Source organism: Aulonocara sp. 'chitande type north' Nkhata Bay, linkage group LG4, assembly GCF_057382095.1.
Source record: "Aulonocara sp. 'chitande type north' Nkhata Bay isolate Kocher_YH1m ecotype deep benthic linkage group LG4, A_spYH_male_GT1.1, whole genome shotgun sequence".
NCBI lineage: Eukaryota > Metazoa > Chordata > Actinopteri > Cichliformes > Cichlidae > Aulonocara > Aulonocara sp. 'chitande type north' Nkhata Bay.
The window spans coordinates 5,723,326-5,850,860 of record NC_141347.1 but is presented as its reverse complement, the minus strand read 5'-3'; the positions used below and the strand labels follow the sequence as shown (position 1 = coordinate 5,850,860).

General features: G+C 43.0%; 7 protein-coding genes and 2 pseudogenes across 9 annotated transcripts; 3 read left to right on the top strand and 6 right to left on the bottom strand.

The window, feature by feature from the left end:
* Positions 1–12,387: 12,387 nt before the first annotated feature.
* LOC147331843 (uncharacterized) lies at positions 12,388–15,783 on the top strand. Its single transcript, XM_086290528.1, has 5 exons — positions 12,388–12,624; positions 13,075–13,240; positions 14,208–14,510; positions 15,502–15,599; positions 15,736–15,783. Exons 1-5 carry the CDS (start codon positions 12,421–12,423, stop codon positions 15,781–15,783), a joined length of 819 nt encoding a protein of 272 aa, XP_086146654.1. The 5' UTR covers positions 12,388–12,420.
* A 9,548-nt stretch (positions 15,784–25,331) lies between these two features.
* On the bottom strand, positions 25,332–38,677 carry LOC147331840 (uncharacterized). Its single transcript, XM_086288131.1, has 4 exons — positions 38,540–38,677; positions 31,676–31,781; positions 26,808–28,076; positions 25,332–26,482 (listed from the first exon to the last, which is right to left on the bottom strand). Exons 2-4 carry the CDS (start codon positions 31,691–31,693, stop codon positions 25,790–25,792), a joined length of 1,980 nt encoding a protein of 659 aa, XP_086144257.1. The 5' UTR covers positions 31,694–31,781; positions 38,540–38,677; the 3' UTR covers positions 25,332–25,789.
* On the top strand, positions 33,818–35,400 carry LOC147331842 (uncharacterized). The gene is made up of 5 exons (XM_086288133.1): positions 33,818–34,010; positions 34,143–34,255; positions 34,463–34,620; positions 34,711–34,843; positions 34,917–35,400. Exons 1-5 carry the CDS (start codon positions 33,872–33,874, stop codon positions 35,373–35,375), a joined length of 1,002 nt encoding a protein of 333 aa, XP_086144259.1. The 5' UTR covers positions 33,818–33,871; the 3' UTR covers positions 35,376–35,400.
* Positions 36,173–38,150, bottom strand: LOC147331841 (uncharacterized). Its single transcript, XM_086288132.1, has 2 exons — positions 37,771–38,150; positions 36,173–37,130 (listed from the first exon to the last, which is right to left on the bottom strand). The coding sequence occupies exons 1-2, from the start codon at positions 37,947–37,949 to the stop codon at positions 36,308–36,310; spliced, it is 1,002 nt and encodes a 333-aa protein (XP_086144258.1). The 5' UTR covers positions 37,950–38,150; the 3' UTR covers positions 36,173–36,307.
* A 26,294-nt stretch (positions 38,678–64,971) lies between the features above and the next one.
* Positions 64,972–68,159, top strand: LOC147331839 (uncharacterized). Its single transcript, XM_086290527.1, has 5 exons — positions 64,972–65,208; positions 65,659–65,824; positions 66,794–67,096; positions 67,878–67,975; positions 68,112–68,159. The coding sequence occupies exons 1-5, from the start codon at positions 65,005–65,007 to the stop codon at positions 68,157–68,159; spliced, it is 819 nt and encodes a 272-aa protein (XP_086146653.1). The 5' UTR covers positions 64,972–65,004.
* Positions 68,160–71,771: 3,612 nt separating this feature from the next.
* LOC147331838 (uncharacterized) lies at positions 71,772–75,372 on the bottom strand (annotated as a pseudogene).
* Positions 75,373–78,567: 3,195 nt separating this feature from the next.
* Positions 78,568–82,605, bottom strand: LOC147331837 (phospholipase D1-like). 2 transcript variants are annotated; one of them, XM_086288130.1, is made up of 4 exons: positions 82,033–82,605; positions 80,976–81,224; positions 80,459–80,552; positions 78,568–80,118 (listed from the first exon to the last, which is right to left on the bottom strand). In XM_086288130.1, the coding sequence occupies exons 1-3, from the start codon at positions 82,252–82,254 to the stop codon at positions 80,499–80,501; spliced, it is 525 nt and encodes a 174-aa protein (XP_086144256.1). In that variant the 5' UTR covers positions 82,255–82,605; the 3' UTR covers positions 78,568–80,118; positions 80,459–80,498. The 2 variants fall into 2 exon arrangements, with proteins under 2 accessions (XP_086144256.1, XP_086144255.1); XM_086288129.1 differs by having other exon boundaries at positions 78,568–80,122; positions 82,033–82,604.
* A 2,266-nt stretch (positions 82,606–84,871) lies between these two features.
* On the bottom strand, positions 84,872–93,380 carry LOC147331836 (uncharacterized). Of its 2 annotated transcripts, XM_086288127.1 has the most exons (4): positions 93,256–93,380; positions 90,869–90,974; positions 86,160–87,260; positions 84,872–85,834 (listed from the first exon to the last, which is right to left on the bottom strand). In XM_086288127.1, the coding sequence occupies exons 2-4, from the start codon at positions 90,884–90,886 to the stop codon at positions 85,148–85,150; spliced, it is 1,806 nt and encodes a 601-aa protein (XP_086144253.1). In that variant the 5' UTR covers positions 90,887–90,974; positions 93,256–93,380; the 3' UTR covers positions 84,872–85,147. The 2 variants fall into 2 exon arrangements, with proteins under 2 accessions (XP_086144253.1, XP_086144254.1); XM_086288128.1 differs by lacking the exon at positions 93,256–93,380 and having other exon boundaries at positions 90,869–91,040.
* Positions 93,381–108,418: 15,038 nt separating this feature from the next.
* LOC147331835 (uncharacterized) lies at positions 108,419–114,226 on the bottom strand (annotated as a pseudogene).
* Positions 114,227–127,535: the final 13,309 nt, after the last annotated feature.

Below are 127,535 nucleotides of genomic sequence, written 5' to 3'. Positions count from 1 at the left end.
TTATAGTCTTTTATAGTTATAGGAAAGCTTGGCTGAGGTTGGAATCTGCCACACATGGAGTTGAAATGACAAAAGATGAGACTGAGAAAAAAATATGAGAAAACCGAAGCAAAAATCCTCCTTATATATGACTTTAATTATCCATAAAATCATCAACTACAACTATTGAACAGCGTATAAGTTAAAGTAAAAGCTTTAAAACCAAGTTAGTACAAACATCACTAATGTCACATAACTTTGTCTTGGGCAGTTAAAGGTGAGTCTGTCACGGTTCTTTGTGACCCAGCATTTTAACTTGTATTTTATATTGTGCTTCTAAGTCCTTGGTTGTGCTGTTTTGTGGGGAAACAGGAGGTGTATCACTCCTCCTGTTTCCCCACAGCGTTTACACTTCAACCTGCTGTTGGTGGCTTTTTTGCTGTGACATGTAAAAGTCACAGTGGTATAGTGTCTCTTTAAGACAACCCAAGTTGAGGGTTAATGTTGTCATCGGTATGCGCCACTGCCCTCTCTGTGAATGTGTGGACATGTGCTTGCACGCTAGTGCATGAGGAGGGACGGATTTTATGTTTTACCTCTCCAGACACCTTTCTTTTGCAACGTTATGGGTTGTACGAACACTGTGCTATGTTTGTAAACACTATGTTTGTTAAGCTGCAGCCGTTCAACCGGGCTTATATGGTTGCCGAAGAGAAGGTCGATCGTGGCTCAAGAGTTGGCAGTTCGTCTTGTAATCGGAAGGTTGCCGGTTCGAGCCCCGGCTCGGACAGTCTCGGCCGTTGTGTCCTTGGGCAAGACACTTCACCTGCTGGTGTTGGCCAGAGGGGCCGATGGCGCGATATGGCAGCCTCGCTTCTGTCAGTCTGCCCCAGGGCAGCTGTGGCTACAACTGTAGCTGCCTCCACCAGTGTGTGAATGTGAGAGTGAATGAATAGTGGTATTGTAAAAGCGCTTTGAGCGTCTCGAAAAGCGCTATATAAATGCAATCCATTATCAGGTGCATTAAAGGACACACTGTGGAATTCCCAGTGTGAGTGTGTATTCTCTCTGTACCAAAGACGCCTCGTCCCAGTGGCCCCCAGGATTACAGGCCCGTGGCACTGACCTCCCACATCATGAAGACCCTGGAAAGGCTCATCCTGGACCAGCTGCGACCCATAGTAAGACCACATCTGGATCCCCTTCAGTTCGCTTATCAGCCTCGTCTCGGAACAGAGGACGCCATCATCTACCTGCTCAATCGTGTCTACACCCATCTGGACCAGCCGGCGAGCACTGTGAGGGTCATGTTTTTTGACTTTTCCAGTGCTTTCAACACCATCAGGCCGACCCTCCTGGGTGATAAGTTGTCAGCGATGCAGGTGGATGCTTCTCTGGTGTCCTGGATTGTTGATTACCTGACAGGAAGACCACAATATGTACGTCTCCCACAGTGTGTGTCTGACAAGGTGATCAGCAACACAGGGGCACCACAGGGGACTGTCCTCTCCCCCTTCCTCTTCACCCTCTACACCACAGACTTCAGCCACTGCACAGAGACCTCCATCTTCAGAAGTTTTCTGATGACTCTGCGGTGGTTGGATGCATCAGCAGGGATGATGAGACAGAGTACCGGGCTGTGGTCGACTCCTTTGTCACGTGGTGTGAGCAGAATCATCTGCAGCTCAACGTGGCAAAGACCAAGGAACTGATCGTGGACTTCAGGAAGACCAGGAAACACTTGACCCCTGTTTCAATCCAGGGGGTCAGTGTTGACATTGTGGAGGACTATAAATACCTTGGAGTACACATTGACAATAAACTGGACTGGGCTAAAAACACCACAGCACTTTACAGGAAGGGCCAGAGTAGTCTCTATTTTTTGAGGCGACTGAGGTCCTTCAACAGCTGCCAGAAAATGCTGAGGATTTTCTACGAGTCTGTTGTGGCCAGTGCGATCCTCTATGCTGTTGCATGCTGGGGGAGCAGGCTGAGGGTCGCAGATGCCAACAGACATAAACTGATCCGTAAGGCCAGCAATGTTGTGGGGATGGAGCTGGACTCCCTCAAGGTGGTGTCGGAGAGGCGGATGCTGTCCAAGATAAAGACAATGTTGGATAACACCTCCCACCCACTCCATGACATGCTGGTCAGTCACAGGAGCTCGTTCAGTGAGAGACTGAGATTACCCATGATGCACCACTGAACGACACAGGAAATCTTTCCTGCCTGTGGCCATCTCCTTGTACAACGCATCCACTTAACACACTGTTTGCTGCTACAACTACACATGTTTCTTTTCCAACTATTTATTTATAAGTGACTTATGTATGTATGTGTCACGGCTGCACAGCAGTCGTGTGGTGAATTGAGAAAAGGATCCAAGATGCAGGCACTGACTGGGGTGCGAGTGAAAATTTATTTGCAGAGGTGATAAAGTGACAAAACAGGAAGAGCAGAGCGGGGAGTAAACAAACCTAAACTGGGAAAACTAAAGAACAAAACTTAAACCAGACACTCACGGGAGGAGGAGCGAAATGCACAAAGAGATGGCAGAGAGACGCAGAATGAATACCAGGTAACAGAATAATGCAGACTGACATGGAGTTAAACAGACGACGCGACAGAGAGCACAGGAAAACAGGGCTTAAATACATGGGGAGTAATCAGGGAATGGGCCACAGGAGGGAGACACAGCTGGGAGCAATAAGGCTAACGAGACAGGGGAGAGGTAAAACTGAACACACTGACATGAGACATGAACTTTCAGAATAAAACAGGAAACTAACAGACACAGAGAACCAGACCGGACACTGAACTTGACAGGCAGACTCATGAGCAGACACAATAACACCATGGACAGACAGAGGGAACACAGAGAAGTGGAAGCAGGCAGGCAAAGAACAGAAACCTAACAAATGGCAAAATCACAACAGAATACACACTCTGAATGAACAAAAGCACAAGGAACACAAAACACTGAGTCCTCAGACTCAGGACCATGACAGTATGTATGTATATATATGTATATATTGTACTATTCTTAGTTAGTGTATTGTCTGTCTTGTCTTAATGTTGGTTTTAAATGGAGCACTGTAACAAAAAATAATTTCCCCCAGGGATCAATAAAGTATTCTGATTCTGATTCTGATTCTGATTTTGACTATCCTGCTAAGTGTTTTTGCCGCCTCCTCTCAACCACTAAACACAACCCGACATTACAGACACTTAGTAGTAGAACTGACACACAAAACAAAACAACAACTACACTAACTATATACTCTGCAACACACCCAGTGAGCTTGATTTGAAGTGGGTTTAATAAACACATTGCAATGTGGAGAGAGCATCCCAGTGAAACACCAGGACCATCTCTGTGGCCACCGCCCTTACATCTTATATACAGACACACAGACAAAGAACATCCACAAACTTTCACATGCTCACACACATGTAAAGTGGAAACAAATAAATCTCCTTTCTGACAGTTTCAGCACATTTCTTCTTCTCTTAGCTGCTCCTATCTGTATGTTTCAGCCTGTATTTTTGTAAGAACTATAACAGTGTGGACAGCAGGACCCTATGATTGTCTGTTATTAACAGTATTGAGTCTGAACTCTGTGGGGAAAAACGTAAGTTGGAAGAACATTGTTATTCAATATTTAACCCCAGTGCGTGCATTATGATAGAAATGGACAATGAACAGGACGCTGGACGCTCCTTAGAGGCACAGGCTGACACTCGATGATGTCTCAGACAAATCTGTGCTATGGAAACAAAGATCGGCATCATTCACTTTCAAATCAGCACATTTTTGGAACATTTCCTCCGATTTCAATGTCTGAAAAAGGACTAAAAGTGGGTGGAGGGACCATTTTAAAAACATATATAAAAGTATTTAAAGCAGAAAATTCACATTGTTATGAATATAAACATTTTCTACCGTATAATTTTCCTACCATGTTGGAGCAGGAGGGTGGGTGACCCACCATCCTGCATTTGGACCTACTACATCAGAGCATCTGCGTTAAAATAGTGATGTCGCTCTATAATGAGTGACTTTGAGTTTAGTGAAAGAAATGTTCATTCTAATTGTAATTATGAACTATGTGCAGATATTCTTGATGCCATTACAACTGCTGAGCAGTACAGGCAATGTTTAAATCGCCACGCCTCACTGGAAGTGTTTTATTTGTGTTTTCTTTTAAGTGCTTCACATGTTAACTGTGTTGTGTTTCATACATGACTTCTGCTCTTTTGTTTCTTAGAGTTCTCGTTTCTACACTGTGAAGCCTGCATCAGCATTAAAGGATTTCTTCAGCCTGCTCGAGCTGCAGGTTCTTGCTTGGCAATAATAATCTTATGGTCGCCCGCTCGCTGTGTGTGCAGTTTCTTTCTCACAGCTCATCACTGGAGTGAATACTCACTCACTACTTAAGTGCATGGACGGCTGTTTATGTGTATCATAGCTTTCAGTTATAAACCACAGACTCGTTTATAATGAAGCAGCTTCTCTGGTTGAATCCTGTCATCCTCCTGAGATATCAGATTTCTCCAGAGAGCCGCTGTCTTACAGCCTCCGACTACCTACGTGGTCTCCGTTAGGGGGGGCAGAAGAGGCCCCAGCCCTCCATGCACCAACAATCTGCAACAGCTGATCCCGGGAAAAACAGACGTTCCCAGCATAGAGACAGAATCTGTCCACTGTGATCTTAGTGTGTGCAGTACTGCAGATTGTGGTATAGATGTGATACCAAGTAAATGTATGGCCAGTATTGCTGATACCAATGCTGATACTATAAAAACAGCTTATGCAGGGGAGAGCAGTGTATCATAACTTATGACATGAATCATAAGTTTGCAACTTCTGCAGACGTTTTTAATGAATCACTGTGATTCTGCAACACTGAGTTAATAAACACACCTGTGAGCTTTTCATTTGAAACTTTTTGTAGACCTGAAAGGTCCGTGTGCCTGTCTGCAGAGCACAGTGTATGAAATGTGCCTGAGACCTGAAAATATTGCCTTAACTGTTCACCAAAGCCTGCTGTATGTGACAGTGAAAGAATGATATCGATGCTCCAAATAGATTTAGACTTACAAACCGTTGTTTGAGGGCAAGTCAAGGCAGTTCAACTCTACTCAGTTATGGTGCATTATAAGCCATATATCTTTAATAATTTATATTTTAATTATGAACTATCAACACTTGAAGATTCCCCCATCTCCTCTGAACAGAACGGTCTAAGAATGACCGCTCTAGCCCCTACGGTTAGGAAATTATGGCCAGTCGTTTGACAGGAATCCATAAAACCAGGAAGATTCAAATTGAATATTCAGAGTGGTTGACTGACATCCTGTGTGTCTCTGTGCATTTGTGTTTCCATATGTGCTCATATTTCTAATTGTGTGTATCTGCTGGCTGTTCTTTCGTGTGTTTTTAACATTTCTGCCAGTTTTTCACAGTTGAACAACAAGTAGTTTTGAGTGAACGTCACCTTATTCAGCTTTTTTCAGCTGCTCATTTTCCAATATTTCTGCTTAAGTTGTTACTTTTCTGCTGAATTGTCGTGTTTCTGCTCTGTTTTAGTTATTATGTTTCTCTTAAGTCACAATATTTTTCAATATTCAAAATGAGCAGATCCAGTTTCACTGGCATAGATACACACAGGCCACACGCTTAATAAGATAAGATAAGATAAGATAGAACTTTATTAATCCCTCGGGTGGGTTCCTCTGGGAAATTCGACTTCCAAAAAAAAGCACAGCAACGACCAAAGTTACAGTTACAGAACTGTTATATATATATATACACACACACACACACACACACACACACACACACACATATATAAATACAGAGACAAATATAAATAAAATATACGAAGGGGATAAATAGAATAAATAGGAATAAAAAATAAAAATACAAGTGAATTGCACATTTCAAGTATTGAGTCTATTGCACTGTTGACTATTTACAAAAGTATTGCACAAGGTATTGTACAGTGAGGTGAAGAGGCACTGCAGCTTAGTTGTTTCCCCCTCCTTTGTCCTCCTGTTTCCCCTCCCTCTCCCCTCCAGAGAGGAGTTAAACAGTTTGATGGCGTGTGGGACAAAGGAGTTTTTAAGTCTGTTAGTTCTTGTCTTGGGGAGAAGCAACCTGTCACTGAACAGACTCTTCTGGTTGTTAATGGCCGTGTGCAGAGGATGCCCAGCATTGTCCATAATGTCCATCAGTTTCTTTAATGTCCTTTTCTCTGCCACTGTCACCAGAGTGTCCAGCTTCATGCCGACCACAGAGCTAGCCCTCCTGATCAGTTTCTCCAGCCTGGATGAGTCCCTCTTTGCTGTGCTGCTCCCCCAGCACACCACAGCATAGAAAAGTACTCCAGCAACCACCGACTGGTAAAACATCCTCAGGAGCTTCCTGCAGATGTTAAAAGACCTCAGCCTCCTGAGGAAGTACAGTCGGCTTTGGGCTTTTTTATACAGGTGCTCTGTGTTGCATGACCAGTCCAGTTTATTGTCCACCCACAGCCCGAGGTACTTGTACTTGTTGACCACCTCCACCTCCTCCCCCTCTATCTGAACCGGCAGTGGACCTTCTCTGGACCTCCCGAAGTCCACAACCAGTTCCTTAGTCTTTGAGGTGTTGAGTTGCAGGTGGTTTGTGTGACTCCATGCGACAAAGTTCCTCACCAGACTTCTGTACTCCTCTTCCTGATCATCCCAGATACACCCCATGATGGCCGTGTCATCTGCAAACTTCTGAATATGGCATAATTCAGAGTTGTAGCAGAAGTCAGAGGTGTACAGGGTGAAGAGAAGAGGGGACAGCACAGTTCCCTGTGGTGCTCCTGTGCTGCTGACCACAGTGTCAGACGTGATGTCCTTCAGCCTGACGTACTGTGGTCTGTCGGTGAGGTAGTCGGAGATCCAAGCCACCAGGCAGGGGTCCACCTCCATCCTGTTCAGTTTTTCCTGAAGCATACAGGGCCGGATGGTATTAAAGGCACTGGAAAAGTCAAGAAACAGGATCCTGACCGTGCCTTTTCCCCCATCCAGGTGTGAGTGGGCTCTGTGTAGGAGGTACAGGATGGCATCCTCCACTCCGACACCCGCCTTGTATGCAAACTGTAGTGGGTCCTGGGCATGTTGTACCTGTGGTCGGAGGAAGTTGAGGAAGAGCCGCTCTAGAGTCTTCATAAGATGTGACGTCAGTGCCACCGGTCGGAAGTCATTCAGCTCATTGGGCCGGTTCTTTTTGGGGACCAGGACGATGCAGGATGTCTTCCATAGGGCGGGCACTCTCCCCAGTCGCAGACTGAGGTTGAAGACTCGTTGTAGCGGCTCCCCAAGTTCAGCAGCACACGCCTTAAGCATCCTAGGACACACCTTGTCTGGGCCTGCTGCCTTTCTGGGGCGAAGCTTCCTCAGTTGCCTCCTGACCTGATCCACTGTGACACTGGGAGATGTTTGGGAGGAGGGGAGGGGGGGAGATGTCTTGCTGCTGATTGGAGGAGGGGGGTGTCATGGTGTCAGGAAGGGGGGGAAGCGAGGGAGGCAGGAGAGTGGGGAGAGGACTCTGTAGTGAAGGTGAGGGTGAGGGTGGGGGGGTTGTGGGCTGGTCAAACCTGTTGAAGAAGTTGTTGAGTTCGTTTGCCTTCTCCACAGTCCCCCCCACTGTGCTTTTCTTGGTGTTGTGGCCTGTGATGGTTTTCACACCATTCCAGACCTCCCTCATATTGTTCCTCTCCAACTTCTGCTCCACCTTCCTCCTGTAGGTGTCCTTTGCTTCCCTCAGGCAGCGTTTCACCTCCCGCTGTGCTGCTTTCATCTCCTCCTTCACTTTGCTCCTGAAAGCCTTCTTCTTCATGTTGAGGACAGCTTTGACTTCCTGTGTTACCCACGGTTTGTTATTAGGATAACACCGTACCGTCTTAGCAGGGGCGACCGTGTCCACACAAAAGTTGAGGTAGTCTGTAAGACAGTGTGTCGCCCCCTCTATGTCCTCACCATGTGGGCTCAGGAGCACATCCCAGTCTGTGGTGTCATAGCAGTCTCTCAGAGCATCCTCCTTTTCTGGGGTCCATCTCCGGATGGAGCACGTTGTGACAGGCTGCCTTTGGACGAGGGGTGTGTATTGTGGCTGTAGGTAAACCAGGTTGTGGTCTGACTTCCCTAGTGGGGGGAGGGGGGTGGCTCTGTATGCACCTCTCACATTAGCATACAGTAGGTCAGTTGTCCTGTTGCTCCTTGTGGGACAATAATAGTCCCTGTTCACTCTATGCTGTGTGTGCGTGTCCTAAATTAAAGGTAAGAACACACACTCTGACACACGGATGCAAATATAAGTCATCTTTATTTATATAGCACATTTAAAAGACATCAAGTGTCGGCCAAAGTGCTGAACAGAGGGATGATATGGTGAAAAGAATTAAAATAGATAAGATGAAAACATCATAGAAACAGTGAGACATCCGTATATGTTTGTAAAAAAATATGTGTACATGCAAATATGCACATCCATATACAAAAATGTACACATTCACACACAAACACACATATGTGAACTTAAACTACACGTACACGTGTCTACACATGCAAACATCATCCAATGAGGTAAAAGAGCAGAATAGCTGAAACACAATAACAGAGGTGTCAGAGAGATCCTTGGAAAATAGGAGGGGCTTCAGATTGGATTTGAAGACTTCCAAGGATGGAGAGGATTTCATGAAAGGGGGACGACAGCAATGGAGAAAGCTGTCACCTCTAGATTTGAACTGGGAGCGTGGAACTAATGACAGCATCTGACTGGAGGAGCGCAGAGTTCGAGTGGGGCGGTGCGGGCTGAGAAGACCTGAAATGTAACCTGGAGCCATAATAATAAACGCACACGCAGCTGCAGAAACCCAGCATTACTGGGTTTCTGCAGCTCCTGGTTTCCTGTTTAATACATTCACACAAGCAATCAAACGCTATGAATCGTTCCACAATGTTTGCAGTCACTTTGTAAAAGTTGTACAAAGGCAGTCACGGATCAGCTCATGATCTGGATTCATTGTGGCTGCTACACAGATACTTCTGGGTCACTTCTCTCAGTTAGGAACCTTCCTCACCAAACTGACTGTTGGACCACACCCCTGGTTTCATGAGAAATTGTTTCAGCCATGATTTCTCTTCCTGTATTTCAGAGTAAAGACTGAAGTGACAAATGGAAGCATGTTTAAAAAACACAATGTGAGAGAGACGTTGAGGTCCTTAGAAGTTACCCTGGGTTTTTCTGTCACCCTGCTAGATGTTACACACCTTGTTATTGGACTGATTTCTACTGCTGGACTACTCCTGCGGAGAGTAACAATACTCTTACTAATTAGCTCCCTTTCACACCTTTGGGGATATTTATTTTTGTGTTTGCAGCGCTGTGAGCCAGAACAGCGAGAGAAAAATCTGCAGCAGCGACGAGCCGAATGCTTACGTGAATCGCAGCAGCTGCACATGTGCTACGCTGAATTAGAGGATATCTTTGCTCTGGATTTCTATTTCTACTTTTTCATTTCTATATGATTCTTCTTGCATCTAAACAAAGATGATTCAATTTGCTAAATGTTGATGGCTCTTCGTGCTCAGGTGTAAATGAGACGTAATATTTGCTCTTGGTTTGGTTCTCCTGTACAGAACCTTGCAGTACAACAGAAACCTAAAAACATTATTTGTAGTTGTTATTCTTAGTTGTTCTGCTGCCTAAATACCACAGGGTCTGATTATGAAGTTATTGAGCTGCACATACGTTACGACCTGCTTAAGTTCGAGGTCACAGCGTCTGTAGAGCAGCTGGAACATAATGAAGTCTACAAGGTTAAAGTTTTCTCTTCAGTTATTGTTCTTTCTGCTGCTTGGTTTGATGGATCTGAGAGCTTTTGTTTTTATTATTGTTATTATAATTATCATGAATATTTTACTCTCTAGAAGCTTTAAAATAGTGTTTGTGTTTGAAAAAATTGATTTAAGAATTGAACAGAAACATCTGTCCTTCTGAAAATGGCCCAAAGGCACGGAGACAAAGTCAAAGGATGCAACCTGTAACTTTCTCTTCCTTCATGTCAGGACCATCATCCATGATTTATATAAAATGCATATAGCAACAGTAGCACTTTAGTTTGGACTTTATGATTTCTGTAACTGGAAAATATTATTTTGTTTAAAGACAGAAGTGACCGCATAGTTGCAACATCAAAGGGAAATATTAATTAATTAGCATCAAGTATATTTATTGCTTAAGCGTTTGCACTATAACTTAAGTAGGATTATAACTTTTAAGGAAGGAAAGATTTCAGATATTTAGTTCACTGTTTCAGTTATTTTATATGAAATTAAAACATTTACGTTGGTCAAATATGATGCTCTAAATCCAATAAAAGTTTGAAAATAAATGATGTATTTTTAAATGCTGCAACAAATGTTCACAAAAAGTAACTATAATTAAAACCAGTTAAACAAAATCAAATGTTTGAATCATGCTTAACCAAATGCCAGGCTGGAGAGCTGAACCTAAAGTATACGTAGAAAGATTTCAACATCTGAGCAGTTTTTAATGTTTTTATCACATATAAATGTCACAGCAGTGGGTCCTGGCCCAATGCTTTGTGTTTTTGCTTTTCTTTGACTCTTGTTTTTCTTGGTTTTTGTTCTTCTTATTTATCAGGCTCTCAGTAATCTTAGTTCTCCCTCCCTCAGTGTTCATTTCAGCCTGTGTTTAGTTTCTGTTCCCGTGTCCCACGTTTCATCGTTTCATGTCGAGTCAGCCCTGTCTCTCTGTTTCCTGTGTCTCCCCAGTCAGCCCCGCCTCCCTCGGGCACTCATGTGTGATACAGAGTAATAAACCTGACTACATTTGCTACACTCTCTTTATTACCTGTTACTTTAAAATTCATACACTAATTATGTCTGCCCATCTCTCTAATGTGAAGGTCAAAGGTCAACATCCCAGTGACATAAGAATAATCCCAAAGGGGCAAAGGCAGCGGTTAATTTAGCATAATTAGCATTAAGGGTACAGCAAGGATATACTTTTACCAACCCGTTCTCACTCCCGACGCGTAAAATAATGACGATTTGTCACGTCCCTTAACTTCTCATGCTGACGCCTAAGGTACCCTTCCACGTTTTTATGTGACGCTGTGGGTTGTCAATTCATTCCAATATGAACGCGCTCGCGGCGATCAGAGACGCTTCGAGCAGAGGCTCCAGCCATCCATTTACTCCAATAATAACCCCGTCACGGCGAAACATGACGCCGTGAAGCACAATCTAACTGGAGAACCGGGGACCCTCTCCGCGAACGGGTTTTTCTCCCTAATTTAATGCTTTCTTTTAATGACATCGTTAACGTTTCTCAACAAAAACACGTGAAAGTATCACTGATAATTCAACAATAAAATGGCTTCATGTTGTGGCCATCACACAGTGTTTTCCAAACTGATTCACGATCTGAAAGTGCTCAGATTTAACGTACATAATCCTTTGTTAGGTTTATTATTTTCATTTCACACGTAAAACACATTTATAGATTCATTCACCACTCCTGTTAGTTTTGGATGCGCTCGGCTCCAGCCAATCAGACCAATTTACGCAGACGCACTAATCCCGTAACTGCACACTACCCATAATCCTCGACCGCCGTCGCTATGGGAATGAAGATAACAACAGCTTGGTGCTACCCGTTATTCCTTTATTTACTCTAAAATAATAACCAGCGATAATACGAAATTAAACTGGCCCAGTGTTTAATTATGTAATTAAAAATTGCAAATTTTAGTATTTTATTTTTTACAAATTGCAATATTTATCTACAGCGCGCCTTTAGCGACACGTCAACAGATCTTAAGCAAGGCGATTGGATGGTTTTTACTGCAATGCATCTTGGGAGTCGCAGTAAATGTATCTTTCAACTCACGGTCCTGCAGCGAAGTTTTCGACTGGACACGAGGCAGATCCTAGCTAAGTAAGTTGTGATAAACTGTGGGTAATTTGCATGTTCACTGAAATATAAATTTCAGTGATATTAAACTGATATTAAACTTGAAATGTTTTCACAGAGCAGTCTGTGTACCAAGAGAACTACTTCTGCAAAAGTTTATTTAATTTTTTTTGTGATGTATTCTCATGTGTAAGACACTTGCTTGGCCACCCAGCTAATGTTAGTACTGCTCTATTTTAGCAATGTATCTTTTCTGTAATCAATTCAGGTTTTTTTTTAACCCTATTCACATAATTAACTCAATATTAACGACTTTAATCTCGTAATTGATTTTTTTTCTAAATATGGTGTAATACTGCCTCGTAACATAAGTTATTTCTTTGGTCATAAATTATTTTTGTAATCGTTTCACCAAAACAGACCTGAAATAATCCCTACATGTTCCATTTTCATTTGCAGAAATGACAAAGCCAAAAACCAAACCATGCCCTTCCTGTCAGGCCCCAAACACCTGCAACAGGAAGACATGCAGTGGATGCCTGGGCAGCCTGAACCTAAAGGAGGGATTGAAAAAGAAACAAGAACAGTTTAAAAACAGTAACTGGGCTGCCTCTGTTAAAAAAAACAGAAATGCGAGCAGGGTGGTTAATTCAGCCCAGTTGTCAGTAAGTTTAAAAGTTCTGATCTAATAAGTGGTTGGTCTGCTAGACAATTCTTTATTAATCACAGTTGTCAATGTTTTCTTGTATATCATGAAGTAAGAAACTAACAAGACATGTATATACACATAAAATATTAATTTATAAAAGAGCATAAATAAAAAAGTTATTCACATCAGAATAACATCATCACACTAAAGACATCCAACTAGAAAAAACTTGTTAAAAACTATTTTTATTTAAGCTACTTCTGATTTTTAATTTAATCGGCTATTAACTGAGAGACAAAACATTTCAAGATGGATTTTATCATACATTTACAGGTTTGGTCACCATAAATACTTTTTAACTATCGACAACAATAAAACAACAAAGATGTGAAACTTAAAGGTTTGTTATACATCCGTTTGCTTACATGAAAGACTGGCTGCATGTTTTTCTTTGTTGTTCTTGCAGGTTTCAAAGCTACACGCCCTGGGCTACCAACCAATTCTGTTTCTTGGACAGTTTGACCGTAAGGGCCGTATAGTAGGGGACGTGATCACTCAGATCGAACCAGCGGAAGGTGCTGCACGTGACATCCTCATGAAGATGAGGAAGCTTTATGAACACCTTCTGAGAAGTAAGATATGCTTTGTCCATTATCTGTAACCAGGTGTCCTTATCAGGTAGCCTATCCTAGCTGTCTTTGGGTGATACTCATGGTACACCCTAGATAAGTAGGCAGATCATCACGGGGTACATAGAGACAAACAAGATGGTGAGGATGAGGATAGTTAACAGTCACCAGCTATTCTATTCTACTTACTCTATTCTGTTCTGTTCTATTCTATTATTCAGCCAAGTTTCAGACCAGTAACCTTCTTGCTGTGAGGTGACAGCTGTCCTACATGTCCTGTTGCTAACATGAAAATAGTGTTATATCTGCCTTATTACCTCCCCATGTGTCGGTCACATCACCAAAGCTAGCCATACTGAACCTCTGGTGTTACCCACCTGAACAATTTTGTATATGTGTGTGTATAGTATGGTCTTTCACACTCATGTATATACAAATGTAATTTTAAAAATCTTCACAAAAACCAGACCTGATAATTCTCTTCGAGACTTTCTAGTATAACAAATGTTATAATGTTACCAATATGAACACCAAGATTCTTAAATAACTTATATACTTCTTAAGAGGTCACCTGATTACCTCCCTGAGGTAGTTAGCATCACCATTGTACAAAACTCCTAAGTCACAGTACTAGCTTGAAGTGTCAAATGTTATTCACTACAAAGTCAGGAAAGTAGTGTCATCAGAGGAAAAAGTCATTATCTATCTGGATTTATAGTCACACTCATTAATTTTTTAATGTACAATGTAGAAAAGCACTACAGATGTCACACTACCCCCGAGGGCACTTGTACTGAATGATTTGGGTCAGTGAGTGTGTGAGATGACTTATTTGATGCCAATATTTACCAGTTGTATCTTTAGTAAAACTTAACTGAAAACATGCAAATCACTACTTATTATGTGTTTATGTGTACTGTACATTTTTTCAACCCATTTTAATGAATGTTTAATATTTAAAATTTTTCAGAATTACAAGCTTCACCTCCTGCTAAACGTTCTACACCAGCAGCTGGACCATCCTCTGCTGACAGTGTCGATGCTGGACCAGTCCCAGACCCAGAGGCTCTAAACCAGGAATTTATTCTTCATTTAGAGCCTGAACCAACATCTTCCCTCTGTCAGCCTCCTGCATCCTCCTCTTCATCTCTGCTTCCTCCTGCATCCTCCTCTCCAGCTCTGCTTCCTCCTGTATCCTCCTCTCCATCTCTGCTTCCTCCTGCATCCTCCTCTCCATCTCTGCTTCCTCCTGCATCCTCCTCTCCATCTCTGCTTCCTCCTGCATCCTCCTCTCCATCTCTGCTTCTTCCTGCATATTCCTCTCTGTCTCTGCTTCCTCCTGCATCCTCCTCTCCATCTCTGCTTCCTCCTGCATCCTCCTCTCCATCTCTGCTTCTTCCTGCATATTCCTCTCTGTCTCTGCTTCCTCCTGCATCCTCCTCTCTGTCTCTGCTTCCTCCTGCATCCTCCTCTCCATCTCTGCTTCCTCCTGCATCCTCCTCTCCATCTCTGCTTCCTCCTGCATCCTCCTCTCCATCTCTGCTTCCTCCTGCATCCTCCTCTCTGTCTCTGCTTCCTCCTGCATCCTCCTCTCTGTCTCTGCTTCCTCCTGCATCCTCCTCTCCATCTCTGCTTCCTCCGGCATCCTCCTCTCTGTCTCTGCTTCCTCCTGCATCCTCCTCTCCATCTCTGCTTCCTCCTGCATCCTCCTCTCCATCTCTGCTTCCTCCTGCATCCTCCTCTCTGTCTCTGCTTCCTCCTGCATCCTCCTCTCCATCTCTGCTTCCTCCTGCATCCTCCTCTCCATCTCTGCTTCCTCCTGCATCCTCCTCTCCATCTCTGCTTCCTCCGGCATCCTCCTCTCTGTCTCTGCTTCCTCCTGCATCCTCCTCTCCATCTCTGCTTCCTCCTGCATCCTCCTCTCCATCTCTGCTTCCTCCTGCATCCTCCTCTTCATCTCTGCTTCCTCCTGCATATTCCTCTCCATCTCTGCTTCCTCCTGCATCCTCCTCTTCATCTCTGCTTCCTCCTGCATCCTCCTCTCCATCTCTGCTTCCTCCTGCATCCTCCTCTCCATCTCTGCTTCCTCCTGCATCCTCCTCTTCATCTCTGCTTCCTCCTGCATATTCCTCTCTGTCTCTGCTTCCTCCTGCATCCTCCTCTCCATCTCTGCTTCCTCCTGCATCCTCCTCTTCATCTCTGCTTCCTCCTGCATCCTCCTCTCCATCTCTGCTTCCTCCTGCATCCTCCTCTTCATCTCTGCTTCCTCCTGCATCCTCCTCTCCATCTCCACATCCTGCATCTCCCTCAATTTCTACGGTGTACACCTCAGATGTCCCAAACAAAAAAAGGACAAGGAAAGGTTAGACGTTATGGTATTGTAAATGTACGAAACACATGACAGGTTCGTTAAGTTTGTTAAGATTTCTTTTTCTTAATTTTTGCATTTTTTCCAGTTTTACAGAACTCATGTAAATATTTCATTTGTTATTTTTCAGAATGCCGAAAACACCGTACACAGAAGATTTTCAAATATGAAGAGATAGTAGACAGGAGAGTTGTAAATGTAAGTAATTTAGCCTGCTGTTGTGCAGATTTGTTTGCGTCTTTGGACTTCCCAGATTTGAACTGTGCCTGACTGACTATCCATAAGCTTTTGTATTTGATGAATCTTCACTAATTCAGCCACTGAGTCAGGATTTCGCTCCAAATAGGAAATTAAATAAGAACAGACCACCTGATACGACCTGGTCATGCTGCCTTCCTGATGTTTACGTTCTTTAAAGTCCTCCTGACATCATGCTCATTATGAGTTTTGGAGGTGGACATGGTCAACACTTTTAAGAGTAGGCATAAGACTTTACTTCTTTATAGAGCTTATAGTTAGGGCTGGTTCAGCTCAGCCCTTAGTTATGCTGTAATAGGACCAGACTGCTGGGGGTTAGTGTCCCCCCCCTCTCTCTCTGTCTCTTTCAGGGTTATGCAGGCTCAGTATTGGTTGAAGATGCAGTCACGTCTCCTTTTACTGAAAACTCTCCCCCTCTCCCTCACCACCATCTGTAAACATACATGTCTCAGTAATGCAGTTCATGCATGTTACTAACTAAACTTCTTCCCTGGAGTTTCTGTGCTCTCTCATCCAGCAGGTTCCGATGGATCGTGGCTGCTGCTGTGGTCCTGCTTGACGTCTGCTTCATATATTAATACTCTCTGACTTGATTTGATTAATTTATATTACAATGAAGGTGTATAAAGCATGACATGAATATAGAAGATATTTCATCCTAAAAAATTGTCATATGTCACAACCTAAATTGTCCTATTTTGTGTGTGGTTGTTGTTTGTTATGTTTTTCTCCTGACAGTGGCAAAGTGTGGGATGACACATGGGAACCTGCGCAGTTTTACACACAGTAAACCAGGCACCACAGGTGGCAGAGATCGCACAGTTCACAGCTTGTAGTTCAGCATAAAAGTTCAAAATAAAATATTTACTATACATTTCAACCAGTGTCTCTGTTTCACTCTCTAATTGTGGCTTAAGTACCTAACATATTCATGAATCTGATCGATCAATAATATCTTCCCTGCACTCGACATCTCATAGTTTTACATATCAGCCAACATTATTGTCTACATGCTCATAAATATAGAAGTGACTTGCTTATTATAACATATTACTGCACGTATAGTAAGTAACACCTACTGTGTATGGGAGCCTAAAGCAAAGTTAACTGCACCAGTACCAGCTTCAGAACATATTGTATATTATATGTTTCTACCTTTTTGTAATATGTCATGTTTAGATGCAGTGACAATTGCACATTTGGAGTTGTGGTCATATGTGGTTTTTATATACAGGGTATTAAAAAAATTGACATTTTTTGCTATTTTTCTTGTTTGTTTGCACAATATTATTGTGTACATATTACATATGTAACATTATGGTTAATATTATTATTAGATATCAAAGATACAATTTGATTGAGGGTTTTCCTGTCATAATTTCAATAAAAATGCAATTACACACGTAAACAATAGGATCAAAATAAACTTTTAAAAAGTCTGTTGATCAAATGCTGATTTTCAAAACATTCTAGAGGAAAACAGAGATAAAATAATCTGAACAGTAACAGTGATCGTGGATGATGATGGAGGCTTGAATGGATTATTCTGTTTCAATCAATAGGTTCGTATCTATGACAATAATTTGATAAGTTTAACAGGTTGGTTTAGGCCTGGCAAAAAAGCAAATATTCACAAACTTTTGTTTTTGAAGAATGTTGATCTTTTTTGGGATGAAGCTATCTGGCAAAATGAGACAGCCCTTTAACCTCATCTGTACGTCTATCATGTGGCTGTGGTACTGGATTTTGGTTAGATGCATATGCAGGTTACAGCTGGGGAATGGCAGTATGTTGTGGATTGATTTGGCATGTTCAACCACTGTTACACCAAACTCTCTCACTTATAACATGATCAAGGCCTCTTACCCAGTGTCATGGATTCTCTGTAGTTTTGGGGACACGGGGCCAAAGTCTGAGGCAATAAGTCAGATCAAAGAAGGCAATGATTCTAAAATGGGAGTTTACTTATGTCATTGTATATATCCAGGAATATGTGCCAGAGGATAGTTGTCATGAAATCAATATTAAATCAAAGTATTCCTTAATTACCACAGCTGACACGAGTTCTCCATAGCTGCCTGCTGTCTCAGGATCTGTCTCCAAAAAGGACCAGGGAGCGCTAACATGTTATGTTCTAAACTGATGAAGAAAATGCACATTAAACATAGTATAAACTTACTGAGTGAAGTAATGTCAAGAGGATTCCTTTAGCTCCTATTGGGTTGGTTCCTTGATCAATGCAATACAGAATCATTAATCTGGTTTTATGTAATGTCCTCAAAACATGTCAAAATGAGGCTCACTAGTCTGTGTGGCCTCCACATGCCTGTATGACCTCCCTACAACACCTGGGCATGCTCCTGATGAAGTGGCAGATGCTCTCCTGATGGATCTCCTCCCAGACTCCAGGACTAAAGCATCTGCCCACTCCTGGACATTTTGTGGTGCAGTTGGTGGATGGAGCGAGACGTGATGTCCCAGATGTCCTCAAATGGATTCAGTTCTGGGGAATGGGCGGGCCAGTCCACAGCATCAATGCCTTCGTCTTGCAGGAACTGCTGACACACTCCAGCCACATGAGGTCTAGGATTGTCTTGCATTAGGAGGAACCCGGGGCCAACCGCACCAGCATATGGTCTCACAAGGGGTCTGAGGATCTCATCTCAGTACCTAATGGCAGTCAGGCTACCTCTGCCGAACACATGGAGGGCTGTGCAGCTCCCCAAAGAAATGCCACCCCACACCAAAACTGACCCACTGCCAAACTCATGCTGGAGGATGTTGCAGGAAGCAGAAGGTTCTCCACGGCGTCTCCAGACTGTCACAAGTGCTCAGTGTGAACCTGCTTTCATCTGTGAGGAGCACAGGGCGCCAGTGGCAAAGTTGCCAATCTTTGTGTTGTCTGGCAAATGCCAAACATCCGGCACGGTGTTGGGCTGTAAGCACAACCCCACCTGTGGACGTCGGGCCCTCATACCACCCTCATGGAGTCCATTTCTGACCGTTTGAGCAGACGTGCACATTTGTGGCCTGCTGGAGGTCATTTTGCACAGCTCTGGCCTTTCTTTCCTACCCCACAGTACCTTCCCTTACCATTTGTTTCCTACTCTTTTACTTCTTCTTTGATCACGGTTGTCTTTCTAGATAAGCAATTTCATTTGCTCTGGGGCGAGTCACTGGCTCGGGTGCATTCTGGGACTGTCAGTTCACCAGTGTGCTGGCATGCTTCTTAACAAACACACCACTACAGCAAACATCTATTGTACTTGTTGATTTCTTCGACAAAACACTGAACAAAAAATTTACTTGTGAGTGTGCTGCCTGGTGCTTTTAAATTTTGTGATAATTTGAGCAGCCCAGAAAGCATCCCATAAATTAAATTATGTTATCGTATCTGAACATGTACACTAGTCATTAAATTAGATGGGAAATAATGATTCAGGGTAAACAACTGCACCAAGGGAATTCCATTTTTCTTCTCAAAATGTAAAATGTCTGTTGAAAAATCACATTGAACAGAGATGTGATTAACTTTTTATTTTACCAAACAAAACATCAATGATGACACAATCAGTCTTCATCAGAAGTGCTCAAATCACTCTCAGTGGCATCGTCTGGAATGTCCTCCTCCTCCTCCGAGTCCATTTCCAGGAGTGGTTGGTGGCTGAGGATTCTCTTGTACACGTCCTTTACTTTGAGCATTTCAGCTTTCAGTTCACTTTGTTTTTTTAAAACCAGGCTACAGAGTCCCTTCTGTGCATCCTCCGACATGCCAACAAAGGAGGCTGTAAAAAGAACAAAACAAATAAATATGAGAAAAGTAAAAAAAACAAACAAAAAAAAACATCACCTCATAAACACAAGGAATTAGGATGCTGTAATTAAACATTTTTTTAAAAGGGAGAAGGCAGTGTTAGCTAGCAATCTAGATATAGGTAAAAGATCCAGTAAGACTTTAGCATCTGCTCTTATTTTCAATCGATTCATCAAAAAATTAATAAATAAATAAAGTGCTTACAGTCTGAGGAGATTGTCCCCAACACCACAGAACGCATTCGCAACACTGTCCAGTGATGCTGCATCTCCCTGCAGAGCATCATCTCCTCCTCTCTCAGGCGCCTCACAGCCATCACCTTCTCAAAGACCTTTCTCTTTGTCCGGAGGTCAGCAGCAGCTACAGTTTAACAACATCAGATGGGAAAACATAGCAGCATATTATGATTCAAGAACAAAACATTCAACTACTGCTCAGATACTGGGAGTTTGTTTAAAAAGGATATTTATAAATCAAGAGCTTACGTTCACTTGTGCTCTGCCAGGGCCAAACGTCGCTCTGCATGAGGGCATCACTGGATACGATTTGCTTTGTTGGTTCAGCGAGCTTGTTGTAGTCGTCAACAGCAGCCGCCAAGCGTTTCTTCTCAACTAAGATGACCTTGCGAATTCTGTGTCGCCTCTTGTTGCTATCTGTAAATAAGCATAAAAAATTCACACCTTCACATAATGTATATAGTTACATTTTAATCTACACTCATCAATTTGTTTGCTGGAACAAATCACATCCAGCTTAAACAAACCTGGATCTGATTTGATTCTGTTTACAAAGTAGCTGCACAAGCTGTACAAACTCAGCATCAAACCGTCCGTTTCAAAGAAACTGGGACGTACCATTTTGTCTGTAAAGACTTTGTGTTCGCACTCTGATGATGACGACAAGCTCCTCTATTCGTGCCTGCAACGCTCCAAGGCTGCCATCAGTTTGATCACTTTCTAAGTGAGAGGAATATTAATCAGAGCACAGGATGAGTAACAGTCACCAAACTACACTGGACTCTGTAATCACTGACTTGATGACATTCATTATAAGACATCTGGAGCCTTCATGTGCTGCTATCTCATGATAATCATGAGATAACAAGTATGTTGGTGTTCAGGTTTATAAAACCAACTAGTACGACATTATTTCAACCCAGGTTCTATCCAATTTGATGAAACGCAACAACTCTGCCATAAATTTGCTTTTCCAAGGCTTATTTTTCATTGTTTGTTGACACTGTCAGAAAGATCTTAACTCTAAGTTCTTTAATGAGGCCATGGTGGGTCCTATTGTTATACATGAGTGCATTATATTGAGACTCACCTTCAGCCCATTGCTGCAGTGTGTCGTCATCCACACCCAGCTCATTTCTGCTCGCATTCAGGCTCTCCACTTGTTCTCTAAGGATCCTTATGATCTAAGAATGCATTCATAAATGTCATTCATATTGACATTAAAAGAGTACTGGTGTTTTCCCCCCATTACCACACACATTAAAATGGGTGTTGAAAAAAATGACCTTTAGATATCGCTGGCTCAAAGTGCGGCCCAGTTGTTCCACTTTCCTTTTGTTCCAGCCCAAAGCCAGGAGGGTCAGCATGTCTGTTCGCCCTGCATTTCAGTTAGTATACAAATAAGAATGAATGAGCAGGAGACTGAGTGGAATCTCAGACACGGACACACACCTGCTTTAGACATGTACTTCGTTGTGATGGCCGCCCTAGACAGGAAACTGTTTACTTGTTCCACCTCTTCTCCAACTGTTGAACCGGCCCCATCCTGAAACGCACCTCCCCATTTGATCTATAGAAAGGAGGTCACAATACATGACTGCTGAATTCATTCAACCTTATAACAAAATGTCTCAAACTAATCCAAAACTACAAGCTGCAGTATACCTCGCATTTCCAAGTGTGAGCTTTGCATGCATGACGGAGAGAAGAGGAAGCATTGACAAGAGGTTCCTCAGCTCAGGGCACTGCTGAGCCACCTTGGTTAAATAGGGGAAATATTTACAGGCCACATCGGAGCAAAGGAACGTAATATGTCCTGGGACGCTAGCTGCCAACTTCCTCTGGAGAAAAAGGGGGTAAGCAAAGATCTCCCCTCGAAACATGTTCAATGCAGCTAAGAGGACTCCGTGGCGACAAACAGCTATTTCCATGCCCTCCTCATCCAACTTCCCAGTGGACTTTTTGGACGACTCCTTTGCTGCAGTCCAAGATGAAGATCCGCACAACCCTTTCCCCGGGACCTATACACTCAAAGATTTTAACATAAAAGACATGACATGATGAAGCCCTATCAGGGACAAACTTTTTAAAACAAATGCATAACAATTAGCTGAATTAGCCTCGAGTCACACAAGACCTCAGATCTCCCCAGGACAGCACTGATAACACAAAATAAAAATCATGTTGTTTTTTTTAAATACACATGGTGACAAAATTAAGTACACATTAAGATAAAGTAAAGTAAATAGTATTACGACAACACCAAGAGAAAAATAAAAAAAAATATCGACCCATCCATATATGTCTACACACACACACACACACGTAAGTGTATATGGTTACGGCATTAACGTCATTTTAACAAGATTAACAGCACTAATATATATATGTGTATCTTACATGATTTGTGTGTCTCTGGATGTATTTCACAAACTCAGCAACTTCCTCATCTTTTTCAATGAAGACACCTTCAAAGTTCCCCTGCTCTGAAGTGCTGAACGAACACAGTGACAGTTGTTTGAAAAGAAACATTAAAATACATTTTTCTACAAATCCATATTTGACTTATGTCCACAATGCATAATGTACCTTGCATTAGACTGAAAGCGATAAAGCTTGCGGTTTCCATCAACTGAGACGGCAAGCATGTGTGGAGTGCAGGCAGGGCAGCTAAAGCATGGCTCCTTGCACATCCTGTCCACCTCAAACTTTACAGCACTCCACTCCAAGAAACTTTTACTGAAGGCATCAGCTGATATTCGGCCATTCTTTTACATAGAGGACATACAACAGAATATTCAAGGACAGTCAGCATAAACATTGATTTGCACAATTTCCTTAAACTTGGCAAATTTAGAAACTCACCCTTCCAAAATGGGCTGTTTGTTCATCCAGCATTTTGACAAATGCCTTAAGTGACATCCCTGGTGCAGCCTTCTTAATGTCATAGAAAGACTGAAAGACATCCATTGAAAACAGGGTGCAGAAATTTAAGGTGCCAGGCCAATATCCACTACCCAGGATGTCCTTAACTGAGGGGGACCACATTAGGCCACAGCTGGTGCAAGGTTATAACGGCCTTTAGAAAGGATCAGGAGAAATTCAGTCATGGCTCAAAGCATTCATTTTTTTCATGTTGTTTTCAAATCGGTCTGGTAAATCCAAATGACCTTTGACAGGTGCCCACATATACTGCGGGCCGAGGGTAATTAAAACCAAGATAGCAATGCACAATTTGCAATAAAACCTCCAAACACATCTATTGTGTATGTAGTGTGTGACAAAAGGGCAACTTACCATTTATGGTTACAAGAGCCACAATTGCGCCGGGTGAAACCTCAACGTTACCTGCTGGGCAGTCACACACAGTCTGGCCTTTGCACAGGCAACAGCCGAACTAACATTAAAACACACAATATATATAAAAAGAATTAGAAATTAACTGATACACAATAAATATACAATAACAGCACCCACTCATACTCATACATAGCAAGAAATGCATAAGACTTAAAAACTGTACCTATTGGCTTGTGAAACTCTGATGAAGGCTGCAAAAACCCTCCTGTTACTGCCTCTCTGCTGTGCAGGACAAAGCGTGTGTGAACTGCAATATCACAGTCAGCACAAAGGAATGGAAGAGGCAGGCAGTCCAGGCACCTCACAACTACTTGTTTGCCACACTGACACACACGGTGTGACTGTGGATCCAGAGTAGCTAACATATTGTCTATAAGACAAGGCCTGGCCTCTTTCCACTTTTGCGAGGACACCATATTTCTGATCGCCCAGTGAGTAGCAGCTGACTCAGACGACGTCTCACAAGTCATGGCTGCGTCCTCTTCTCCATCCTCCAACAACTGAAGGAGCTCCTGACGAAGCACCTCAGTTCCACACACTAACAGAAAAAAAATAAAGAAAGGAAGAAACTCTTCCACAAAGTGAAAAACACTCTGGGCAGTATGTTTCTTAGGACTGCACAAAAGCCCTGCATAACTCAACTATAACAACAAATATAAAAGTAAACAGAAATCACAACATATACAAGAAGGTAAAGTACCTTTTGTTGGGTTGACACTGGCAACATAACCAGGTTCTTCACGTGGACATTGATGCTGCTCTCTGGACACTGGGGGGGGGGGGGATGAAGAATATTTACTTACTGAAATTCTTCGGTGAAAACAAGTTGTGAGATAAAATCAATGGTTGTGTGAACACTGACCACGTGGCATGCAACTAGTACTTCGACTGGTTGATGGTCTTTGAGGAATAAAAGCTCCCTGTCTGTCACGTGTTTTCCAGCGCACTGGTCTTGGCTGAGGTTCACTCTGTGCATCATTCTACGCAATTAACAAGGAAAAAAGGGAACACCTAAAATACAGTCCATGATTAAAGCAAAGATTATCAAACATCTTAAGTTAACCAACTTAATTTGACATAAACTTTAAACAAAAATTCAAATAACATAACGTTTACCTCTGTTTGTTTGAAGCGTTTATGAAAAAACAAACTTTGAAACACACATCAAGGTATTACTTTAAATATATGTATTTTTTACATACCTGCATTAGAATCAATCAGTTCCGCCTCATTTTCTTATTCTTATAAATGGGTCTCTCCGTTCTCCCGTCAGCCTTTGCTTACACAGGTTGCGTCTGATTGGCTGGAGCCGAGCGCATCCAAAACTAACAGGAGTGGTGAATGAATCTATAAATGTGTTTTACGTGTGAAATGAAAATAATAAACCTAACAAAGGATTATGTACGTTAAATCTGCGCACTTTCAGATCGTGAATCAGTTTGGAAAACACTGTGTGATGGCCACAACATGAAGCCATTTTATTGTTGAATTATCAGTGATACTTTCACGTGTTTTTGTTGAGAAATGTTAACGATGTCATTAAAAGAAAGCATTAAATTAGGGAGAAAAACCCGTTCGCGGAGAGGGTCCCCGGGTCTCCAGTTAGATTGTGCTTCACGGCGTCATGTTTCGCCGTGACGGGGTTATTATTGGAGTAAATGGATGGCTGGAGCCTCTGCTCGAAGCATCTCTGATCGCCGCGAGCGCGTTCATATTGGAATGAATTGACAACCCACAGCGTCACATAAAAACGTGGAAGGGTACCTTAGGCGTCAGCATGAGAAGTTAAGGGACGTGACAAATCGTCATTATTTTACGCGTCGGGAGTGAGAACGGGTTGGTAAAAGAGGGAATTTTACTTCAGCCACAGAAATCCTAAACAGGAAGGAGGAGCAGAGTTACAGTGGATCACTATCCAGCAGGGAAACAAGGTTTATTTCAATTTCTTGGCCATGAGTGAGATTTACTGAGTGGGCAAATTAGGGAGACGACACCATCAGATCCCGAGCCCTCCATGTGTTAATCAAGAGACGGCTGCTGTGCTACATCCATAAATAATGAATAAATTAGGAGCTAAAGCTGAAAGGACAGTTTATTTGTACCATCTTCACGTGAACACATTCAAGAACATCACAGATGAAGAAACATTAAAAACTTCCACACTACATAAAGCAAGAAAAATAGTTTTTCTTTCAGGTGGTTTCAGAAAAACAGAAACATCAAACATCTCCAAGACTCTCTTTGAAAGAACTAAAATCCTTTGTTCTCATGGTCCAATCATGAGTGAACTCCCCGATGAAGCCTTGTGTGCTAAAACATGTCAGAGTTTCAAAGGTTAAACATGAGTTTCCAAAACGTTTTGCTGGAGAACAATGAACTATTTGACTGAGTTTCAATCATTTACAGACGAGCAAAACCAGGACAGAGAAAAAAGGACAAAACTGACTCAGTAAAACAACAGAAAAGAAGATCCCATGTAGATCTGTATTATGTAGAAGTTCAGCCCAGCAACCAGTTCAGTTCAACACAAGTTTAAATGATTCTATCTGAACTCTGTGGAGCCTGATCTCAAGCTTTTTGAGTCCGACACAGAAACCAGAGGATCTTTCTGTGTCTTCAGATTCACTGTGATCCAGTGATGGGAGTGATTTCAGCCCTGAGTGATCGCGCTGATGTTTGCACAGAGCAGACAATGAGGTGAATGTTTGGGCACATTGGTAACAGTGAAACAGTTTATTAGTAACGTGGGATCGTTTGTGTGCAGAGTATGAACTGAGATTCCTGAAGCTCTTGTCACACTGGTCACAGCTGTAGTTTCCTTCCATGTGCGTACGTTCATGCCTGTTACGACCATGTGAATGTGAGAAGCTTCTCTCACAGTGTCTGCACTTGTGTGGTTTCTCTCCTGTGTGGACTCGTTTGTGTCTTTTAAGTTCACCTTCAGTGGTGAAGGATGACCCACACTGATCACAGAGGTGCTTTTTAACCCCACTGTGAATCAGTTCATGTGTTTTTAATCCACCTGATGTGGGGAAGCTTCTCCCACATTCTTTGCAGTATTTCAGTTTGTCTCCAGTGTGTCTACGTTGATGTACTTTTAGGGTATTTTGCTGACTGAAGATTTTTCCACAGAGGTCACAAAGAAAGTCTTTCCCACCACCACGGTGATGACAGGGTTGAGAACTGGATCCATCTGTGTCGCTCTGCTTCTAAACAAAGACACAAAGACAGTGTAAGTCAGTCCTTCAACATTTGTATCCTGAACGTCGCCTGAAATAAAGAGCATCTCTGCAGACGTCCAACTACATTTGACTGTTTCAGTTAACACACTCAGTTTACTGGGCTGCAATAACTACAATACTACCACCATAATACTACAGTAATACTAAAATCATAACTGAAAGGAAAATCTGAATAATCACTCAGAGCTGCTTTTCCATGCAGTAGAATTGCTAACATGCTAACACAGTTTAATGAGCAGAGTTGTTCCAAACAGTCAGGCTAAAATGACAAGATAACAATATAAATACATACCTCACAGTAACTGCACTTGTAGAGTCTCTTTCTGGTGTGGATCTGTTGGTGTCGTCTCAGGTGACGTGGAGATTTAAAAGTCTTCTCACACAGGTCACATTGATAAGGTCTCTCCTCAGTGTGGGTAAACATGTGTTGTTGTAACTGTGCGTCTGTTGTAAAGTATTTGCCACACTGTTCACAGCAGTACACATCATGTCTGGTGTGAATGCGTAGATGTTCATTTCGGTGCCCTCTTTGGCTGAAAGTTTTTCCACAGATGTCACAGCTGTATGCCTTAATTCCAGAGTGGGTAACTAGATGCTTCTGTAAGCTGCTACTGCGAGTAAAAGCTCTGCCACACTGATCACAGCTGTACGCTTTAACTCCACTGTGGATGAGTTGGTGTCTTTTTAGGGAACGCTTCAAGGAAAAAGACTTTCCACACATGTTACAGCTGAACGGTCTCTCTCCAGTGTGGATGACCTGATGATGTTTTAGTGAAGCCTTCAGAGTAAACTCCATCCCACACTCGTCACAGCTGTATGCCTTAATTCCAGAGTGGGTAACTAGATGACTCTGTAAGTGGCTACTGCGAGTAAAAGCTCTGCCACACTGATCACAGCTGTATGGCTTAATTCCAGAGTGGGTAACTAGATGACTCTGTAAGCTGCTACTGTGAGTAAAAGCTCTGCCACACTGATCACAGCTGTATGCCTTAATTCCAGAGTGGGTAACTAGATGACTCTGTAAGCTGCTACTGTGAGTAAAAGCTCTGCCACACTGATCACAGCTGTATGCCTTAATTCCAGAGTGGGTAACTAGATGCCTCTGTAAGTGGCTACTGCGAGTAAAAGCTCTGCCACACTGATCACAGCTGTATGCCTTAATTCCAGAGTGGGTAACTAGATGCCTCTGTAAGTGGCTACTGCGAGTAAAAGCTCTGCCACACTGATCACAGCTGTATGCCTTAATTCCAGAGTGGGTAACTAGATGCCTCTGTAAGTTGCTACTGTGAGTAAAAGCTCTGCCACACTGATCACAGCTGTACGCTTTAACTCCACTGTGGATGAGTTGGTGTGTTTTTAGGCAACGCATCCAGGAAAAAGACTTTCCACACTGTTCACAGCTGAACGGTCTCTCTCCAGTGTGGATGACCTGATGCTGTTTTAGTGAAGCCTTCAGAGTAAACTCCATCCCACACTCGTCACAGGTGTGTTTTTTCTCTCCCTTTCTTCTGTGAGGTTTGTCGGCCTCCTGAGAGCGCTGACTTCTGGCTCCATGTTGGTCCTGCAGTGACAGAGATACAAACAGAGGCAGTGAGTGAAATGCAGTCGTGGAACAAACTCAGCCTTCAAACTCCATTAACACTAGTTTTAAACCTGGAGGTGGAGCGTGGCACCAAACACCTTAAAGGTCTCTTATCCCCACCTGCTGGTAGTTCTAACACATTACATCCAACCTGCTGTTAAAGATAATTCATGACTGTTCAAACACTAAAATCATGCACACACACACACACACACACACACACACACACATTATTTTATAATTTAGATTATTTTGTTGGTTCCTATTACATATTTCTATAATTTGTATAGATTTATACAGAATTATTCAGTGATAATAAATCCTGTTTGTTTATTCTAAAGGAACCCCGTTAGCTTCCACAACAGATGTTGCTCGTCTTCCGTCAAATACTCACATAAAATATTACACAATAAAGTGGATTCAAGATATCCACATAATTGCACTCTTACATCCACAGTGAGGTTTCACAATTGTTCAAATATAAGCAATCAATAATAATAATATCAATAACATTGAGGCACATTACACAAATTTCAAAAACAAATCATGTCTTACAATATTTACAACAACTAAAAGCTCTGTAAATCGGCTTTTAAGTGCTCATTGAAGTTTTGAATAATTCTCTAATTTTTTAAGGCAACTTATTCCACTTAAAAGTTGCTCTAAATGTAACAGTTTTACAAAACGTTACTTTTAACTCGAGCATTTACTAAATTGCAGCTTGTTGAAAACTGTGTAATATGATGATGTATTTCATCTGGATACTGCAGCTGAGCAGAATAAATGTGGTGTGTTTAACAGAATTGCTTTCTTTAGAACTACAAGTAAGCCATAGAATATTTTAGCCTGTACAGGAAGCCAAGAAAGGTTATTATGCATTTGATCAATATTAGTATAGTATGAACATCTTCACACTAATCTGGACGCCTTATTCTGGACTAACTGAAGTCTGTTAAGATCTGTCTTATTAGCTGCTGACCAAATGATTGAACAATACTCCAGATGAGACATTACTAGTGCATTAATGACATCTTTCATAATGAAGAAGTGATACACAAAGAGCATTTCATAGCCATAGCTATGCCTTGTCGGCAGAGTTATGTGACATTAGTGATGTTTGTACTTTCAGCGTTAACTTGGTTTTAAAGCCTTTAAAATATACGCCGTTCAATAGTCGACCTTAATCTGACAGAGATTGTGATGATTTTGTGGATAATTAAAGTCAGTCATATATCCACAAACACAACAAGCTGAAAGTCAGTGATGCTGCTCGGTTTGCAGTCCTGAACATCACGGCACAAGCAGGATTCACTGCACTGTTAATGTTAGCTGTGTTATATTGCTGCCTCTGTTCGGTGGTGTCGAGCCAAACGGACTTTAACGTGTGTTTGAACGAGCTGACGGTTCACTCGTTAAGCTGAAAGAAAGATGCTTTAATCACAGCAGTCACACATGTGTCCACTGCACCATCTGGAACTCTTCTTGTTTCGTAATAACACAAACACTAAATCCTGCTTCTCTGGTGCTGTTGTGTAGCAGTGTGTATACCTGAGACTGTCACCTGTCTGTCTGTCCTGCACTCTCTCTCTGTTTCTTTCTCTCTGATTGTGGAATAAAAGTATGAACATGTGTTTATAAGTTACACTTGTGTTTGAATCCTGCAGCTTATCACACATTTGATGTCCATGTGTGACGACTGCAAGTGTCCAGAGTGAGGACAGACTGAGGGACCCACTGCTGCACATCATCTGTGAGGCTTTGCAGCCCTGATGATCCACCAGGACAAACTCAGCAGTGTGTGAGGAAGAGGAGGAGGAAGAGCCAGCAGCAGCTGACAGATGGAGAGAATAGACAGACTGTTCCCTGTTTGTGAAGGACTGCTAGGAAAGTTTAACATAACTGTCTGTGCTGAATCAGTCTTATTAGGTAATGTTCAAATAATGTGATCATCCCAGTGTTTCCAGTGTGGGAGAAAGTACTCAGAGTACTCAGGGCCTTCAAGTTACACACTATGAAAGGCAGCAACAAGTTTAATGTTCAGAAACCTAAAGTCTGTATCAGCAGCAGAATGGAGCTAAAATAAATGTTGGTTTCAGTTCTATGAAGCTTTGAGTATTTTGGATCAGTAGCTGCTGTGTTTGTTGCATCATGTTGCTGTAACTGTTTATATGCTTTATATATTCTGAGCTAAGTTGATCTATAGTGTTACATCATATTCTATAAGGATGTTATGTGTTTGTAGACTTTCTGCCCAGTTTGACCCATTTAGCAGACGTCAGCCTGTTTAAGGCTCTGATATCTATTCTGTGTGACTTACAGCAGTTATGACATGGTCTGATTTTCTCACCCAATAAAGGAATATTTCATATATCAGTCGACTCTTCATTCTATCAGACACAGTTATCACAGCTCCTACATTTGCTTTTACACATATATGTAAGCACTGAGCCAAATTTAGTACCAACATATTAAATGAACAATATTTGTCTCTTATATATGACACATCTGTATACACACTGTCACAGATACTTGTCTGTGAGTGAAGTGATTAATATAATAACTATAATATTGGCCATATTATATTTACATTACCACAGTGAGATGACTTTAGTCTCATGAACAACATCAGCTAATTGTTATTTACAGCTAATCTTAAACGACTGTTCAGCACAGAAATGAAGCCCAACAATCATGTTTCACAGTCCTGTGGTCTCAGCCTCAGATACTCATCAAATCACACAGAGCTCATGTAGAAACAAATGAACTAAATATGTTCTCCTTCATTTCTGTCAAACAAAGCTGTATGAAACGTTTCCAGCTGTTAGTATCATGGTTGCTAGGCAACCTGGGCAGCGCGACGGAGGCTAGACGTCCCATTTCACGAGCCTACGAGCCTCGCACTTCGGCCTTAGCGGCCTTTGAGTACGCGGCCCTTGAGGACTTTAAAGCTGCAGAACCTGAATCGGGATACAGCCATGATGATCTCCAGCCTCGTGCTCGCCAACATTCTCACCTGAGTTAAGAAGACGATCACTGAAATGGTCTCAGCAGGTCCTTTGATGACAGCAATGAAATGCAGTGGTAAGGCTTTTTGGGGATTAAGTTCGTTTTCATGGCAAAGAAGGACGATGCAGTTCATCTGATCACTCCTCATAACATTCTGGAGTGCAGGCAAAATGCTATTATAAAAACTTAAGCAGCAACTTCTCCAGGTTCCAATATTTATGCAATTCTCAAACCTTTTGGCCACGACTGTATAACCTCTTCTGAAGTTTAGTGGATATTATACATGGTTATGCTCAGGATGTGTCGGCCAGTTTCCACTGGAAACGCCTTTTGGTTAAACTGTCAGCGAGGAATTTGCATTTGCACTGTTACATTTTTATATAACTTTAATGCACATAAACAACAGCTGCTTGTTTCAGTGAAAATACATTGATGGGTTTTTAATAAAGTTGTGCAGCTGTAAAGTATTTTGTCTGCTGTCAATTCTATCGTCAGCTACATCGTTATGGCAAATGTTCAGATGTATATGGTGATAAATATCTTTGGTCATATGGTCCTGCTCTGTCTGTCACCTTCTGTGTTGAGCTCATTGTTTCCTCTGTAGTGGCTGAGCTGAGTCCAAGTAGCTGAAAATGTTCCTCTGCTGCTCCGTCAGACTCTCCTCCTCCTGCTGATCAGCTGGGACACAAAACAGATCTTTGTTAGGCTCCACACTGCACTGAAGAGTCAAAGTGTCTCATATGTTCATCTGACAAGTAAAAGAACACATTTTTGTTTCCCGAGGTGGGCAACTTGTTGGAAACAAACACAAAAGGTTTGAGCACTGATACCTGCCATTGCTGGCTTTGAAAGATGCAACGCCAGCAATGTGGATTGTCAAGACTCAAACCAATCATCAAGCAAAGACAACAGGGATCATTTGTTTCTCTTTATTTAGCATTCACAGCATTTGTAGTTGCCTTCTGTGCAGGGGAAGTCCACGCACACTGTGTGGTACCGCCATCCGCAGAAGGTGCATTCAACCTCTGTAAGAGAAACGAGGTTGTCTGAGACTGAAATGATATTCACTAAAGAAGTGGGGATTTGTAAAACTTCAAGTGTATGATAAGGTGAAAACAAATACACAACTGCATGTCATGTAGTTGAAGGTTTTTTTTCTTTTGGAAGACCGGAAAACACTGAAAGTTACAAATTAGTCCTTTATTTATCCAGGTAAAAAAAAATCTCATTGAGATTAAAAATCTCATTTCCAAGAGAGACCTGGCGTCATGGCAACACAAGTCACATACCACACAGGTATATAACATTTAAAACAAACACAATATCCCAACATGTGTAACAAATGTATTGTGCTTGAAACAAATTCAGAATAGGTGATAAAGCAGCTGCACATGTGTGTCACGAGTAAATCTGGCTGTATAACAAACAGAAACAAGTGATCCTGCTGTCTTTGCTCAACGGTTGGTTTGAGTCTTGACAATCCACATTGCTGCCATCTTTCAATATGTTTGAATGCACCAGTGTAAGTGCAGCCACTCAGACTCAATGTGTTCATAGAAACAGGTGCAGATGTGTCACGAGTTCATCCAGCAGTAGCTATGGCACTTGGCCACAGGGGGCAGCAGTGGACTGACCTGCATTTGAGACTGCTCCAGCTGCTGTGACAGTCAGTAGATCTGCTACAAATTGCAGATCATATGCAAGTTTTGAAATGACATTATAAATATTCCTAACTTAGCCACGGCAGCCATGTTGATGTATTACCTATATTGGCTGAAAATGTTCATTTGCAGAGAAAAGACACAGGCAGACTGTGCTTACAGGATGTTACATGTTATTATGTGATGTTACTGAAATCATCATGAATAACAGGAGTGGTGATTCCTGTAACTTTGTGTATATAATTTGGCATTTCTTACTGATGCAGGCCAAAAATAAATACATAAACTGAGCACCTGGTGGCTTTGAACTTTTGTTGTCCATCTTCCATTGGTTTGAATTTTGCGCTCCAGTACAAACACAAATCCCCCAACCCGAGGATCAGCACAATTAACCTAACAGACCTACACCTTAGTTCACAGATTCACTTTGTCTAAGGTTGATTTCTGGGATTTCACACAACCCAGGATTCAGATCGTGAATCCATGATGGGCTTGGATTTACAACATTATAAATGAAATGTGCTCTACTTGGAAGCAGCCGGCCCCGCCCCTTTTGACGGGTTGTGTGAGACTTTAAATCATCAAACTGTAAATTATAATTTAAATTGTTATTGATCCTTTACCCCGAGTCCTAAAGTGTAGATTTATTTTCTTACTCTTCTTATATTTATTGTTTGTTTACTTGCACCGCTGTAACTGCAGCCTCGTCGTCTCGTCTCTATCCGGTTGTTCAGTCAGACGTCACGGATGACGTTGCAGGTATTTCCGGGTCTAAGTGCTCCTCAAGAAGGAGATGAAAACGAAGATGAAAATCTACATAACATGGAGGTTTTGGAGAGTTAGTAATGTTAGCCTAGTACCAGTTATATTAGCCTAGTTAACCTGGTACCAGTACACAGAGCAGCGCTGCAAGTGTTTGTTAGAATGTTTAGAATCAGAATCAGAAAGGGTTTTATTGCCAAATGTTGAGCAGGTTTACAACATCAGGAAGGAAGGAACATCATTAGGGTAAGCATTAACTTTCTTTCAATGTAGGTGCATGTTGAGGGTCAGTCAGTCAGGTTCAGCTCCTGTGAGTGCCCGATTGGCAATGATAAGTGCCATCATATGGCGGCATTGTTGATTTGGGTGGAGAAGAATGTGTCTCGCACTGACGTGGAATGTGTGTGGAAGAGGGTAAAATCATGCAAAGCAGAAGAAATTACTGCCAATAGAGTGTCTGTGATGACACCCTCAACAACACAAGGTCAGTTATTTATTTAAAATTTGCCCTTTGAATTAATTATAATAATTATTTTCTTAACTTTTTAAAAAGCATTGTGTTTTATATGCTAAAATTATTATTTATTCAGATTACTAAAAGCTTTTTTTTTTTCAGCTGGAATCGAAAGACCTGTCTCCCAGGAGGACAAGGAATGGGCAGTGGCATCCCTATCGAAATTGCAACGTTTTACTGGGATGGGTTGGATTTTGAGTCCTGAATGCTCTCAGGTACTTTGATATTTACTTTAACATGTGGTATAAATTGTACATGTATGTAAACTCTTGTAAATTACATACAGCAGACTGTTTGCTTCCACTGTCCCCACTTTATTTTTTACATGTATTTTATATACTCTGTACCTGACTTTGTCTATTCTGTGGTCAAAATTTCTTGGTTCCATTAAAACCTTTAAAATCCTTTTGCTTTAAATCTAGGCTAAACCAGCCAAGACATTTGATGAAGTGCTGAGGAACCTGGGATTTCCCCAAGCAGAAGACAAGGCTCGTTATCTCTTGGCATCACTGGCTGTGTCTGACGAAGAGAAGAAACAGATTGAGGAAGCAACAGTTGGGCAAACGAAGAATGCATTGTGGTAAGAAAGTGCTTTGAAATTAATTCTGTTAAGTGTTAAGTAGGAAATTTTAGTTAACTGTGTCTCTTAATTTGTGTTTCTTTATAAAAGGTCAGCATATCGCAAGAAGAGAATCACAGCCAGCAACTTCGGTTTGGTCCTGAGTGCAGTCCAGCGGCGCTCATACCCCCCTTCCTTATTTAAGACTCTGCTTGGACAGTACAACCTGACAGAAGGATCTAAAGTAAGTTGTTAGTAAAAAGGGTCTGTGCATCTAAGAATTCCTTTATGACTAAGTTGTATTTTCATCCCCAAAGGCATGTGATTGGGGGATCCTTCATGAGCCAAAGGCCAAGCAGTTGTACACTGACTGTACTGGTGCAGCTATCAAGGAGAGGGGACTGTTTTTATCTAACAGTGGCCTGCTTGGTGGTTCTCCAGATGGGACTGTCTCTAATGAGTGCATCATTGAGGTGAAATGCCCATGGTCAGCCAGAGCCAAAACTGTATTGGAAGCTGCAGAAAGTAAGGACTTTTTCCTACAGCTGGATGAGGCAAGTGGTTCCCTGGTATTAAAAAAGAATCACAACTACTGGCATCAGATCCAGGGCAACCTCTATCTCACAGGGGCGAAAAGCTGTCACTTTATTGTTTGGACTCCATGTGACTTTTTCATCTTGCATGTGGATAGAGAACAAACTTGGGCTGTTAACATTGAAGCGTTGGAAACGTTCTACCGGGAAGTTTTTTTACCCCATATTTTATCGCAGCTTTGAATTCATATCAGCATGAGTAATTTATCAGTCCAAATGTTTATAGTTAATTTTAAAACTATTTGGAAATTGTACATTTTTTGTCATTGTAACTTTGTAAATATATTCAGATAAATTCTTAAATTATATTAATTTTTGATTTGAAAAAATAAAATGTTTTGGACAAACTGTTCCTGAAAATAAAGAGTAACACATGTATCTGGTATTCTTCATTTTAATTGAAAATGCATAGCAAGAAAACTAGGCAGTAATCAGGAAGCTGGAATGGAATGAAAAATGTAACAAGCCATTGATAAAAACAGAGTAAAACATTATACGAATCACAAATGAGACCATTCTCAATTTGAAACTATGCAACTAAGTTGTTTTTATGTTGTAACATCCTGAGTATACACACAAAACAATCCACTTAGGAGTTATAAATAATAAAAGTAAACTTATTCAACAGTTGTGTTTTCTGGTCCACAAGTAGTTAGAAAATGACACAATGTACTTTTACCTCTGAACTCTCACAGGTATAATTTATTCAATTTCACGGAGAATGGGTGTTTGTAAATTTGTAAGACACACACATGCTTTCAAGATCTTATTAATATTTTTTTTTAACTGATATGGGATGTGATGCAAAATTGAGAAAACTTTCAGTCTTTGAATGGAACGCTCTACATGTATTCTTGCACAGGAAATCTTCCTGTTGTTGTTCACTTCCTCCTGTGTGAATTGTCCGTTGGTGAGGAAGGACGGAATGTTCAGTGAGACCCCTTCTGGTAGGATGTCCCGAATTGTGAAGCCCTTATCTGCAATGACCATGTCACCTGGTTGTAGATGTTGCAGTACTCCACAGTCAGCTGTTATGGCCTTATCTGAGGCACTTCCACCGTACAAGTTGCTTACAAAGGTTATTACACCATTAGGAGCCACACCAATTAGAGCCTTTAGTGTGGTCCGTCCTTTGTACTGGCTGTACAAATGACTTTGTGTGTCAAGTCTCTCTGTGTTACAAACAGAAACTTCCGTGCAGTCAAGCACAATCCTGCAGTTAGGAAATGGTTGGAAGCAATCTGGCAGCGATGTTTGATTCTTGGCTCTCGAGGGAATGTTGTTTTCCAGCATGCCAACATACAAAATGTCATACAGTGCACTAACAATTGTTGTAAAAACATTACTGTGCCTCTGCTGCAGTTAAACCTTATTGAAAGGTCTTCATGACCAAAATTAAGTTTAAGCTTGATCAGGGTTAGAAATAACTGGTCAATTAGGGGCATCATTTGGACAGTCCAATCAGAATGATATTTAAGATCAAATCTGGAAAGAAGCGCTTCTAAAAACAGGACGGAAGCAGCATCGGGCAATCCAGTATAGTACTGGACCCTTTCAGGATTGTCAGATATTTGACTGAATGAGAAAGTCTGCTTCTGCTTCTCTACTTGTTTTTTAAGTTTTTCATTCTCTATTCTTAGCATGTCATTCTGAATCTCTAGCACCAGAAGACTTTGGGAAGAACTTGTGGAACTTGCAGTATCTGTCTGTGTAGCTGCATTGTTGGAATGATGTGGCTCATCTGATATTTCACTCTGATTTTCACCAATAGCCGGGACCTGCTCTTTTTTCTTCTTTTTTCTAACAGGGTTGTGGTCATCTGGGAACTGAAAAGACTTCCCGTCGTTCCATGCAAATCTTGTTGGCCCCGCAGCTTTTCCTTGAGGGAAGTGCCAACTGCAGACTCTTGAGTTGCAGTTTGGGGTGAAGTTTTCACGTCTGTGGAAGTGTTTAAAAAGACAGAGAGAAATTTCAGATCATACGCTAGCCCTCCATTAGTTATGATTAATACAAAAAAAAAAAAAAAATAGAGATAAATAATAGAGAGAAGCTTCTTTCATCCAGATGAGAGAAGCTTCAAGAAACTTAAAGCTTAAAGAAGTCCAGATGCTTTTCTTACACATCGTTGTACTAATTTGCTTTTAAGCTTACCAGAAAGATAAGTACTGGCAACCTTTGCTAGCTATTTGTTGGTTAGGTCTTTATTTTGGTAATTAACTGGCACATAGGCTGGGGATTGTAATGTATTTTCTTACATAGACATCGCTTTTTGGACGTAATTTTTATTCCTCTGAGCATCGAAAGCTAACTAAGGTTCATATATATAGCGAAGTGACCCTTAGCTCTCAATCTTTGCTTGGAGAAATAAAAATGACTTCAAAAATGCAACAACGTCTTTGTATTAAAAAAAACACAATAAAATCCATTGTCTATATAAGTACAATTACTCGTAAAAGCCAGTTTGTCTTTTAGTAGCGGGTTTTAATTGTTCATCACTAGCTATATTAGCTAACTAAAGTAAGAGCCCACTAGCTCTTATCTTACAAATTTATTCATTCACTTACGAGTTGTAACATACCTTATCAACTTCAGCCACTTCCTCTTCTCTCTCTTTTCACAAGGAAACCGGTAAAATGACAGATTAGACTGTTGTTTTGAGCCAGATTGGTTAAAACAACCAGGAACACAGCATTGTGTCATATTGAACACAGGAGCGTTTAGACCCGGAAGTAGGATTCGTCGGATTCGTCGCGTCATCACTGAACAACCGGATATGCTGGACTGTCTGTAGCGGAGATGACAATAAAGTTTACTTTGACTTCAGCAGCGCGCAGGCGCACCGAGGGCTCTCGCGCTCACTTTATAGAATGTAGAAAAAACATGGGTGCAGATTATAAGTCTGTATCATAATATCTGTTTGTTGTTTTTATTTTGTTTTGCGAGTTGGTTATTAGATGCCGCTCCAGCCAGCCAGAGACTCCCCGCCGCCCCGCCCTCTCCTCCCTGTGCCGCCAGCAGCAGGCGCACCTCGCAAACGGAGGGCGCCCTTACTCCCAGCAAATGGCTGATAGAAAACCGATCGGTGCCTACGAATTTCCCAATATGCGCTGGCATGACGTCGGGGAAGCATGGGTACGACCGATTATTTTATTTTTTTCTTGCCAATGCCCGTGATGCCCCCCCCCCCACCACGATGCATTCTATTGGTTTGCACACTTACACACACCCAGCTGTGGTTTCCTGTTTTGCTGGACTCTGGAGAGCCCCGCCTTTAACGCTCTTCTCTCACAGAGAGCAACAGAAAACTTGGAAAAACTCCAGATTGACTGAACTCAGTTCAAAGTTACCTTGACACCTTTAGATGTGAGACGTAGTGATGGTCCGCTTGAAGCTGACGCTCCGGTGCGTGTGTCAGAAAGATCAACGCGCTGCTTCAGAAGCACCGTGTCGAGGCTTGATTCGTTTGGCCGGAGTCACGTGATCAGTGACGTCTGAAGCTTCCTTTAGAACGTACCTTTTTTTAAATCGAACTTTATTGAAACACAATGAGTATACAACATACAAACAGATGAAGTTTACAAAAGAACAGAACATGAACATACAGAACCAGGAGTAAAAAAATTATGATATGAGGAGGCGAAAAAAATCTACATATAAATATTGTTCTGAGAGGCTTTTTGTTGGTTGAGTCTGAAATTGATTGTATGTACAATTCATATCCTTATAAAAAGGCAGAAATATGGTGTTTTATTAATAAACTTACATTTATGGATATAAAATAGCTAAAAGTATTAACAAATTTTTTATAAAAAAACATTTATCATTCTTCCTGGGGAACTTAAAGAAAAAGAATAAAACATTTTCCATCGTAAAGAAAACTCCCTTAAAATATAGACAATAACAAAACTGCTAAATTCTTCCAGAATCTCTGTGTAGAGGAACCAAAAGACATGTGCCACAGTTTCTGGATGATCCCCACAGAAAGTTCAATTAGTATTTATGTCTCTTTTAAATGTTACCATATAGTGACTGGCTGGGTCACATTTATGAAGAATTTTATATGAGATTTCCTTCACCTTGTTCACAACTAGATATTTATGGGATCATCCAGACTGTCTTCCAGGTGATATCTGGAACATGTCGGTTCCAGTAAGATATTCTATATATGGGAGAGACGATATCTTCTTGGAATAAACTACGTATTCTCTTATTGCTGTTACCAAGTTCCTGTGAAAAGCAGATTTTTCCCACTGCTGACTCAGCTGGATCAGGGAGAGTGACTGAGGCAGATATTGAGCTGTCAGTGTTTTTATATAACATTAAAGTCCCTGAGGGTATGGCACCAAGCACCATTGAGAATTCCCTACCACCACTTCCCCTGCCGGTGGCGGACTCCCTCAGGTGTCGGTGCGTTGGTGGTTCTTTGTGTCCGGGGGTGGGCGTCCGGGTACACACCGGCTCACTCCCTGGTGACCGCTTATCGGGGCCTGGAGCCTGGGGCTCGCTCGGGCCACTTCGGAGGTGGGGTGCCCCCGGCCTCTCGGCCTGGGGCTCGGTCACTCAGGCACAGCTGGCTGCCGGCGGAGCTCACGGGCGCGTCACTGCAACTCCCCCTGGCTTCTGCTCCGCGGCTGCTGAGTGAGCCCTCATCTGGGACTCTCCTCAGCTCTTTCTGGGACAGTGGCGCGGCTGCCCCTCTGTTGGTCTTCCTTGGTCTCTTGTGTTCTGGGGGCCTCTGGATGTCTGGAGTTTTGATCTCCTCCATACCTGCTTGATACCATAAAGGACGGGGCTGTGGCCCCCCCACACCCTCTAGCAGATCGTTACATGGAGAAACCTTTGGAATACAAGCATGCTGATCCACACAGGTATGCACACAGGTGTACACACGGGTATTCACAGACGCGGACTACAGCTTTCTTGGCTGCTGCCTCAAAGCACATTGTGCGCTGTCTATCTTGCGTGCTGCACAATATCGTTTATTATTTAGTATCTACTGATATTTACTGCTAGCTAGTTTATTGTGATGGTGCTGTTTTTTTATTATGTTGCTCTTTGTTGTTTGCTTTCTTTTCTGTTTTTTTTCTCCATACAGGTGACCCAGGTGTTTGTTTTTTCTCTCTTCCCCCCCTTCTCACCGTCTCTTCTCCCCTTTGGTTTTCTTTCGCTCCCTCTCTTTCTTTCATTCTTTCTCCCTGTCCTATCCCCCAGTCATGTCTGTCCCGTTTGTAGCAACTGAAAATAAAATAAATTCATAATTATAATAAAGGTCAATCAAATGGACCAATATGGCAAGGCCATGATGATCCACTTGGTAAAATAAATCCGCTTGGCATCTTTCTTGGCCTTAAGACAACAATTCTGATGCTAAAGATCCAAACGGGACACAAAAAAAAAAAAAAAAATCAAGCACATTGTCCTAACCTTAACACCATAATGTTTAACAGTTAATACCCTCAAGTTGAAGGATAACCACCCAACACTAGAAGTACCCACTGATGTTTTCTAGAGACCTTTGAAAGATACACTCTCAGAAAAGATGTGTCTTACCCACTTTTTGTGTTCATGTATTTTAAAACGCACACACACAAATAATTGAGCACATTATTCTCCAATCACGTTGCAATCTGTGTGCACCATTATTCTATTTTTAACTGTCATAAAATGATCATTGGTTTCTTTTGGTGTGAGAGCTGAGGCGAGGAATGAAACGAAAGAAAAAGACAGGAAAGTCAGTCATTCGGTTAAAGACATTCAGCAAAATAATATTCAGGTCACAATTTCTAAAAATGTATTCAGTAGAAAACAGTAACTAGCGCATCCTAATGTGAGACTTTCCCATCCCCTTATTGAAAGATAAAAATGATTTACTGATGTTTTCCTGCTTTATATAGATGTGTGTTAATCTTAGCAGAGTTGTGTTTTTTCTACTGATGATTTTTTTACAGTTAGAACTGCAGTAAATTATTTTAATTTACTCAGTTTTCATGCAACCTTTGGAAGCTTTCCATGCCACATCACCTTGTTTGAGTCTTTCTGTTGGAGCTATTTTATTTTTTTCAAGAGGTGCAGTAGTGAAGGGAGAGGAGTCGGATGCTGGGGGTCTGGGAGGATTTGTGGCTCCCAGAGTGGAGGAAGAGAGGAGGTAGGTCTGTGGGCAGGCTGGGTTCTGGAGCAGGGTAAAGAGCATGGTGGTTTGGGTCCAGAGCATATTGAGTCTCACAGAGGTGGGGAGCAATGTGGAAGGTGCAGGAAGCAGGGCCAGTTGAGAGTGGGAAAGTGAAAAAAAGAGAAACAGGAGAGTTCTTCTGGTGGTTGAGCAGGTGGATCATAAATTCATGAAGGTAGGTATAACAGTTTGCCAGAAAATCACGGCCACAACCGGTCCTTAAATATGGAGGTCTCTAATGAATTATTACTTCCAGATGCAGGGAACAGAAAGCCCAGGAAGGTAGCTCCACCGGAAGGAACCACCCAAAGCTTCCTGGAGAGAAAATGGTACAAACCCCCCAGCCTGCCCTCAATGCTGACATAATAGGTTATATTGTGGTTCTAAACTGATGTGGTGTGAATGTGAGCATGAATGGTTAAACCTGCAACTGCTAAGATTGTATGGTGCTTCTCACCCTGTGATAGCTGGGATAGACTCCAGCAACCATATGTGGGTTAAGTCCCAGTTGGACATGTCTACTATGGCTGATAAAAAAAGAGAAATTACGATGACTGTTTAAAACGTATACATTGAGAAATAAAAGCATTTCTGATCGTTAAAAAAAAAAAAAAAAAAAAGAGAATTCCCCAACACTGTTTGACAAGTTTGACGAGCATCTTGACTTTTGGTCTTTGGATATTAACAGTCCTGGGTGTGTGACTTCTTGTTTAACAGAAATGTTACAGAGAGCATTTGCAGTGCAGCCTTTAATTGCTAGTAATTCACATGTTTTTAAGATTTAGACATAAAGCAGATGCCTCAGAGAAATCACTAATAACACTAAGGGCTGGACGGATTGTTCTTAGAAAGGTGTCTGTTTCTCATAAAGCCTGATTGTGTCTCATCCATAATTGTGTCCAAGAACTCTTTCATTCTGTTAGCAAGTACTAAAGCCATAATCTCATAGTCATCATTGAGCAGACAGATGGGTCTCCAATTATCAATAAGAAGTAAGTCTTTGTTTGGCTTTGGAATAAGTGTTATGAGACCCTGAGTAAGAGTAGGAGGGAGGCTGTTATTCTCTACACTTCCTATGAAAAGCTGCAGTAAGAACGGAGCCAGGAGATTAGAAAATGATTCATAAAACTCTGCAGTTAAACCATCTGTGCCGGGAGATTTGTTGGCCTTAAGTGCAGAAATAGGATTACAAACGTCCTCCACAGTCAGAGGGCTGTCACAGTGACTTCTATCTTCCACAACAATAGTTTTTAGGTTTTTAATATTATTGAGAAACAGCGTTGAGACATATATATATATATTCTACTTTTCTAAATGATTGACTATTTCAATGGAGAACCTAAATGACACGGACTCGTGTTTGTTATTACATATCTCTATTTTGAATGTGACAAGTCTATCATTGCCTGTTATTCATAGGTATTAACAGAGTTTTTGGCCTTTTTTCCTCTATAAAAGCTAATTGACTCTTTACAGTGGCCTGCTATGGTTAATAATAACATGTTCAGTCATGAGTGAAATCAAAGCTTTTCTTCACTTTAGCATTTAACATTCCCAACAATATAATGTGATACCTTAATTAAAACACAGCTAATAAAACACAATTTTCTTAATGCAAACATCAGTGACTCAACATTAGCAACCAAAGGGTTCAGTCTGCAGCTCACACTCATGTGAAGCTACAGCCTCCCCCTTTAGTCTCTGTCATCCTTCTGCTCCTGCAAACACAAAACAAAGCAAGACAAAACCTCCACCCTTCTTCTACAGGCTGGGTGAATTGTTGTGGACATTCACTAATCCTAAAGTCGGCACCGTTTTTGTCTCAGTATCAAGTCTAGATCCTGGTTACCATAAAAATTGAAGGGGTCTACAACAACTACCATCCTCCTATCTTTATCCTGGTTGCAGCAGGGCCGGGAAATAACCCTGAAGTGATAGGTTACCAGGCAGGGTACACCCCGGACAGCTCACCAGTCTATCAGATAGAAACACACAGCCGTTTACATTCATGGATAATTTAGAATCATCAGTTAACCTAGCTCTAATAACTGCCTGACTTTTCCTCTCACACTGGAAACCAGAATACCCAGAGAGAAACCACTGCAAACTAGCCAGACTGTGGCCTTGAGCCCAGGAGCTTCTTACTGTGGAGCAACAGCACTAACCAGCATGCCAACAATGGAGGAAATACAGGAAAGCTATGATTTCCTGTATTTGATGCAATGAAGTTGAATTTCGTACAGATCTTTAAAGCCTGAGGCAATCGTGTTAAACACACGCGAGATGCTCACGTAAATCCAAGAGCTGCCCTTTTTTGTTCCTTTTTTTTCTCAGTGTGTTCCTCCTTCAGTTTGTCAATATAAAATTGTACTTAGCAGTCAGTATAAGCTTTGAGTGATATAAGTTTGCATGTGACAGAATACTGCATGATGACCTTTTGATGACTTAGATTTGATAAATTCTTCCTCACAGCGATAAAAGCTGAACCAGCTGTGATTATTTCACTCCTGCCAGGAAGAGGAGAGCTGGACACTTTATCTGCACTAACAAGAAGAGAACCACACACACACTCCCTACACACTAACATCCCTCTGCCTATGAATAGATGTATTCACTGTTGTATTACGTTTGTATATAAATAAAGACAAGTGCAAGAACAGAGCGCACATCACAGGCCCCACTCTGGTGGGAGCATCTGTGATCATGCCCTTGCAAGTAAAAGCTGCAGCGTCTGTGTGTTTCTACCTTTAGATTCTCAGCTGAAGAAGTGTCTTTAGAATAAATCTCTTGAGGAGTAAACATGACTTGGGATCTGATGATTTTTTTAGATATCTACAGATCAGAAATTATTTTAATCACAACTTAATTTGTAGAAACATTCTTATTACTAACCAAATCTGAAGTGCAAAGTAAAATTATTTCTAAATTATATAACAGCATCCGGCGGTGTAAAAACGACAGCACTCTGTATATTAAAGCGAAGTGGGAAAAGGAGGGTAATTTGACAATTACAGAGAAGTGTTGGGCTCACGCATGCAAGATACAGTGGGCTACCACTGGGTCTAATGTTTGGCATGAATTTAGCTGGAAAAGCATCATGAGATTTTTCATTACCCCTGCTCAACAAAGATATCGAGGACTTGGTGATAAATGTTGGAGATGTGGGGGAGACGGAGCTAACCATTTCCACATCTTTTGGGACTGTAAAGATATTCGCCAGTATTGCTCTCTAATCCATGATCATTTACAAAATGTTTTTTCATTTGTTTTTCCTTCAACTTTTGAGACCATGTTTTTGTGCAATGCACCAGTGGATAAACTGGATTCCAACGACAGACGACTCCTGTACATCCTTCTGGCCGTAAGTAAAAAGCCTCTTACGAGAAGATGGCTTAAGCCTGAACCACCAACGATAGAAGACTGGATCCATTCTGTACAAGAGATCTATAGGATGGAAAAAGTGTCATTTTCTCTTAAACTTCCAGGGAATATGGTCTAAATGGACAGACTATGTTAAGCATATGAGGTGTGATTTTGTGTACGATGTTACAACCCTGAGTACTACGTAAACCTGGCTGCCCTGCTGCCTCCTAACCCTAGTTTTTTTGTTTGTTTGTTTGTTTGTTTGTTTGTTTGCTGTTGTTTTTTTTGGGGGGGGGGGGGGTTGTTTTTGTTTTTTTCTTCTTTTCTTTTCTCTTCTCTTTCTGTTTCTACCTGTGGCTCCCTATGTGTGTTTTGTTAGAGTCTTCCCAGTTTAGGTTTTGTAGAGTTTTGTGTTCAGCAATAAAAGCTGCCATTTTGAGTTCAGTCTTGTCTCCAGTGAGTTTGCGTTTGGGTCAAATTCCTGCCTGCACACAGCCGATCATGACATTATTGACCAAAGATAAGCTCACATGTCACCTCATGACACAGACACTTATTTCCACAGCATGCACGAGGACTGACAATAAGTGTCTATAAAGCCACTTCTATCTGCCACACCTGTGCTTCTGTCATGGTTGCTCTCCTCTCACTCTGTCATTTATCCACAGTCTGCCTCCCTCTGCTCCGTCAGCTGACGTCCTCTCTACACCACCTGCTGTGTTTTATCCTGCAAAAACACATTTAAGAAGCGTTGCACCGAGTAACGGGAGGAACTGCTATAAAATCCATTTAAAGGAGGTGGTGCTGAGTGCTGTGACTGGGGTCCCACCACTGACATCACGGGTGGAGGACATGTTGGAAAACTGCTACAAAGTGCTGTGCAGCCAGCAGAGCTTACAGTCTGTCCTGTGTGTCATACAGGCTCTCACACTTAGTGTTTCTGTGACACATTGAAGAGAAGTTTGTGTTGTTCACAGTTGTGCTTGTACTGAGTGACAGCTGACATGACCTAACAGGAATAATGTGTCTGTGCTGAATGAGAAGTAACACACAATGAAGTCTTGATGCATCTCAATCATCCAGGAAAGTGAGTCTGTTGCTTCTGTTCATCTGGACGCAGCGTTTTGTGGGAGAAACGTGTCGTCATCATCAGGTGACGTCTTCAGTCTCAGCTGCAGGTTTCAGTCTTACAAACAGGACATTTGCATAAAGACTGAAAGCAGCTGCAGGAACGATGGGCTGGGAGCTCCGTTCCTTCATCTTAATTATGCAGATTCTCAGGACCATTGATCAACAACCACTGATCCATGTCCATGAGTCCCATTCACAGAGATGTGGGAATGGCTGCAGTCACAGCATGTAAGATGGAAATAAATTAGAAGTGTTTAGCTGAAGTGGATTTGATTTATGTTAGTTCTTTTTTAACTTGTAGTTCTACATTGGAAGATTATTGTGATATTGAAATATAAAAATAAATTTATATTCTATTATTTTCTCAAAATAAGCGTCACACTCGTGGAAGCCGGTGTAGCCGCCGAAACGCCTGCATTTATGGAGACTTTCAGCCCCAGGTAGGCCAGTTATGGATCTTCGGATCCACATTATGTCAGCAGCTCCACCGTGAACTATGTTAAAGACAAACACGCTCACGCCTCACAGACGACAGCTTACAGTCCTGTAGAGATAAAGTGACTTCGTACAGCCCCGACCTGCAGACGCTGTGCGCAGAGGTTCAGGAGCAGAAGTCCCGTTGTAAACATATCACGGCAGACCCGACGATGTTTCCATGAACACGCTTTCAGCATCTCTTTATTGACCACTCAGCCTGTGAGTGGGTCCTGTCTTCTCCACGTCCACACCACCTTCATGAATGCGCGGGCACCCCCCTCCAGACCTGATCCCTCCGTCCGTGCACATACCACTCACACCCGTCTCCTCATAATGGGGCGAGTTTTATAAAGTGATATTTCAGTGTGAATTTATACAATGACTTCATCTTTGATCCTGACACTGTGGGGCCCCCTTATACACAGACGCGTTTTAGACACTAGTCTGTAAAGGTGTATGTTAGACAAATTGTGTTGCCTTTGATGTACATTGTCATATTGTCTCAGTAACGGGACATTGGCAGATATTTTAGACAACCCCCCCCCTTCACTAAGGTGTCGGTTATATTCTCCTCACAAATGTAATAATAACTTCTAAGCTCTCCTGACAGGATAATAACACAAACAGACACACATTGTCATGGGTAGTGAGGCAGACTCAGCGCAGACCAGAAACTCCTTCAAACAAGAGTGAATTTATTTACAGTGCTCTCCACAGTGAAACATGTGTACAACGGTGTTTGGGAAAAGGGGCCGGGATTCCAGGGTCCGGGTGTGAAAGGGGCCGGAGTCCAGGAAGAGAAGGTTTTCACACGGATTTCACAAACAGCTCCTCTTCTCTCCACCAGCACTCTGGCTCACGCTCAGTCACAGTGCACAGGGAACGGGTCCAGGGGGAATGCTGACGGCTCAACGATCCAGCGACGAGTTGAGCAGGTCCGCCATCTTAAGTAGTGCTCTAATTCGTGATCGGTGGCAGGGGTGCTGATCATCCCCAGGTGCGTGGGCCAGGGGCGGGAGCCCACACTGAGCTCCGCCCCGGCAGGAGAAAGAGAGAGCAGAGGCGAGAGAGGGAGAATGAACAAAACTAAGTGTCTGACTGGCGTCAGCTGGCGAGGTGCGGGGACCATGACACACATGGAGCTGACTGTGAGTCCACAGGAGGCCTCCGTCCCCTCACTGTCTCTGCTGTGGTGAACATCTGGAGTCCTTTAACTGCTCGTCTCACAGGAGACTCAGTGAGGACGCCTCTGGTCTGCTCACTTTATCTCCACCATCTCCACCCACATCACTGACACTCAGCCCCACCCTGTCTCTATCTGTGACCTTTCACCCACTTTAACTAAGGTGGTGATCTACTGTGATAAGTTTCATCAGAAGCTTCATGGTAGAATCAAACTCTGTTGGTTCGTTTGCACGATAATGTTAATCACACACACACACGCATGTACGCACGCACGCGCACACACACACACAACAATTCTCACACTGGGGTTTTTGCAAATGATATCAGTGACCACAACCAAGACCACAAACAGCTTTTAAAGGAGATTTGAAGCTTTTCTGGCAGCAAGCTTCATGATTTATGGGACTATAACTGGAACAGAATCTACCTGATCACCAATGGTGACACTCCAGATCAAACCCTGATAACTCATAACCTACATGGTAATTTCAAGTGTGGGGGATGCATTAATTGTCAATACACCAAAAATGTCAAATCATTCAAAGACCCTATAGGTGACAAAGCCATTGCCACAAAGGGCTTTATCACATGCAGAACTAAAAATGTAATCTACATGATACAGTGCCCATGCAATAAGATATATATAGGAGAAACATCCCGCCCTCTTAAAGATTGAATTAATGAACACAGAAGTTCGATCAAGAGGAATGATTCAACCAGCCCTGTTGCAAGACACTTCAACGATAAACATCCAAATTCACCATTATTTTTCCGGCATTGAAGCCATTAAACTAAACCAAAGAGGTGGCAACATAAATTTTATCCGGAAAAAAAGAGAAGCATCTTGGATATTCCGTTTTAAGAGTCTGCACCCCAGAGGTATGAATGAGCATTTTTCGATCAATGAGGTTTTATGAACTACATCTTTTTTAAAAAGAATTATTTTAATTTTTTTATCCTAATTTTATCAGTTAAATTACTCTCACATGAGTAATGTTTATTCAAGTAATCTTGTTAGTTCAGCCAAAGAAGGAGTAGCGTGCTAGACATCTCATCTTAAGTCTACATTTTAAGTCTAATCTTTAGAGACTTTACAATTTAGAGACATAAATAAGGTTCTTTTAACAAATGTGTTCCCATGTGATGATGTAATCGTGTTTTCTAATTCTAACGTGCTTTTACCATTAAAGACTGCCCCCCTGTTTTTGTTTTGTTTGTTTAAAATCTGTGTGTATATTTATAGCATCCTTCTTATGCATTTCATGCACGTGTTATTTTCAGACATATGGGGGTTATGTCCCCCCCTCCTCATCATTAATGATCTAGCCCAGTATTTACTTGGGCGGGACTTAACCAATTAACCAATACCTACCTATTATATGTCAGCTGACCTATCTATGAAGTTTTGACTGGTTAATTTGAATTTTTTTCTGTTTCCTGTCTTGTATTTAAGCAATTCTTTACAATGTTTTACTATGACCGTGATGAAGGCCACAAGCCGAAACGCGGTGGTCAATTATTAAAGTTGTTCTTCTTCCCTCAAGTGTTGCTGGAGTTCCTGCTTTTTTTATATACAAGTTATATGCCAGACAAAGGAGGAGGTGATCAGTGCAATATAAGGTGCAATGTGATGGGTGGTGGTGCACAGTGAGTGTCCAGGGTGCGAGGGGTCCTTGAGGATGACATTGCCAGTATATAAATGTCTCTGAGGGAGGTTAGTGTCGGGCCCAGGGCCGCTCTGCTGCCCTCACCACCCGCTGCAGTTTCCTCTTGTCCTCCACAGCAGCTGAACCACAGTGTGCAGCAGAAGGAGCTCCATGGTAGAAGTTCATTAGCAGTTTGTGATTAGCATTCTTGGACATACGTAGATCTTGTGGAGATACAGAAATTATTTTTACTGCAATAATATAACCTGCATTATTAACATTGCCTTAATAATATTACTTACAGGATTGATATTGTATCAAAGATGTTTGCCATCATATTAACCTTTTTCATTACAGGTGTAGCTATGATCATTTTATACACATTGCATATTTGTGCTCATTCAGAGTTGATGTTCAGTCTATTAAAGGTCTCAAGCTTTGTGAAGCGCTATGTCTTCACAATCCATTGTGTGGGTGACCTGGAACATAGAAGGCCGCGTACACGCTTGCAAACACATATAATCTAGAAACTTGCCAGGCCAAAGGTCTGGAATTCATTTAGCTTCTAACTGCATGTTAGTCTACTTGGTAACAGATGACAGGAGAGCAGTTAAGAAAGGGATCAGTCTTCAGGGACCATGTAGGCTTGAAATGTATTACCATGTATGGCAGGTGTTATCAAAAACTGAACTTTTGTATCTCTTTTTACACATTTAAGATGTACCATTGACTGTAATCGATGTATTTTAATCTGTAATTGACGCACGAGGGGGCGTAAAACCCTGATGCTATGAAATCATCATCTTGTGTATTCTTAGGGGGAGGCGTTTTGCTGATGTGATGCTGTATACTTCTTCTCCTGCGTGTGTTTTAATAAACTCATTGTCTGATTGCACTCTCCTGAGCCTCTGCTGGTGTGTTCTGTTGCTCAACATTTTTCGAACTCGAAACAATCTCAAATTAAAAACCAATGATTGATGCAAAACTCATTTGTTACTTTGGGTTTGCTAGTTTCAGTTTATTTAATATGAACTTTTAGTTATGTCATTTCTTCTTCAAGTAATGATTCAAGACAAAGAGAAGGTAATAAGGCAAAGACGTGGTATTGGCCACTAGTGAAGTGTGTGACTGTCAGGCTGCCAAACAAACCTCTTCTCCAGCACGTCACACTTGTGGAGCTTCCTGGAAACTGTGACTGTAACAAGAGCAGAGATCAGATGTGGAAAGGGCTCATTCAAGTTTAATTCAAATGTATCTGCACCTTTAACTTTATCTGCACCAAGTCTGATCTGTGTGATCATTCACATGATCTGAAAGCAACTTAAAATTCAAACATACATCTTGGGAAAGAAACACTGACTCCACATTCACAGGAGACTGAAGACACAAAAATAAAAGAAATGAATCAGCCAGTTGACCAGTGTGCTTATTTTAGGAACTGTTTAATATTAGATTTTTCATAAACTCTGAGACATTGTAAGTACATTTGTAAATACACCCTCTAGTGTAAAATTTGTGTTGATGAAGATGAAACAAGGGTTGACATTTCAGCAAACAATGATCCCAAACACAGCCAGCTGGTTTCAGAGAGAGAAACTAAAGCTGATAGAACGGCCATTGACCTGAATCCTCACAGTTTATAGAAGGGGCCCTGTTGATGTGGAGAAACGTCTGAGCACATGTAATGTGCAAGTTAAGAGCATTTGAGCATCTCATGGTGGTTACCTCAGAGACTATCTGTCACTTTGTGTAGAGCCACGCCCACAGCGCACAGAATACATGTGTTCGACTAATTTGTCCACCAGGAGGCATCTTGATGCTGTCATCATACACAAAGGCTTTTGTACAAAGTGTTAAACAAACTGCAGCAAGTGTGTTCAAGACTTTTTCCCTGTCTTATTTCTCTTTATTACACATAATCTATGGAAACGTGTGGTTTGATTACTTTGCATGTGTGGATTTGATGGGTTGTTGCCACATCTGGTGAGATTTTCATGTCAACAGAACCTTCTGAAATATATTTCTTTAGAAAATTGGTGACATTGGTGACATTCGTCCAATACCCGCTCTAGAAGAAGCCCTACAGTACAGAGATTCTAAAGACTGCGAGGTGGCATCAGCAGGTATTGAGGTAAGGACAGGAAGAAAGTGGAAGGCTGAGAAGGCAGTTGAGGTGGCGGAGTCACACCTAAGGCAGAAAACACTGGTGAGGGTCTTAGCAACAGGGGGAGCAGGCTTGGGGTACTTCCCAAAGGCCCAGGTCAGCAGGGCACAGGGAAAGGAGAGACACCAGCTACTCCAGGAAGAGGTCCGAGCAGGTGTGGAGGAGGGGCGAGTAAGTCGAGCTGTAGGCCTTAAGCGGCAGAGAGCATGGACAAGGTGGGAGAGCACCTTGCAGCGCAAGGTCACCTGGGCAAACATCATGCAGGCAGACTTCCACCGGATCCGATTCCTAGTGCAGGCAGTATACGATACTCTGCCAAGCCCAGCAAACCTCCATCTGTGGGGGAAGAGCGAGACACCTGTCTGTCCCCTGTGCTCTGGAAGAGGGACCCTAGAACACCTCCTTAGCAGCTGCCCAAGGGCCCTGGCCGATGGTCGGTATCGTTGGCGGCACGACCAGGTGCTCAGAGTAGTTGCTGAAAAGATTGCCTCAGCAATCAGCACCAGCAAGCATCATCATGCTCCGAGGAAGGCAATCTCTTTCATTAAGGCTGGAGAGAAACCCCAGGTGCGCCCGAATTTAACAACCGGCCTCTTCAACACAGCCTCTGATTGGCAGCTACAGGCTGACCTGGGTAAACAGCTACAGTTCCCTCAGAACATTGCAAAAACATCCCTCCGTTCAGACATGATAATTATTTCTGAGGCCTCAAAACAGCTGATCATGCTGGAACTCACAGTGTCCTGGGAAGAGCAGATCGAGGAGGCCAATGAAAGGAAACGAGGAAAGTACTAGGAACTAGTGCAGGAGTGCAGGGGAAGGGGCTGGAAGACTTTCTATGAGCCCATAGAAGTGGGTTGTAGGGGCTTTGTAGGACGATCACTATGCAAAGTCCTAGGCTGGCTGGGCGTGGCTGGGGCAGCCAAGAAGAGGGCCATCCAGGCTGTGAGTGAAGCGGCAGAGAAAGCCACAAGGTGGCTGTGGATCAAGAGGGCTGATCCGTGGGTAGCTACTGGTACGCAAGTCGGGGCCTGATCACCCCCAGCTGGGTCGCCTGGGCGAGGGTGTATGATGTTGTGAGACCCGAAACACCTGATGACCCCAGGATACATCACTGAAGATGCGTACCAGTGCATCCCGGAGATGTGTCTTTATAGTCTTTTATAGTTATAGGAAAGCTTGGCTGAGGTTGGAATCTGCCACACATGGAGTTGAAATGACAAAAGATGAGACTGAGAAAAAAATATGAGAAAACCGAAGCAAAAATCCTCCTTATATATGACTTTAATTATCCATAAAATCATCAACTACAACTATTGAACAGCGTATAAGTTAAAGTAAAAGCTTTAAAACCAAGTTAGTACAAACATCACTAATGTCACATAACTTTGTCTTGGGCAGTTAAAGGTGAGTCTGTCACGGTTCTTTGTGACCCAGCATTTTAACTTGTATTTTATATTGTGCTTCTAAGTCCTTGGTTGTGCTGTTTTGTGGGGAAACAGGAGGTGTATCACTCCTCCTGTTTCCCCACAGCGTTTACACTTCAACCTGCTGTTGGTGGCTTTTTTGCTGTGACATGTAAAAGTCACAGTGGTATAGTGTCTCTTTAAGACAACCCAAGTTGAGGGTTAATGTTGTCATCGGTATGCGCCACTGCCCTCTCTGTGAATGTGTGGACATGTGCTTGCACGCTAGTGCATGAGGAGGGACGGATTTTATGTTTTACCTCTCCAGACACCTTTCTTTTGCAACGTTATGGGTTGTACGAACACTGTGCTATGTTTGTAAACACTATGTTTGTTAAGCTGCAGCCGTTCAACCGGGCTTATATGGTTGCCGAAGAGAAGGTCGATCGTGGCTCAAGAGTTGGCAGTTCGTCTTGTAATCGGAAGGTTGCCGGTTCGAGCCCCGGCTCGGACAGTCTCGGTCGTTGTGTCCTTGGGCAAGACACTTCACCTGCTGGTGTTGGCCAGAGGGGCCGATGGCGCGATATGGCAGCCTCGCTTCTGTCAGTCTGCCCCAGGGCAGCTGTGGCTACAACTGTAGCTGCCTCCACCAGTGTGTGAATGTGAGAGTGAATGAATAGTGGCATTGTAAAGCGCTTTGAGCGTCTCGAAAAGCGCTATATAAATGCAATCCATTATCAGGTGCATTAAAGGACACACTGTGGAATTCCCAGTGTGAGTGTGTATTCTCTCTGTACCAAAGACGCCTCGTCCCAGTGGCCCCCAGGATTACAGGCCCGTGGCACTGACCTCCCACATCATGAAGACCCTGGAAAGGCTCATCCTGGACCAGCTGCGACCCATAGTAAGACCACATCTGGATCCCCTTCAGTTCGCTTATCAGCCTCGTCTCGGAACAGAGGACGCCATCATCTACCTGCTCAATCGTGTCTACACCCATCTGGACCAGCCGGCGAGCACTGTGAGGGTCATGTTTTTTGACTTTTCCAGTGCTTTCAACACCATCAGGCCGACCCTCCTGGGTGATAAGTTAGCAGCGATGCAGGTGGATGCTTCTCTGGTGTCCTGGATTGTTGATTACCTGACAGGAAGACCACAATATGTACGTCTCCCACAGTGTGTGTCTGACAAGGTGATTAGCAACACAGGGGCACCACAGGGGACTGTCCTCTCCCCCTTCCTCTTCACCCTCTACACCACAGACTTCAGCCACTGCACAGAGACCTCCATCTTCAGAAGTTTTCTGATGACTCTGCGGTGGTTGGATGCATCAGCAGGGATGATGAGACAGAGTACCGGGCTGTGGTCGACTCCTTTGTCACGTGGTGTGAGCAGAATCATCTGCAGCTCAACGTGGCAAAGACCAAGGAACTGATCGTGGACTTCAGGAAGACCAGGAAACACTTGACCCCTGTTTCAATCCAGGGGGTCAGTGTTGACATTGTGGAGGACTATAAATACCTTGGAGTACACATTGACAATAAACTGGACTGGGCTAAAAACACCACAGCACTTTACAGGAAGGGCCAGAGTCGTCTCTATTTTTTGAGGCGACTGAGGTCCTTCAACATCTGCCAGAAAATGCTGAGGATTTTCTACGAGTCTGTGGTGGCCAGTGCGATCCTCTATGCTGTTGCATGCTGGGGGAGCAGGCTGAGGGTCGCAGATGCCAACAGACTTAATAAACTGATCCGTAAGGCCAGCAATGTTGTGGGGATGGAGCTGGACTCCCTCAAGGTGGTGTCGGAGAGGCGGATGCTGTCCAAGATAAAGACAATGTTGGATAACACCTCCCACCCACTCCATGACATGCTGGTCAGTCACAGGAGCACGTTCAGTGAGAGACTGAGATTACCCATGATGCACCACTGAACGACACAGGAAATCTTTCCTGCCTGTGGCCATCTCCTTGTACAACGCATCCACTTAACACACTGTTTGCTGCTACAACTACACATGTTTCTTTTCCAACTATTTATTTATAAGTGACTTATGTATGTATGTGTCACGGCTGCACAGCAGTCGTGTGGTGAATTGAGAAAAGGATCCAAGATGCAGGCACTGACTGGGGTGCGAGTGAAAATTTATTTGCAGAGGTGATAAAGTGACAAAACAGGAAGAGCAGAGCGGGGAGTAAACAAACCTAAACTGGGAAAACTAAAGAACAAAACTTAAACCAGACACTCACGGGAGGAGGAGCGAAATGCACAAAGAGAGATGGCAGAGAGACGCAGAATGAATACCAGGTAACAGAATAATGCAGACTGACATGGAGTTAAACAGACGACGCGACAGAGAGCACAGGAAAACACAGGGCTTAAATACATGGGGAGTAATCAGGGAATGGGCCACAGGAGGGAGACACAGCTGGGAGCAATAAGGCTAACGAGACAGGGGAGAGGTAAAACTGAACACACTGACATGAGACATGAACTTTCAGAATAAAACAGGAAACTAACAGACACAGAGAACCAGACAGGACACTGAACTTGACAGGCAGACTCATGAGCAGACACAATAACACCATGGACAGACAGAGGGAACACAGAGAAGTGGAAGCAGGCAGGCAAAGAACAGAAACCTAACAAATGGCAAAATCACAACAGAATACACACTCTGAATGAACAAAAGCACAAGGAACACAAAACACTGAGTCCTCAGACTCAGGACCATGACAGTATGTATGTATATATATGTATATATTGTACTATTCTTAGTTAGTGTATTGTCTGTCTTGTCTTAATGTTGGTTTAAAATGGAGCACTGTAACAAAAAATAATTTCCCCCAGGGATCAATAAAGTATTCTGATTCTGATTCTGATTCTGATTTTGACTATCCTGCTAAGTGTTTTTGCCGCCTCCTCTCAACCACTAAACACAACCCGACATTACAGACACTTAGTAGTAGAACTGACACACAAAACAAAACAACAACTACACTAACTATATACTCTGCAACACACCCAGTGAGCTTGATTTGAAGTGGGTTTAATAAACACATTGCAATGTGGAGAGAGCATCCCAGTGAAACACCAGGACCATCTCTGTGGCCACCGCCCTTACATCTTATATACAGACACACAGACAAAGAACATCCACAAACTTTCACATGCTCACACACATGTAAAGTGGAAACAAATAAATCTCCTTTCTGACAGTTTCAGCACATTTCTTCTTCTCTTAGCTGCTCCTATCTGTATGTTTCAGCCTGTATTTTTGTAAGAACTATAACAGTGTGGACAGCAGGACCCTATGATTGTCTGTTATTAACAGTATTGAGTCTGAACTCTGTGGGGAAAAACGTAAGTTGGAAGAACATTGTTATTCAATATTTAACCCCAGTGCGTGCATTATGATAGAAATGGACAATGAACAGGACGCTGGACGCTCCTTAGAGGCACAGGCTGACACTCGATGATGTCTCAGACAAATCTGTGCTATGGAAACAAAGATCGGCATCATTCACTTTCAAATCAGCACATTTTTGGAACATTTCCTCCGATTTCAATGTCTGAAAAAGGACTAAAAGTGGGTGGAGGGACCATTTTAAAAACATATATAAAAGTATTTAAAGCAGAAAATTCACATTGTTATGAATATAAACATTTTCTACCGTATAATTTTCCTACCATGTTGGAGCAGGAGGGTGGGTGACCCACCCTCCTGCATTTGGACCTACTACATCAGAGCATCTGCGTTAAAATAGTGATGTCGCTCTATAATGAGTGACTTTGAGTTTAGTGAAAGAAATGTTCATTCTAATTGTAATTATGAACTATGTGCAGATATTCTTGATGCCATTACAACTGCTGAGCAGTACAGGCAATGTTTAAATCGCCACGCCTCACTGGAAGTGTTTTATTTGTGTTTTCTTTTAAGTGCTTCACATGTTAACTGTGTTGTGTTTCATACATGACTTCTGCTCTTTTGTTTCTTAGAGTTCTCGTTTCTACACTGTGAAGCCTGCATCAGCATTAAAGGATTTCTTCAGCCTGCTCGAGCTGCAGGTTCTTGCTTGGCAATAATAATCTTATGGTCGCCCGCTCGCTGTGTGTGCAGTTTCTTTCTCACAGGTCATCACTGGAGTGAATACTCACTCACTACTTAAGTGCATGGACGGCTGTTTATGTGTATCATAGCTTTCAGTTATAAACCACAGACTTTATAATGAAGCAGCTTCTCTGGTTGAATCCTGTCATCCTCCTGAGATATCAGATTTCTCCAGAGAGCCGCTGTCTTACAGCCTCCGACTACCTACGTGGTCTCCGTTAGGGGGGGCAGAAGAGGCCCCAGCCCTCCATGCACCAACAATCTGCAACAGCTGATCCCGGGAAACACAGACGTTCCCAGCATAGAGACAGAATCTGTCCACTGTGATCTTAGTGTGTGCAGTACTGCAGATTGTGGGATAGATGTGATACCAAGTAAATGTATGGCCAGTATTGCTGATACCAATGCTGATACTATAAAAACAGCTTATGCAGGGGAGAGCAGTGTATCATAACTTATGACATGAATCATAAGTTTGCAACTTCTGCAGACGTTTTTAATGAATCACTGTGATTCTGCAACACTGAGTTAATAAACACACCTGTGAGCTTTTCATTTGAAACTTTTTGTAGACCTGAAAGGTCCGTGTGCCTGTCTGCAGAGCACAATGTATGAAATGTGCCTGAGACCTGAAAATATTGCCTTAACTGTTCACCAAAGCCTGCTGTATGTGACAGTGAAAGAATGATATCGATGCTTCAAATAGATTTAGACTTACAAACCGTTGTTTGAGGGCAAGTCAAGGCAGTTCAACTCTACTCAGTTATGGTGCATTATAAGCCATATATCTTTAATAATTTATATTTTAATTATGAACTATCAACACTTGAAGATTCCCCCATTTCCTCTGAACAGAACGGTCTAAGAATGACCGCTCCAGCCCCTACGGTTAGGAAATTATGGCCATTGGTTCGAGGGGAATCCATAAAACCAGGAAGATTCAAATTGAATATTCAGAGTGGTTGACTGACATCCTGTGTGTCTCTGTGCATTTGTGTTTCCATATGTGCTCATATTTCTAATTGTGTGTATCTGCTGGCTGTTCTTTCGTGTGTTTTTAACATTTCTGCCAGTTTTTCACAGTTGAACAACAAGTAGTTTTGAGTGAACGTCACCTTATTCAGCTTTTTTCAGCTGCTCATTTTCCAATATTTCTGCTTAAGTTGTTACTTTTCTGCTGAATTGTCGTGTTTCTGCTCTGTTTTAATTATTATGTTTGTCTTAAGTCACAATATTTTTCAATATTCAAAATGAGCAGATCCAGTTTCACTGGCATAGATACACACAGGCCACACGCTTAATAAGATAAGATAAGATAAGATAAGATAAGACAAGATAAGATAAGATAAGATAAGATAAGATAGAACTTTATTAATCCCTCGGGTGGGTTCCTCTGGGAAATTCGACTTCCAAAAAAAAGCACAGCAACGACCGAAGTTACAGTTACAGAACTGTTATATATATATATACACACACACACACACACACACACACACACACACACACACACACACACACACACACACACACACACACACACACACACACACACACACACACACACACATATATATAATACAGAGACAAATATAAATAAAATATACAAAGGGGATAAATAGAATAAATAGGAATAAAAAATAAAAATACAAGTGAATTGCACATTTCAAGTATTGAGTCTATTGCACTGTTGACTATTTACAAAAAGTATTGCACAAGGTATTGTACAGTGAGGTGAAGAGGCACTACAGCTTAGTTGTTCCCCCCTCCTTTGTCCTCCTGTTTCCCCTCCCTCTCCCCTCCAGAGAGGAGTTAAACAGTCTGATGGCGTGTGGGACAAAGGAGTTATTAAGTCTGTTAGTTCTTGTCTTGGGGAGAAGCAACCTGTCACTGAACAGACTCTTCTGGTTGTTAATGGCCGTGTGCAGAGGATGCCCAGCATTGTCCATAATGTCCATCAGTTTCTTTAATGTCCTTTTCTCTGCCACTGTCACCAGAGTGTCCAGCTTCATGCCGACCACAGAGCTAGCCCTCCTGATCAGTTTCTCCAGCCTGGATGAGTCCCTCTTTGCTGTGCTGCTCCCCCAGCACACCACAGCATAGAAAAGTACTCCAGCAACCACCGACTGGTAAAACATCCTCAGGAGCTTCCTGCAGATGTTAAAAGACCTCAGCCTCCTGAGGAAGTACAGTCGGCTTTGGGCTTTTTTATACAGGTGCTCTGTGTTGCATGACCAGTCCAGTTTATTGTCCACCCACAGCCCGAGGTACTTGTACTTGTTGACCACCTCCACCTCCTCCCCCTCTATCTGAACCGGCAGTGGACCTTCTCTGGACCTCCCGAAGTCCACAACCAGTTCCTTAGTCTTTGAGGTGTTGAGTTGCAGGTGGTTTGTGTGACTCCATGCGACAAAGTTCCTCACCAGACTTCTGTACTCCTCTTCCTGATCATCCCAGATACACCCCATGATGGCCGTGTCATCTGCAAACTTCTGAATGTGGCATAATTCAGAGTTGTAGCAGAAGTCAGAGGTGTACAGGGTGAAGAGAAGAGGGGACAGCACAGTTCCCTGTGGTGCTCCTGTGCTGCTGACCACTGTGTCAGACGTGATGTCCTTCAGCCTGACGTACTGTGGTCTGTCGGTGAGGTAGTCGGAGATCCAAGCCACCAGGCAGGGGTCCACCTCCATCCTGTTCAGTTTTTCCTGAAGCATACAGGGCCGGATGGTATTAAAGGCACTGGAAAAGTCAAGAAACAGTATCCTGACCGTGCCTTTTCCCCCATCCAGGTGTGAGTGGGCTCTGTGTAGGAGGTACAGGATGGCATCCTCCACTCCGACACCCGCCTTGTATGCAAACTGTAGTGGGTCCTGGGCATGTTGTACCTGTGGTCGGAGGAAGTTGAGGAAGAGCCGCTCTAGAGTCTTCATAAGATGTGACGTCAGTGCCACCGGTCGGAAGTCATTCAGCTCATTGGGCCGGTTCTTTTTGGGGACCGGGACGATGCAGGATGTCTTCCAGAGGGCGGGCACTCTCCCCAGTCGCAGACTGAGGTTGAAGACTCGTTGTAGCGGCTCCCCAAGTTCAGCAGCACATGCCTTAAGCATCCTAGGACACACCTTGTCTGGGCCTGCTGCCTTTCTGGGGCGAAGCTTCCTCAGTTGCCTCCTGACCTGATCCACTGTGACACTGGGAGATGTTTGGGAGGAGGGGAGGGGGGGAGATGTCTTGCTGCTGATTGGAGGAGGGGGGTGTCATGGTGTCAGGAAGGGGGGGAAGCGAGGGAGGCAGGAGAGTGGGGAGAGGACTCTGTAGTGAAGGTGAGGGTGAGGGTGGGGGGGTTGTGGGCTGGTCAAACCTGTTGAAGAAGTTGTTGAGTTCGTTTGCCTTCTCCACAGTCCCCCCCACTGTGCTTTTCTTGGTGTTGTGGCCTGTGATGGTTTTCACACCATTCCAGACCTCCCTCATATTGTTCCTCTCCAACTTCTGCTCCACCTTCCTCCTGTAGGTGTCCTTTGCTTCCCTCAGGCAGCGTTTCACCTCCCGCTGTGCTGCTTTCATCTCCTCCTTCACTTTGCTCCTGAAAGCCTTCTTCTTCATGTTGAGGACAGCTTTGACTTCCTGTGTTACCCACGGTTTGTTATTAGGATAACACCGTACCGTCTTAGCAGGGGCGACTGTGTCCACACAAAAGTTGAGGTAGTCTGTAAGACAGTGTGTCGCCCCCTCTATGTCCTCACCATGTGGGCTCAGGAGCACATCCCAGTCTGTGGTGTCATAGCAGTCTCTCAGAGCATCCTCCTTTTCTGGGGTCCATCTCCGGATGGAGCACGTTGTGACCGGCTGCCTTTGGACGAGGGGTGTGTATTGTGGCTGTAGGTAAACCAGGTTGTGGTCTGACTTCCCTAGTGGGGGGAGGGGGGTGGCTCTGTATGCACCTCTCACATTAGCATACAGTAGGTCAATTGTCCTGTTGCTCCTTGTGGGACAATAATAGTCCCTGTTCACTCTATGCTGTGTGTGCGTGTCCTAAATTAAAGGTAAGAACACACACTCTGACACACGGATGCAAATATAAGTCATCTTTATTTATATAGCACATTTAAAAGACATCAAGTGTCGGCCAAAGTGCTGAACAGAGGGATGATATGGTGAAAAGAATTAAAATAGATAAGATGAAAACATCATAGAAACAGTGAGACATCCGTATATGTTTGTAAAAAAATATGTGTACATGCAAATATGCACATCCATATACAAAAATGTACACATTCACACTCAAGCACACATATGTGAACTTAAACTACACGTACACGTGTCTACACATGCAAACATCATCCAATGAGATAAAAGAGCAGAATAGCTGAAACACAATAACAGAGGTGTCAGAGAGATCCTTGGAAAATAGGAGGGGCTTCAGATTGGATTTGAAGACTTCCAAGGATGAAGAGGATTTCATGAAAGGGGGACGACAGCAATGGAGAAAGCTGTCACCTCTAGATTTGAACTGGGAGCGTGGAACTAATGACAGCATCTGACTGGAGGAGCGCAGAGTTCGAGTGGGGCGGTGTGGGCTGAGAAGACCTGAAATGTAACCTGGAGCCATAATAATAAACGCACACGCAGCTGCAGAAACCCAGCATTACTGGGTTTCTGCAGCTCCTGGTTTCCTGTTTAATACATTCACACAAGCAATCAAACGCTATGAATCCTTCCACAATGTTTGCAGTCACTTTGTAAAAGTTGTACAAAGGCAGTCACGGATCAGCTCATGATCTGGATTCATTGTGGCTGCTACACAGATACTTCTGGGTCACTTCTCTCAGTTAGGAACCTTCCTCACCAAACTGACTGTTGGACCACACCCCTGGTTTCATGAGAAATTGTTTCAGCCATGATTTCTCTTCCTGTATTTCAGAGTAAAGACTGAAGTGACAAATGGAAGCATGTTTAAAAACACAATGTGAGAGAGACGTTGAGGTCCTTAGAAGTTACCCTGGGTTTTTCTGTCACCCTGCTAGATGTTACACACCTTGTTATTGGACTGATTTCTACTGCTGGACTACTCCTGCGGAGAGTAACAATACTCTTACTAATTAGCTCCCTTTCACAGCTTTGGGGATATTTATTTTTGTGTTTGCAGCGCTGTGAGCCAGAACAGCGAGAGAAAAATCTGCAGCAGCGACGAGCCGAATGCTTACGTGAATCGCAGCAGCTGCTCATGTGCTACGCTGAATTAGAGGATATCTTTGCTCTGGATTTCTATTTCTACTTTTTTATTTCTATATGATTCTTCTTGCATCTAAACAAAGATGATTCAATTTGCTAAATGTTGATGGCTCTTCGTGCTCAGGTGTAAATGAGACGTAATATTTGCTCTTGGTTTGGTTCTCCTGTACAGAACCTTGCAGTACAACAGAAACCTAAAAACATTATTTGTAGTTGTTATTCTTAGTTGTTCTGCTGCCTAAATACCACAGGGTCTGATTATGAAGTTATTGAGCTGCACATATGTTACGACCTGCTTAAGTTCGAGGTCACAGCGTCTGTAGAGCAGCTGGAACATAATGAAGTCTACAAGGTTAAAGTTTTCTCTTCAGTTATTGTTCTTTCTGCTGCTTGGTTTGATGGATCTGAGAGCTTTTGTTTTTATTATTGTTATTATAATTATCATGAATATTTTACTCTCTAGAAGCTTTAAAATAGTGTTTGTGTTTGAAAAAATTGATTTAAGAATTGAACAGAAACATCTGTCCTTCTGAAAATGGCCCAAAGGCACGGAGACAAAGTCAAAGGATGCAACCTGTAACTTTCTCTTCCTTCATGTCAGGACCATCATCCATGATTTATATAAAATGCATATAGCAACAGTAGCACTTTAGTTTGGACTTTATGATTTCTGTAACTGGAAAATATTATTTTGTTTAAAGACAGAAGTGACCGCATAGTTGCAACATCAAAGGGAAATATTAATTAATTAGCATCAAGTATATTTGTTGCTTAAGCGTTTGCACTATAACTTAAGTAGGATTATAACTTTTAAGGAAGGAAAGATTTCAGATATTTAGTTCACTGTTTCAGTTATTTTATATGAAATTAAAACATTTACGTTGGTCAAATATGATGCTCTAAATCCAATAAAAGTTTGAAAATAAATGATGTATTTTTAAATGCTGCAACAAATGTTCACAAAAAGTAACTATAATTAAAACCAGTTAAACAAAATCAAATGTTTGAATCATGCTTAACCAAATGCCAGGCTGGAGAGCTGAACCTAAAGTATACGTAGAAAGATTTCAACATGTGAGCAGTTTTTAATGTTTTTATCACATATAAATGTCACAGCAGTGGGTCCTGGCCCAATGCTTTGTGTTTTTGCTTTTCTTTGACTCTTGTTTTTCTTGCTTTTTGTTCTTCTTATTTATCAGGCTCTCAGTAATCTTAGTTCTCCCTCCCTCAGTGTTCATTTCAGCCTGTGTTTAGTTTCTGTTCCCGTGTCCCACGTTTCATCGTTTCATGTCGAGTCAGCCCTGTCTCTCTGTTTCCTGTGTCTCCCCAGTCAGCCCCGCCTCCCTCGGGCACTCATGTGTGATACAGAGTAATAAACCTGACTACATTTGCTACACTCTCTTTATTACCTGTGACTTTAAAATTCATACACTAATTATGTCTGCCCATCTCTCTAATGTGAAGGTCAAAGGTCAACATCCCAGTGACATAAGAATAATCCCAAAGGGGCAAAGGCAGCGGTTAATTTAGCATAATTAGCATTAAGGGTACAGCAAGGATATACTTTTACCAACCCGTTCTCACTCCCGACGCGTAAAATAATGACGATTTGTCACGTCCCTTAACTTCTCATGCTGACGCCTAAGGTACCCTTCCACCTTTTTATGTGACGCTGTGGGTTGTCAATTCATTCCAATATGAACGCGCTCGCGGCGATCAGAGACGCTTCGAGCAGAGGCTCCAGCCATCCATTTACTCCAATAATAACCCCGTCACGGCGAAACATGACGTCGTGAAGCACAATCTAACTGGAGACCCGGGGACCCTCTCCGCGAACGGGTTTTTCTCCCTAATTTAATGCTTTCTTTTAATGACATCGTTAACATTTCTCAACAAAAACACGTGAAAGTATCACTGATAATTCAACAATAAAATGGCTTCATGTTGTGGCCATCACACAGTGTTTTCCAAACTGATTCACGATCTGAAAGTGCGCAGATTTAACGTACATAATCCTTTGTTAGGTTTATTATTTTCATTTCACACGTAAAACACATTTATAGATTCATTCACCACTCCTGTTAGTTTTGGATGCGCTCGGCTCCAACCAATCAGACCAATTTACGCAGACGCACTAATCCCGTAACTGCACACTACCCATAATCCTCGACCGCCGTCGCTATGGGAATGAAGATAACAACAGCTTGGTGCTACCCGTTATTCCTTTATTTACTCTAAAATAATAACCAGCGATAATACGAAATTAAACTGGCCCAGTGTTTAATTATGTAATTAAAAATTGCAAATTTTAGTATTTTATTTTTTACAAATTGCAATATTTATCTACAGCGCGCCTTTAGCGACACGTCAACAGATCTTAAGCAAGGCGATTGGATGGTTTTTACTGCAATGCATCTTGGGAGTCGCAGTAAATGTATCTTTCAACTCACGGTCCTGCAGCGAAGTTTTCGACTGGACACGAGGCAGATCCTAGCTAAGTAAGTTGTGATAAACTGTGGGTAATTTGCATGTTCACTGAAATATAAATTTCAGTGATATTAAACTGATATTAAACTTGAAATGTTTTCACAGAGCAGTCTGTGTACCAAGAGAACTACTTCTGCAAAAGTTTATTTAATTTTTTTTGTGATGTATTCTCATGTGTAAGACACTTGCTTGGCCACCCAGCTAATGTTAGTACTGCTCTATTTTAGCAATGTATCTTTTCTGTAATCAATTCAGGTTTTTTTTTAACCCTATTCACGTAATTAACTCAATATTAACGACTTTAATCTCGTAATTGATTTTTTTTCTAAATATGGTGTAATACTGCCTCGTAACATAAGTTATTTCTTTGGTCATAAATTATTTTTGTAATCGTTTCACCAAAACAGACCTGAAATAATCCCTACATGTTCCATTTTCATTTGCAGAAATGACAAAGCCAAAAACCAAACCATGCCCTTCCTGTCAGGCCCCAAACACCTGCAACAGGAAGACATGCAGTGGATGCCTGGGCAGCCTGAACCTAAAGGAGGGATTGAAAAAGAAACAAGAACAGTTTAAAAACAGTAACTGGGCTGCCTCTGTTAAAAACAACAGAAATGCGAGCAGGGTGGTTAATTCAGCCCAGTTGTCAGTAAGTTTAAAAGTTCTGATCTAATAAGTGGTTGGTCTGCTAGACAATTCTTTATTAATCACAGTTGTCAATGTTTTCTTGTATATCATGAAGTAAGAAACTAACAAGACATGTATATACACATAAAATATTAATTTATAAAAGAGCATAAATAAAAAAGTTATTCACATCAGAATAACATCATCACACTAAAGACATCCAACTAGAAAAAACTTGTTAAAAACTATTTTTATTTAAGCTACTTCTGATTTTTAATTTAATCGGCTATTAACTGAGAGACAAAACATTTCAAGATGGATTTTATCATACATTTACAGGTTTGGTCACCATAAATACTTTTTAACTATCGACAACAATAAAACAACAAAGATGTGAAACTTAAAGGTTTGTTATACATCCGTTTGCTTACATGAAAGACTGGCTGCATGTTTTTCTTTGTTGTTCTTGCAGGTTTCAAAGCTACACGCCCTGGGCTACCAACCAATTCTGTTTCTTGGACAGTTTGACCGTAAGGGCCGTATAGTAGGGGATGTGATCACTCAGATCGAACCAGCGGAAGGTGCTGCACGTGACATCCTCATGAAGATGAGGAAGCTTTATGAACACCTTCTGAGAAGTAAGATATGCTTTGTCCATTATCTGTAACCAGGTGTCCTTATCAGGTAGCCTATCCTAGCTGTCTTTGGGTGATACTCATGGTACACCCTAGATAAGTAGGCAGATCATCACGGGGTACATAGAGACAAACAAGATGGTGAGGATGAGGATAGTTAACAGTCACCAGCTATTCTATTCTACTTACTCTATTCTGTTCTGTTCTATTCTATTATTCAGCCAAGTTTCAGACCAGTAACCTTCTTGCTGTGAGGTGACAGCTGTCCTACATGTCCTGTTGCTAACATGAAAATAGTGTTATATCTGCCTTATTACCTCCCCATGTGTCGGTCACATCACCAAAGCTAGCCATACTGAACCTCTGGTGTTACCCACCTGAACAATTTTGTATGTGTGTGTGTGTATAGTATGGTCTTTCACACTCATGTATATACAAATGTAATTTTAAAAATCTTCACAAAAACCAGACCTGATAATTCTCTTCGAGACTTTCTAGTATAACAAATGTTATAATGTTACCAATATGAACACCAAGATTCTTAAATAACTTATATACTTCTTAAGAGGTCACCTGATTACCTCCCTGAGGTAGTTAGCATCACCATTGTACAAAACTCCTAAGTCACAGTACTAGCTTGAAGTGTCAAATGTTATGCACTACAAAGTCAGGAAAGTAGTGTCATCAGAGGAAAAAGTCATTATCTATCTGGATTTATAGTCACACTCATTAATTTATTAATGTACAATGTAGAAAAGCACTACAGATGTCACACTACCCCCGAGGGCACTTGTACTGAATGATTTGGGTCAGTGAGTGTGTGAGATGACTTATTTGATGCCAATATTTACCAGTTGTATCTTTAGTAAAACTTAACTGAAAACATGCAAATCACTACTTATTATGTGTTTATGTGTACTGTACATTTTTTCAACCCATTTTAATGAATGTTTAATATTTAAAATTTTTCAGAATTACAAGCTTCACCTCCTGCTAAACGTTCTACACCAGCAGCTGGACCATCCTCTGCTGACAGTGTGGATGCTGGACCAGTCCCAGACCCAGAGGCTCTAAACCAGGAATTTATTCTTCATTTAGAGCCTGAACCAACATCTTCCCTCTGTCAGCCTCCTGCATCCTCCTCTTCATCTCTGCTTCCTCCTGCATCCTCCTCTCCGTCTCTGCTTCCTCCTGCATCCTCCTCTCCATCTCTGCTTCCTCCTGCATCCTCCTCTCCATCTCTGCTTCCTCCTGCATCCTCCTCTCCATCTCTGCTTCCTCCTGCATCCTCCTCTCCATCTCTGCTTCCTCCTGCATCCTCCTCTCCATCTCTGCTTCCTCCTGCATATTCCTCTCTGTCTCTGCTTCCTCCTGCATCCTCCTCTCCATCTCTGCTTCCTCCTGCATCCTCCTCTCCATCTCTGCTTCCTCCTGCATCCTCCTCTCCATCTCTGCTTCCTCCTGCATCCTCCTCTCTGTCTCTGCTTCCTCCTGCATCCTCCTCTCTGTCTCTGCTTCCTCCTGCATCCTCCTCTCCATCTCTGCTTCCTCCTGCATCCTCCTCTCTGTCTCTGCTTCCTCCTGCATCCTCCTCTCCATCTCTGCTTCCTCCTGCATCCTCCTCTCTGTCTCTGCTTCCTCCTGCATCCTCCTCTCCATCTCTGCTTCCTCCTGCATCCTCCTCTCCATCTCTGCTTCCTCCTGCATCCTCCTCTTCATCTCTGCTTCCTCCTGCATATTCCTCTCTGTCTCTGCTTCCTCCTGCATCCTCCTCTCTGTCTCTGCTTCCTCCTGCATCCTCCTCTCCATCTCTGCTTCCTCCTGCATCCTCCTCTTCATCTCTGCTTCCTCCTGCATCCTCCTCTCCATCTCTGCTTCCTCCTGCATCCTCCTCTCCATCTCTGCTTCCTCCTGCATCCTCCTCTTCATCTCTGCTTCCTCCTGCATCCTCCTCTCTGTCTCTGCTTCCTCCTGCATCCTCCTCTCCATCTCTGCTTCCTCCTGCATCCTCCTCTTCATCTCTGCTTCCTCCTGCATATTCCTCTCTGTCTCTGCTTCCTCCTGCATCCTCCTCTCCATCTCCACATCCTACATCTCCCTCAATTTCTACGGTGTACACCTCGGATGTCCCAAACAAAAAAAGGACAAGGAAAGGTTAGACGTTATGGTATTGTAAATGTACGAAACACATGACAGGTTCGTTAAGTTTGTTAAGATTTCTTTTTCTTAATTTTTGCATTTTTTCCAGTTTTACAGAACTCATGTAAATATTTCATTTGTTATTTTTCAGAATGCCGAAAACACCGTACACAGAAGATTTTCAAATATGAAGAGATAGTAGACAGGAGAGTTGTAAATGTAAGTAATTTAGCCTGCTGTTGTGCAGATTTGTTTGCATCTTTGGACTTCCCAGATTTGAACTGTGCCTGACTGACTATCCATAAGCTTTTGTATTTGATGAATCTTCACTAATTCAGCCACTGAGTCAGGATTTCGCTCCAAATAGGACATTAAATAAGAACAGACCACCTGATACGACCTGGTCGTGCTGCCTTCCTGATGTTTACGTTCTTTAAAGTCCTCCTGACATCATGCTCATTATGAGTTTTGGAGGTGGACATGGTCAACACTTTTAAGAGTAGGCATAAGACTTTACTTCTTTATAGAGCTTATAGTTAGGGCTGGTTCAGCTCAGCCCTTAGTTATGCTGTAATAGGACCAGACTGCTGGGGGTTAGTGTCCCCCCCCTCTCTCTCTGTCTCTTTCAGGGTTATGCAGGCTCAGTATTGGTTGAAGATGCAGTCACGTCTCCTTTTACTGAAAACTCTCCCCCTCTCCCTCACCACCATCTGTAAACATACATGTCTCAGTAATGCAGTTCATGCATGTTACTAACTAAACTTCTTCCCTGGAGTTTCTGTGCTCTCTCATCCAGCAGGTTCCGATGGATCGTGGCTGCTGCTGTGGTCCTGCTTGACGTCTGCTTCATATATTAATACTCTCTGACTTGATTTGATTAATTTATATTACAATGAAGGTGTATAAAGCATGACATGAATATAGAAGATATTTCATCCTAAAAAATTGTCATATGTCACAACCTAAATTGTCCTATTTTGTGTGTGGTTGTTGTTTGTTATGTTTTTCTCCTGACAGTGGCAAAGTGTGGGATGACACATGGGAACCTGCGCAGTTTTACACACAGTAAACCAGGCACCACAGGTGGCAGAGATCGCACAGTTCACAGCTTGTAGTTCAGCATAAAAGTTCAAAATAAAATATTTACTATACATTTCAACCAGTGTCAGTCTCTGTTTCACTCTCTAATTGTGGCTTAAGTACCTAACACATTCATGAATCTGATCGATCAATAATATCTTCCCTGCACTCGACATCTCATAGTTTTACATATCAGCCAACATTATTGTCTACATGCTCATAAATATAGAAGTGACTTGCTTATTATAACATATTACTGCACGTATAGTAAGTAACACCTACTGTGTATGGGAGCCTAAAGCAAAGTTAACTGCACCAGTACCAGCTTCAGAACATATTGTATATTATATGTTTCTACCTTTTTGTAATATGTCATGTTTAGATGCAGTGACAATTGCACATTTGGAGTTGTGGTCATATGTGGTTTTTATATACAGGGTATTAAAAAAATTGACATTTTTTGCTATTTTTCTTGTTTGTTTGCACAATATTATTGTGTACATATTACATATGTAACATTATGGTTAATATTATTATTAGATATCAAAGATACAATTTGATTGAGGGTTTTCCTGTCATAATTTCAATAAAAATGCAATTACACACGTAAACAATAGGATCAAAATAAACTTTTAAAAAGTCTGTTGATCAAATGCTGATTTTCAAAACATTCTAGAGGAAAACAGAGATAAAATAATCTGAACAGTAACAGTGATCGTGGATGATGATGGAGGCTTGAATGGATTATTCTGTTTCAATCAATAGGTTCGTATCTATGACAATAATTTGATAAGTTTAACAGGTTGGTTTAGGCCTGGCAAAAAAGCAAATATTCACAAACTTTTGTTTTTGAAGAATGTTTATCTTTTTTGGGATGAAGCTATCTGGCAAAATGAGACAGCCCTTTAACCTCATCTGTACGTCTATCATGTGGCTGTGGTACTGGATTTTGGTTTGATGCATATGCAGGTTACAGCTGGGGAATGGCAGTATGTTGTGGATTGATTTGGCATGTTCAACCACTGTTACACCAAACTCTCTCACTTATAACATGATCAAGGCCTCTTACCCAGTGTCATGGATTCTCTGTAGTTTTGGGGACACGGGGCCAAAGTCTGAGGCAATAAGTCAGATCAAAGAAGGCAATGATTCTAAAATGGGAGTTTACTTATGTCATTGTATATATCCAGGAATATGTGCCTGAGGATAGTTGTCATGTAATCAATATTAAATCAAAGTATTCCTTAATTACCACAGCTGACACGAGTTCTCCATAGCTGCCTGCTGTCTCAGGATCTGTCTCCAAAAAGGACCAGGGAGCGCTAACATGTTATGTTCTAAACTGATGAAGAAAATGCACATTAAACATAGTATAAACTTACTGAGTGAAGTAATGTCAAGAGGATTCCTTTAGCTCCTATTGGGTTGGTTCCTTGATCAATGCAATACAGAATCATTAATCTGGTTTTATGTAATGTCCTCAAAACATGTCAAAATGAGGCTCACTAGTCTGTGTGGCCTCCACATGCCTGTATGACCTCCCTACAACACCTGGGCATGCTCCTGATGAAGTGGCAGATGCTCTCTTGATGGATCTCCTCCCAGACTCCAGGACTAAAGCATCTGCCCACTCCTGGACATTTTGTGGTGCAGTTGGTGGATGGAGCGAGACGTGATGTCCCAGATGTCCTCAAATGGATTCAGTTCTGGGGAATGGGCGGGCCAGTCCACAGCATCAATGCCTTCGTCTTGCAGGAACTGCTGACACACTCCAGCCACATGAGGTCTAGGATTGTCTTGCATTAGGAGGAACCCGGGGCCAACCGCACCAGTATATGGTCTCACAAGGGGTCTGAGGATCTCATCTCAGTACCTAATGGCAGTCAGGCTACCTCTGCCGAACACATGGAGGGCTGTGCAGCTCCCCAAAGAAATGCCACCCCACACCAAAACTGACCCACTGCCAAACTCATGCTGGAGGATGTTGCAGGAAGCAGAAGGTTCTCCACGGCGTCTCCAGACTGTCACAAGTGCTCAGTGTGAACCTGCTTTCATCTGTGAGGAGCACAGGGCTCCAGTGGCAAAGTTGCCAATCTTTGTGTTGTCTGGCAAATGCCAAACATCCGGCACGGTGTTGGGCTGTAAGCACAACCCCACCTGTGGACGTCGGGCCCTCATACCACCCTCATGGAGTCCATTTCTGACCGTTTGAGCAGACGTGCACATTTGTGGCCTGCTGGAGGTCATTTTGCACAGCTCTGGCCTTTCTTTCCTACCCCACAGTACCTTCCCTTACCATTTGTTCCCTACTCTTTTACTTCTTCTTTGATCACGGTTGTCTTTCTAGATAAGCAATTTCATTTGCTCTGGGGCGAGTCACTGGCTCGGGTGCATTCTGGGACTGTCAGTTCACCAGTGTGCTGGCATGCTTCTTAACAAACACACCACTACAGCAAACATCTATTGTACTTGTTGATTTCTTCGACAAAACACTGAACAAAACATGTCCTTGTGAGTGTGCTGCCTGGTGCTTTTAAATTTTGTGATAATTTGAGCAGCCCAGAAAGCATCCCATAAATTAAATTATGTTATCGTATCTGAACATGTACACTAGTCATTAAATTAGATGGGAAATAATGATTCAGGGTAAACAACTGCACCAAGGGAATTCCATTTTTCTTCTCAAAATGTAAAATGTCTGTTGAAAAATCACATTGAACAGAGATGTGATTAACTTTTTATTTTACCAAACATAACATCAATGATGACACAATCAGTCTTCATCAGAAGTGCTCAAATCACTCTCAGTGGCATCGTCTGGAATGTCCTCCTCCTCCTCCGAGTCCATTTCCAGGAGTGGTTGGTGGCTGAGGATTCTCTTGTACACGTCCTTTACTTTGAGCATTTCAGCTTTCAGTTCACTTTGTTTTTTTAAAACCAGGCTACAGAGTCCCTTCTGTGCATCCTCCGACATGCCAACAAAGGAGGCTGTAAAAAGAACAAAACAAATAAATATGAGAAAAGTAAAAAAAACAAACAAAAAAAAACATCACCTCATAAACACAAGGAATTAGGATGCTGTAATTAAACATTTTTTTAAAAGGGAGAAGGCAGTGTTAGCTAGCAATCTAGATATAGGTAAAAGATCCAGTAAGACTTTAGCATCTGCTCTTATTTTCAATCGATTCATCAAAAAATTAATAAATAAATAAAGTGCTTACAGTCTGAGGAGATTGTCCCCAACACCACAGAACGCATTCGCAACACTGTCCAGTGATGCTGCATCTCCCTGCAGAGCATCATCTCCTCCTCTCTCAGGCGCCTCACAGCCATCACCTTCTCAAAGACCTTTCTCTTTGTCCGGAGGTCAGCAGCAGCTACAGTTTAACAACATCAGATGGGAAAACATAGCAGCATATTATGATTCAAGAACAAAACATTCAACTACTGCTCAGATACTGGGAGTTTGTTTAAAAAGGATATTTGGAAATCAAGAGCTTACGTTCACTTGTGCTCTGCCAGGGCCAAATATCGGTCTGCATGAGGGCATCACTGGATACGATTTGCTTTGTTGGTTCAGCGAGCTTGTTGTAGTCGTCAACAGCAGCCGCCAAGCGTTTCTTCTCAACTAAGATGACCTTGCGAATTCTGTGTCGCCTCTTGTTGCTATCTGTAAATAATCATAAAAAATTCACACCTTCACATAATGTATATAGTTACATTTTAATCTACACTCATCAATTTGTTTGCTGGAACAAATCACATCCAGCTTAAACAAACCTGGATCTGATTTTATTCTGTTTACAAAGTAGCTGCACAAGCTGTACAAACTCAGCATCAAACGGTCCGTTTCAAAGAAACTGGGACGTACCATTTTGTCTGTAAAGACTTTGTGTTCGCACTCTGATGATGACGACAAGCTCCTCTATTCGTGCCTGCAACGCTCCAAGGCTGCCATCAGTTTGATCACTTTCTAAGTGAGAGGAATATTAATCAGAGCACAGGATGAGTAACAGTCACCAAACTACAGTGGACTCTGTAATCACTGACTTGATGACATTCATTATAAGACATCTGGAGCCTTCATGTGCTGCTATCTCATGATAATCATGAGATAACAAGTATGTTGGTGTTCAGGTTTATAAAACCAACTAGTACGACATTATTTCAACCCAGGTTCTATCCAATTTGATGAAACGCAACAACTCTGCCATAAATTTGCTTTTCCAAGGCTTATTTTTCATTGTTTGTTGACACTGTCAGAAAGATCTTAACTCTAAGTTCTTTAATGAGGCCATGGTGGGTCCTATTGTTATACATGAGTGCATTATATTGAGACTCACCTTCAGCCCATTGCTGCAGTGTGTCGTCATCCACACCCAGCTCATTTCTGCTCGCATTCAGGCTCTCCACTTGTTCTCTAAGGATCCTTATGATCTAAGAATGCATTCATAAATGTCATTCATATTGACATTAAAAGAGTACTGGTGTTTTCCCCCCATTACCACACACATTAAAATGGGTGTTGAAAAAATGACCTTTAGATATCGCTGGCTCAAAGTGCGGCCCAGTTGTTCCACTTTCCTTTTGTTCCAGCCCAAAGCCAGGAGGGTCAGCATGTCTGTTCGCCCTGCATTTCAGTTAGTATACAAATTAGAATTAATGAGCAGGAGACTGAGTGGAATCTCAGACACGGACACACACCTGCTTTAGACATGTACTTCGTTGTGATGGCCGCCCTAGACAGGAAACTGTTTACTTGTTCCACCTCTTCTCCAACTGTTGAACCGGCCCCATCCTGAAACGCACCTCCCCATTTGATCTATAGAAAGGAGGTCACAATACATGACTGCTGAATTCATTCAACCTTATAACAAAATGTCTCAAACTAATCCAAAACTACAAGCTGCAGTATACCTCGCATTTCCAAGTGTGAGCTTTGCATGCATGACGGAGAGAAGAGGAAGCATTGACAAGAGGTTCCTCAGCTCAGGGCACTGCTGAGCCACCTTGGTTAAATAGGGGAAATATTTACAGGCCACATCGGAGCAAAGGAACGTAATATGTCCTGGGACGCTAGCTGCCAACTTCCTCTGGAGAAAAAGGGGGTAAGCAAAGATCTCCCCTCGAAACATGTTCAATGCAGCTAAGAGGACTCCGTGGCGACAAACAGCTATTTCCATGCCCTCCTCATCCAACTTCCCAGTGGACTTTTTGGACGACTCCTTTGCTGCAGTCCAAGATGAAGATCCGCACAACCCTTTCCCCGGGACCTATACACTCAAAGATTTTAACATAAAAGACATGACATGATGAAGCCCTATCAGGGACAAACTTTTTAAAACAAATGCATAACAATTAGCTGAATTAGCCTCGAGTCACACAAGACCTCAGATCTCCCCAGGACAGCACTGATAACACAAAATAAAAATCATGTTGTTTTTTTTAAATACACATGGTGACAAAATTAAGTACACATTAAGATAAAGTAAAGTAAATAGTATTACGACAACACCAAGAGAAAAATAAAAAAAAATATCGACCCATCCATATATGTCTACACACACACACACACACACACACACACACACACACACACACACACACACACGTAAGTGTATATGGTTACGGCATTAACGTCATTTTAACAAGATTAACAGCACTAATATATATGTGTATCTTACATGATTTGTGTGTCTCTGGATGTATTTCACAAACTCAGCAACTTCCTCATCTTTCTCAATGAAGACACCTTCAAAGTTCCCCTGCTCTGAAGTGCTGAACGAACACAGTGACAGTTGTTTGAAAAGAAACATTAAAATACATTTTTCTACAAATCCATATTTGACTTATGTCCACAATGCATAACGTACCTTGCATTAGACTGAAAGCGATAAAGCTTGCGGTTTCCATCAACTGAGACGGCAAGCATGTGTGGAGTGCAGGCAGGGCAGCTAAAGCATGGCTCCTTGCACATCCTGTCCACCTCAAACTTTACAGCACTCCACTCCAAGAAACTTTTACTGAAGGCATCAGCTGATATTCGGCCATTCTTTTACATAGAGGACATACAACAGAATATTCAAGGACAGTCAGCATAAACATTGATTTGCACAATTTCCTTAAACTTGGCAAATTTAGGAACTCACCCTTCCAAAATGGGCTGTTCGTTCATCCAGCATTTTGACAAAGGCCTTAAGTGACATCCCTGGTGCAGCCTTCTTAATGTCATAGAAAGACTGAAAGGCATCCATTGAAAACAGGGTGCAGAAATTTAAGGTGCCAGGCCAATATCCACTACCCAGGATGTCCTTAACTGAGGGGGACCACATTAGGCCACAGCTGGTGCAAGGTTATAACGGCCTTTAGAAAGGATCAGGAGAAATTCAGTCATGGCTCAAAGCATTCATTTTTTTCATGTTGTTTTCAAAGCGGTCTGGTAAATCCAAATGACCTTTGACAGGTGCCCACATATACTGCGGGCCGAGGGTAATTAAAACAAAGATAGCAATGCACAATTTGCAATAAAACCTCCAAACACATCTATTGTGTATGTAGTGTGTGACAAAAGGGCAACTTACCATTTATGGTTACAAGAGCCACAATTGCACCGGGTGAAACCTCAACGTTACCTGCTGGGCAGTCACACACAGTCTGGCCTTTGCACAGGCAACAGCCGAACTAACATTAAAACACACAATATATATAAAAAGAATTAGAAATTAACTGATACACAATAAATATACAATAACAGCACCCACTCATACTCATACATAGCAAGAAATGCATAAGACTTAAAAACTGTACCTATTGGCTTGTGAAACTCTGATGAAGGCTGCAAAAACCCTCCTGTTACTGCCTCTCTGTTGTGCAGGACAAAGCGTGTGTGAACTGCAATATCACAGTCAGCACAAAGGAATGGAAGAGACAGGCAGTCCAGACACCTCACAACTACTTGTTTGCCACACTGACACACACGGTGTGACTGTGGATCCAGAGTAGCTAACATATTGTCTATAAGACAAGGCCTGGCCTCTTTCCACTTTTGCGAGGACACCATATTTCTGATCGCCCAGTGAGTAGCAGCTGACTCAGACGACTTCTCACAAGTCATGGCTGCGTCCTCTTCTCCATCCTCCAACAACTGAAGGAGCTCCTGACGAAGCACCTCAGTTCCACACACTAACAGAAAAAAAATAAAGAAAGGAAGAAACTCTTCCACAAAGTGAAAAACACTCTGGGCAGTATGTTTCTTAGGACTGCACAAAAGCCCTGCATAACTCAACTATAACAACAAATATAAAAGTAAACAGAAATCACAACATATACAAGAAGGTAAAGTACCTTTTGTTGGGTTGACACTGGCAACATAACCAGGTTCTTTACGTGGACATTGATGCTGCTCTCTGGACACTGGGGGGGGGGGGGATGAAGAATATTTACTTACTGAAATTCTTCGGTGAAAACAAGTTGTGAGATAAAATCAATGGTTGTGTGAACACTGACCACGTGGCATGCAACTAGTACTTCGACTGGTTGATGGTCTTTGAGGAATAAAAGCTCCCTGTCTGTCACGTGTTTTCCAGCGCACTGGTCTTGGCTGAGGTTCACTCCGTGCATCATTCTACGCAATTAACAAGGAAAAAAGGGAACACCTAAAATACAGTCCATGATTAAAGCAAAGATTATCAAACATCTTAAGTTAACCAACTTAATTTGACATAAACTTTAAACAAAAATTCAAATAACATAACGTTTACCTCTGTTTGTTTGAAGCGTTTATGAAAAAACTAACTTTGAAACACACATCAAGGTATTATGTTAAATATATGTATTTTTTACATACCTGCATTAGAATCAATCAGTTCCGCCTCATTTTCTTATTCTTATAAATGGGTCTCTCCGTTCTCCCGTCAGCCTTTGCTTACACAGGTTGCGTCTGATTGGCTGGAGCCGAGCGCATCCAAAACTAACAGGAGTGGTGAATGAATCTATAAATGTGTTTTACGTGTGAAATGAAAATAATAAACCTAACAAAGGATTATGTACGTTAAATCTGCGCACTTTCAGATCGTGAATCAGTTTGGAAAACACTGTGTGATGGCCACAACATGAAGCCATTTTATTGTTGAATTATCAGTGATACTTTCACGTGTTTTTGTTGAGAAATGTTAACGATGTCATTAAAAGAAAGCATTAAATTAGGGAGAAAAACCCGTTCGCGGAGAGGGTCCCCGGGTCTCCAGTTAGATTGTGCTTCACGGCGTCATGTTTCGCTGTGACGGGGTTATTATTGGAGTAAATGGATGGCTGGAGCCTCTGCTCGAAGCGTCTCTGATCGCCGCGAGCGCGTTCATATTGGAATGAATTGACAACCCACAGCGTCACATAAAAACGTGGAAGGGTACCTTAGGCGTCAGCATGAGAAGTTAAGGGACGTGACAAATCGTCATTATTTTACGCGTCGGGAGTGAGAACGGGTTGAGTTGGTGTACGGCGAGCTGTGAGAGGACAGAGATGGAGAACGCACATTTAACTCTTTAACAGGAGATACGTTACGACTAACAGACGACTGCTGTCTACATGATGTCTTTGCAGCCCTTATGCTACATGTTACACAACTTTTCTTCATGCCAACAAGACTGAGGTGCCACATAGTCGACACATACAGCTGATTATGATGCATGTTTTACTATTGCTATGTTCACATCATCTGCTTGGCTTTATTACTGAAAGCCTGGAGATCCTCTGACGTGTGCATGGCTGATGTGAAGTATGATTAGTCCTACATGACATCAACAGCAGAGGCAATGAAAGCTTTGTTGTTAACAGGTTGTAGGTAAAGTCAAATGTCTACTTCTACACTTGTGTTGGGTAAAGTTCTTCTCACTGCAGCAGATTTATATCTGTGCTTTCACAGGGCGTGATGTGGAGCTCAGCGCTGAGGTGCAGGTCTCCTTGGAGACGGCATCCTGGCTGAAATATTATCATGCTTCCAAAACATTTCAGCTTTTATTTTGAAAGAAACAAGACTTGAAAACGAGTCCCCTTCTTCCTCTTTGTCTTTGTTCTTCAGAGGAGTGTCACCTGGACAAACTCAGGGCTGTTCTAGAGCCTTTCTTATTATTTGACTCCATAGAAATAAAACTGAATGGAATCAAACAAAAACTCCCAAACAGCTAAAACACTTTGCTTTATTCTCTTTTTTAACAAATACGTTGAAGTCCATCCACAACAACACAGCTGAGATCTCCTTTGTAATCAAGTGTTTCCATCCTTTGTACAGATCTGCATACAAAACAATCATTTACGTCCCACAGAAGTCTAGTTACACGTAACTCTACAAGAACTGGTGAATGACAGAAACATGAGACACATGATCACAGGTGATAACAAAAAGAGAAAGAATTCATGTGTTAGTGATGTTTTTCAGCCCTGATGGCTCATGTTGGAGAAACAAGCTGAGGTACGTGGAAAGTTCACACACACAAGTGGGCGTGAGCGCACACACACAGAGAGAAACACAACTGAAGCATCTGTTTGCTGTTTCTGCTTTCATCATCTCTGCTGCTGTGTCAGGCTGGGGTCTCTCAGTGACGTGGTTGAGGTGAAGTATGACGAGTATCCCTGATTCAGTCCATCGAGACAAAGGGCAAAGAAAGCTGTTGTTAACAAACTCTATGGTGATGTGGCATTTAGCTCTGACTCTACGCTCTGCTGAATCCTTTGAACCTGCTGATCAGTAAAGCTCTACGTGCTGCAGCAGATTGACCTCATCTGTGTTCACAGGTGTGGACCTCAGCGCTGAGGTGCAGGAGACTTTCATTCAGTTCTCCCTGCAAACAGCATCCAGCCTGGAAATACTGTCATCTTTCCCACAAATGGTGCTCTTATCTCAGAGAAGAAGTCTGATGTAAATAACTGCAATCAACATAACTGCAATCAATAATGCCAACACGATGACTGTTCATAGCTCCTGCTTTGAAATACTGAACTTAAACATTGACCTGATGAAAGATCACAATTCACAGTGGCCCACTGTCAGAATCATTCTGAATATAAACTCATCGAGTTAATCTGAACCTTTCTCAAATGTGCTGTGAATAAATGCTGCTGCAAGCCACTGTGGGAAAGCTGTGTTATTATCATGGAAACATCTGTGACACATTCACAGAGGACGAGGACACAAAGGGACGACACGCAGAGGCTGTGTTCAAGTCAAAAATCCAAATCTTTAGTCCTAAACAGGCAGTGGTTACAAACAGGAAGACGAGCAGTCCATTAAACAGTCTACAGGGTCAAACATACAGAGAATTCAAACAGCTATTAAAAACAAATAACTGGACACTGAAAAACTTCAGTGATGTGTGAGGCACCAAAGGGAAGCAGCTGAGTATATTCAATGAATTCTCTTCAAATACAAAGACAGAAACTCCTACAGGCAGCATGCAAACTGAGCAGGATACACAAAGATCAGAGATTACAAAATAAATCAGACAAGGATTTCAAACTTACTGAGAGCAAGGCCTCTGTTACAAATCTGTCTAATAGAAAAACATGCTGTACAGATACAATACGCTCAGTGTTCATGGTCATTTAAAAACTGGCTCTACCTGAACCACTTCAATATTTTATGAAGTCACTGAGTCGACCATTTCTACAGTTTGTTTCCTTCATTGCAGTCAGAGTGTGGCTGGTAAGGATGAAAACACACACAGAGCGTAAATTGTCTTTGTTAGTAACAAACGTCAGCAAAGAAAAGACAAAACACACAAACACTCTCATGATATTCATGAATCATTAGAAAGCATCCAAACATTCTGCTCGTGGACTTTTACAGTCTTATTTGCACTCGCTCATCTTCATAATCATCCTGATCAATACATGACAGGGGAGGCTTTGAGGTAGGCGGGGCTCTCTGCTGATGTCAGCATGAAAGGCAGGACCAGCGTCTGCCACATGTTGGTGAAACATCACAGTACACTGGCGTGGTTTCCTTTCCAGATGTTGGACGTTTGACACTTCAACGTTGAGGCCAACAAGAAGACACAGTTTTGGGTCGGGTTGCTGCAGGGTTTCTAACTGAGCAAAAGCAGAAGCACACAGACCAACAGGGATCAGATGCTGAGTGTTAGAGGAACATCTGTGCTGATCACTGAATGCTGCTGTGGTCTCTTGTTGAAGTTGGCTGGTGGGACAGTCTAATAGTGATATCCTGCCCATCGGAGGAACACTTTTAAAAACACATGCAATACTTTGTTTGTATTACAGTCACAGTTTATGTTATTTTTGTCCTTTAAAAGTGTTGCTGTACTATAAAGTCCTATAATTTGAGGCTAAAACGGCTCAGAGTCTCTCTCTCAGAGGATCTCCTTTGAAAGTGGAGACGGCTTTATCCGCTGATCCACGTCACTTTACCTGGATGTTTTCTTTGAAGCTGGATGAAGACTCCTCTCCCTCACTCCTGCTGCAGCTGTGTGGTCCAGTTGGCCTCTGAGGTCACAGTCAACATCTGTAGCAGAAGAGGGCAAATAAAAGTCCAGGTTACCAAAACTGGGAGCTTTTCCAAAATAGAGCGTAACTGGACTTTTTCAGCCTTACAGGCAGATAGTCGTCTGAAGCTGCAGCTTTTTCTTTTTAGCTTTTTCCAATCTCTGCTCTCGGCTTTCTTTGAGAACATGTCTGCTTTCTTGGCATGGGTCTGTCTGCTGTTGGTGAAGAGACTAAATCCACATACTCGCTACTAAGATCTCCTCAAGTAGTCTCAACCAGATTACAGTTTAAGAGTAAATGTCTCCTGAGAGTTTCACCTTGGGGAGATGCTGTCTTGCTAACATGCAATCATGAGCATTAATCTATGAGGTGAAAAAGTAATTTTAAAAGCTCCAGCCACAAGTTTTATTTCATCTGTGTTTTGGTCAGAGTCCCATCAGACCTCCAGAATGGTGTCAGAGTGTTTTCTATCCACGTGATGAGCACAGGCCTCAGGTCCAGACCTCCACGGGCACCATAGCCTCTTTGGAGCTAATAGGTGCAAGAAGGTTTTGTTGGGATAGGAACTGAAGAGGAAACTGACGAGGAAGGCAAGGATCTTCTTCAGCTCCTCCGAGCCGGGACCTCTTTGTGTAGGCCAGCATTGGCCAGGTAGCCCTCCAGCATCGCTGGATGGCCGACAGTGGAAAACCTAGAGGAGTAGGAGAGAGGTCCCGGTGGCGCCTGTGTCCGGCAGCCTCGCCTCTGTCAGTGCGCCCCAGGGCAGCTGTGGCTACAATGTAGCTTGCTATCGCCAGTGTATGAATGTGTGTGTGAATGGGTGGATGACTGAATGTAGTGTAAAGCGCTTTGGGGTCCTATGGACTAGAAAAGCGCTATACAAATGCAGGCCATTTAGGAGAGAAACAGCAGCTTGGAGCATGTCTTTATACTGTTTAGTCTTTAGAGCCACAGACTTTCTTTTAATGTCATTGTTCAGGATCTATGACTGATTATGTATTTATTGTATTCCTCCATTAGAGATAGGGTGAGAAGTTCGGGAGGGGCTCAGAGTAGAGCATCTGCTGCTCCACATCGAAAGGAGCCAGCTGAGGTGGTTCGGGCATCTGACAAGGATGCCCCCTGGGCGCCTCCTGGGTGAGGTGTTCCAGGCATGTCCCACCGGGAGGAGGCCCCGGGGCAGACCCAGGACACGCTGGAGAGATTATATCTCCAAGCTGGAGGAGGTGGCTGGGGAGAGGGAGGTCTGGGCCTCTTTGCTTAGGCTGCTGCCCCCGCGACCCGGCCTCGGATAAAGCGGATGAAGATGGATGGATGGATGGATGGATGTATTCCTCCATGACTGTGTGACAGCAAGTGGAACAAACCAGCTTCACCTTTGTTGATATGCTTGTAATTTTAATATTGATTAAATGGCCCATGAAATAATAGAAAGCTCATATATGAAAATGTATTTTAAGAAATAAAATGTTAATCTGAGTACAAAGGAGTACACTCACCTTCGGGTAGATGGAGGTGTAGCGAGCGCTGGTGAACATCCAGGCCTCCTCGTAGAACTGATCACTGATTGGATCCAAAACATCGATGGAGGATCTGTGTAAGCGCTGAGGATCGTCCTGATGGACAGAACAGAAGGAGAGTGAGACAAGTGAAGATATACTAAACAACACTGTGACATAAACTGACCCACACACAGTTTGATTCACAGGTGATTGACACATTATTGGACCACGAGCAATCTTTTCTGGTTTGACGCCGTCTTTGTAGCCAGAAACCAGCTCTCTCCTCGGCTTCCTCCACTACACGCTTCCCCCACGCCAGTCTCCTCCGTCACTATAAAGGGGAGAGTCATGAGCTCCATCACCCTCACCTGTGCCGTCCAACGTCCCGCCACCAGCCTCCACTGCAGCAGGCCAGAGACCACACCCCTGCCACAATAAGTAAAAGTATATCCTTGCTGTACCCTTAATGCTAATTATGCTAAATTAACCGCTGCCTTTGCCCCTTTGGGATTATTCTTATGTCACTGGGATGTTGACCTTTGACCTTCACATTAGAGAGATGGGCAGACATAATTAGTGTATGAATTTTAAAGTCACAGGTAATAAAGAGAGTGTAGCAAATGTAGTCAGGTTTATTACTCTGTATCACACATGAGTGCCCGAGGGAGGCGGGGCTGACTGGGGAGACACAGGAAACAGAGAGACAGGGCTGACTCGACATGAAACGATGAAACGTGGGACACGGGAACAGAAACTAAACACAGGCTGAAATGAACACTGAGGGAGGGAGAACTAAGATTACTGAGAGCCTGATAAATAAGAAGAACAAAAAGCAAGAAAAACAAGAGTCAAAGAAAACCAAAAACACAAAGCATTGGGCCAGGACCCACTGCTGTGACATTTATATGTGATAAAAACATTAAAAACTGCTCAGATGTTGAAATCTTTCTACGTATACTTTAGGTTCAGCTCTCCAGCCTGGCATTTGGTTAAGCATGATTCAAACATTTGATTTTGTTTAACTGGTTTTAATTATAGTTACTTTTTGTGAACATTTGTTGCAGCATTTAAAAATACATCATTTATTTTCAAACTTTTATTGGATTTAGAGCATCATATTTGACCAACGTAAATGTTTTAATTTCATATAAAATAACTGAAACAGTGAACTAAATATCTGAAATCTTTCCTTCCTTAAAAGTTATAATCCTACTTAAGTTATAGTGCAAACGCTTAAGCAACAAATATACTTGATGCTAATTAATTAATATTTCCCTTTGATGTTGCAACTATGCGGTCACTTCTGTCTTTAAACAAAATAATATTTTCCAGTTACAGAAATCATAAAGTCCAAACTAAAGTGCTACTGTTGCTATATGCATTTTATATAAATCATGGATGATGGTCCTGACATGAAGGAAGAGAAAGTTACAGGTTGCATCCTTTGACTTTGTCTCCGTGCCTTTGGGCCATTTTCAGAAGGACAGATGTTTCTGTTCAATTCTTAAATCAATTTTTTCAAACACAAACACTATTTTAAAGCTTCTAGAGAGTAAAATATTCATGATAATTATAATAACAATAATAAAAACAAAAGCTCTCAGATCCATCAAACCAAGCAGCAGAAAGAACAATAACTGAAGAGAAAACTTTAACCTTGTAGACTTCATTATGTTCCAGCTGCTCTACAGACGCTGTGACCTCGAACTTAAGCAGGTCGTAACGTATGTGCAGCTCAATAACTTCATAATCAGACCCTGTGGTATTTAGGCAGCAGAACAACTAAGAATAACAACTACAAATAATGTTTTTAGGTTTCTGTTGTACTGCAAGGTTCTGTACAGGAGAACCAAACCAAGAGCAAATATTACGTCTCATTTACACCTGAGCACGAAGAGCCATCAACATTTAGCAAATTGAATCATCTTTGTTTAGATGCAAGAAGAATCATATAGAAATGAAAAAGTAGAAATAGAAATCCAGAGCAAAGATATCCTCTAATTCAGCGTAGCACATGAGCAGCTGCTGCGATTCACGTAAGCATTCGGCTCGTCGCTGCTGCAGATTTTTCTCTCGCTGTTCTGGCTCACAGCGCTGCAAACACAAAAATAAATATCCCCAAAGCTGTGAAAGGGAGCTAATTAGTAAGAGTATTGTTACTCTCCGCAGGAGTAGTCCAGCAGTAGAAATCAGTCCAATAACAAGGTGTGTAACATCTAGCAGGGTGACAGAAAAACCCAGGGTAACTTCTAAGGACCTCAACGTCTCTCTCACATTGTGTTTTTTAAACATGCTTCCATTTGTCACTTCAGTCTTTACTCTGAAATACAGGAAGAGAAATCATGGCTGAAACAATTTCTCATGAAACCAGGGGTGTGGTCCAACAGTCAGTTTGGTGAGGAAGGTTCCTAACTGAGAGAAGTGACCCAGAAGTATCTGTGTAGCAGCCACAATGAATCCAGATCATGAGCTTTATTAACTGATCAAAGTCTCTTCTTACATCTTCTGTATCATTCAGTTTGCATTGGTAATGCCCATTATTGTAATGCTTTTTTAAGACGAGCAAAACTTTATTTCACTTTGGGTTAGCTGGGATAAGTGATGGATGGAGGGAATTTTACTTCAGCCACAGAAATCCTAAACAGGAAGGAGGAGCAGAGTTACAGTGGATCACTATCCAGCAGGGAAACAAGGTTTATTTCAATTTCTTGGCCATGAGTGACATTTACTGAGTGGGCAAATTAGGGAGACGACACCATCAGATCCCGAGCCCTCCATGTGTTAATCAAGAGACGGCTGCTGTGCTACATCCATAAATAATGAATAAATTAGGAGCTAAAGCTGAAAGGACAGTTTATTTGTACCATCAGTGAAGATATTTTACATTTGAATTTTTTATTTAACATTTGCAAGATTCAATAACATAAAGAACCTGAACAATAAAACATTTATGTGGATCAAAATACATTAAAACAAAAACTTTATAATAGGAAACAGAGTTTTCAACCAACTGATGAAAAGAAAGCTAACCACTTGACATGAACACTACAGTAGGACAGTTTTGAAAGCTTAAAATGGAACTAGGGGAAGAGTTTGATTCACAGCTGCCTCATCAGATTTTTACAGGAGATTCTATCTGAACTCTGTGGAGCCTGATCTCAAGCTTTTTGAGTCTGACACAGAAACCAGAGGATCTTTCTGTGTCTTCAGATTCACTGTGATCCAGTGATGGGAGTGATTTCAGCCCTGAGTGATCGCGCTGATGTTTGCACAGAGCAGACAATGAGGTGAATGTTTGGGCACATTGGTAACAGTGAAACAGTTTATTAGTAACGTGGGATTGTTTGTGTACAGAGTATGAACTGAGATTCCTGAAGCTCTTGTCACACTGGTCACAGCTGTAGTTTCCTTCCATGTGCGTACGTTCATGCCTGTTACGACCATGTGAATGTGAGAAGCTTCTCTCACAGTGTCTGCACTTGTGTGGTTTCTCTCCTGTGTGGACTCGTTTGTGTCTTTTAAGTTCACCTTCAGTGGTGAAGGATGACCCACACTGATCACAGAGGTGCTTTTTAACCCCACTGTGAATCAGTTCATGTGTTTTTAATCCACCTGATGTGGGGAAGCTTCTCCCACATTCTTTGCAGTATTTCAGTTTGTCTCCAGTGTGTCTACGTTGATGTACTTTTAGGGTATTTTGCTGACTGAAGATTTTTCCACAGAGGTCACAAAGAAAGTCTTTCCCACCACCACGGTGATGACAGGGTTGAGAACTGGATCCATCTGTGTCGCTCTGCTTCTAAACAAAGACACAAAGACAGTGTAAGTCAGTCCTTCAACATTTGTATCCTGAACGTCGCCTGAAATAAAGAGCATCTCTGCAGACGTCCAACTACATTTGACTGTTTCAGTTAACACACTCAGTTTACTGGGCTGCAATAACTACAATACTACCACCATAATACTACAGTAATACTAAAATCATAACTGAAAGGAAAATCTGAATAATCACTCAGAGCTGCTTTTCCATGCAGTAGAATTGCTAACATGCTAACACAGTTTAATGAGCAGAGTTGTTCCAAACAGTCAGGCTAAAATGACAAGATAACAATATAAATACATACCTCACAGTAGCTGCACTTGTAGAGTCTCTTTCTGGTGTGGATCTGTTGGTGTTGTCTCAGGTGACGTGGAGATTTAAAAGTCTTCTCACACAGGTCACATTGATAAGGTCTCTCCTCAGTGTGGGTAAACATGTGTCGTTGTAACTGTGCGTCTGTTGTAAAGTATTTGCCACACTGTTCACAGCAGTACACATCATGTCTGGTGTGAATGCGTAGGTGTTCATTTCGGTTCCCTCTTTGGCTGAAAGTTTTTCCACAGATGTCACAGCTGTATGCCTTAATTCCAGAGTGGGTAACTAGATGCTTCTGTAAGCTGCTACTGCGAGTAAAAGCTCTGCCACACTGATCACAGCTGTACGCTTTAACTCCACTGTGGATGAGTTGGTGATTTTTTAGGGAACGCTTCAAGGAAAAAGACTTTCCACACATGTTACAGCTGAACGGTCTCTCTCCAGTGTGGATGACCTGATGATGTTTTAGTTTAGCCTTCTCAGTAAAACCCTTCCCACACTCGTCACAGCTGTATGCCTTAATTCCAGAGTGGGTAACTAGATGACTCTGTAAGTGGCTACTTTGAGTAAATGCTCTGCCACACTGATCACAGCTGTACGCTTTAACTCCACTGTGGATGAGTTGGTGTCTTTTTAGGGAACGCTTCAAGGAAAAAGACTTTCCACACTCGTCACAGCTGTATGCCTTAATTCCAGAGTGGGTAACTAGATGACTCTGTAAGCTGCTACTGTGAGTAAAAGCTCTGCCACACTGATCACAGCTGTATGGCTTAATTCCAGAGTGGGTAACTAGATGCCTCTGTAAGTGGCTACTGCGAGTAAAAGCTCTGCCACACTGATCACAGCTGTACGCTTTAACTCCACTGTGGATGAGTTGGTGTGTTTTTAGGGAACGCATCCAGGAAAAAGACTTTCCACACTGTTCACAGCTGAACGGTCTCTCTCCAGTGTGGATGACCTGATGCTGTTTTAGTGAAGCCTTCAGAGTAAACTCCATCCCACACTCGTCACAGGTGTGTTTTTTCTCTCCCTTTCTTCTGTGAGGTTTGTCGGCCTCCTGAGAGCGCTGACTTCTGGCTCCATGTTGGTCCTGCAGTGACAGAGATACAAACAGAGGCAGTGAGTGAAATGCAGTCGTGGAACAAACTCAGCCTTCAAACTCCATTAACACTAGTTTTAAACCTGAAGGTGGAGCGTGGCACCAAACACCTTAAAGGTCTCTTATCCCCACCTGCTGGTAGTTCTAACACATTACATCCAACCTGCTGTTAAAGATAATTCATGACTGTTCAAACACTAAACACACACACACACACACACACACACACACACACACACACACACACACACACATTATTTTATAATTTAGATTATTTTGTTGGTTCCTATTACATATTTCTATAATTTGTATAGATTTATACAGAATTATTCAGTGATAATAAATCCTATGTTTGTTTATTCTAAAGGAACCCCGTTAGCTTCCACAACAGATGTTGCTCGTCTTCCGTCAAATACTCACATAAAATATTACACAATAAAGTGGATTCAAGATATCCACATAATTTCACTCTTACATCCACAGTGAGGTTTCACAATTGTTCAAATATAAGCAATCAATAATAATAATATCAATAACATTGAGGCACATTACACAAATTTCAAAATCAAATCATGTCTTACAATATTTACAACAACTAAAAGCTCTGTAAATCGGCTTTTAAGTGCTCATTGAAGTTTTGAATAATTCTCTAATTTTTTAAGGCAACTTATTCCACTTAAAAGTTGCTCTAAATGTAACAGTTTTACAAAACGTTACTTTTAACTCGAGCATTTACTAAATTGCAGCTTGTTGAAAACTGTGTAATATGATGATGTATTTCATCTGGATACTGCAGCTGAGCAGAATAAATGTGGTGTGTTTAACAGAATTGCTTTCTTTAGAACTACAAGTAAGCCATAGAATATTTTAGCCTGTACAGGAAGCCAAGAAAGGTTATTATGCATTTTATCAATATTAGTATAGTATGAACATCTTCACACTAATCTGGACGCCTTATTCTGGACTAACTGAAGTCTGTTAAGATCTGTCTTATTAGCTGCTGACCAAATGATTGAACAATACTCCAGATGAGACATTACTAGTGCATTAATGACATCTTTCATAATGAAGAAGTGATACACAAAGAGCATTTCATAGCCATAGCTATGCCTTGTCGGCAGAGTTATGTGACATTAGTGATGTTTGTACTTTCAGCGTTAACTTGGTTTTAAAGCCTTTAAAATATACGCCGTTCAATAGTCGACCTTCATCTGACAGAGATTGTGATGATTTTGTGGATAATTAAAGTCAGTCATATATCCACAAACACAACAAGCTGAAAGTCAGTGATGCTGCTCGGTTTGCAGTCCTGAACATCACGGCACAAGCAGGATCCACTGCACTGTTAATGTTAGCTGTGTTATATTGCTGCCTCTGTTCGGTGGTGTCGAGCCAAACGGACTTTAACGTGTGTTTGAACGAGCTGACGGTTCACTCGTTAAGCTGAAAGAAAGATGCTTTAATCACAGCAGTCACACATGTGTCCACTGTACCATCTGGGACTCTTCTTGTTTACACTCGTAATAACACAAACACTAAATCCTGCTTCTCTGTGCTGTTGTGTAGCAGTGTGTACACCTGAGACTGTCACCTGTCTGTCTGTCCTGCACTCTCTCTCTGTTTCTTTCTCTCTGATTGTGGAATAAAAGTATGAACATGTGTTTATAAGTTACACTTGTGTTTGAATCCTGCAGCTTATCACACATTTGATTTCCATGTGTGACGACTGCAAGTGTCCAGAGTGAGGACAGACTGAGGGACCCACTGCTGCACATCATCTGTGAGGCTTTGCAGCCCTGATGATCCACCAGGACAAACTCAGCAGTGTGTGAGGAAGAGGAGGAGGAAGAGCCAGCAGCAGCTGACAGATGGAGAGAATAGACAGACTGTTCCCTGTTTGTGAAGGACTGCTAGGAAAGTTTAACACAACTGTCTGTGCTGAATCAGTCTTATTAGGTAATGTTCAAATAATGTGATCATCCCAGTGTTTCCAGTGTGGGAGAAAGTACTCAGGGCCTTCAGGTTACACACCATGAAAGGCAGCAACAAGTTTAATGTTCAGAAACCTAAAGTATGTATCAGCAGCAGAATGGAGCTAAAATAAATGTTGGTTCCAGTTCTATGAAGCTTTGAGTATTTTGGATCAGTAGCTGCTGTGTTTGTTGCATCATATTGCTGTAACTGTTTATATGCTTTATATATTCTGAGCTAAGTTGATCTATAGTGTTACATCATATTCTATAAGGATGTTATGTGTTTGTAGACTTTCTGCCCAGTTTGACCCATTTAGTAGACGTCAGCCTGTTTAAGGCTCTGATATCTATTCTGTATGACTTACAGCAGTTATGACATGGTCTGATTTTCTCACCCAATAAAGGAATATTTCATATATCAGTCTACTCTTCATTCTATCAGACACAGTTATCACAGCTCCTACATTTGCTTTTACACATATATGTAAGCAATGAGCCAAATTTAGTACCAACATATTAAATGAACAATATTTGTCTCTTATGTATAACACATCTGTATACACACTGTCACAGATACTTGTCTGTGAGTGAAGTGATTAATATAATAACTATAATATTGGCCATATTATATTTACATTACCACAGTGAGATGACTTTAGTCTCATGAACAACATCAGCTAATTGTTATTTACAGCTAATCTTAAACGACTGTTCAGCACAGAAATGAAGCCCAACAATCATGTTTCACAGTCCTGTGGTCTCAGCCTCAGATACTCATCAAATCACACAGAGCTCATGTAGAAACAAATGAACTAAATATGTTCTCCTTCATTTCTGTCAAACAAAGCTGTATGAAACGTTTCCAGCTGTTAGTATCATGGTTGCTAGGCAACCTGGGCAGCGCGACGGAGGCTAGACGTCCCATTTCACGAGCCTACGAGCCTCGCACTTCGGCCTTAGCGGTCTTTGAGTACGCGGCCCTTGAGGACTTTAAAGCTGCAGAACCTGAATCGGGATACAGCCATGATGATCTCCAGCCTCGTGCTCGCCAACATTCTCACCTGAGTTAAGAAGACGATCACTGAAATGGTCTCAGCAGGTCCTTTGATGACAGCAATGAAATGCAGTGGTAAGGCTTTTTGGGGATTAAGTTCGTTTTCATGGCAAAGAAGGACGATGCAGTTCATCTGATCACTCCTCATAACATTCTGGAGTGCAGGCAAAATGCTATTATAAAAACTTAAGCAGCAACTTCTCCAGGTTCCAATATTTATGCAATTCTCAAACCTTTTGGCCACGACTGTATAACCTCTTCTGAAGTTTAGTGGATATTATACATGGTTATGCTCAGGATGTGTCGGCCAGTTTCCACTGGAAACGCCTTTTGGTTAAACTGTCAGCGAGGAATTTGCATTTGCACTGTTACATTTTTATATAACTTTAATGCACATAAACAACAGCTGCTTGTTTCAGTGAAAATACATTGATGGCTTTTTAATAAAGTTGTGCAGCTGTAAAGTATTTTGTCTGGTGTCAATTCTATCGTCAGCTACATCGTTATGGCAAATGTTCAAATGTATATGGTGATAAATATCTTTGGTCATATGGTCCTGCTCTGTCTGTCACCTTCTGTGTTGAGCTCATTGTTTCCTCTGTAGTGGCTGAGCTGAGTCCAAGTAGCTGAAAATGTTCCTCTGCTGCTCCGTCAGACTCTCCTCCTCCTGCTGATCAGCTGGGACACAAAACAGATCTTTGTTAGGCTCCACACTGCACTGAAGAGTCAAAGTGTCTCATATGTTCATCTGACAAGTAAAAGAACACATTTTTGTTTCCCGAGGTGGGCAACTTGTTGGAAACAAACACAAAAGCTTTGAGCACTGATACCTGCCATTGCTGGCTTTGAAAGATGCAACGCCAGCAATGTGGATTGTCAAGACTCAAACCAATCATCAAGCAAAGACAACAGGGATCATTTGTTTCTGTTTATTTAGCATTCACAGCATTTGTAGTTGCCTTCTGTGCAGGGGAAGTCCACGCACACTGTGTGGTACCGCCATCCGCAGAAGGTGCATTCAACCTCTGTAAGAGAAACGAGGTTGTCTGAGACTGAAATGATATTCACTAAAGAAGTGGGGATTTGTAAAACTTCAAGTGTATGATAAGGTGAAAACAAATACACAACTGCATGTCATGTAGTTGAAGGTTTTTTTTCTTTTGGAAGACCGGAAAACACTGAAAGTTACAAATTAGTCCTTTATTTATCCAGGTAAAAAAAAATCTCATTAAGATTAAAAATCTCATTTCCAAGAGAGACCTGGCGTCATGGCAACACAAGTCACATACCACACAGGTATATAACATTTAAAACAAACACAATATCCCAACATGTGTAACAAATGTATTGTGCTTGAAACAAATTCAGAATAGGTGATAAAGCAGCTGCACATGTGTGTCACGAGTAAATCTGGCTGTATAACAAACAGAAACAAGTGATCCTGCTGTCTTTGCTCAATGGTTGGTTTGAGTCTTGACAATCCACATTGCTGCCATCTTTCAATATGTTTGAATGCACCAGTGTAAGTGCAGCCACTCAGACTCAATGTGTTCATAGAAACAGGTGCAGATGTGTCACGAGTTCATCCAGCAGTAGCTATGGCACTTGGCCACAGGGGGCAGCAGTGGACTGACCTGCATTTGAGACTGCTCCAGCTGCTCTGTGACAGTCAGTAGATCTGCTACAAATTGCAGATCATATGCAAGTTTTGAAATGACATTATAAATATTCCTAACTTAGCCACGGCAGCCATGTTGATGTATTACCTATATTGGCTGAAAATGTTCATTTGCAGAGAAAAGACACAGGCAGACTGTGCTTACAGGATGTTACATGTTATTATGTGATGTTACTGAAATCATCATGAATAACAGGAGTGGTGATTCCTGTAACTTTGTGTATATAATTTGGCATTTCTTACTGATGCAGGCCAAAAATAAATACATAAACTGAGCACCTGATGGCTTTGAACTTTTGTTGTCCATCTTCCATTGGTTTGAATTTTGCGCTCCAGTACAAACACAAATCCCCCAACCCGAGGATCAGCACAATTAACCTAACAGACCTACACCTTAGTTCACAGATTCACTTTGTCTAAGGTTGATTTCTGGGATTTCACACAACCCAGGATTCAGATCGTGAATCCATGATGGGCTTGGATTTACATCATTATAAATGAAATGTGCTCTACTTGGAAGCAGCCGGCCCCGCCCCTTTTGACGGGTTGTGTGAGACTTTAAATCATCAAACTGTAAATTATAAATTTAAATTGTTATTGATCCTTTACCCCGAGTCCTAAAGTGTAGATTTATTTTCTTACTCTTCTTATATTTGTTGTTTGTTTACTTGCACCGCTGTAACTGCAGCCTCGTCGTCTCGTCTCTCTATATGCTGGACTGTCTGTAGCGGAGATGACAATAAAGTTTACTTTGACTTCAGCAGCGCGCAGGCGCACCGAGGGCTCTCGCGCTCACTTTATAGAATGTAGAAAAAACATGGGTGCAGATTATAAGTCTGTATCATAATATCTGTTTGTTGTTTTTATTTTGTTTTGCGAGTTGGTTATTAGATGTCGCTCCAGCCAGCCAGAGACTCCCCGCCGCCCCGCCCTCTCCTCCCTGTGCCGCCAGCAGCAGGCGCACCTCGCAAACGGAGGGCGCCCTTACTCCCAGCAAATGGCTGATAGAAAACCGATCGGTGCCTACGAATTTCCCAATATGCGCTGGCATGACGTCGGGGAAGCATGGGTACGACCGATTATTTTATTTTTTTCTTGCCAATGCCCGTGATGCCCCCCCCACCACGATGCATTCTATTGGTTTGCACACTTACACACACCCAGCTGTGGTTTCCTGTTTTGCTGGACTCTGGAGAGCCCCGCCTTTAACGCTCTTCTCTCACAGAGAGCAACAGAAAACTTGGAAAAACTCCAGATTGACTGAACTCAGTTCAAAGTTACCTTGACACCTTTAGATGTGAGACGTAGTGATGGTCCGCTTGAAGCTGACGCTCCGGTGCGTGTGTCAGAAAGATCAACGCGCTGCTTCAGAAGCACCGTGTCGAGGCTTGATTCGTTTGGTCAGAGTCACGTGATCAGTGACGTCTGAAGCTTCGTTTAGAACGTACCTTTTTTTAAATCGAACTTTATTGAAACACAATGAGTATACAACATACAAACAGATGAAGTTTACAAAAGAACAGAACATGAACATACAGAACCAGGAGTAAAAAAATTATGATATGAGGAGGCGAAAAAAATCTACATATAAATATTGTTCTGAGAGGCTTTTTGTTGGTTGAGTCTGAAATTGATTGTATGTACAATTCATATCCTTATAAAACGGCAGAAATATGGTGTTTTATTAATAAACTTACATTTATGGATATAAAATAGCTAAAAGTATTAACAAATTTTTTATAAAAAAACATTTATCATTCTTCCTGGGGAACTTAAAGAAACAGAATAAAACATTTTCCATCGTAAAGAAAACTCCCTTAAAATATAGACAATAACAAAACTGCTAAATTCTTCCAGAATCTCTGTGTAGAGGAACCAAAAGACATGTGCCACAGTTTCTGGATGATCCCCACAGAAAGTTCAATTAGTATTTATGTCTCTTTTAAATGTTACCATATAGTGACTGGCTGGGTCACATTTATGAAGAATTTTATATGAGATTTCCTTCACCTTGTTCACAACTAGATATTTATGGGATCATCCAGACTGTCTTCCAGGTGATATCTGGAACATGTCGGTTCCAGTAAGATATTCTATATATGGGAGAGACGATATCTTCTTGGAATAAACTACGTATTCTCTTATTGCTGTTACCAAGTTCCTGTGAAAAGCAGATTTTTCCCACTGCTGACTCAGCTGGATCAGGGAGAGTGACTGAGGCAGATATTGAGCTGTCAGTGTTTTTATATAACATTAAAGTCCCTGAGGGTATGGCACCAAGCACCATTGAGAATTCCCCACCACCACTTCCCCTGCCGGTGGCGGACTCCCTCAGGTGTCGGTGCGTTGGTGGTTCTTTGTGTCCGGGGGTGGGCGTCCAGGTACACACCGGCTCACTCCTTGGCGGCCGGTTATCGGGGCCTGGAGCCTGGGGCTCGCTCGGGCCACTTCGGAGGTGGGGTGCCCCCGGCGTCTCGGCCTGGGGCTCGGTCACTCAGGCACAGCTGGCTGCCGGCGGAGCTCACGGGCGCGTCACTGCAACCCCCCCTGGCTTCTGCTCCGCGGCTGCTGAGTGAGCCCTCATCTGGGACCCTCCTCAGCTCTTTCTGGGACAGTGGCGCGGCTGCCCCTCTGTTGGTCTTCCTTGGTCTCTTGTGTTCTGGGGGCCTCTGGATGTCTCGAGTTTTGATCTCCTCCATACCTGCTTCATGCCCTGGAGGACGGGGCTGTGGCCCCCCCACACCCTCTAGCAGATCGTTACATGGAGAAACCTTTGGAATACAAGCATGCTGATCCACACAGGTATGCACACAGGTGTACACACGGGTATTCACAGACGCGGACTACAGCTTTCTTGGCTGCTGCCTCAAAGCACATTGTGCGCTGTCTATCTTGCGTGCTGCACAATATCGTTTATTATTTAGTATCTACTGATATCTACTGCTAGCTAGTTTATTGTGATGGTGCTGTTTTTTATTATGTTGCTCTTTGCTGTTTGCTTTCTCTTCTGTTTTTTTTCTCCATACAGGTGACCCAGGTGTTTTTTTTTTTCTTTCTTCCCCCCCTTCTCACCGTCTCTTCTCCCCTTTGGTTTTCTTTCTCTCCCTCTCTTTCTTTCATTCTTTCTCCCTGTCCTATCCCCCAGTCATGTCTGTCCCGTTTGTAGCAACTGAAAATAAAATAAATTCATAATTATAATAAAGGTCAATCAAATGGACCAATATGGCAAGGTCCTGATGATCCACTTGGTAAAATAAATCCGCTTGGCATCTTTCTTGGCCTTAAGACAACAATTCTGATGCTATAGATCCAAACGGGACACAAAAAAAAAAAAAAATCAAGCACATTGTCCTAACCTTAACACCATAATGTTTAACAGTTAATACCCTCAAGTTGAAGGATAACCACCCAACACTAGAAGTACCCACTGATGTTTTCTAGAGACCTTTGAAAGATACACTCTCAGAAAAGATGTCTTACCCACTTTTTGTGTTCATGTATTTTAAAACGCACACACACAAATAATTGAGCACATTATTCTCCAATCACGTTGCAATTTGTGTGCACCATTATTCTATTTTTAACTGTCATAAAATGATCATTGGTTTCTTTTGGTGTGAGAGCTGAGGCGAGGAATGAAACGAAAGAAAAAGACAGGAAAGTCAGTCATTCGGTTAACACTTAGACCCCCGGAGAGCAGTCATTTTGGTTTTCTACCTTAGACCCCCGCGGAGTCATCATTTTGCGTTTCTACCTTTAAAAGCCGGAGAGCAGTCAGTCAAATGCTGGAGTCATTCATATGTATATTAGGTCGTTACCTAGGAATTCTGGAGGGAGGGGAGTGGGGGTGAGTGATTGAGGGGGTGGGGGAGCTGCTAAAAGCTGTGAACTTCCTTTTGTGTTTCATCTTGATGCATTCTCAATCATCCAGGGAAATAAATCTCCAAAAGTCACCAACTTGGAGTGTTTCAGTTTGCCATCTTGGGGAGAAATCAACACACATGGGTGTATGTCCTTTGTTGCTGACATTTATTGATAAAAACAGTACAAAAAACCAACCATTTGTACACATATTTACAAATAATTCAACATTGTCAGCAATCACTCACAATCCTGGCACTGCCACGGTATCTGTCGTCTGCATTTACCACATGTGTACCTGTAGCAGTGAACACATCGCACAGTGGCCTGATTTTTTTTGCATCTGTGTTTGACCTGACACGTGGCCCTTTTTCCAGGGCTCGGTGTGGAGGGTTCTGCCCGAAGCAACTGATCTTTTCTTGCCTTCTTCGCAGCTACATGAGAGTGAGCCAACTCTGTTGCAAGCGCCACCAGGAAGTCCACCCGTCTTTCCTTCGTCCCGGTGCATGCTTGATACAGCACATGTGCATTCAGTGCTGCCATGTCAATCATGTTATAAAACACGGCGACTGGCCAGCGCCGTGTTCCTTTGCGGACAGTGTACTCCCGAACCATCTGGTCCATCACATCCACGCCACACTTTGTTTTGTTGTAAAGGGTGACAGTGTTTGGCTTCCTTTTGGTAGTGTTATCAGTCTGAACCACGCCGTGCATGCTGCTAAGAATATAGACTGTCTTCTTCCGTTTGGCCGCATACGCCGTCAGCGTGGCAGCAGAGGTTGAAAACACCTAAGAAATAAGATAAATTGTTATTTCCATAGCCCTTTTACACACAATGAAACACATAAACATAGAACCACAAAAGACCTGCAACATACCTGAGTGGTGAATTCATTGCGATCTGTCTGTCTAGTGGATTGAGGAATTTCCCTGCGAATCTTGTTGACTGTGTCGAGGATGGTGGTTTTCCGTCCAAGAAGTTTTTGCGCAAGTGAAAGCGATGTGAAAAAATTGTCCGTGGTAACATTTCTGCCCTTGTCTAGGAATGGTTCCATCAGCCTCATTACTACATTTTCAGAAAGTCTCTCCCCAGTGGGACGACTGGGGTCCTTGCCAAGATATGGGAAGACATTGCAAATGTACTTGGATTTTAGGTCGCAAGCCACCCAAAACTTGATCCCAAACTTGTCAGGTTTACTTGCAATATACTGCAGGAAACAACACCGAGTCTTTGATGGGAAAAGCTGTTCATCAACGGTGATATGTAGACCAGGGTTGTAGCACGTGATGCAGTTGGTGACAAATGATCCCCACACACTGGAAATTGCAGCGAACTTATCAGTCTTTGCTCGATCACTGCGGGTGGACTTGTCATCAAAGCGTAGGTGTTGCATGATGTCTTGGAAGCGGTTTCGTGCCATAGTTCCAATTATCTGTGGGTTTCCCAGGTTTGCTGACCAGCAGTCATTTAGAGATGGAACCCTGGTAACCCCCCGCAAGATCACAATTGCAATAAATGCCATTAGTTCAGGGAGGTCCATGAACCAATGAACATCCTCCGTTTGCTGTGCATGTTGAATAGTCCATTCTTGAATGCTACGAAGCATGTCAAGAGTGACGAAACACAGGAAGCTCTGAAGGCGACTTGAGATACTTCTCCTGGCCTTAGCCGTTGGCTCTCCATCTGCAGCGTACGCTTCTATTGGGGTGAAAGGGAGACGGGTCCCCACATGTTCTTCACGCCACACTGTGCCATCTTTCGCTGTCTCAGTCCCCAAACAAGGTCTCTTTTTCGGTGGAGAAGCAGTCTCCTCATCTGCAGTGTGAACAAATTCAAATTGTGAGCAAAATGGGAAGGTCAAACAAAATCACAAATGCATGCATAGATACTAATTATAATTCCAGTATCTCCTCCTCTGTATCAGAATAATGTCTGAAATATCTTACTTACTAACTACATCCACTTACTTGTTTGAAATGAAAAAGGAAATAACATGAAATGAAACTAACCGGAAGACTGATCAGACAGCTCTGAGTCCGAATCCGGCTGAACTGCTAGGTCTTCTCCATCCGAGTCACAAGGGTCGACTTCCCTCAGGATCATTTCCAAGGCCTGCTGAGTGGTGAGTCTCCTCTGCATTTTCTTTCCTTGGAGAGGAGGTCCGTACACCAGAGGATTCTTCAGGGCAGGGCGATGAATTTTCTTTCCTTGGAGAGGATTCTTCAATGAAGATTCTTCAATGAAGGAGTAGGCGAAGTGCAGTGTATATATACCCTTCGGACACTCCCTCCACCCCCTAGCCGGTCACACCCCTAACCAATCAGATTGGTGGGTTAGTGTTACCAGTGCTCTGATTGGTGCCTCTGATTGTACCATTATATTTGAACAATTGTGAAACCTCACTGTGGATGTAAGAGTGCAATTATGTGGATATCTTGAATCCACTTTATTGTGTAATATTTTATGTGAGTATTTGACGGAAGACGAGCAACATCTGTTGTGGAAGCTAACGGGGTTCCTTTAGAATAAACAAACATAGGATTTATTATCACTGAATAATTCTGTATAAATCTATACAAATTATAGAAATATGTAATAGGAAACAACAAAATAATCTAAATTATAAAATAATGTGTGTGTGTGTGTGTGTGTGTGTGTGTGTGTGTGTGTGTGTATGATTTTAGTGTTTGAACAGTCATGAATTATCTTTAACAGCAGGTTGGATGTAATGTGTTAGAACTACCAGCAGGTGGGGATAAGAGACCTTTAAGGTGTTTGGTGCCACGCTCCACCTTCAGGTTTAAAACTAGTGTTAATGGAGTTTGAAGGTTGAGTTTGTTCCACGACTGCATTTCACTCACTGCCTCTGTTTGTATCTCTGTCACTGCAGGACCAACATGGAGCCAGAAGTCAGCGCTCTCAGGAGGCCGACAAACCTCACAGAAGAAAGGGAGAGAAAAAACACACCTGTGACGAGTGTGGGAAGGAGTTTACTCTGAAGGCTTCACTAAAACAGCATCAGGTCATCCACACTGGAGAGAGACCGTTCAGCTGTGAACAATCAGAGAGACATATATATATATTCTACTTTTCTAAATGATTGACTATTTCAATGGAGAACCTAAATGACACGGACCCGTGTTTGTTATTACATATCTCTATTTTGAATGTGACAAGTCTATCATTGCCTGTTATTCATAGGTATTCACAGAGTTTTTGGCCTTTTTTTCCTCTATAAAAGCTAATTGACTCTTTACAGTGGCCTGCTATGGTTAATAATAACATGTTCAGTCATGAGTGAAATCAAAGCTTTTCTTCACTTTAGCATTTAACATTCCCAACAATATAATGTGATACCTTAATTAAAACACAGCTAATAAAACACAATTTTCTTAATGCAAACATCAGTGACTCAACATTAGCAACCAAAGGGTTCAGTCTGCAGCTCACACTCATGTGAAGCTACAGCCTCCCCCTTTAGTCTCTGTCATCCTTCTGCTCCTGCAAACACAAAACAAAGCAAGACAAAACCTCCACCCTTCTTCTACAGGCTGGGTGAATTGTTGTGGACATTCACTAATCCTAAAGTCGGCACCGTTTTTGTCTCAGTATCAAGTCTAGATCCTGGTTACCATAAAAATTGAAGGGGTCTACAACAACTACCATCCTCCTATCTTTATCCTGGTTGCAGCAGGGCCGGGAACAACCCTGAAGTGATAGGTTACCAGGCAGGGTACACCCCGGACAGCTCACCAGTCTATCAGATAGAAACACACAGCCGTTTACATTCATGGATAATTTAGAATCATCAGTTAACCTAGCTCTAATAACTGCCTGACTTTTCCTCTCACACTGGAAACCAGAATACCCAGAGAGAAACCACTGCAAACTAGCCAGACTGTGGCCTTGAGCCCAGGAGCTTCTTACTGTGGAGCAACAGCACTAACCAGCATGCCAACAATGGAGGAAATACAGGAAAGCTATGATTTCCTGTATTTGATGCAATGAAGTTGAATTTCGTACAGATCTTTAAAGCCTGAGGCAATCGTGTTAAACACACGCGAGATGCTCACGTAAATCCAAGAGCTGCCCTTTTTTGTTCCTTTTTTTTCTCAGTGTGTTCCTCCTTCAGTTTGTCAATATAAAATTGTACTTAGCAGTCAGTATAAGCTTTGAGTGATATAAGTTTGCATGTGACAGAATACTGCATGATGACCTTTTGATGACTTAGATTTGATAAATTCTTCCTCACAGCGATAAAAGCTGAACCAGCTGTGATTATTTCACTCCTGCCAGGAAGAGGAGAGCTGGACACTTTATCTGCACTAACAAGAAGAGAACCACACACACACTCCCTACACACTAACATCCCTCTGCCTATGAATAGATGTATTCACTGTTGTATTACGTTTGTATATAAATAAAGACAAGTGCAAGAACAGAGCGCACATCACAGGCCCCACTCTGGTGGGAGCATCTGTGATCATGCCCTTGCAAGTAAAAGCTGCAGCGTCTGTGTGTTTCTACCTTTAGATTCTCAGCTGAAGAAGTGTCTTTAGAATAAATCTCTTGAGGAGTAAACATGACTTGGGATCTGATGATTTTTTTAGATATCTACAGATCAGAAATTATTTTAATCACAACTTAATTTGTAGAAACATTCTTATTACTAACCAAATCTGAAGTGCAAAGTAAAATTATTTCTAAATTATATAACAGCATCCGGCGGTGTAAAAACGACAGCACTCTGTATATTAAAGCGAAGTGGGAAAAGGAGGGTAATTTGACAATTACAGAGAAGTGTTGGGCTCACGCATGCAAGATACAGTGGGCTACCACTGGGTCTAATGTTTGGCATGAATTTAGCTGGAAAAGCATCATGAGATTTTTCATTACCCCTGCTCAACAAAGATATCGAGGACTTGGTGATAAATGTTGGAGATGTGGGGGAGACGGAGCTAACCATTTCCACATCTTTTGGGACTGTAAAGATATTCGCCAGTATTGCTCTCTAATCCATGATCATTTACAAAATGTTTTTTCATTTGTTTTTCCTTCAACTTTTGAGACCATGTTTTTGTGCAATGCACCAGTGGATAAACTGGATTCCAACGACAGAAGACTCCTGTATATCCTTCTGGCCGTAAGTAAAAAGCCTCTTACGAGAAGATGGCTTAAGCCTGAACCACCAACGATAGAAGACTGGATCCATTCTGTACAAGAGATCTATACGATGGAAAAAGTGTCATTTTCTCTTAAACTTCCAGGGAATATGGTCTAAATGGACAGACTATGTTAAGCATATGAGGTGTGATTTTGTGTACGATGTTACAACCCTGAGTACTACGTAAACCTGGCTGCCCTGCTGCCTCCTAACCCTAGTTTGTTTGTTTGTTTGTTTGTTTGTTTGCTGTTGTTTTTTTTTGGGGGGGGGGGTTGTTTTTGTTTTTTTCTTCTTTTCTTTTCTCTTCTCTTTCTGTTTCTACCTGTGGCTCCCTATGTGTGTTTTGTTAGAGTCTTCCCAGTTTAGGTTTTGTAGAGTTTTGTGTTCAGCAATAAAAGCTGCCATTTTGAGTTCAGTCTTGTCTCCAGTGAGTTTGCGTTTGGGTCAAATTCCTGCCTGCACACAGCCGATCATGACATTATTGACCAAAGATAAGCTCACATGTCACCTCATGACACAGACACTTATTTCCACAGCATGCACGAGGACTGACAATAAGTGTCTATAAAGCCACTTCTATCTGCCACACCTGTGCTTCTGTCATGGTTGCTCTCCTCTCACTCTGTCATTTATCCACAGTCTGCCTCCCTCTGCTCCGTCAGCTGACGTCCTCTCTACACCACCTGCTGTGTTTTATCCTGCAAAAACACATTTAAGAAGCGTTGCACCGAGTAACGGGAGGAACTGCTATAAAATCCATTTAAAGGAGGTGGTGCTGAGTGCTGTGACTGGGGTCCCACCACTGACATCACGGGTGGAGGACATGTTGGAAAACTGCTACAAAGTGCTGTGCAGCCAGCAGAGCTTACAGTCTGTCCTGTGTGTCATACAGGCTCTCACACTTAGTGTTTCTGTGACACATTGAAGAGAAGTTTGTGTTGTTCACAGTTGTGCTTGTACTGAGTGACAGCTGACATGACCTAACAGGAATAATGTGTCTGTGCTGAATGAGAAGTAACACACAATGAAGTCTTGATGCATCTCAATCATCCAGGAAAGTGAGTCTGTTGCTTCTGTTCATCTGGACGCAGCGTTTTGTGGGAGAAACGTGTCGTCATCATCAGGTGACGTCTTCAGTCTCAGCTGCAGGTTTCAGTCTTACAAACAGGACATTTGCATAAAGACTGAAAGCAGCTGCAGGAACGATGGGCTGGGAGCTCCGTTCCTTCATCTTAATTATGCAGATTCTCAGGACCATTGATCAACAACCACTGATCCATGTCCATGAGTCCCATTCACAGAGATGTGGGAATGGCTGCAGTCACAGCATGTAAGATGGAAATAAATTAGAAGTGTTTAGCTGAAGTGGATTTGATTTATGTTACTTCTTTTTTAACTTGTAGTTCTACATTGGAAGATTATTGTGATATTGAAATATAAAAATAAATTTATATTCTATTATTTTCTCAAAATAAGCGTCACACTCGTGGAAGCCGGTGTAGCCGCCGAAACGCCAGCATTTATGGAGACTTTCAGCCCCAGGTAGGCCAGTTATGGATCTTCGGATCCACATTATGTCAGCAGCTCCACCGTGAACTATGTTAAAGACAAACACGCTCACGCCTCACAGACGACAGCTTACAGTCCTGTAGAGATAAAGTGACTTCGTACAGCCCCGACCTGCAGACGCTGTGCGCAGAGGTTCAGGAGCAGAAGTCCCGTTGTAAACATATCACGGCAGACCCGACGATGTTTCCATGAACACGCTTTCAGCATCTCTTTATTGACCACTCAGCCTGTGAGTGGGTCCTGTCTTCTCCACGTCCACACCACCTTCATGAATGCGCGGGCACCCCCCTCCAGACCTGATCCCTCCGTCCGTGCACATACCACTCACACCCGTCTCCTCATAATGGGGCGAGTTTTATAAAGTGATATTTCAGTGTGAATTTATACAATGACTTCATCTTTGATCCTGACACTGTGGGGCCCCCTTATACACAGACGCGTTTTAGACACTAGTCTGTAAAGGTGTATGTTAGACAAATTGTGTTGCCTTTGATGTACATTGTCATATTGTCTCAGTAACGGGACATTGGCAGATATTTTAGACAACCCCCCCCCTTCACTAAGGTGTCGGTTATATTCTCCTCACAAATGTAATAATAACTTCTAAGCTCTCCTGACAGGATAATAACACAAACAGACACACATTGTCATGGGTAGTGAGGCAGACTCAGCGCAGACCAGAAACTCCTTCAAACAAGAGTGAATTTATTTACAGTGCTCTCCACAGTGAAACATGTGTACAACGGTGTTTGGGAAAAGGGGCCGGAGTCCAGGAAGAGAAGGTTTTCACACGGATTTCACAAACAGCTCCTCTTCTCTCCACCAGCACTCTGGCTCACGCTCAGTCACAGTGCACAGGGAACGGGTCCAGGGGGAATGCTGACGGCTCAACGATCCAGCGACGAGTTGAGCAGGTCCGCCATCTTAAGTAGTGCTCTAATTCGTGATCGGCGGCAGGGGTGCTGATCATCCCCAGGTGCGTGGGCCAGGGGCGGGAGCCCACACTGAGCTCCGCCCTGGCAGGAGAAAGAGAGAGCAGAGGCGAGAGAGGGAGAATGAACAAAACTAAGTGTCTGACTGGCGTCAGCTGGCGAGGTGCGGGGACCATGACACACATGGAGCTGACTGTGAGTCCACAGGAGGCCTCCGTCCCCTCACTGTCTCTGCTGTGGTGAACATCTGGAGTCCTTTAACTGCTCGTCTCACAGGAGACTCAGCGAGGACGCCTCTGGTCTGCTCACTTTATCTCCACCATCTCCACCCACATCACTGACACTCAGCCCCACCCTGTCTCTATCTGTGACCTTTCACCCACTTTAACTAAGGTGGTGATCTACTGTGATAAGTTTCATCAGAAGCTTCGTGGTAGAATCAAACTCTGTTGGTTCGTTTGCACGATAATGTTAATCACACACACGCATGTACGCACGCACGCACACACACAACAATTCTCACACTGGGGTTTTTGCAAATGATATCAGTGACCACAACCAAGACCACAAACAGCTTTTAAAGGAGATTTGAAGCTTTTCTGGCAGCAAGCTTCATGATTTATGGGACTATAACTGGAACAGAATCTACCTGATCACCAATGGTGACACTCCAGATCAAACCCTGATAACTCATAACCTACATGGTCATTTCAAGTGTGGGGGATGCATTAATTGTCAATACACCAAAAATGTCAAATCATTCAAAGACCCTATAGGTGACAAAGCCATTGCCACAAAGGGCTTTATCACATGCAGAACTAAAAATGTAATCTACATGATACAGTGCCCATGCAATAAGATATATATAGGAGAAACATCCCGCCCTCTTAAAGATTGAATTAATGAACACAGAAGTTCGATCAAGAGGAATGATTCAACCAGCCCTGTTGCAAGACACTTCAATGATAAACATCCAAATTCACCATTATTTTTCCGGCATTGAAGCCATTAAACTAAACCAAAGAGGTGGCAACATAAATTTTATCCGGAAAAAAAGAGAAGCATCTTGGATATTCCGTTTTAAGAGTCTGCACCCCAGAGGTATGAATGAGCATTTTTCGATCAATGAGGTTTTATGAACTACACCTTTTTTAAAAAGAATTATTTTTATTTTTTTATCCTAATTTTATCAGTTAAATTACTCTCACATGAGTAATGTTTATTCAAGTAATCTTGTTAGTTCAGCCAAAGAAGGAGTAGCGTGCTAGACATCTCATCTTAAGTCTACATTTTAAGTCTAATCTTTAGAGACTTTACAATTTAGAGACATAAATAAGGTTCTTTTAACAAATGTGTTCCCATGTGATGATGTAATCTTGTTTTCTAATTCTAACGTGCTTTTACCATTAAAGACTGCCCCCCTGTTTTTGTTTTGTTTGTTTAAAATCTGTGTGTATATTTATAGCATCCTTCTTATGCATTTCATGCACGTGTTATTTTCAGACATATGGGGGTTATGTCCCCCCCTCCTCATCATTAATGATCTAGCCCAGTATTTACTTGGGCGGGACTTAACCAATTAACCAATACCTACCTATTATATGTCAGCTGACCTATCTATGAAGTTTTGACTGGTTAATTTGAATTTTTTTCTGTTTCCTGTCTTGTATTTAAGCAATTCTTTACAATGTTTTACTATGACCGTGATGAAGGCCACAAGCCGAAACGCGGTGGTCAATTATTAAAGTTGTTCTTCTTCCCTCAAGTGTTGCTGGAGTTCCTGCTTTTTTTATATACAAGTTATATGCCAGACAAAGGAGGAGGTGATCAGTGCAATATAAGGTGCAATGTGATGGGTGGTGGTGCACAGTGAGTGTCCAGGGTGCGAGGGGTCCTTGAGGATGACATTGTCAGTATATAAATGTCTCTGAGGGAGGTTAGTGTCGGGCCCAGGGCCGCTCTGCTGCCCTCACCACCCGCTGCAGTTTCCTCTTGTCCTCCACAGCAGCTGAACCACAGTGTGCAGCAGAAGGAGCTCCATGGTAGAAGTTCATTAGCAGTTTGTGATTAGCATTCTTGGACATACGTAGATCTTGTGGAGATACAGAAATTATTTTTACTGCAATAATATAACCTGCATTATTAACATTGCCTTAATAATATTACTTACAGGATTGATATTGTATCAAAGATGTTTGCCATCATATTAACCTTTTTCATTACAGGTGTAGCTATGATCATTTTATACACATTGCATATTTGTGCTCATTCAGAGTTGATGTTCAGTCTATTAAAGGTCTCAAGCTTTGTGAAGCGCTATGTCTTCACAATCCATTGTGTGGGTGACCTGGAACATAGAAGGCCGCGTACACGCTTGCAAACACATATAATCTAGAAACTTGCCAGGCCAAAGGTCTGGAATTCATTTAGCTTCTAACTGCATGTTAGTCTACTTGGTAACAGATGACAGGAGAGCAGTTAAGAAAGGGATCAGTCTTCAGGGACCATGTAGGCTTGAAATGTATTACCATGTATGGCAGGTGTTATCAAAAACTGAACTTTTGTATCTCTTTTTACACATTTAAGATGTACCATTGACTGTAATCGATGTATTTTAATCTGTAATTGACGCACGAGGGGGCGTAAAACCCTGATGCTATGAAATCATCATCTTGTGTATTCTTAGGGGGAGGCGTTTTGCTGATGTGATGCTGTATACTTCTTCTCCTGCGTGTGTTTTAATAAACTCATTGTCTGATTGCACTCTCCTGAGCCTCTGCTGGTGTGTTCTGTTGCTCAACATTTTTCGAACTCGAAACAATCTCAAATTAAAAACCAATGATTGATGCAAAACTCATTTGTTACTTTGGGTTTGCTAGTTTCAGTTTATTTAATATGAACTTTTAGTTATGTCATTTCTTCTTCAAGTAATGATTCAAGACAAAGAGAAGGTAATAAGGCAAAGACGTGGTATTGGCCACTAGTGAAGTGTGTGACTGTCAGGCTGCCAAACAAACCTCTTCTCCAGCACGTCACACTTGTGGAGCTTCCTGGAAACTGTGACTGTAACAAGAGCAGAGATCAGATGTGGAAAGGGCTCATTCAAGTTTAATTCAAATGTATCTGCACCTTTAACTTTATCTGCACCAAGTCTGATCTGTGTGATCATTCACATGATCTGAAAGCAACTTAAAATTCAAATATAGATCTTGGGGAAGAAACACTGACTCCACATTCACAGGAGACTGAAGACACAAAAATAAAAGAAATGAATTAGCCAGTTGACCAGTGTGCTTATTTTAGGAACTGTTTAATATTAGATTTTTCATAAACTCTGAGACATTGTAAGTACATTTGTAAATACACCCTCTAGTGTAAAATTTGTGTTGATGAAGATGAAACAAGGGTTGACATTTCAGCAAACAATGATCCCAAACACAGCCAGCTGGTTTCAGAGAGAGAAACTAAAGCTGATAGAACGGCCATTGACCTGAATCCTCACAGTTTATAGAAGGGGCCCTGTTGATGTGGAGAAACGTCTGAGCACATGTGATGTGCAAGTTAAGAGCATTTGAGCATCTCATGGTGGTTACCTCAGAGACTATCTGTCACTTTGTGTAGAGCCACGCCCACAGCGCACAGAATACATGTGTTCGACTAATTTGTCCACCAGGAGGCATCTTGATGCTGTCATCATACACAAAGGCTTTTGTACAAAGTGTTAAACAAACTGCAGCAAGTGTGTTCAAGACTTTTTCCCTGTCTTATTTCTCTTTATTACACATAATCTATGGAAACGTGTGGTTTGATTACTTTGCATGTGTGGATTTGATGGGTTGTTGCCACATCTGGTGAGATTTTCATGTCAACAGAACCTTCTGAAATATATTTCTTTAGAAAATTGGTGACATTCGTCCAATACCCGCTCTAGAAGAAGCCCTACAGTACAGAGATTCTAAAGACTGCAAGGTGGCATCAGCAGGTATTGAGGTAAGGACAGGAAGAAAGTGGAAGGCTGAGAAGGCAGTTGAGGTGGCGGAGTCACACCTAAGGCAGAAAACACTGGTGAGGGTCTTAGCAACAGGGGGAGCAGGCTTGGGGTACTTCCCAAAGGCCCAGGTCAGCAGGGCACAGGGAAAGGAGAGACACCAGCTACTCCAGGAAGAGGTCCGAGCAGGTGTGGAGGAGGGGCGAGTAAGTCGAGCTGTAGGCCTTAAGCGGCAGAGAGCATGGACAAGGTGGGAGAGCACCTTGCAGCGCAAGGTCACCTGGGCAAACATCATGCAGGCAGACTTCCACCGGATCCGATTCCTAGTGCAGGCAGTATACGATACTCTGCCAAGCCCAGCAAACCTCCATCTGTGGGGGAAGAGCGAGACACCTGTCTGTCCCCTGTGCTCTGGAAGAGGGACCCTAGAACACCTCCTTAGCAGCTGCCCAAGGGCCCTGGCCGATGGTCGGTATCGTTGGCGGCACGACCAGGTGCTCAGAGTAGTTGCTGAAAAGATTGCCTCAGGAATCAGCACCAGCAAGCATCATCATGCTCCGAGGAAGGCAATCTCTTTCATTAAGGCTGGAGAGAAACCCCAGGTGCGCCCGAATTTAACAACCGGCCTCTTCAACACAGCCTCTGATTGGCAGCTACAGGCTGACCTGGGTAAACAGCTACAGTTCCCTCAGAACATTGCAAAAACATCCCTCCGTTCAGACATGATAATTATTTCTGAGGCCTCAAAACAGCTGATCATGCTGGAACTCACAGTGTCCTGGGAAGAGCAGATCGAGGAGGCCAATGAAAGGAAACGAGGAAAGTACTAGGAACTAGTGCAGGAGTGCAGGGGAAGGGGCTGGAAGACTTTCTATGAGCCCATAGAAGTGGGTTGTAGGGGCTTTGCAGGACGATCACTCTGCAAAGTCCTAGGCTGGCTGGGCGTGGCTGGGGCAGCCAAGAAGAGGGCCATCCAGGCTGTGAGTGAAGCGGCAGAGAAAGCCACAAGGTGGCTGTGGATCAAGAGGGCTGATCCGTGGGTAGCTACTGGTACGCAAGTCGGGGCCTGATCACCCCCAGCTGGGTCGCCTGGGCGAGGGTGTATGATGTTGTGAGACCCGAAACACCTGATGACCCCAGGATACATCACTGAAGATGCGTACCAGTGCATCCCGGAGATGTGTCTTTATAGTCTTTTATTGTTATAGGAAAGCTTGGCTGAGGTTGGAATCTGCCACACATGGAGTTGAAATGACAAAAGATGAGACTGAGAAAAAAATATGAGAAAACCGAAGCAAAAATCCTCCTTATATATGACTTTAATTATCCATAAAATCATCAACTACAACTATTGAACAGCGTATAAGTTAAAGTAAAAGCTTTAAAACCAAGTTAGTACAAACATCACTAATGTCACATAACTTTGTCTTGGGCAGTTAAAGGTGAGTCTGTCACGGTTCTTTGTGACCCAGCATTTTAACTTGTATTTTATATTGTGCTTCTAAGTCCTTGGTTGTGCTGTTTTGTGGGGAAACAGGAGGTGTATCACTCCTCCTGTTTCCCCACAGCGTTTACACTTCAACCTGCTGTTGGTGGCTTTTTTGCTGTGACATGTAAAAGTCACAGTGGTATAGTGTCTCTTTAAGACAACCCAAGTTGAGGGTTAATGTTGTCATCGGTATGCGCCACTGCCCTCTCTGTGAATGTGTGGACATGTGCTTGCACGCTAGTGCATGAGGAGGGACGGATTTTATGTTTTACCTCTCCAGACACCTTTCTTTTGCAACGTTATGGGTTGTACGAACACTGTGCTATGTTTGTAAACACTATGTTTGTTAAGCTGCAGCCGTTCAACCGGGCTTATATGGTTGCCGAAGAGAAGGTCGATCGTGGCTCAAGAGTTGGCAGTTCGTCTTGTAATTGGAAGGTTGCCGGTTCGAGCCCCGGCTCGGACAGTCTCGGTCGTTGTGTCCTTGGGCAAGACACTTCACCTGCTGGTGTTGGCCAGAGGGGCCGATGGCGCGATATGGCAGCCTCGCTTCTGTCAGTCTGCCCCAGGGCAGCTGTGGCTACAACTGTAGCTGCCTCCACCAGTGTGTGAATGTGAGAGTGAATGAATAGTGGTATTGTAAAAGCGCTTTGAGCGTCTCGAAAAGCGCTATATAAATGCAATCCATTATCAGGTGCATTAAAGGACACACTGTGGAATTCCCAGTGTGAGTGTGTATTCTCTCTGTACCAAAGACGCCTCGTCCCAGTGGCCCCCAGGATTACAGGCCCGTGGCACTGACCTCCCACATCATGAAGACCCTGGAAAGGCTCATCCTGGACCAGCTGCGACCCATAGTAAGACCACATCTGGATCCCCTTCAGTTCGCTTATCAGCCTCGTCTCGGAACAGAGGACGCCATCATCTACCTGCTCAATCGTGTCTACACCCATCTGGACCAGCCGGCGAGCACTGTGAGGGTCATGTTTTTTGACTTTTCCAGTGCTTTCAACACCATCAGGCCGACCCTCCTGGGTGATAAGTTAGCAGCGATGCAGGTGGATGCTTCTCTGGTGTCCTGGATTGTTGATTACCTGACAGGAAGACCACAATATGTACGTCTCCCACAGTGTGTGTCTGACAAGGTGATTAGCAACACAGGGGCACCACAGGGGACTGTCCTCTCCCCCTTCCTCTTCACCCTCTACACCACAGACTTCAGCCACTGCACAGAGACCTCCATCTTCAGAAGTTTTCTGATGACTCTGCGGTGGTTGGATGCATCAGCAGGGATGATGAGACAGAGTACCGGGCTGTGGTCGACTCCTTTGTCACGTGGTGTGAGCAGAATCATCTGCAGCTCAACGTGGCAAAGACCAAGGAACTGATCGTGGACTTCAGGAAGACCAGGAAACACTTGACCCCTGTTTCAATCCAGGGGGTCAGTGTTGACATTGTGGAGGACTATAAATACCTTGGAGTACACATTGACAATAAACTGGACTGGGCTAAAAACACCACAGCACTTTACAGGAAGGGCCAGAGTCGTCTCTATTTTTTGAGGCGACTGAGGTCCTTCAACAGCTGCCGGAAAATGCTGAGGATTTTCTACGAGTCTGTTGTGGCCAGTGCGATCCTCTATGCTGTTGCATGCTGGGGGAGCAAGCTGAGGGTCGCAGATGCCAACAGACTTAATAAACTGATCCGTAAGGCCAGCAATGTTGTGGGGATGGAGCTGGACTCCCTCAAGGTGGTGTCGGAGAGGCGGATGCTGTCCAAGATAAAGACAATGTTGGATAACACCTCCCACCCACTCCATGACATGCTGGTCAGTCACAGGAGCTCGTTCAGTGAGAGACTGAGATTACCCATGATGCACCACTGAACGACACAGGAAATCTTTCCTGCCTGTGGCCATCTCCTTGTACAACGCATCCACTTAACACACTGTTTGCTGCTACAACTACACATGTTTCTTTTCCAACTATTTATTTATAAGTGACTTATGTATGTATGTGTCACGGCTGCACAGCAGTCGTGTGGTGAATTGAGAAAAGGATCCAAGATGCAGGCACTGACTGGGGTGCGAGTGAAAATTTATTTGCAGAGGTGATAAAGTGACAAAACAGGAAGAGCAGAGCGGGGAGTAAACAAACCTAAACTGGGAAAACTAAAGAACAAAACTTAAACCAGACACTCACGGGAGGAGGAGCGAAATGCACAAAGAGAGATGGCAGAGAGACGCAGAATGAATACCAGGTAACAGAATAATGCAGACTGACATGGAGTTAAACAGACGACGCGACAGAGAGCACAGGAAGACACAGGGCTTAAATACATGGGGAGTAATCAGGGAATGGGCCACAGGAGGGAGACACAGCTGGGAGCAATAAGGCTAACGAGACAGGGGAGAGGTAAAACTGAACACACTGACATGAGACATGAACTTTCAGAATAAAACAGGAAACTAACAGACACAGAGAACCAGACCGGACACTGAACTTGACAGGCAGACTCATGAGCAGACACAATAACACCATGGACAGACAGAGGGAACACAGAGAAGTGGAAGCAGGCAGGCAAAGAACAGAAACCTAACAAATGGCAAAATCACAACAGAATACACACTCTGAATGAACAAAAGCACAAGGAACACAAAACACTGAGTCCTCAGACTCAGGACCATGACAGTACCCCCCCCCCCCCCTCAAGGGCTGGCACCAGACAGCCCAACAGAAACACAAAAACGGACCAAAGCCAAAAAAAAACCCCCACGAACCAAAAAACAGAAAACGACCCGACCAGGGCGGGCGGTGGGGGTCCAGGACGGAGGGACATAGTCCGAAAAGGCCCAGACGGACAAGGTCAGGGGGCCGACCCGGAGGCCAAAACAGTTCAGTTCCAGGGGCCGACCGCGTGAAAGGCAGCAGCAGTGGGGCAGGTCCGGAGGCCGGCCACGCAGTAGGCAGTGGTGTGGAAACAGTTCTGGGGGCCGACCGTGCAGACGGCAACAGCGGCGTGGAAACAGCTCTGGGGGCCGACTGTGCGGACGGCAACAGCGGTGTGGAAACAAGTCCGGAGGCCGGCCACGTGGAAGGTAGTGGCGGCGTTCAGGAGGGCGTTCAGGAGGGCGTCCACAGTGGCGGAGATGCCCAACAAGCGGCCTGGCAGATGACCGACGATGTGGAGGTGGTAGTAGGGGACCTGAAGGCTGCGTGGCCCCTGCAGCCCCAGGCGAAGCGGAGGCTGGACCAGACGAGGCGGAGGCGGAGGCTGGACCAGACGAAGCTGATGAGGATGATGAGGATGCGGAGGCTGGACCAGGCGAGGCTGAAGCAGAAGCGGAGGCCGGACCAGGCGAGGCTGATGAGGAGGCTGGAGCCGGACCAGGCGAGGCTGATGAGGAGGCTGGAGCCGGACCAGGCGAGGCTGATGAGGAGGCTGGAGCCGGACCAGGCGAGGATGAAGCGGAGGCTGAAGCCGGACCAGACGAAGCAGCTGATGAGGATGAAGCAGTGGCTGGACCAGACGAAGCAGCTGATGAGGATGAAGCAGTGGCTGGACCAGACGAAGCAGCTGATGAGGATGAAGCAGTGGCTGGACCAGACGAAGCAGCTGATGAGGATGAAGCAGTGGCTGGACCAGACGAAGCAGCTGATGAGGATGATGCAGAGGCTGGACCAGACGAAGCAGCTGATGAGGATGATGCAGAGGCTGGACCAGACGAAGCAGCTGATGAGGATGATGCGGATTCTGGACCAGACGAAGCAGCTGATGCTGAAGCGGATGCTGGACCAGGCGATGCTGAAGCGGATGCTGGACCAGGCGATGCTGGACCAGGCGATGCTGAAGCAGAAGCTGGACCAGGCGATGCTGATGAGGAAGCGGAAGCTGGACCAGGCGAGGGTGATGAGACTGCAGCTGGTGATGAGACTGCAGCTGAGGGCTGGACGGGCTCCTCAGGCCCCCCAGCTGACGAGGCAGAAGGCTGGACGGGCTCCTCGGGCCCCCCAGCTGACGAGGCAGAAGGCTGGACGGGCTCCTCGGGCCCCCCAGCAAAAACAGTCTCAGAACCAGTGGGCACTAAAGCCCCTGGCACACACAGGACAGAACCAGCAGGTGAGGAGACCTCTGGCAGAGACAGAAAAGAACCAGCAGGCACACTGGCCTCTGGCAGGGACGCAACAGAACCAGCAGGCGCACGGGCCTCTGGCAGGGACGCAACAGAACCAGCAGGCGCACGGGCCTCTGGCAGGGACGCAACAGAACCAGCAGGCGCACGGGCCTCTGGCAAACACATGGCAGACTGCAGCTGCACAGAGCATTGGGTCTGCTCAGGCAGCGACGGCCGGGTGTGGTCCTCAGCTGGCTTCTTAACCGCCAGGGGTCCTGAGTCTGCTGGGGGCTGAGACCCAGCCTCTGGGGAGGCCCTGGGGCGAGTAACAGTCTCTAAATTAGCCAGTTTCTGAGAAACTAGAGTGGTTTTAATGCATTTGTCTCTCCGCTCAAAATGGGTGCTAGGAACGAGATTCAAAATGGGTGGCACAGACACAGCCTCCAGTATGGAGGGAACGGGTGATCGGGCTAATGGCATAGATGCAGGCTGGGCTAATGAACTGGCTAAAGGCTGATGTACTGGTTGAAGTGAGACTGGAGTTGGTGGTGGAGTGGATGAAACACAGTCAGCTACTGTTATGGATGTTTTGAAAATGCCAACTTGTGAGAGGTCAGTTACCACGAAGGTAGGTAAACGCCGTGTACTGTCTTTACCCTCCCCATGAACGGCCCCAGAAAACACAGTCCCAGAAGCACCAGCGTCCTTAAAACTCACCACAGCTGGTCGCACAGGAGTCCCTGAATCCGGCTGTGGGGTGAAGCGTCGGTGGCGCGAATGTTTCCTCCCCACCGCTGACGGCTCCGACAGGCAGGGAAAAACCTCTGGGGGGTCGGGCCGTGAAACCTCCGGTGGGTGAATCTGAGACGGATGCTTTGTGGCGGTCGTAGTGCATTGTTGCTGGGCACAATTGGCTACTTCCCGAGCTTGCACCGCTTCCTGGGCTTTATGCAGCTCAGCGATTAAGTCTGTAAATCCCCGGACCTGGTGGAGATAGGGATTTCCTGCCAGGATTGCCTCAACGGCATTTATCCCCACAACTTTCGCTCGTGCATTGGAGGTGTGGGTTACCCAGTCCACCAGGCGTAGGGCACGTGTGAGGTCGCTCTCCCCGGCCAAGACCGCTGGATCCATCTTGTGGTCGCGTCGTACTGTCACGGCTGCACAGCAGTCGTGTGGTGAATTGAGAAAAGGATCCAAGATGCAGGCACTGACTGGGGTGCGAGTGAAAATTTATTTGCAGAGGTGATAAAGTGACAAAACAGGAAGAGCAGAGCGGGGAGTAAACAAACCTAAACTGGGAAAACTAAAGAACAAAACTTAAACCAGACACTCACGGGAGGAGGAGCGAAATGCACAAAGAGAGATGGCAGAGAGACGCAGAATGAATACCAGGTAACAGAATACTGCAGACTGACATGGAGTTAAACAGACGACGCGACAGAGAGCACAGGAAAACACAGGGCTTAAATACACGGGGAGTAATCAGGGAATGGGCCACAGGAGGGAGACACAGCTGGGAGCAATAAGGCTAACGAGACAGGGGAGAGGTAAAACTGAACACACTGACATGAGACATGAACTTTCAGAATAAAACAGGAAACTAACAGACACAGAGAACCAGACCGGACACTGAACTTGACAGGCAGACTCATGAGCAGACACAATAACACCATGGACAGACAGAGGGAACACAGAGAAGTGGAAGCAGGCAGGCAAAGAACAGAAACCTAACAAATGGCAAAATCACAACAGAATACACACTCTGAATGAACAAAAGCACAAGGAACACAAAACACTGAGTCCTCAGACTCAGGACCATGACAGTATGTATGTATATATATGTATATATTGTACTATTCTTAGTTAGCGTATTGTCTGTCTTGTCTTAATGTTGGTTTAAAATGGAGCACTGTAACAAAAAATAATTTCCCCCAGGGATCAATAAAGTATTCTGATTCTGATTCTGATTCTGATTTTGACTATCCTGCTAAGTGTTTTTGCCGCCTCCTCTCAACCACTAAACACAACCCGACATTACAGACACTTAGTAGTAGAACTGACACACAAAACAAAACAACAACTACACTAACTATATACTCTGCAACACACCCAGTGAGCTTGATTTGAAGTGGGTTTAATAAACACATTGCAATGTGGAGAGAGCATCCCAGTGAAACACCAGGACCATCTCTGTGGCCACCGCCCTTACATCTTATATACAGACACACAGACAAAGAACATCCACAAACTTTCACATGCTCACACACATGTAAAGTGGAAACAAATAAATCTCCTTTCTGACAGTTTCAGCACATTTCTTCTTCTCTTAGCTGCTCCTATCTGTATGTTTCAGCCTGTATTTTTGTAAGAACTATAACAGTGTGGACAGCAGGACCCTATGATTGTCTGTTATTAACAGTATTGAGTCTGAACTCTGTGGGGAAAAACGTAAGTTGGAAGAACATTGTTATTCAATATTTAACCCCAGTGCGTGCATTATGATAGAAATGGACAATGAACAGGACGCTGGACGCTCCTTAGAGGCACAGGCTGACACTCGATGATGTCTCAGACAAATCTGTGCTATGGAAACAAAGATCGGCATCATTCACTTTCAAATCAGCACATTTTTGGAACATTTCCTCCGATTTCAATGTCTGAAAAAGGACTAAAAGTGGGTGGAGGGACCATTTTAAAAACATATATAAAAGTATTTAAAGCAGAAAATTCACATTGTTATGAATATAAACATTTTCTACCGTATAATTTTCCTACCATGTTGGAGCAGGAGGGTGGGTGACCCACCCTCCTGCATTTGGACCTACTACATCAGAGCATCTGCGTTAAAATAGTGATGTTGCTCTATAATGAGTGACTTTGAGTTTAGTGAAAGAAATGTTCATTCTAATTGTAATTATGAACTATGTGCAGATATTCTTGATGCCATTACAACTGCTGAGCAGTACAGGCAATGTTTAAATCGCCACGCCTCACTGGAAGTGTTTTATTTGTGTTTTCTTTTAAGTGCTTCACATGTTAACTGTGTTGTGTTTCATACATGACTTCTGCTCTTTTGTTTCTTAGAGTTCTCGTTTCTACACTGTGAAGCCTGCATCAGCATTAAAGGATTTCTTCAGCCTGCTCGAGCTGCAGGTTCTTGCTTGGCAATAATAATCTTATGGTCGCCCGCTCGCTGTGTGTGCAGTTTCTTTCTCACAGGTCATCACTGGAGTGAATACTCACTCACTACTTAAGTGCATGGACGGCTGTTTATGTGTATCATAGATTTCAGTTATAAACCACAGACTCGTTTATAATGAAGCAGCTTCTCTGGTTGAATCCTGTCATCCTCCTGAGGTATCAGATTTCTCCAGAGAGCCGCTGTCTTACAGCCTCCGACTACCTACGTGGTCTCCGTTAGGGGGGGCAGAAGAGGCCCCAGCCCTCCATGCACCAACAATCTGCAACAGCTGATCCCGGGAAACACAGACGTTCCCAGCATAGAGACAGAATCTGTCCACTGTGATCTTAGTGTGTGCAGTACTGCAGATTGTGGGATAGATGTGATACCAAGTAAATGTATGGCCAGTATTGCTGATACTTTTAATCTATAAAAGCAGCTTATGTAGGGGAGAGCAGTGTATCATAACTTATGACATGAATGATAAGTTTGCAACTTCTGCAGACGTTTTTAATGAATCACTGTGATTCTGCAACACTGAGTTAATAAACACACCTGTGAGCTTTTCATTTTAAACTTTTTGTAGACCTGAAAGGTCCGTGTGCCTGTCTGCAGAGCACAATGTATGAAATGTGCCTGAGACCTGAAAATATTGCCTTAACTGTTCACCAAAGCCTGCTGTATGTGACAGTGAAAGAATGATATCGATGCTTCAAATAGATTTAGACTTACAAACCGTTGTTTGAGGGCAAGTCAAGGCAGTTCAACTCTACTCAGTTATGGTGCATTATAAGCCATATATCTTTAATAATTTATATTTTAATTATGAACTATCAACACTTGAAGATTCCCCCATCTCCTCTGAACAGAACGGTCTAAGAATGACCGCTCCAGCCCCTACGGTTAGGAAATTATGGCCAGTCGTTTGACAGGAATCCATAAAACCAGGAAGATTCAAATTGAATATTCAGAGTGGTTGACTGACATCCTGTGTGTCTCTGTGCATTTGTGTTTCCATATGTGCTCATATTTCTAATTGTGTGTATCTGCTGGCTGTTCTTTCGTGTGTTTTTAACATTTCTGCCAGTTTTTCACAGTTGAACAACAAGTAGTTTTGAGTGAACGTCACCTTATTCAGCTTTTTTCAGCTGCTCATTTTCCAATATTTCTGCTTAAGTTGTTACTTTTCTGCTGAATTGTCGTGTTTCTGCTCTGTTTTAGTTATTATGTTTCTCTTAAGTCACAATATTTATCAATATTCAAAATGAGCAGATCCAGTTTCACTGGCATAGATACACACAGGCCACACGCTTAATAAGATAAGATAAGATAAGATAGAACTTTATTAATCCCTCGGGTGGGTTCCTCTGGGAAATTCGACTTCCAAAAAAAGCACAGCAACGACCGAAGTTACAGTTACAGAACTGTTATATATATATACACACACACACACACACACACATATATAAATACAGAGACAAATATAAATAAAATATACAAAGGGGATAAATAGAATAAATAGGAATAAAAATAAAAATACAAGTGAATTGCACATTTCAAGTATTGAGTCTATTGCACTGTTGACTATTTACAAAAGTATTGCACAAGGTATTGTACAGTGAGGTGAAGAGGCACTACAGCTTAGTTGTTCCCCCCTCCTTTGTCCTCCTGTCTCCCCTCCCTCTCCCCTCCAGAGAGGAGTTAAACAGTCTGATGGCGTGTGGGACAAAGGAGTTTTTAAGTCTGTTAGTTCTTGTCTTGGGGAGAAGCAACCTGTCACTGAACAGACTCTTCTGGTTGTTTATGGCCGTGTGCAGAGGATGCCCAGCATTGTTCATAATGTCCATCAGTTTCTTTAATGTCCTTTTCTCTGCCACTGTCACCAGAGTGTCCAGCTTCATGCCGACCACAGAGCTAGCCCTCCTGATCAGTTTCTCCAGCCTGGATGAGTCCTTCTTTGCTGTGCTGCTCCCCCAGCACACCACAGCATAGAAAAGTACTCCAGCAACCACCGACTGGTAAAACATCCTCAGGAGCTTCCTGCAGATGTTAAAAGACCTCAGCCTCCTGAGGAAGTACAGTCGGCTTTGGGCTTTTTTATACAGGTGCTCTGTGTTGCATGACCAGTCCAGTTTATTGTCCACCCACAGCCCGAGGTACTTGTACTTGTTGACCACCTCCACCTCCTCCCCCTCTATCTGAACCGGCAGTGGACCTTCTCTGGACCTCCCAAAGTCCACAACCAGTTCCTTAGTCTTTGAGGTGTTGAGTTGCAGGTGGTTTGTGTGACTCCATGCGACAAAGTTCCTCACCAGACTTCTGTACTCCTCTTCCTGATCATCCCAGATACACCCCATGATGGCCGTGTCATCTGCAAACTTCTGAATATGGCATAATTCAGAGTTGTAGCAGAAGTCAGAGGTGTACAGGGTGAAGAGAAGAGGGGACAGCACAGTTCCCTGTGGTGCTCCTGTGCTGCTGACCACTGTGTCAGACGTGATGTCCTTCAGCCTGACGTACTGTGGTCTGTCGGTGAGGTAGTCGGAGATCCAAGCCACCAGGCAGGGGTCCACCTCCATCCTGTTCAGTTTTTCCTGAAGCATACAGGGCCGGATGGTATTAAAGGCACTGGAAAAGTCAAGAAACAGGATCCTGACCGTGCCTTTTCCCTCATCCAGGTGTGAGTGGGCTCTGTGTAGGAGGTACAGGATGGCATCCTCCACTCCGACACCCGCCTTGTATGCAAACTGTAGTGGGTCCTGGGCATGTTGTACCTGTGGTCGGAGGAAGTTGAGGAAGAGCCGCTCTAGAGTCTTCATAAGATGTGACGTCAGTGCCACCGGTCGGAAGTCATTCAGCTCATTGGGCCGGTTCCTTTTAGGGACCGGGACGATGCAGGATGTCTTCCATAGGGCGGGCACTCTCCCCAGTCGCAGACTGAGGTTGAAGACTCGTTGTAGCGGCTCCCCAAGTTCAGCAGCACACGCCTTAAGCATCCTAGGACACACCTTGTCTGGGCCTGCTGCCTTTCTGGGGCGAAGCTTCCTCAGTTGCCTCCTGACCTGATCCACTGTGACACTGGGAGATGTTTGGGAGGAGGGGAGGGGGGGAGATGTCTTGCTGCTGAGAGAGGGATTGGAGGAGGGGGGTGTCATGGTGTCAGGAAGGGGGGGAAGCGAGGGAGGTAGGAGAGTGGGGAGAAGACTCTGTAGTGAGGGTGAGGGTGAGGGTGGGGGGGTTGTGGGCTGGTCAAACCTGTTGAAGAAGTTGTTGAGTTCGTTTGCCTTCTCCACAGTCCCCCCCACTGTGCTTTTCTTGGTGTTGTGGCCTGTGATGGTTTTCACACCATTCCAGACCTCCCTCATATTGTTCCTCTCCAACTTCTGCTCCACCTTCCTCCTGTAGGTGTCCTTTGCTTCCCTCAGGCAGCGTTTCACCTCCCGCTGTGCTGCTTTCATCTCCTCCTTCACTTTGCTCCTGAAAGCCTTCTTCTTCATGTTGAGGACAGCTTTGACTTCCTGTGTTACCCACGGTTTGTTATTAGGATAACACCGTACCGTCTTAGCAGGGGCGACTGTGTCCACACAAAAGTTGAGGTAGTCTGTAAGACAGTGTGTCGCCCCCTCTATGTCCTCACCATGTGGGCTCAGGAGCACATCCCAGTCTGTGGTGTCATAGCAGTCTCTCAGAGCATCCTCCTTTTCTGGGGTCCATCTCTGGATGGAGCGCGTTGTGACAGGCTGCCTTTGGACGAGGGGTGTGTATTGTGGCTGTAGGTAAACCAGGTTGTGGTCTGACTTCCCTAGTGGGGGGAGGGGGGTGGCTCTGTATGCATCTCTCACATTAGCATACAGTAGGTCAATTGTCCTGTTGCTCCTTGTGGGACAATAATAGTCCCTGTTCACTCTATGCTCTGTGTGTGCGTGTCCTAAATTAAAGGTAAGAACACACACTCTGACACACGGATGCAAATATAAGTCATCTTTATTCATATAGCACATTTAAAAGACATCAAGTGTCGGCCAAAGTGCTGAACAGAGGGATGATATGGTGAAAAGAATTAAAATAGATAAGATGAAAACATCATAGAAACAGTGAGACATCCGTATATGTTTGTAAAAAAATATGTGTACATGCAAATATGCACATATACAAAAATGTACACATTCACACACAAACACACATATGTGAACTTAAACTACACGTACACGTGTCTACACATGCAAACATCATCCAATGAGATAAAAGAGCAGAATAGCTGAAACACAATAACAGAGGTGTCAGAGAGATCCTTGGAAAATAGGAGGGGCTTCAGATTGGATTTGAAGACTTCCAAGGATGAAGAGGATTTCATGAAAGGGGGACGACAGCAATGGAGAAAGCTGTCACCTCTAGATTTGAACTGGGAGCGTGGAACTAATGACAGCATCTGACTGGAGGAGCGCAGAGTTCGAGTGGGGCGGTGCGGGCTGAGAAGACCTGAAATGTAACCTGGAGCCATAATAATAAACGCACACGCAGCTGCAGAAACCCAGCATTACTGGGTTTCTGCAGCTCCTGGTTTCCTGTTTAATACATTCACACAAGCAATCAAACGCTATGAATCCTTCCACAATGTTTGCAGTCACTTTGTAAAAGTTGTACAAAGGCAGTCACGGATCAGCTCATGATCTGGATTCATTGTGGCTGCTACACAGATACTTCTGGGTCACTTCTCTCAGTTAGGAACCTTCCTCACCAAACTGACTGTTGGACCACACCCCTGGTTTCATGAGAAATTGTTTCAGCCATGATTTCTCTTCCTGTATTTCAGAGTAAAGACTGAAGTGACAAATGGAAGCATGTTTAAAAAACACAATGTGAGAGAGACGTTGAGGTCCTTAGAAGTTACCCTGGGTTTTTCTGTCACCCTGCTAGATGTTACACACCTTGTTATTGGACTGGTTTCTACTGCTGGACTACTCCTGCGGAGAGTAACAATACTCTTACTAATTAGCTCCCTTTCACACCTTTGGGGATATTTATTTTTGTGTTTGCAGCGCTGTGAGCCAGAACAGCGAGAGAAAAATCTGCAGCAGCGACGAGCCGAATGCTTACGTGAATCGCAGCAGCTGCACATGTGCTACGCTGAATTAGAGGATATCTTTGCTCTGGATTTCTATTTCTACTTTTTCATTTCTATATGATTCTTCTTGCATCTAAACAAAGATGATTCAATTTGCTAAATGTTGATGGCTCTTCGTGCTCAGGTGTAAATGAGACGTAATATTTGCTCTTGGTTTGGTTCTCCTGTACAGAACCTTGCAGTACAACAGAAACCTAAAAACATTATTTGTAGTTGTTATTCTTAGTTGTTCTGCTGCCTAAATACCACAGGGTCTGATTATGAAGTTATTGAGCTGCACATACGTTACGACCTGCTTAAGTTCGAGGTCACAGCGTCTGTAGAGCAGCTGGAACATAATGAAGTCTACAAGGTTAAAGTTTTCTCTTCAGTTATTGTTCTTTCTGCTGCTTGGTTTGATGGATCTGAGAGCTTTTGTTTTTATTATTGTTATTATAATTGTCATTAATATTTTACTCTCTAGAAGCTTTAAAATAGTGTTTGTGTTTGAAAAAATTGATTTAAGAATTGAACAGAAACATCTGTCCTTCTGAAAATGGCCCAAAGGCACGGAGACAAAGTCAAAGGATGCAACCTGTAACTTTCTCTTCCTTCATGTCAGGACCATCATCCATGATTTATATAAAATGCATATAGCAACAGTAGCACTTTAGTTTGGACTTTATGATTTCTGTAACTGGAAAATATTATTTTGTTTAAAGACAGAAGTGACCGCATAGTTGCAACATCAAAGGGAAATATTAATTAATTAGCATCAAGTATATTATTCTGAAGGCACATTTTCAGGAGACACAAACAACCAAAAAAGCAAATAGGCCTACTCAATATTGTCCACTGCAGCACCATGAATTCAGATCAAGCAAAAAACAACATAATACAGTAATAGAAAAAACACTATACTGTACACACAAAAAATCATGACAACTGTGCATACGTGGGCTCATGGATCCCGCCGTCTGTTGGGGTCTGGCCACAGGACCTCATCGACATCGCAAGCAGTGTCTTCTCCCGCTGGGCACCGGGGAAAATATCCTCTTGCATGTCAAAACCATCCATGGATTGCTGTCACCTGACTGTCGCCGCAGGCCTGTTCCATTGCCTGCAGAAGAGGCATGCGGGCATGTGGTTGGCGGTCATATACACGCCATCTCCAAGCCTAAAAAAATCCTCTATAGGGTTTAAAAATGATGAGTAAGGGGGCAAGTATACCACTTCAAGTTGGCTGTGGTTGGAGAACCAGGCCTGGACCAGAGCAGCCGATGGAAACTGACATGATCCCATATCACCACAAACCTGGGCTGATCTGGTCTGTTCTGTACAACTATATCATGGAGAGCATCTAGAAATGTGAGTATATGTTGGCTATTGTATGGACCTAGTATTGCATGATGGTGCAGAAGCCCTCGAAGGCTTATGGCGGCACACAATGTGATATTTCCCCCGCGCTGCCCTGGGACGTGCACAATTGCCCTTTGGCCAATTACATTACGACCCCGTCATCTTGTTTCGCACAGGTCGAATCCAGCTTCATCAATGAAAATGAGGCTGTGCAGCTCCATCCATGGCCGAGATTCTCTGTAAAACAAAGAGAACATATTACTGCACTACAGTGCTACACATACAGCACCCTCACCCATCACACAGGTACCTGTGTAGCTCTCAGGATGGATCCATGTGGTACTGATATGGTACATATTCAGCTGCTACTGGATTTCACCAATACTGTATTGTCATGTAAAGGACAGTTACACGTACCCGTACATATTCAGCTCGAAGTCCTTTGACCCCGTCACTGGTCCTCTCAAATGGGACTCTGTAGAGCTGCTTCATGGTGATGCTGAGTTTTCCCAAGATGCGTGTGATGGTGGTGATGCTCACATGGTCTATGTTGTTGAACACTCGCCTGTCTGCAAGTATTTGCTTTCGTAGCTGGTGGAGACGGATGGCATTGTCTGCCCTCACTAGGTCCACGACGGCGAGTTCCTGCTGTTGTGTGAACAGGCGTTGGCGTCCTCCCCAGAAGGACAGGGGCAGGGCATTCTAGAGAAATACAATCAGAATCAGAATCAGAAAGGGTTTATTGCCAAATGTTGAGCAGGTTTACAACATTAGGAAATTGCTGCGGTGCTTCAGTGCAAACATACTGTCATAAAAATATAAAATAAGAATAAGAATTAAAAGTGCTAAGTAGATAGATATATACATGATATATACATGAGTGCAGGTGGTGATCAGTGCAAACATGGAATGATGCAGTGACACAGCGTAGGGTCATGTGTTAGTGGCGGGTACAGTCATATGGTTATTGTTCATGTGTCCAACAGCAGAGGGGAAGAAACTGTTCTTATGGCGAGAGGTTCTGGTGCGAATGGACCGGAGCCTCCTGCCTGAGGGGAGCAGGTCAAACAGACTGTGTCCAGGGTGAGAAGGGTCAGCTGAGATCCGGGCTGCACGCCCCAGTGTCCTGGAGGTGTACAGGTCCTGCAGAGATGGGAGTCTGCAGCCAATCACCTTCTCAGCAGAGCGCACAACACGCTGCAGTCTCTGTTTGTCCCTGATAGTGGCTCCAGCGTACCACACGGTGATGGAGGAGGTGAGGATGGACTCGATGATTGCAGTGTAGAACTGCATCATCGTCCGTGTTGGCAGGTTGAATTTCTTCAGCTGCCTCAGGAAGTACATCCTCTGCTGGGCTTTCTTGATGACGGAGGTGATGGTGGGCTCCCACTTCAGGTCCTGGGTGATGGTGGTGAAATACAACCACATACTGTCATCGCTTTGCTTATTTTCTTACACTACTTTACTGTATATACTGTATCATCCACTGTACAACACTGTACTTCAATATAAGTAATCATGGTATGTTTCACAGAAACTACCACTTTGGCTGCAAAAGCAGCATTAGCACCCTGCAGTACGCTGTACACTTGATATGGTGATGTACTGTAGAACAGTGCTATGAAAACCATCTGAGTAGAGTAGAAGGCAGAGAGGTGAAGACAGACCTGCTTTCTAGTCTGAATGTTCTTACAGTTTTTTCTGATTGCTTAAGCCCTTTTTTTGTAACTATTGGCTAATTTTGCAAAACTCTTCACACAAATAAGAAAACCTGTCACCCAATCATCAAAACATTGTAGTTCTCTTGCAAAAGCAAACACAGCTAGATTAACTCCTCACACCTTCGTAAAAATGGTGTTTCCGTATCAAACAGTACACACAAGCCATCATCTACTAAGCACACAATGCGCCAACTGCACACTGATGGTATGAATACAAAACACATCTGGCTTTTGCTTTCTCTGTGCACAAGGTAGACTATGTCAGTTTGAGCTCATACTGCTGTCATAGATCCATAAGCATAGAAGGATCCAAACTTCAAGTACTGCTGTTTATTCAAACACATCAAAACAAACACAAGTGTTTATTTCCAAGTATAGGATTATTTGCAATCGCCATAATGACTATATGGGTTACTTGGTCTGCAGTGAACATGCTTCCTCTGCCCCAGCATCTGGTCATCTAGCAATTCTGTAAAGTAACAATTTCAGTATTTTTACATCAATGGTTTTGGTGTGTTTCTCATTGGCATATGGCAGTGCTACAAATCTTTGTGCGAAGTGACTGTACTCACCGATTCTCATTTCAAGATGTCCTTATGGTGCTTGTTCATTATGACATTTATAAAGAGAAACTTCACAATTATAATTTACAACTGAGGAATGCAAGGAGGTCCTACTTCTCTGACATCATCACTAAAAACAGCCATAATGCTCGGGTCTTATTTTCTACAGTTGACAGGCTAACAAACCCTCCTGTGTCAGTGGCAGCTGAACTTCATTCAACCATGGCCTGCAATGACTTTGCCAAATTCTTCACAGACAAAATCCAAAAAATTAGACAAGCAATTGGTACATCAACAGCAGATCCAGGATATGTACTGTGTCCACCAAAAAACTGTTTAAACACCATGAAACAGTTTCAACCTATTAACAGCAAAGACCTGGAGGACATCTTAGGTCAACTGAACTCCTCCTCCTGCTGTTTAGATGTCCTTCCAACAAGTTTTTTCAAAAAGGTCTCAAAGACTTTAGAGTCAGACCTGTTACAGATCGTCAACTTTTCTTTATTATCAGGTGTGTTTCCAGAATCACTAAAAACTGCTGTAATCAAACCTATACTGAAAAAGGACAATCTTGACAAGACACAAATGAACAACTACAGGCCGATCTCAAATCTCCCATTTTTAAGTAAGATCATTGAAAAAGCAGTTTCTCAACAGCTCAGTTACTTCTTAAAACAGAATAACTGCTACGATGCCTTCCAGTCAGGTTTTAGACAGAACCACAGCACTGAAACCGCTCTGACCAAAGTGTTTAATGACATATGTCTGAATACAGACAGTGGAAAAATGTCAGTCCTAGTTTTACTGGATCTCAGTGCAGCATTTGATACAGTTGACCACAACATATTACTCAAACGACTGGAGAACTGGACAGGTCTTTCAGGAACTGTACTAAACTGGTTCAAAACATACTTAGAAAACAGGAAATACTTTGTATCAATAGGTAACTTCACATCTGAGCAGACAAGTATCACATGTGGAGTTCCCCAAGGTTCCATCTTGGGACCCCTTCTGTTTAACATCTACATGCTCCCACTGGCACAGATTATAAACAACAACAAAATAAACTATCACAGCTATGCAGATGACACACAAATATATATCACAATGTCACCAGGAGACCGAGGCCCTGTACAGGCTCTTGGTAAATGCATTGAGGAAATCAATGACTGGTTGTGCCACAATTTTCTCCAGCTAAACAAAAACAAAACTGAGGTAATAGTCTTTGGCGCCAAAGAAAAACGATTACAGGTCACCAGAGAACTTCAATCTATACATCTAAAAACCACAAACCAGGCGAGAAATTTGGGTGTAGTGATGGATGCAGACCTAAACTTAGAAAAACACATTAAGACAATAACAAAGTCAGCTTACTATCACCTCAAGAATATATCAAGGATAAAAGATCTGATGTCTCAACAGGACCTGGAAAAACTAGTCCATGCATTCATCTTTAGTAGGCTTGATTACTGTAACAGCATCTTTACAGGTCTACCTAAAAAATCAGTCAGACAACTACAGCTCATTCAGAACTCTGCTGCTCGAGTCCTCACTAAGACCAAAAAAGTGGACCACATCAGTCCAGCTCTGAGGTCCTTACACTGGCTGCCTGTCCGTCAGAGGATAGACTTTAAAGTTCTGATGCTGGCCTATAAAGCTCTGAATGGTTTAGGACCAAAATACATCAATGACCTCCTGACCCAGTATGAACCATCCAGATCCCTCAGGTCATCTGGATCCGGTCTTTTATCAGTTCCCAGAGTCAGAACCAGACACGGAGAAGCTGCATTCAGCTTTTATGCTCCTTATATCTGGAACAAACTCCCAGAAAGCCTCAGATCAGCTGAAACACTCGGTTTATTTAAATCCAGGTTGAAGACTCACCTGTTCTCAGCTGCATTTGAATAAAGCACCAAATCCACACTTTAAGCTTAAATTTCAAAACTTACACTAACTACTGATTTTATCTACTGTTCTGATTTTATCTGTTTTGATTTTATATACTGTTTTGTTTGTTTGTTTGTTTGTTTGTTTGTTTGTTTGTTTGTTTGTTTGTTTGTTTGTTTGTTTGTTTGTTTGTTTGTTAATTAGTTAGTTAGTTTATTTGCTTGTTTTATTCAATTTTAAATCATGCTTTTTATTTGTTCTTGTTTCTAATGTCTCTGTAAAGCACTTTGAATCACCTTGTTGTTGAATTGTGCTATACAAATAAACTTGCCTTGCCTTGCCTTGCCTTGCCTTGCCTTGCTACAGTGTAGCGGCTCGAGTTAGGCTGGACCCGTTGGCCAGCTACCCTCAGGGTCATTCCACGGTTGATTACATGGTCCACTATTGTAGCTCTGATGTCATCAGCAATTCTATTTCTTACTCTTCCTACCCTTCCTCTCCCCCCTCCTCGTCTTCCTCTTGCTCCTCCTTGTCCTTGTCGTCCTCTTCATCCTACTTCTTCACCTCCACGTCCTCTTCCTCGGCCTCCTCTACTTCTCACTCTTCCTGCTCCCTCCATTGTACT

Bases quoted from the DNA above. Each gene is read 5' to 3' on its own strand.
- LOC147331837 (XM_086288130.1), bottom strand. From the start codon at position 82,254: ATGTGTCAATCACCTGTGAATCAAACTGTGTGTGGGTCAGTTTATGTC. The intron at 81,225-82,032 runs GTGAGTGTACTC...CTACTCCTCTAG, and splicing joins ACACCTCCATCTACCCGAAG to GTTTTCCACTGTCGGCCATC. The intron at 80,553-80,975 runs GTCTGATGGGAC...CTTCTGCTACAG, and splicing joins ACTCTGACACCATTCTGGAG to ATGTTGACTGTGACCTCAGA.
- LOC147331839 (XM_086290527.1), top strand. From the start codon at position 65,005: ATGACAAAGCCAAAAACCAAACCATGCCCTTCCTGTCAGGCCCCAAAC. The intron at 67,097-67,877 runs TTCCTCCTGCAT...TCTGTCTCTGCT, and splicing joins ATCCTCCTCTCCATCTCTGC to TCCTCCTGCATCCTCCTCTC. The intron at 67,976-68,111 runs GTTAGACGTTAT...GTTATTTTTCAG, and splicing joins CAAAAAAAGGACAAGGAAAG to AATGCCGAAAACACCGTACA.
- LOC147331843 (XM_086290528.1), top strand. From the start codon at position 12,421: ATGACAAAGCCAAAAACCAAACCATGCCCTTCCTGTCAGGCCCCAAAC. The intron at 12,625-13,074 runs GTAAGTTTAAAA...TTGTTCTTGCAG, and splicing joins TTAATTCAGCCCAGTTGTCA to GTTTCAAAGCTACACGCCCT. The intron at 13,241-14,207 runs GTAAGATATGCT...AAAATTTTTCAG, and splicing joins TTATGAACACCTTCTGAGAA to AATTACAAGCTTCACCTCCT.
- LOC147331841 (XM_086288132.1), bottom strand. From the start codon at position 37,949: ATGACGCGACGAATCCGACGAATCCTACTTCCGGGTCTAAACGCTCCT. The intron at 37,131-37,770 runs GTATGTTACAAC...ACACTTCCACAG, and splicing joins AAGTGGCTGAAGTTGATAAG to ACGTGAAAACTTCACCCCAA.
- LOC147331836 (XM_086288127.1), bottom strand. The intron at 85,835-86,159 runs GTATGTATTTAT...GTCTTTGTTTAG, and splicing joins ACAAGTGCAGCTACTGTGAG to AAGCAGAGCGACACAGATGG.
- LOC147331840 (XM_086288131.1), bottom strand. The intron at 26,483-26,807 runs GTATGTATTTAT...GTCTTTGTTTAG, and splicing joins ACAAGTGCAGTTACTGTGAG to AAGCAGAGCGACACAGATGG.
- LOC147331842 (XM_086288133.1), top strand. From the start codon at position 33,872: ATGGCGGCATTGTTGATTTGGGTGGAGAAGAATGTGTCTCGCACTGAC. The intron at 34,256-34,462 runs GTACTTTGATAT...CTTTAAATCTAG, and splicing joins TGAGTCCTGAATGCTCTCAG to GCTAAACCAGCCAAGACATT. The intron at 34,621-34,710 runs GTAAGAAAGTGC...TCTTTATAAAAG, and splicing joins CAAACGAAGAATGCATTGTG to GTCAGCATATCGCAAGAAGA.